Raw genomic sequence first — 111808 nt, 5'->3', positions numbered from 1 at the left:
TTGATTATCGATCCATCTCTGTATTAGAATAAGTCTTATTTGGCCATGGTATATTATTTTCTTATTGTAATATTGAAGTCTGTTTAGGATTTCTGCAATGATATTCATAAGGAATATTTGTCTGTAATTACCTTTATGTTGCTGCAATTATCAGATTTAGATAATAATGTCATATTCACTTCATAAAAAGGATTTGGGGCACTTGGGTGGCTCAGTTGGTGAAGCATCTGCCTTTGGCTCAGGTTCTGGTCCTGGAGTCCTGAGATTGAGCCCCTGTATCAGGCTCCCTGCTCAGCGAGGAGTCTGCTCTCCCTCTCCTTCTGCCTGCCCACCCCCCTGCTCATGGTCTCTCTCTCCCTCTATCTCTCAAATAAAAACTCTTAAAAAATAAGAATTTGCAAGTTTTCCTTCATTTTTTGTGCTCTGAAACAACTAATGTTGGGAGTCTTTGGTCCTAAATGTTTGTGGAATTTCTTTGTAAAATGGTTCTGAGCCTAGTGATAGTTTCTTGTGAGGTAGTTCCTTGATAGTTTTCTTGATTTCTCCTATAGAAATTGGTCTTTTTAATGATTTGTCTCTATTGGGGCCAATGATAGTAAACTATGTTTTTCTAAAGAATTCTTGATTTCATTTAGTTTTGTAAACTTACATGCATCGAGATGTATGGTCTACTTAGATTTTTAAAATTCTGTAGTATTAATAGTTATTTCCTCCCTGTGCCTGTTTTGGTTATGGTCTCTTTTTGGTTTTGGTTCCGTTTTTGCTTGGAGTTGGATTGTTTTTGTTTTCCCCCAGTCCTGTACCTGTTGTGGATGGCGTTTGTAGCTCAAGGGCACCTCCTTCTGTCTGTGTAATGAACTGCAGTTTCACTAAGGGACAGTAGGTGGGAGTGAGGATTGATCTTTAATTTTCCCTCTCTCTTCCTGGTATCTCTGAGGGTACCACCCCTTCTTACTATCTGATTCTCTTCTGGAAGCCGTGTTTCCTGGAGGCTGTGCCACTGCTGGTCCTGCTTGCTTTCAAAACCTAGCTGGTACCATGAGTACCACATCCTAGACCTGTGTTCTGTGTCTTGGCTCTTAGTGTAGACTTTGTCTTCTAGGAGGTATCTTATCTGTGCTCCATCTAGAGGTTCTGCTCCCCGGCCTTCTCTTGCATAGAGTCTTTTAAGGCTCCCCTCCCACAGGCTCAGGCCTGTGCCCACAGGCTTGCAGCAATGGCACGAGCTCTGTTGGAATTTGTTGTTTCTCTTAGACAAGTTCATTGTATTCTCTGTCTCCTGGTAATGTTAAAGGCATAGGTTTTTATGTATGATTTTATTTTCACTTTTGTTGTTTTATGGTTCTCAGGATGTGTGGAGAGATTCAGATTCAGGGAGGTTATCATATTCTCTGCCAAGTATTTCCTTGTTTTAGAAACATCAGCAGAGATGTATCTTTGCTATTAGGCTTTTAAAAAACAACTTTTATACTTTACTGATATTTTCTATTAAAACTTACTTTTCTCTTTGATTAATTTTTACTATTATTTCCTTACTTCAGTTGTTCTTTAGTAGTTTTTTATGTTGGGTCATTACCTTCTTTATTTTCAGTCTTTTTTCTTTACCTTTACCAAGATACTCATTCGAGATGATAAATTTCTCTGTACCCTTTAACTGAATCCCACAAGTTATGATGTGCAGTATTTTCATTACCATCACATTCTAAATATTCTTAAATTTCCATTATGAGTTCTTCTTTGAGGAGGGGGCAAGATGGTGGAAGACTAGGGTCCCCAAGTCACCTGTCCCTACCAAATTACCTAGGTAGCTTAAATCATCGTGAAAACCTACAAATTCGGCCTGAGATTTAAAGAGAGAACAGCTGGAATGCTACAGTGAGAAGAGTTCGCGCTTCTATCAAGGTAGGAAGACGGAAAATAAATAAATAAATAAATAAATAAATAAATAAATAAATAAATAAATAAATAAATAGCATCCAAGGGGGAGGGGCCCCGCGAGGAGCCGGGCTGAGGCCGGGGCGAGTGCCCCTAGGACAGGAAAGCCCCGTCCCCTCCCGGAGAAGCAGGAGCTTTACAACCTTCCCAGACGGAAAGGCACTTGCAGGGAGTTGGAACAGGATCCCAGGCAGGGCGGGGATGCCCTCAGGCTCCCAGGAGCACTAACAGACACCTGCGCCCCGGGAAGAGCGCGCCACACCCCACCGCCGAGCTCCCTAGAGGCCTGGAGTGCACCGGCGGTGGCTCAGGCAGCGGCTCCACGCGAAGAGGGCTGCGCAGCCCTGGGAGCGCGATTCCAGAGGTACAGGCCCGGGAGCCCAGGGCACGGGGGTCACAGACCAGGATCCCACCCCCCCACCCCCCGGGACAGGCGGAGGAGTGGAGGGCCCAGGACAGCAAGGACACTCCAGGGGCAGCCCTGAGCTGTGCAGATCGGCACCACCTGCCCCCGGAGCATCCAGGCCCCTGAGGACTAGGAGCTGCGGTTGTTCCTGCAGAGCTAACTCCAGGGCTGGAGAGCTGGCTGCCCCTGTTGTTGCTCCTCCTGGGGCCTCACAGGATAAACAACCCCCACTGAGCCTCACAGTGGCCTCACAGGATAAACAGGTTAAACAACTTTCACTGAGCCTGCAGGCAGGGGGCTGAGCAGCTCCCCCCAAGTGCTGACAGCTGAGAATCAGCACGGCGGGCCCCTTCCCCAGAAGACCAGCTAGAGGGACAAGGGAAAAGCAAGTTATTGACCAAGCAGCACTGGAAAGTTCCAGGGGAAGTCTACAGTGAGAAGGGAATGCTACAGTGAGAAGAGTTCGCGCTTCTATCACGGTTGGAAGGGGTATTTACAGTATATAGAATCAGAGGATACTCCTCCTTGTTTTTTGTTTTCTGTTTGCTTCTCCCCCTTTTTTTCTTTTCTCTTTTTTTTTCTTTTCTTTTTTCTCTTCTCTATTTTTCTCCTTTATCCCAGTACAACTTGTTTTTGGCCACTCTGCACTGAGCAAAATGACTAGAAAGAAAAACTCACCACAAAAGAAAGAATCAGAACAGTCCTCTCTCCCACACAGTTACAAAATTTGGATTACAATTCAATGTCAGAAAGCCAATTCAGAAGCACTATTATAAAGCTACTGGTGGCTCTAGAAAAAAGTATAAAGGATTCAAGAGACGAGTGAACTCTCAGGTGAACTTCCCAGTGCCCCTGGGAAGAACGAGTGAGTGACATAGAAGACAAGTTGATGGCAAGGAGGGAAACTATTAAAAGATCATGAGGATAGGTTAAGGGAAATAAATGACAGCCTCAGAAGGAAAAATCTACGCTTAATTGGGGTTCCCGAGGGTGCCGAAAGGGACAGAGGTCCAGAATATGTATTTGAGCAAATCATAGCTGAGAACTTCCCTAATTTGGGGAGGGAAACAGGCATTCAGATCAAGGACATAGAGAGATTCCCCTCCCCCTAAAATCAATAAAAACCGCTCAACACCTTGACATTTAATAGTGAAACTTGCCAATTCCAAAGATAAAGAGAAGATCCTTAAAGCAGCAAGAGACAAGAAATCCCTGACTTTCATGGGGAGAAGTATTGGGGTAACAACAGACCTCTCCACAGAGACCTGGCAGGCCAGAAAGGGCTGGCAGGATATGTTCAGGGTCCTAAATGAGAAGAACATGCAGCCAAGAATACTTTATCCAGCAAGGATCTCATTCACAATAGAAGGAGAGATAAAGAGTTTCCAAGACAGGCAGGAACTGAAAGAATATGTGACCTCCAAACCAGCTCTGCAAGAAATACTAAGGGGGACTCTGTAAAAGAAAGAGGAAGTCCAAGGGAACCATCCACAAAAAACAGGGACTGAATAGGTATCATGATGACACTAAACTCATATCTTTCAATAGTAACTCTGAACGTGAATGGGCTTAATGACCCCATCAAAAGGCGCAGGGTTTCAGACTGGATAAAAAAGCAGGACCCATCTATTTGCTGTCTACAAGAGACTCATTTTAGACAGAAGGACACCTACAACCTGAAAATAAAAGGTTGGAGAACCATGTACCATTCAAATGGTCCTCAAAAGAAAGCAGGGTTAGCCATCCTTATATCAGATAAACTAAAGTTTATCCCGAAGACTGTAGTGAGAGATGAAGAGGAACACTATATCATACTTAAAGGGTCTATCCAACATGAGGACCTAACAATCATGAATATTTATGCCCCGAATGTGGGAGCTGCCAAATATTTAAATCAATTAATAACCAAAGTTAAGACATACTTAGATAATAATACACTTATACTTGGTGACTTCAATGTAGCACTTTCTACAATCGACAGATATTCTAAGCACAGCATCTCCAAAGAAACAAGAGCTTTAAATGATACACTGGATTAGATGGATTTCACAGATATTTACAGAACTTTACATCCAAAGGCAGCTGAACACATTCTTCTCAAGTGCACATGGAACTTTCTCCAGAATAGACCACATACTGGGTCACAAATCAGGTCTTAACCAATACCAAAAGATTGGGATCATCCCCTGCATATTTTCAGACCATAATGCTTTGAAATTAGAACTAAATCACAAGAAGAAGTTTGGAAGGATTTCAAACACGTGGAGGTTAAGGACCATCCTGCTAAAAGATGTCATCTTGCTAAAAGGGTCAACCAGGAAATTAGAGAAGAATTAAAAAGATTCATGGAAATTAATGAGAATGAAGATACAACCATTCAAAATCTTTGGGATATAGCAAAAGCAGTCCTGAGGGGGAAATACATTGCAATACAAGCTTCCATCCAAAAACTGGAAAGAACTCAAATACAAAAGCTAACCTTGCACCTAAAGGAGCTGGAATAAAAACAGCAAATAGATCCTAGACCCAGTAGAGGAAGAGCAGAATAAAGATTTGAGCAGAACTCAATGAAATAGAGACCAGAAGAACTGTGGAACAGATTAACAAAAACAGGAGTTGGTTTTTTGAAAGAATTAATAAGATAAACCATTAGCCAGCCTTATTAAATGAGTTCTTCTTTGACTCCTGAGTTAATGTGTTTTTAGACTTTTAGACAAATGTAGTTCTTCAATTTTATCTTTTTAATTAAAATATTCTAACTTGATACCCTGTAATCTGGATCACACCTATGATATTAAATGTGTTACCACTTGCTTTATGATTTAGTACAAGGGCCACTTAAAAAATTATTCTGTGTGTGCTTGATAAGAATGGGTAAGCTCTAATTTGGAGGTGCTCAGTTCTAGGTTTGTCCATCTAATCAAGTTTACTAATTGTGTCATTCAAATCTTTTATGACTTTGGTGATATCTTTGTCTCCGTGGCCTAGGAATAACTGAGGAGTTATTGGTCATGTGTTAAAATCTTCCAGTCTGATAGTGGATTTGTTAAGTGTTCCCTTATGGTGCTATCAATTTTTGACTTTTATATTTTGAAATTAATTAGGTGCATACAAATTTAGCATTTATTCATCTTTCTGTCAGTTGAAACTTTAATCTTTATGTAGTGACCTTAATAATGCTTTTTTCTACATTCTTTTATATTCCATGTATATATCCCGTGGTGCATATCCAGTTTGGGTTTATGCTATAGTATTTGGGGGCATGCAGGCTGTTGGCTGGGGTGTTTCAGTTTTCCTCAGAGTGAGTTCTCCAAGAAGCTAGTTCAAGCCCATTCGCATCATGGTATCTGGGTTCCAGGTGAAGCCAAAAGAGAGCAAGCCCCAAAGCACGATCATTTTCAAACCTCTGCGTTTGTCCCATGTGCCAAAGTTATTCAAATGGCCAAGCCCCACTTCACAGAGTGGAGAAATAAATTCAGCCTCTTGATGGGTGGAGCAGCATAAATCTGTGCAGACAGAAACAGCATTATTGTAGCCATCTCTGCAAATAAGCTCTCACAAGCCTCTCCTTTATATTTTGCACCTCTCTGTATCTCTGCTGCAGTGTGGGCAAATGTATTTGGTTAAGTGACTGTGGAATGCAACCAAATACAATGCTGGATGACTTGGAAGCACATAACTGAAATTTGTCTAACAAAGTGTACATTAGCTAGGGTAGACTGTTACTGTAACAGATAAAACCAAGCATGTCTCATGACTCAAAAAAGTTTATTTCTCCTCTAACAGTACTGGGAGAATAAATAGGTGTGTGCAGACTCAGGCTGATGGAAATGCTTCCATCTTCAGCCTACGGGCTCCACAGCCATCAGAGCGGCCATCTCTATACCAGCCAGTTGCACGGGAAACCACTACGGGGGAGCGGCGGGCAGGAGGCTTGATGGGCTAACCCTGAGGGGGCATACGGTATTTCTGCTCACAGTTTATCACCTAGAAACTCACAGGTTGACACCTAACAGCAAGCATGATGTTAATCAAAGAGAAACTCATAAAAATGGCTTAAAACATGACATGAAAATGCAGAACAAAATTAAATTAGGCTCTGCCATTTACCATAAGACCTACAGCAAATTACTTGACCTGTCTAAGCCTGTTCTCCTGTTTCCTTCTTCACTAATGTAGGGGGCATAAAAGTATTTATCTCATAGAAATTTAGAGGTTTTTTTTTTTTAAGATTTTATTTATTTAAGAGATGGAGAGAGTGAGCAGGGGGAGGGGTAGAGAGCAAGGGAACAGCAGACACCCCGCTGAGCACGGAGCCCCACACAGGGCTTGATCCCAGGATCCAGGGATCATGACCTGAGCCCAAGGCAGATGCTTATCTAGCTGAGCCACCCAGGGACCCTAGAAATTTGGATTTTAAAAAGTGAAATAAGGCATAAAAACTTAGTAAGCACTCAATAGCAAATAGCAAGTACTTAGTAAACATAAGTTACCACCATTACTAATATTATAAGAGGTGTGTGTTGTCACTGGTATACCATTTCCTGAGTATATGAATACTACCAGTGCCAGACATATTAATTAATTAATTAATTAATTAATTAACATAGAAAATTTTAATTTTAATCACAAAAATTAGAGTTGGAATATTTTACTAGGGACTTAGGGATAGAAAATAGGTTTTTTTCAGAAAATAATTAGGGGCACTTGGGTGGCTCAGTTGGTTAAGCATCTGCCTCCAGCTCAGGTCATTATCCTGGGCCCTGGGATCAAGCCCTGAGTCGGGGTCCCTGCTCCCCACTTCTCCCTCTCCCTTTCTCTCAAATAAAATAGTTAGAAGATAAAAAATGTCACAAGGCATTTCTGATTCTTTAAGTATTTCTCAAAAAGTTCTAAGACATCCACAGTTACTTAATGAGGAAGACTGCTTGCATAGACTGGTTTAAGAAGGGCCCTGGGGTAGTCAGTGCCCTCATAGTCGAGACCAGTTTCTCACATTGTCCCATCCAATTTTGCCTGTAACAGGCAAGTGATATGATTCCATTAACTTTAGGGAGGTGACACGTTGCACATAAAACTGAATGACTTCCTAGACGGTCTTGTAATAAGACCGTCTAGCTTTTTCCTTCCAAGTCTCCATAAGAGAGCCTCATGGCTGCTCACAGTTTCTCTCTCTCTCTCTCTCTCTCTCTCTCTCTCCCATACAGCTCTCCCCTATTTTTCCTTCTTCCTGTTGCCCTGGATCTTCCCTTTTGGATCACTCCAGTACTTTTCTTCTGTAAACAACACAACTTACTCATGTTTCTGTTGTATCCACCCTGTAATTCCACTCACCAAGACAAAGGAGCCTCCTTAGAAGGTTTGAAGGGGACAAGATTATATATAACTAGTTGGTATTTTTGCAGTCAGTTAGAAAAACATAATTTAGAAAGTTAATCTTCTAGGGAGATGTCCTAAGCATCCTTAACATCTCCTCGGTCTCCCATTCTCTACTGAGCGCATGGTATTTGGCACAGTCCTCTCACCCCAATTCTTGCCCTCATCCTTTGGCCTCTCAGTTCAAGGTCTTTATCTAAAATGGCCTGCCCCTACAGTCCCCCAACTCTTATGACCACACCTGATGCTGCTCCAGCCTGACAATTCCTGTTAGGGATCCTACTTTCAAACCAGTACCTCCCACCTTTCCAGCTCAGTCTCATCTGTTCACCCTATAACCACATGCCAGTCTCATGCAGACTTTCAACCCATTACCATTTTACTTTTCCCTTCTCAATGAGCCCCCTCTTGCCTTTGATTCAGTTTCCATCATTTCAGCCAATCTTGTGCAAATAAGAACCTGTAGTTTGACTGCATATATCTGGTAAAATGTTATTTCTGCAGACACTCAGCTGTCCTCCTCTGTGCTGCCTACCCTTGCTCCGATGCCCCTGGAGAAAATTACCCAAAGAAACAAATTTGTCAACCTTTTATTTCTGAGTTTCAGCCTCATTTGTACCCTCAACATTGCCCCAAATTTTCCCATTTCCCTGTGACAACTCAACTGTGCCCAGCCTTTTCTACTCTACTCAACCTTCCACACTAACACTTCCCCTTCACATTTAACATTCCTCCTCTGTTTTCCTGAGGGAGTAGTTCACTCTGAAACCCCTGAAACTTCTCCCATCAAAGCTACAACCTACCTGCACCTGAGTCCATTCTTCCCTCTTCCTATGTTCTGTGTTCACAGCCTCTTGTCCTCTAAGAATCTTGCATTTTTCCATGCTTTCCCTTCCTTTCTGTTTTATCCCTCCCATTAACGTTTATAAATAATATCTCATAACTTAAAAACTTCCTGGGCCTTATTTCCAAACAGACTATTGCTCCCCTGTGTCTTCCTCTTAGCAGTCAGAATTCTAGAATCATCTAAGCTTGGTGCCTCAAATTCCTTTGCTTCGGTAGACCCATTGAACCACCCTAAACCACCTTTGGTCCTTTCTACTTTGAAATGATGCTGACTCTATGGTGACCAGTGACCTCCATGTTGATAAATCAAATGCATTTTCTCTGGTCCTCATCTCACTTCTCAGCAAGTCAAAATATTAACCATTTTTTCCCTCCCTCGTTGGCTTCCTTTGGCTTCTATAGCTGTACAGTCTCTTGCTATCCCCTTATCATTCTGGCAGTTTTTCAGTATCTTTGTTAACTCCTCTTCTTCAGTGTACCCTCAGATGCTGGAGGTCCCCAGGACTTGGTTTCACTTAGTTCTCAATTTCTACTCTTTCTCTAAATGTTTTCATACATACACATGGCTTCAAATAAGTTTCTCGAGGTGTGGTTCATGGGCCACACCTCGAGGTGTGGTTCATGGATCCAGCCTGTGTCAGGATCACTTGCAGATGAAGTGGAGACATGTGGTATTTGAAGGTTGGGAAAGGGGTGTTAAAATGCATATTCCTAGACCCCAAGTAAGGCCTACCAAATTAATTCTGTGGGTGAGGACTGGGAATCTGCATTTTAAATAATTCTTCAGGTCATTCTCATACTGACTAGAGTAGGGGCCCACTAACTTGATTTGCTACATATACAAGAACAGTTCAACCTCTCCATCTGGTGACTTACTAACACCAATGCCTTATTTTCTCAAATGTTAGGAAACTTAAAGATGTAAAAAACAGAAAGGAAATAAGACACGAAAGATATGAATGAATTATTGGCCCCATGAATAATCAAGATTAGATAATATCATCTTTTGGCTTTTCTAGCTCCAAATGAAAACTCATCTGTATTCCTAAGTTTCAAATTTTAATCCTTATCCAACTAAACAAAACCACGAGAATTTAAATGACTGTTTCATCACACAAAGTCTCTTAATATGGAACCAAGGGCATTTTATGGATTTTCAAAGTTAGCTTTCCCTTGGTTAGCTAATAAAAAGCATTCTACTTTCCACTAAAAACTTAATATGGGTCATTATAATTTTACCTAAAATTTGTTAGATTGTTATTTTAAAGTAATATTCATTGTAAAACAATTTTTAGAAGATAAATAATTGATGAAGGAAATGAAATTCACTAATAATCTCACTACCAACAGTAATATAGTAAAATTTGGAGTATTATTTCATTCTTTGTGTACATATATGGATTTTCCCCTGGATAATTTTTAAATATTTTTTGATTTTGTACCTGCCTTGATTTCCTATCACTCTGCAATTCTTTTCCTTTTTTTTTTTTTCTTTAAGGGAATACGGGATGGGGCAGAGGAAGAGAGTCTTAGGCAGGCTCCATCCCCAGCATGGATCTCAGTGTAGGGCACGATCTCACAATCCTGAGAGGATGACCTCAGCCAAAATCAAGAGTCAGAGGCTTAACCAACTGAGCTACCCAGATGCCCCAATTTTTTTTTTCCTATTTTTGATCATATATTTTACCACTTGTATCTAAGGTTTTGCAAACAAAGGCTTCGGGGTTTTATTGCCTAAAGTCTCAAATAAATTTGGCAGATAATATTAGTTTCAGATGTATAATTTGATATTTACATATACTACAAAGTGACAAGAAGTCCAGTTACTATCTGTCATCATATAATTGACTCCCTTCACCCTTTTCACCCACCAAACCCACTTCCTCTCTGATAACCACCTGTCTGTTCTCTGTACCTGAAGGGTTTTCTTTTCCACGTTCAACACATAAGTAACATCACATGGTATTTGTCTTTTTCTGATTTAGCATAATACTTATACTTTAGGCAAGATTTCCTTCTTTTTATGGCTGAATAGTATTCCATTGTATAAATATACCACCTCATCAAAACAGTATGGAGGTTCCTCAAGAAGTTAAAAATAGAACTACCCTATGACACAGCAATGGCACTACTAGGTATTTACTCAAAGGATATAAAAATATAGATTCGAAGGTGTGTGCACCCTGGTATTTACAATAGCCAAACTATGGAAAGTGCCCAAATGTCCACTGACTGATGAATGGATAAAGATAATGTATTTTGTGTGTGTGTACACATATATATAAAATGCAATATTACTCAGCTCTTGAAATGAAATCTTGCCATTTGCAACAGTATGGAAGTGAAATAAGTCAAAGACAAAGATCTAACCACAGAAATGTCCAACACACCCAAATGTTCATTTCTTTATAACTTTTCTATAATAAATTCTTCAATTTAGAATGACACCCAGATACCTCCTAAACTTTTACCATATGATAAATCCTATTTACAACTTATTTTCCCCCATGACATTCTCCAGTGTGTTCTAGTACTATCCTCCCCTTACATTACTTCCCATTTATTTTCCACTGTACAAGCCCTCAAGTGATTGTAGAATCCGGATAACAATAAATTCATTCCTCAAAGAGTTAAAAAACAAAGCATCAGACAAAATGTAAGTTTTTATGAGACTTCATCACATTTTGAAATACATAACTCTTATAGCACAAAGTATTTACAAGTTCTTTTTACAAAATAGGTTTTGAAACAATACTGTTGAGATCATGATCTAAAACACCTGTTAGAGTTCAAAAAGGACTTATGGAATCTAATCTCCAGAAATCCACCATATAATCATATAAATAAAATATAGTTGAACATCACAGCTTACTCATACATAGAAATATGAATTCTCTATCCCAGTGGTCAGCAAACAATGGCCTGTGGGCCAGATCCAGGTGGTGGCCTGTTTTTGTATAGCTGCAAGCTAAACTTGGCTTTTGACATTTTTAAAGGTTAAAAAAAAAAAAACCACTAAAAGTAAACAATAAAGAATATGCAACAGAGATACATGTGGCCTGCAAATATTTACTATGTGGCTTTTTACATGAAGTTTGCTGACCCCTGCATTATATGAAACCAGTTGGAAGAGCTAGCTACTAGAATATACTATTAAAAAAGACACCACTGTAATGTGACAAGTATCATCAGCACTACTCATTTCTAAAATGAGGCACTTCTGTTTGAATATGTACATTTCCAAAACATAATTAATTACATCTGGAAGGTAGCTTTGCTACTTAACTCTAGCCCTTTGTAATTAGGCCTCTGCATGAAATCACATTCTTAGGGGCTGAAGTAAAGCACAAAATGCATCAGATGTCAGTGACTGATCTCATCAGTAGCTGACCACTTATGGTCTTAAATGTTAATAAAATCCATAATTTAGGTATTGCCAATAGAAGGTGGTATTGTTGCATTATTTAAATAACATCTATAAAAACATGTTTAGGTATCCCAAGTCATTATTTTCAGAAGTAAGGGTAAATAGTTAACTTAGTAGCTACTTATTTAAAAGTGAGAACTGGAAAAAAACCAAACCAAAACAAAACAAAAAACCAAAAATGTAAAACTGCAGCACAAGTCTTTGGAATGCAAAGACTGGGGTCTCTTAGCAATGGCTCCCAAGCTGGCCTAGGCTTCTCATGTGAAAGTTAGTTGGCAATGGTTGCTTAGGGGAACTTAGCAGCTCTCTTGTCAGACTTTTCATTAAAAGAATGATGGGTCCACAAGCAAATGCTTTAAAAGTGAAATCAGATCAGAGCTGCTCAACACACAAGTTTTCCATGTCTTGGTTAAACAATTCCTGGCCAGTCAGCTGTATTCAGGCCACAAAACAAGTACTGTACTGGATGCTTTTCCTTCTGCAGGCCAGGCTGGCTAAGTATCACACCACGAAGACATCTCTCTGATGCCAAGTTTTAAAATGCTCCGTGAATGCTGAGGTAGATGATTTTCAAATGAAGATCTATACCCTGATTCGGTCGGGACTAGCTTCTTTCTGTATCCTCCTTCTAGGAAGTATCTTCCGCTTAAGCGCAATTAACTAGATAATTAAAGACAGAAAATAAATTTTAATTCTCCATGTTAACAAACTTTAAACTTTGAGTCCTATGACCTTAATCATTTCCACAGTCTTCTACATAAAAAAATCAGAGTAAATAAGTCTCCATCATTCTCTCCAAAATAAAACAGCTACTCACGACTTTTGTTATAGGGTCGATATGCCTATATATGTGCCCACAAAATATTTAAACCCACAAGGATAAAAATTATTTTGGCCCATGCTTCACTTTTTAAAAAACCTATATCTACAAATTTTTACACAGTGATTACCAAGCATATTTATTTTCAAGACACCTATTTCTCAAGTCTTTATATTGAAGGAAACTGCCTCTGTTTAGCTATTACATCTGGAAGGTAGCTCTGCTACTTAACTCTAGCCCTTTGTAATTAGGCTTCTGCATGAAATCAACATTCCCCTCAATTTGAAAGTGACTACATATATAAGACAGAATTAAAAATAAAAAAAAAACCTTTGTATTAAGATCCTGTCACTACTTTCCCCCTGTATTTAAACACAGCAATAATCATTTGAAAATATAGGTAACACCTAATTTATGACATGGGTTGTCATGCAAAAGATTACTTTGTAACTACTACCTTACAATTTGGATAAACACTTGTTTCTCACAGAAATGGTTTATCCATGACACATTTGAAATAGGAAACCTGACTGCTGTTATGACAGAGTGTCAGTGAGAACAACAAACGTGTTCTTTATGGTTTCAGTTTGGGATCATACTGTCTACTCCATCTCAAGGGGGAAGCAGGGTTTCACCCACATACAGACAAACAATGAGCTGGGACTGGGGCAGAGGAAGGGGCAGTGCTGGCTGATTCAGGGCAAGCAGGGTTGAGGTTAAAGATTTGATTCCCATAGGTAAAGAGCAAGGGGACAGAGAGAAGAGAGGGTTAGGGTTTATTCTTCCCTCCTTTTCTCCTGCCTTCTGCCTCTCTGGTTCCCTATCCTCTACTGTATAAGTAATGCAGATGAAAGACTGGCCCTCTGATTCCTTCCCCCCCACTGCCAGCCGCTGCTTCCAGCCTGGGTGCCTCCTCTTCCCCCCTTGGCGGGCGGCACACAGCTGACTCCTCATTCCTCGCTGGACCTCTCTGCTCCGGAGCAGGGATGGCTTTACCAGCCATGAATAATCGCAACAAATATCAAACACGAGACTGATATTTGCTGGGAAGAGGATAAAGATTAAATTGCAGTCCTGCTCACCTGCCCAATCTCCCATTTGCTCATTTCTTTCCATTTATAGCAGGAAGCCCAGGCCCTGCTAATTCTAAAGTTTCAATACTTCAGCCTCTTCCTTCTTCTCAGTTTAGGTAAACTCAGTGTGAGTTTTCCGTGACAGCTGGAAAAGCTCCACTCAACAGTCCCTTCAAATGGAGGCTTGCCCCAGGTCAGATCAGCCCAGACATGGTTCCCTCCTGTCTTCACTCCTTTCTCATCAGACCAAATAAAGATTCTCTGATCCCTTTCTTTTTACCTCACAAACCTCCCTTCTACTTCTGGGACTTCACCTGAAGGAGGTTGTATATGCACCTGTATGGAGAGAAGTTCCAACAACTCAAAGGAAATGTAATTGGGAGAAACGTGAGCATAATGAGCACTGTCCACAGAATAGTGGGAGGTCTGAACACACTGCAGTCACTTTTATAAAGGTTACAAGAAAGAAAAAAATTGGAAACCCATGCAAAATCAGTATGAGGTGAGGATTCTAGATAGTTTTTGGTTAGAAATACTTAGAGGTTTTCAGTTTTAGCTTGACGTCTACAAGTTAATCTACTGAGTGCCAGGTAAAAAGAATACTGGTGGTGCATCTAGAAGAAAAATGAATAAAAGGATATTATGTTTGCTGTCTGAATATTATGAGCTATGTCTGACATACTGACATCTTAGTTATAAGCCAAAAGAAGAAATTAAAATTTTCTTGTGAATTTATATCACTTTTTTTTAAAGATTTCATTTATTTATTCATGAGAGACACAGAGAGAGAGAGAGAGAGAGAGAGAGAGAGAGAGAGGTGCAGAGACACAGGCAGAGGGAGAAGCAGGCTCCATGCAGGGAGCCTGATGTGGGACTCGATCCCGGGACCCCAGGATCACACCCTGGGCTGAAGGCAGCACTATACCGCTGAGCCACCCGGGCTGCCCAATTTATATCACTTTCTAAACGAATTAGATACTCTTATATTAAAAAATACTGTTTGATCCCCACATGAAATATATACCACTTACCTGTTCAGCAAAAAATGAGAATACAGTAAACATAATCAATGTTGCTAGTACACAATGAGTCCAAAACTTCAGTTTGTCTCGATATGCTCTCCTGTTCAGAGAAAGAAGCAAATATGCAGTTCTGTGCAGTTTCACTGCATTAGAATTATTTATATACTAGGTTAGCAAAAAGTCACAAAACACGAAAACATTGTGTGGAGGCAACATGAAAATGTTAATACAATGTACATTTCCAATGTGAGTTCAGATTTTTCATTAGGTCATGGTAAGTAGTATATTTGAAGTGTCAGAGTTACCCGGGCAGAGGAGAGGACTTCAAAAGAAAATTATGTCTCACATTTAAACAAAAATACACTTTCTTTCATATCCATTTCTTCACAGTCACTTGACCAACACTTCCTGTGGATACAGACAGATGAACAAGAAGTTCTTGCTGTAAACTGTTTATAAGCCTGAGAGTCACTGACATGCAAACAACTAGCCACCACACAAGATGGACCAAAAAACGTACCATCAAAAGCAAAGTCTTATGGAAAAACAGAGACATGAGGAAAGCACCTCAGCATTGGTGACATTTCATTTAAACCTCGAAGTGGGGTGGGGGACCTGAAATGGAAGCATTTAGCTGAATAAGGCAGAGAGAGTCCTGCAGAACTGAACAGAATCTGCCCGGGGGGGGCAGAAGGAAGAGAGCTAGGCCATGGCGAGGCAGGTGGGCAGAAAGTGCAGGTATTCTGGAAAATATGCAGTGGGGTTTGGACATAATACTCCACTGGGAAAGCACATAGAATGGCAAGTGTGGGTGTGTGTGGACAACTGGGTGAATATGGTGGCCATCTGAAGGATGCACGTCAGGGGACCAAGGTGATAAGGCAGGCAGTCACGTTAGTCTGGGTATGAGAACGTAATAAAGACCAGTGAGAATGAAAGACAACAGGCAACAGAGACCTAATCTAAGTAGAATCAAGTGGATGTGAAGATAGGATATTGGGGTTCGAGGTGGCAATAGAGCAGTTTCCTCATCTGTAACTTGGAAATATGATTTACCATGAAGACGAACTATATGCTTAACTAAGGCTTGGAAGATACGCTAGTAACTATCAGTTCAGGCCTCTGTGCTGAGTTCTGGATTCTCATGTAGAGCTCGTCTTATGGTGGATGTCTCCGTTCCAAGTCCTAGATTGATAATGGTACCTCTGTGTTTGCTTCCAGCACTTCCTGTGTCTCATAATCGGATCACAAGCAGCACAGCCAGTCTAATGCCTAGGGTGCCATTCAGAATCTGTATGTAATTTTTAAACAGCTAAGAAGCCACAGGCTGTAACACAGCTAATGAGTCGTACAGCAACCACAGAACCTTAGGATAGCTGGAGGTTCCCCAAGCCACTCATCCATGGGGTGCCTCCTATGTGCGCGAAAGGCAGTGTGGACTCAGAGAAGGGTAGGACATCATCTACGCCCCTGAAGACAGCCTACGTTCTATCAGGAGAGAAGAGCATACCAGACAGCTCTCCTGCATAGTGAGTGCTAGCCCCAAGGAAAGGGAACAGGAAGATGGCCTCTAGGGACACCAGAGAAAGGTGACAGGGACTCAAGAGCACAATGGCATGAAAGGAAAGAGAAAAGTAAAGTTTCTAGAAGGTAGGGAGGTGTTGGTGGCCCTGCAGTGAGAGAGGACACAGAAGCTGAGCAGGACAAAGAAACTGAAGCCCCCAGGGAATTACACCTCACTCATCTGTACAACACAGAAATCAAAGTGCTCTCAAACTAATCATAAGCCCACTTCTTTCTTATTCGATTGAACCCCTGAAGATAAATGTAGTCACAAACTAGACTTGGGGAGTTAACACTTGAACTCATCCAGAGATCTTTTTCCTTTGAGCTAAAGGAAAGTGAAAATGATTAGAAGCTGTTCCTAGAAGACAAGACACACAGTAATAACTTCTTCTGAAAATAAAAATATATATAGCTATTAACAACATACATACTGATTGTCTCACCCAACCCCAAGATACCCAAGAGTTTGAGCCACTAAGGTCACTAATTTCCTCTACAGTGTGTCTCAATTCCATCTACTCCATTCTCCTTATTCTCTGAGCTCTGTCCTTGGTCACATCCTGACTGTGTCAGAGCTACTGAAATGCTTAGAACTTGTCTCTCTGCCTCCAGTTTCCAGACGACACCGCCTCACTCCAAACAACTCCTCACCACTCCAACTCCACACTGCTATCTTTCCAAATCATGAAGTCTGATCACTGCAAACACCTAAACAAAATTTCTCCTGGGGGCGCCCCATGTTCCAAAGAAAAAGTCTAATTCAGACACAAGCTCTTCACAATGTCTCCTTTTCTCTCCACACACTCTCCTTCCCAGTCCTGTGTTTTGTTTTGTACAGGCCATTTCTTCTATCAGGAACGCTCTTTTCTACCTGGAAAAGTCCTTTTCACAACTGAAAACCAAGTCCCCATGCCGCCCTCCCCTAACAATTAGCTGTTCCCTCATCCACACCCCGCTAGCACAGATCCTGCCACAGCACTTGACACTACAGCTGTCTGCCTGCAGCCTATCGCTCTGAAGGGGCCATGAGCACCCCAGAGCCTGGTCCCACACTCCTCTGTCTCTGTGTATTCCTAGCACCTGGCTGGGGTAAATGGCAGTAAAATAAGACATGAAGGAGATATTATGAAGCAGCTTTAGGTTGCGGTGGAATATATGCAAGGTTGGAAATTAGGCTGCATTTACCACTTACAGCTGCCTCACCTGCTCTTACCATGCTCTCCTGCCAGGTAGCAGGTATGTAAGAAACACAGTCGCTATTCTGATGGCAATGAGTGAGGCTTGGCAGATGTGCTTGGCCAGCAAGCTCAAATAAAAACTTTTAGGCATATTTTTATAAAGTAATTCTAGATCAAATAACACATTACAGGAGTTCATCACTCTTATACACACACACGTGAACGTGAGCCCTTACCACTCCTGCAGCTCATGCATGTGAAGGAAACGGTTTCGATACTCTCTTGGCAGTTCAAACTGGGATGGTATGGGGAACATGGATTCATAGAAGTCCCTGAGAACAGCTTTCACTGTCTGGGCATCTTTATGATTATGGTCTATGTTGTCATTCAGGCAAACAAACTTCCTAGAATTAACAGAGATCCATGGTTATTAGTTAGTGTGAGAATGATCTTGACATCATAAAACAAGAAATGTAGCTTCCAAATATATTTTAAATGGCCTCCTGTTCCATGTTGTTGCATGGGTTGATACGACTCTCTAGGGGGAATAATGTTCTATAAAATTTTTCTTTGGATATTCCTCACCTGTAAAACAAAAAGAACTAGGGAAGATAATCTTAAAAGTGTCTTCTAGCTGTTGGAATAAATTAATGATTTCTGTTTAGCATGTCCCCAATTAAGTGTTTAATAAATGCAGTTTATTGATGAGAGCATTTTGTTGGCAGCCAGGGAGGTATTAGTAAACAATGAAAACCAAGTTCTATACAGTTACATTATTAAGAATAGTGATGCAGGGGATCCCTGGGTGGCTCAGCAGTTTGGTGCCTGCCTTTGGCCCAGGGTGTGATCCTGGAGTCCTGGGATCAAGTCCCACATCGGGCTCCCTGCATGGAGCCTGCTTCTCCCTCTGCCTGTGTCTCTGCCTCTCTCAGTCTCTCTCTCTCTCTCTCTCTCTCTCTCTCTCTGTCTGTCTCTCTCATGAATAAATAAATAAAATCTTAAAAAAAAAAAAAGAATAGTGATGTAGATAAGTGAGATAAAGATGGTGCCTTACAGCTGTGGATTCTATGAGTTCAGTGACCTCTTCTTATGTTTCCAACCAAGCTGCTGGAGTTCTGGCAAAAACCAGATGACAGTCTTACTTCCCTACTGTTTCAAGTTCCTTTCAAGGTGAAGTCACTAAACTGAGGGCCCATTAAATCAGTATGCAGGAATAACCCCACTTTTGAAGTTCAAGGGGAGGCAAGCCCACTCCCTCCCGCAGAGGCAGCTTCTGACTGTGATGTGAATCCTCTTCATGGTGACTGATGTAAGAATGGGGCACAGGGGCACCTGGGTGGTTCGGTCAGTTAAGCATCTGACCTTGATTTCTGCTCTTAGGTCATGATCTCAAGGTCACGGGATGGAGTCTGCTTGTTCCTCTACCTCCCACCCCTAGTCATGAGCATGTGCTATCTCTCAAATAAATAAAGATCTTTAAAAAGAAAAAAAAGAATGGCGGGGGGGGGGGCGGTGAGCACACCGCACATACAAAGGGGTGATCCGTTTCTGTGCTAGAGCACAGCTGTGTTTGCAGGGACATCTCCAACCACTGTGGTGCCCTACCTCTATCTGAAGAGGAGAGGCAGAGACTAATAGTCGGAGGGAAAAGCAATGCCAAGTTCCTTGCGAATGGCGGCGAACCTGTCCTTAAAGGTTTAGTCGGTTAGAACACAGGTTTCCACTCCTGACTTAGGGTGAGCACCCATAAAAGTAAAACAGCTGAGAGTTAATAAGATCTGTGCAAGGTCACAGGAGCTAGCTGGGCCCAAAAGACACAGCCTGGCTTGCCAGGGGTCCTTCTGGTCAATCCCTGTCCGTTTAGGTACCATGAAGGTCTACAAATTTTCTAACCCCATAACTTCTGAACTGGCACCAAGAGGTAAAGGACAAGGTACAACTGAAAACTACAAACTCCCACATGCCATTACTACAGATAACTAAATGGGAGAGCACATCAAAAAAAAATGGGGGAAGCAAAAAGCAAGTATTGAAATTGCTTTTTAAAGTTATTTTTAAAAATTAGGGCAGGGCATTCCAGGCAGAGGGAACAGCAGGTATAGAGAGCTGAAGCAGAGTGACTATTAATTATAATGGTTTATTGTTTGCTTCATTTGTGGGAAATATTTTATAGGAAATAAAGTATTTTACTGAATTATTGAATACACTAAGCATGAAAGATGTTTCCATTTATCTTCAAATTCCAATTTCTCCCCATCCCACTACCAAACAGGAATGAATTTTAGAAAAAAAAAATACCATGGCTTTACCTGTCTAGAAATTTTACATTTCTGATCATTTATCATTAAAATCATAATAAATGAGGACATAAAAACTGAAGACTTAAAAGGCACTTAAAAGACTCAGATGAAAAATATTCAATTTTATATGCCAAAGTCTTTTTTTCTAGGAAACCCATCAAATATCTATTTCCCACTAAAGTTCAAAACTCAAAAATGCAGATTTTTAACTAATTTTATCAAACTATCCCAGGCAACTGTTACGGGGCCAGGTTGGAAATTTTCAAGGCTTACATAAACCTGAACATTTATTCAGCCCCAAAGAATGCCTGCACTTTACTGGATTAATTTTCACATTTATGAGAGCATTTCTTTTTCTTCAGAAGCTAATAATGGACTTTGCTTTGAATTGCGAAGTCTAATCACCAAAACAACTTTTCTGGAAGCACCTTCTTAAGAATGCTAGGAGAGTCCCAGCTATCTAGCCTCACTCCCCATGGTGGAGTCACCCCTTGACCTCAGTGAACAGCTCCTGTCACCAGATTCCTGGAAGTCCATGCTAGCCCCTGTGCCTGGGGGAACCTTCTCCAAACTCACAGCTCCCATCTCTAGCTCAGACACTGACACTACCTCACTATTAGGCATTTCCACCTGCTCCAAGCAACATAAGCCACTTCCTTTCCTTGATTCGTGCTGCCTTTTTGCATGTTTATTTGCATGATTAAGGATCACTTCTTAAAGTTATGGGTTTTCTCTGTATTTTCTGTTCAATTTTGCTGTAACTTCTAAAAGCACTCAAAAAAGTAAAGTTTATTGGTTAAAAAAAAAAAGTACCTGGGGTTTTTTCTTATATCATCCAACTGGCCAACCACATGAGAAACATTGGTACGAATCATTTTAAAAGCAATTTCTTCTTCTCCCATGATTTCAAACCTAATTATCAAAACATATTTAAGGAGTGTAAATATTTATGTGGAAATAAAAGCAGTTTCATTGAGATAAGTATTTTTTTTTTTGAGATAAGTATTTTATAAAACTTCAACAGTCAACGTCCTGAGAAGGACTTAATCTTTCGGTATTACTAAAGAAAACAATCTCACATAAATTTAAAAAGAAAGCTTAAGAGATAAACTATTGTAAAATTATGAAGATGCCAGATTCTTATAATTATTCTTAAACTAAACAAAGAAAGTTTGCACTACTTACCTATATTTGTTTTTGTCTTTATATGCTTTGTGGATTTTATCAGTTACTGGCTTACAGTTGGTCACTAGACTCTTAGTGACTGGTGGCTGTGAGAAAATAGAGACATTGCATCAGGCCAAGACTAGGGTAGGGCAGGTGAAGCACTGACCTCAGTGCAAAATTTAAGGGGGAGACCAAAGACTCTGTAATCAAGACAAATACTTTAATGCAGTATTTGAAAAAAATCAAATTTTTCCTGGCTAATTGCCTGTTTTTGTAAATAAATTTTTATTTTAATCACACAAACACTGCATGTTAAAAGTCTCCTAAGCTACTGGTAGCATTTTTTTTCAGAAAGAAATTTCTAACAAACTCTAACAATACGTGATGCTCATAAGCTCACTTGTCAGTCTTATTAGAAAATACTTTATCCTAGGTATAATCAGTTAATTACAGTAATGAAGCCAATACCTTCTAGAGTTCACCTGAATAAGGTTAACTAGGCATTTCCACCTACTCCAAGCAACATAAGCCACTTCCTTTCCTAATGTTGCTAGTATAACTAGTACTCATGCTCCAAGCAGTTTATTCGCAGGAGCCTCAAGACTAACTTATTACCATTAGAAAGCAGCCTTTACTTTATCCTTCACAGTCAAAGGATATTTGCTGATTCTAAATCTCATGCCAGAAAGCTGGCATATGTTAAATACTCCGCTAATGAAGAAAAATGTATGCATTTCAAAAGAAAACTAAAATCTCAATAGTCCTTCACTGTGCCTGTAACAGGGCAAGAAATACAAGTTTTCTCTGTGTACATCACATTCCTTAGAAAAGAACACACTTCTGCAAGTTCTGTATAAATGCAGGGGCTTGGTAACTCTAAAGTCTTACTAGGAACCCAGTTTAACCCAGTTTAAAAGAGAAACAATGATATCAGAAAGGGAGACAGAACATAAAGACTCCTAACTCTGGGAAATGAACTAGGGGTGGTGGAAGGGGAGGAGGGCGGGGGGTGGGGGTGAATGGGTGACGGGCACGGAGGGGGACACTTGACGGGATGAGCACTGGGTGTTATTCTGTATGTTGGTAAATTGAACACCAATAAAAATTAATTTATTAAAAAAAAACACAGCAAAAAATAAATAAATAAAATAAAAGAGAAACAATGAAAACTAGAGGAGGAAAGACAGACAGTGAGGGACAGATACAGAAGCACAGGTGGGGGAAAGAGAAGTCCTGAGTGAGAGGGGACACTGGCTGTGCCACCAGCAAAACTCTCTGAAGTACTCTCATGGCTACCTTCTGCTGTCCTTGGTGAGCAGATGTCTGGTTATAGAATATTAGCAGTTAATCTCAGTATATCAGCTTAACATCCGCTAGGTTAGAGAAAAGAAAAGACAGAAATGACTCTGGATTATCTGGACTACTGCTGTGTACCAAAGACATAAATATAGGGCCTGCTTCTGCTGTTTGAAGTGCTATACAGAAATGGTGTAAATAACACCTGATAAAGATATACTTCCTTTTTACACAGAGAAACTCATGCCACTTACCAGATTGGGATCATAGTATGCTTCCTGAGTTGGTGGAACACTGTTTAGCTGAGTGATATTAGCAGGAAGCATTTTTGAGCAATTTATTAGCATGTGTTCCAGACCTGTTAAGTCCTAACAAAACAAAATAAAAGGATAAACCTTCTACGTACAAGGAATAACTGTGGCTTTAAAAAATAAAAAGTATGTAGAAGTCTCCAAAATTTCTTTAAACACTATCTTCAAAGAGAGTTTGACTATGTGATTCTTAAAAACACTCCAAAAAAGAACAGAATGAGATAATACAAAAAATATTTCATCTTCATCTCAAAGTAGAACATATGGACTGGGAGGCACTGTTTTACACAAGGCGGTCAGGGGGATCCCCCGGCGGGAGTCCTTGCAGTTAGATACATCTCAGCACTCTCCATTAATAAGTCTCTCACTCCTGGGACTAGAGGATCTGTGACCGAGGGGACCTTGCAACCACCCAGGCCTGGCTGAGACACAGCTCCATGGGGCATACCTAAAGCTCCTGAAAGAACTCATCACAAGAATCTTATATGCAGGATGGTCTGGCTCTTCTCCAGATAATACAATAGCAATGCCTACTTAAAGCCTAAAAATGTAATCTCATAAAATATGAACCTCAAATTTGGTTTTAATTCAGCACTAAAAGTGGACTAGTTGTGAACACCCCCATTAAATATTACAAATTACTTTTACCTGCATTATGCTGACATATGTGAAAGAAAAGAAAGTTTAGGAGAAAAAAATACAACACCTGCAAACTTAAAGGCAGGTCGTGAATTCTGGTAGCCAGGGTTCGGATTTCTCTGTCAGATAAGACACCAGATTGGTCTGTGTCCACTTCATCAAAAACTTGAGATACATTCAGTGGCTGAATGGCACTCATGAGATAATAAAAATATGAAAAGGCAAACTGCATATCCTCAGAATGGCGCACTTTGTGAAATGATGTCTTGTCAAATTCTTCAGGGAACCTGAGCAAACATAACATAGAGTGAGCCCTGGATATTTATAATATATATAGACATTAATCTACGTTTAAATATATTCCAACATTTGTGGGGTCAGAATCCTTTTCTTTCCCTCTTATTCAGCCGATACCTTCAGTTTTATCAGTTGTCAAGTGTTAGAGCCATACATCTGGCACAGTAAAGATGCCCATTTTAAGCAGACCTGACTCTGAGCATGTGCAAGCAACTGAAACAACAAGCAGGACTTACATATCTTGAAGTTCTTGCATAACTATCCGGTCAATCATGTGAGGCATGTGTGCAGGGACTTTCCGAGATGTGAATCCAAACTTGCTGTTCAGAATTTTATTTACATATCGGAGGGAATCTGCAAATGTATCTTTCAGTTGCCTTCCAGTGTGTTTGCCATCGGTGTTGTATGCCAACTGCGTCTTCAGTGACTCTTCCTCCTAAAAAGAGAATTCCACGAACACAGCATTACATTTAGTGCACAAGAGTATTTTGTTAACAAGAGATAAAGGTACTATTTTATGTAACGAGCCACTAACTGTGGCAAATGAAATAGCACTAACTGGTCACTTTAAGGATCCTAAGAGCAGGACTAAACTGTATTTCAGTCAAAGTATCACCAACATTGGCTTGTGAATGACTGCAGCGTGATGGAGGTCTATTTATAGGGTATTCTTCAAGGGCTAGTCACCGACCATGAGATTTCATAGCCAATTCAATGCAATATTTAGAACATTTATTTAAAAATACATTTGGTAGAGGGGTGCCTAGGTGGCTCAGTTGGTTGAGCATCTGACTCTTGATCTTGGCTCAGGTCTTGATCTCAGGGTTGTGAGATCAGGCCCCACATTGGGTGGAGCCTACCAACTAACTAACTAAGATAGCACTTTCAATATCCGTTATTTCTACTGGTGACATCAAATCAGTAAGCACTTGAGTTCTGAACAGAAGGACAAAAAAAGGATTATTTTACCATAATAGTGTTATAAAATGTAAAGAACCCTGTCAAAACCAGTAAGAGCTAAAACTGAGTGAATGGGCAAAGAATATTAGCAAAATATATGAACACACTTTACAAAGATGAAATATTTTTGCTTCTCAATGTGCTAAAAAATATATATACAGATTGATACTAATTACTGTTGGTTAGCCTGTGGAGAAACAAGCACTCTTATACACTGTGGAGTATGAAGGGTACAACATTCTAGAAGGACACAGTAAAATTTACCTGTAATCTAGCAATTCTACCTACAGAAGTAAAAACTTCCTCAAGAGTAAGCTATACATAGAAGAATATTTATCACAACACTATTTGTAACTGCAAAACAAATACAGCTATTAAAAAACAATGACACTAGCGTGGGCTTGCTCATGTTCTACTAGATCAAGAGGCAACTGCAGAGCAATGAGTATAGTGTAATTTCACTGTTACAAAACAAATATTATATAGTTCATATGTTCACATATCTATATAAAAATACTGGAAAAATACCCACCAAACTATTCATAGTGATTATTTCAAGTAGGAAGATGAAGAAAGGATGAAGATCTTTCCCTTTTATATTATTTATGTTTTGGGTTGCTTGCAATGGTTACTACTAACCTAAAACACTTTTGCAATTTAAAATAAGTAATGAAAGGGGGGAAAGTGAGGAAATCATCACAGGCAAGAACTCTATAGTCCGTCACTTAGCAATTAGTAAACAAATACTGTGTTGGCAATAAGATACTTTCAAAAGACAGTGAGATAAATACGTTCCCCTCTTTGGCCTCCTTTCTCTCAGCCTGACACCTCCTCATGGCTGTGCTCTATTCCTGATCCAGCCGAGACCACAGGTTTGTCCTGGTCTGTCAATTCCTACACACTCTGCACAGGTCAGCTCAAAGGGCACTTCCTCGTGGATGCCTTCCCCAGTACCTCTAGGAAAAGGTAAGGAGCTGTCCCTTGGGACTCCTTGCCCATAGTTCAAGAGACACCTATCATGTTGCTACAATTATTCACCCACAGTCCTCCAGGCTTGCCCTTTGAGGCTCCATGAGCCGCCTTCCCCTGCAGCAAGCCCTGTGACAGCACTTGGCAGATGTACAGATGACACCGCAGCACCAAGGAGACCGTGGTACCAGAGGGTGAGCACTTAAACCTTGAGGCCTGGCTCCACTGGAAGCTAATGAATTTATTTGCACCTTGGGTTTTTTTTTTTTTCATCAGTAAAATTGGAAAAATTATCAGATCTGACTCACACAACAGACATAAAAGCTTTCTTTGAAGTCACAACATGCCAAGTGAAGACAGGATTCCACCCCTGTCCTACCACTTACTTGACGCATGCTCCTAGTTAACACCTTTACTCATTCGCACTAAGGCTACTTCTTAACTGTGACATGGGATCATGATAGCAGGTAACCTCATACGATATTTTTTTTCGTATGGTATTTTTATTGTTAGGGGTATTAGGACAATAAAACCATGCAAGAAAAAAATTTAGTCTAATGGTTGGCACAGGAAGTCATGAATAAATGGTACCTATTACTACATAATTATCACTTACAAAGTTATTTACTTTTCCCGAGCATGGAAAGGAATAAAGCTGGATGTGACTTACAACTTACATCAAGAAGATCTTGGAAATACTTCTTTTTCTCCCACGGCAGAAAGCCCAGGTAACTGTCTGTGTAGTGCTGCAGCTTTCTTCCAGGTAGTACTTCATTAACATCTATGTAATTGTTTGCATTCTCCTCCATTTTGTTTTTCTCTTGTTCTTTCCCTGTGCTTTGCTTCTCCTTTGTCATCTGGCTTTCTGGTGGAACGATCTGAGACAACAGTTTTTCTTTTGAAACACTTCCAGCTCTTACATGTGGGGTCAGAATTTCAGATCTAGATTTTCCTTCGATTTCTAAGTCTGGGGGTAGACTGCGACTCTGGTAGTGGCTGTTCACTTTCATGGTGACTGCTGGAAAAGTTGACCTCTGTAATCTTTCAGATGTTCCCAAGCTGTTCGGCAAGGTGTCTTTGTGAACCTGTTTTCCTAGTGGGGCCTCTACACTGTCATTTCTTTCATCCATTATTATAGGTTGATTTATTTTTATTTCAGCATCTGGTGAGGTCCTTAGAAATGATCTCAGCAAGGCTGACTTGGACAGGTTGTATCCTTTCACAGTGATGTCTCCATGTTCTAGTTGCAAATCCAAGTTACGGAGACTCAACTGGGCCTCTTTGGGAAGGAGTGAAATATTTACCAGGGGAATTTTCACCTCCACTTGGAATCTTCCTGTCGTGTTAACATCATGCCTCTTGAACTTTGGAAAGCGTTTTTCTTCAGGAACATCCTCAAATAGGATTTCCGCCTCTGGAAGAAGTGATGTGGGGCTAACCAAATTTTGGTAAGACTTTTGGGTTGTAGAATTCACTTTGGGTTCCTCTCTTGTGTCAACCTCTACTGTTATCTGGATTTTGAATTCCTCATCATTTGTATTTTGAAACGTGAGATTAAAATGTATTGTGGTTGCATTCATCCCACTGTGCATTATGAGGTGGATGGTCTTCCACTTATTGGCAATAGAAGCATGTCGAATTATTGGATTGTCACTGTAGGCACCTTCAATTCCTCGTTTGGCTATTTCTGCAAAGCTGAAATAAGGCAGGCATTCACCTTTTGGAATAACATAGTGAGTCTGGTTTGGGAGAAGAGTTACTTTATACAATTCATGAAAATGATCTAGAGGAAAAAAACACAAACATGACTTTAAAAACGAGGCATTTTCTCATCCTTTTTCTTTAATTCTTAGGGTTTAAGTTTTCACTTTCTAAGAATGACTTTAGAATAATCAACCATTCTAACACAAGAGCGGCTGGTACGGGGTTCATTTTATTATCTGAAGCAATCACTATTAACAGGGAATGCTGAGTCTAACTCACTACGGAGATATGGCAGATTCCACTGATCAACTTTCATCTTTTGTGTCCATTTGAAAAACTACAACCTTCTGCCAAAATGACTTCCATCAACAAGATCCAGCATTCAAACTATTCCTTTATTAGTGGTCTCTTCTTATTGTTTCTGACTTAAACCTTTACCATATATTTTCAACGAAGGTACATCTGCTTAGTACAAAGTAAGTCCGAGTGAAGCAGTAACAGGAAAAGATGCAGCTCTAGTGTCTACTGATCTTTATGAACGGTCTGTGTCCTCTCTTACTTTTCACTTACAACTTGTTTGGATGCAAGGTTGGGTGAGGGACTCAGAGAGAATAATTAAGCCACACCAACCTCCCTCTACTTGTCGAGGACTTTGATCCCCTTAGTCTAAGCATCTTTTCACAGTGATAAACATACCTTGCCCACAGTCGCCAGCATCAAATCCACAGGACAAGACATTGCAAGCCTGGTCACAGAATTTATCCGCAAGCCAGGAATTTGCGCATCCTTGATTACAGTAAGAGACACTATTTAGTCCTCCACCAAACTGCCAGGGCTGTCCAATTCCAATGCTGCCAGTCCCCCCACCTCCTGCGGCATAGCGATTACCACCACCGTTACCTGCAGAAGGAGGAGAAAACAGAATCTTGCTGTGCTAATCATCTTGAAAAAAGGATAGTCCTCTTTTCTCAATAATGCTATCAGGATTGAGGCCTGCACATCAGTCAGAGAAGGTTCACAACAGTCTTTAGCATAAGACTACACGTACCTTAGGAAGAGAGCAAAGGGAACATCACTTGCCAGAGGCTGGGCACAGGCCGACCAGGCCTTGGCACTTATTAGCTGCACAACCCTAAGTACAGACCTGCCCACAGGGGGTGCGTGGAAGGGTGCGTGTGGAGGGCAGGGAAGCAGGAGGAGATTATTCTGAAGGCTGTCAGCAGTGCCACACATCCTAACGTGGGCTGCCAACCTCATCACCAAGTGTTCACCTGAGGTCTCCGGACTGCACGGATCTTCTTAGCACATCTCTGTTTTCAACTGTGGCTGCTCACATTTTTCATGAGTGTATTAGACAGAACACAGCCTAAAGTTTGGTTTCCTCCAATCCTCAGCACTGTTTCACATCTGTCTCTGTATATGGAATATGAGGACAACAGTGTCTGTGCACACCCTCTCTTCCCTGGGTAACTAAGAAACTCAGGTGGAGGATCCCTGGGTGGCGCAGCGGTTTGGCGCCTGCCTTTGGCCCAGGGCGCGATCCTGGAGACCCGGGATCGAATCCCATGTTGGGCTCCCGGTGCATGGAGCCTGCTTCTCCCTCTGCCTGTGTCTCTGCCTCTCTCTCTCTCTCTGTATGACTATCGTAAATAAATAAAAAAAATTTAAAAAAAAAGAAACTCAGGTGGATAATGGATGCTGTATAAATGTAAATACTTTATAAGCTGAAAGGCAATCGGTAAATGTAAAAACATGGTATTATCAACAAATGCAGATATAACCGTGTAAGAGAGAGATAAGATCTCTATTTCTCCATAGTTGCTCGCTGACAGCAAGCTGCTGCTGAAAGTCACCAGCTGTGAGCTCCTTAAAGAACCAGTTAGAGTGAGTCTGGCTCTTGAGTTTCCATAATTAAAGATATTCTTGATTTTTCATATTTTGAATAATAGAAGGCATTTTCAACTTCAGGTCCGGCTTGGGAATATGCCCTCAACAAGGGAGAATATGAAAAACATGAGCTACACGGGGATACTAGTCATTACTCCACAATCTGCAGATTACTCTATATGTTGTTTGCATACATGAAGAATGCTTAAGTCACTATACGTATTCAGTGATGATTAAGAATGAAAAACAGTCTGTAAACATGAACAGATTACACACAAGCACAGCCTTACCAGAGCAGTCTCCGCCATCCCAATCACAGGCGGAATTATTACAAGCCTTGTCACAATAGCCGTCTTTGACCCAGGAACCCGGGCAGCCCTCAGCACAGTTTGGCACAGGCCATGTCAAATAAACCTAATGACAAAGCCACAGAGAAAATAAAATGGACGCTTTTTAATCTCAAATTAGGATTCCTTTAAAAAAGAAAGAAAGAAAGAAAGAAAGAAGAAGAGAGAGAGAGGAGAGAGAGAAAGAGGAAAGAAAGAGGAAAGAAGGAAAGGAAAAAGAAAAAGAAAAAGAAAGAAAGAAAGAAGAAAAGAAGAAAGAAAGAAAGAAAGAAAGAAAGAAAGAAAGAAAGAAAGAAAGAAAGAAAGAAAGAAAGAAAGAAAGAAAAGAAAGAAAAAGAAAAGAAGGAAGGAAGGAAGGAAGGAAGGAAGGAAGGAAGAAAGAAAGAAAGAAAGAAAGAAAGAAAGAAAGAAAGAAAGAAGAAAGAAAAGCAATTGAGCCTCCAGAAAAGGTCACGATTCTCCCTGGGCTGACAGTCTGCATCCATGTGGCCTACTTCACACTGAGCGTGTGGGCACCTGTAGTAGTTTACAAAGTCCTGCTCTGTTGATGATTTGTTACTGAGCACATTTACTCAGTTATCAACTCACACATTTGTTTATTACAACCTGGTCTTATTATCTATCCTGAAATAAAACAGCAACACATCAGACTTAAAGGTGAGGACAAAAGCACGACACAGCAGGTATCAAGTATACCACACATGTCATCGCTTTTGTGACAACTGTCATGAATTCCTGAACGTATTTACCCGTGAACTTGCATCAAGGCTGAGAAGGCAGCAGATGAACTCTCAATATCCTTATCCCTGTGCATACAGTCCTGTGATAGATTACTAGCACAGTGTTCTGAGTCGTGAACCCGCCTGCTTTCAAAATGAGTGATGTGGTGTGTGGTTACTTTTCAAATTAAATCCATTTAAAAAAAATGGACTCCATGCCTCTGCATGCTCCCATCTCTTTGGAATGTCTGTCTTCATCTACTTAACTCTTACCTGTTCTTCAGAGTTCACTTCAGTTCATAGGGAAACCTCTCTAGCCCTATCTGATTTCACCCTCCTGGGCCCCCAGGCCTTCCCTCCCAGGGCACATCTGCCAGCACAACGTCACCATCCCTGGTCACTGATTTTGTGCGTCTGCCCTGCCAGGACACAGCTCCACGTGGTAGCCCTTCAGACACAGAGGAGGTGAACAAACACGGAAAAGAGAGAGTGGGCACACTGGGGCGGCAGGAATGGCAACGGGAAAGCAGCTCTGTGCAATTAGCATTTCCAGGTGCACAGGTGTGTAACATAAAAGTTCCTGGTGTAAGTCTCCAGCCCTTCCCCGACTCCTCCCAACAGCCACAGGGATGTTCTAGTTTCCCCGCTAAGCAGACAGGAAACGCACATCAAGTCACTGCCCAGGATGATCCTCAACTGCTGGCTCCTCATCTGTGCTCATAACCGCTCTCCGTCATGCCTCCCAAAGCCAGAGTGAAATCGCTGCCTGAGGCAAAATTTCATCCATGTCTGTAAGCAGAAAATTGACCTAACTCTGTTTTTTTGTTTTTGTTTAAATTTTACTTAAATTCAGTTATTAACATAAAATGTATTATTGGTTTCAGAGCGAGAGGTCAGTTGAGCTTTTTTTTTTTTCTGTCTATATTGGCAATTTTGCCAAATGTTCTAACCATGATTTTGTATTTCATGGTGAAGTAGAAAATTTAGAAGCTGGGTTCTGGGTGTCTGACACTATAGGGAAGCAAAGAACTATCAGGGAGTTTTTTTCTCCCACATTGTTAACACTCCTGAGCTTAGCGCTCAAAAATTATTATTTGACCAAATAACTTATTTGACCAAAACTATGTATGTTAGTATGCATACTGATTTCCTGATCTACTGTTTATAATTTCTAAGTGACTTTGAAGCTAGGCATCCTTTCTTCTTAGGCACTCACCTTCTGACCTTTGGAGTGACTATAAAAATCATCTGGCCACACATCCTTCCCAAACATGACATCATCATTCAGATAAATAAACTTCTGGGACAGCCCTTCAATGCGATGAATATGACTTTCAATGGCAGGTGAGCTAAAGGTAGGCAAGTGGCTCAAATTTCGAAAAACATCCTTTTAAACAACAACAAAGGCAAGAGAGAAACAAAGTGCATGAGAATTATTTCATTTTGGTTTTGGTTTTTGGAAGGAAGGAATGGAGAAGGGTAGAAGAATTGAAGGGGATGGAGGTGGGGAGGGTGAGGAAGACGGGAATGAAGTGAGGGGTGGGTGAAGGACAGACAAGGAAACCAAGCCCTGTGATACATGGAAAGTCATGGACCTGGTGTGTGACTATCGTCACGCGGGGATTATCAAGGTTCAGCCAAGATGGAATCTGCCCGTTGGTGACAATGAAAATATTCCGAACCCAGGGAGCATGCCTCTCAATGGATCGCAGTGAATATCTCAGTTCTTCATTATCTTCAAAGCGGCTGGCAGAAACATCTTCGTCCTGCTTAGACTGAGAGGAACATTACACACATGAGGATGTAAAACACACACCAAGTAAATCATGCCCTTCCTTCCTCCTGGCTGTCCCCCACCCACACGATCTGCTCTCAGGGTGCTCTGGCCAACTTCTGAAGACCAAGTCCTACATCCAAACATTACAAAAAATTCAATACTCGGTATCTTTAAAATGACATAAATACCCAACATTTCTGTTGTGCCTTTTTAAAGAGAAGGTTCTTGGATCTGATTCTAGGTCATGTCAGTTAATGTTAATCAATGGCAATGACTGGAAAATTAGAAAAGTTCCAGTCAACTCCGCTCTCTGTAAGTTCTCTTCCTCCTCCTAATGTAATGACTTATAAATCTTCAACAATGTAGACCCCCAATCCAGGCTTAGAAAGAATGCACCCGGGGATCCCTGGGTGGCTCAGCGTTTTAGCCCCTGCCTTTGGCCCAGGGCGTGATCCTGGAGTCCCGGGATCGAGTCCCCCATTGGGCTCCCTGCATGGAGCCTGCTTCTCCCTCCTCCTGTCTCTCTCTCTCTCTCTCTCTGATAAATAAATAAATAAATAAATAAATAAATAAATAAATAAATAAATAAATAAATCTTTAAAAAAAAAAAAGAAAAAATGCACCCTTACCTGACTGATGGCACTCAGGTCCCATAATAAATATGCAGGACTTAGAGTCAGTTCTTTTCCATCGATGGTCATGTTCTTCTTAGTCTGCTTGTTCAGTTCTTGGAACTCTTTGGGGTTATTCAGTTTTAGAAGGGCTACACTGGCCTCTGAGTACAGCTGTAACTGTAAATAACACAAGGGTTATGTGTTGAAAGATGGAGCCTCAAAGAGGAGACACCTCTAAGTTCCCAGTGTGACCTTTCATCTCTCAATGTATATAGTGTATAGTCTATAAACTATGAACTAGCAAGCCTACAATCACCAAAAGAAGACGTGACAGGCCAGACATTTTCCCAGATGAATGTTAGAGACCAGGGGGTCGTGGAGTTGTGGCACATTGGTCATCTCCAGCCCCATCCAAAAGCTGCAGCTGTTACAAGTACCAACAGGTGCAGCCAGATCCCCAAATATTCTGTGAAGTCTCCCCATTTTCAGTGCTGGCTCAGGTGTTTTCAGTTGTCCTGCTTTCAAACAAAATACAAGTGGTCACCAACTGTGACCTTTGTTCTAGAATATCACCAGTCTGCTCATGGGGAAACCCTGCAGTGTAACTTTGCTGGGACTGGTAGGCAGCAAGCCTGCTCGCAGGGACTCCAAAGAACTTTTGTGCCCCACCACCACCACTCCTACCCCAACACCCCCCCTTCCCCTGCCTAAGAGGAACATTTTTGGACAGGGCTGCCTCAAGGACTTCCACAGGAAAAGCACCTTTTGAGGCAAAGCCTTCAAAGAAATCATCAGTCTCAGATGAGCACAAACATCACCATACTTCCACCATCAGCAGAGTCTACACTGCCCTTGATCTGGTTCGTGTTCTAACTCTGTATCATTCAATTTCCTATGAAAAGAGGCTTTCAGCGCTTAAAAAGGTGGGAGAGATGATTGAAAACTACTCATCTAGGAAAATGAAACCCTTCGGCTGAACTGAATCTCCTAACAAGGCCAGTTTCTTAATTTATAAGACAGAGCAAATGCAAATTATTATGGGCTCATTCTGAGCTCTCATATATGCTACAGGACTATATTTAGCTCATCTTTTGGAGTTTTCCTGTGTTTATCTATGTCCAAGATAAGAGATTCAAGTCAGAATTGCATTTATGTCTGTCCCCTTCTTACCACAAAGTGCATGTGGGCGTGTGGGTTGCTCAGGTGTGGATTGTCTTCCTGCCTCATTACCCTCTCCCCCTGACAGTGCCTGGCATATACCAAGTACCCACTGAGGGTCACCTCTCACTGCTGTCACCACCCTGCTTCAGAACTAGGGAGGCAGGTGAGGAGGCAGGGCAGACACACTTTCCTCTGGCTAGTCTCGCTGCCTGCCCTGGCCTCCCCTGCTCCCTCCCTCCCTTAGTGGCCCCCACAGCACCCCCAAGGGCTCCCTGAAATCTAAAAATCACTAAATGTTTATAAATATAGTATTTGGATACCCTAATTTAACTTAAATTTTATGGGGCAAATACCTTTATATCTTAACCTCTTCTATCCAAATTGCTTTTCATCTGCAAAACTTTTGAAATTTAATAGACATTTTCCTGACTCGAGAACTGAAAAGTCAAGAGCTTAAGGGAATATTTATATGTTGGAAAAGCTTTCCTGCCACCATCATCCACCAAGTTGTGCGTGGTGACACGAGGGGGGGGGGCACGTATGTCCTGCTAGCCACCAGGTGGCACCCTCACCCTGCACACCACAGTTTCTGGTGCCTAGAGAGGGTGGGAAGGAGAAAGGGGGTACTAAGAGCCCAGGGCAGGAGCTCTTACTTGGGCAGCTGCCAGCAACTGCTTCCATATGTAGCTTCCTACATGGAATTATAAGCCTCCCTGGATTCTTTAAATTATAAGTTTCTCAAAGAGAGAGCAACTCATACACCCACCCGCTGCAGGCCTACAGCAGACCTGCACCATGACTGAGAAATAAAGGTTTGCTCTTTTTCGGTCAGAGATTTCGGGTGTTTGTTACTAGAGCATCATCTAGGGTGACGGACTGGAACAGCCATATGCGGTAGCACAGGGTGAGGGAAAACACATGCCAATGAACACAACTGAAGACAGACTCATTCCAGTAATTTAGTAACTCAAGAGTTTTCTAAAACTTACATCAGTTTAATCTACTGAAGTGTCTATTGTAGGAATAAAACCAACACAAAGGGTACCATACTTTAAAAGAGCAGGTGCTTGAGATGGTTTCAGGGGAATTGGGAAAGGGCACACAAAAACAGTTATTATGATAATTTACTGTTACCGTGAACGTGCCCTCAACAGAGGTCTCAGGCCACCATGTTCAGGCAGGACAGGAAGGTGCTCCCACCCCCCAGTGCTATCCTTCCTGCCAGAACAGACGACCTGATCAGCCTCTTTCTCTCTCTGAAGATGTCCCCATGTCTTGGATCCACAGACCTTCCTGCCTCAGGATCCCACCTGGAAGGCTGTATGACTCCCCCTGATAGCTCACCTTATATGAGCTTATGCTGCGACCTGAATGCTTCACATGTGCACAATACTGCCTCCAAATGTGTTTCTGTGTAGCTGGAGGACAAGCTACTGCTCTGCTCTTGCGCATACACAGCAACCAGTAGTATTCAATTAAACCAAATGTGAGAATGGGCTTGAGAGCTTTGGGGAGATTATTCCATGTGCTCTAACATATAGTTAAAGAAGAAGTGAGCAAAAACAAAAATCAAAAAACAAATGAAAATGTCTGAAAATACAGAATGATTTCGAGTGACCTGTAAATAAAGACCAATAAATACATCATATGATTTCCCAAAAGGTGAATTCTGTGTCCATCACAAACAAAAATTCTACAGATAAATGAAATGGTTATTAATCAGCTCAAACCAGAAAGCTTTCAATAGAAGACTTTGATTTGTAAGACTATAGTCCACAGAAACGTTTTTATGAATTCAAATCTATTATTTTGCAAATGAAACTATTTTCAACCCCTACTTCCCCTCCTGGGCACTGAGGGGATTCTGGTTTTGCCCTAAACAGAATGATAAATGCAAAGTTTAGTATATATATGATCTTAGTACTAAAACCCAAAATGACTTCCTAAAATAATCATAGTGCGCAGACATCTACCTTCATGTTCCAGGACACAAGACATGGTGGCTGTTGAGTTACAGTGCCAGGCCCCAGGGTAATCACCAGAGGTACACGGCAGCGTCTGTGCTGGGCTGCCTACGCTGGGCAGGGCATCCAGGACAGAACTGAGCACCGAGTGCCTTGGAGCCACAGGCCAAGGACAAGGCCTCTTGGAGGACCCTGCGGCAGGGTGGGGTGGGGAGGGTGGGGGGAGAGGGCAAAACACTCCTGCCCGTTCAGGTCCTGAAGTCCAGCGTCCAACGGACCTTCCCTTCCATGTGCACCAAAGCACCTCTAACATAATACCCGAACTGATCTCTGGGCTTCCTTCCCCAAAACCCTGCTTCTCCCACTGAGGCTCTGAATGTGGTGAAGGCCATCACTTCCACCTTCACTAGTAACACCAACTTCCCCTTGCATTCCTCCTTCCATCCCACCAACAGCCAGTAAGTCACGGGTCATGCTGAGGACTTCTCACAGATGTTCCTGGAACCTATTCTCATTGCTGGCACCACTGCCAAGGTACCTGCCAAACCTGTACACCTTGCTGGGCTATGGCCGCAGTGGCTGAACTGGCTTTCCACCCAGCCTCATCCTGCTTACTCTCTACCCACTATGTTCCCTAGATATGGGTTAAGTGCTCCCACCCAGGATGCCCCCTGCCTCCAGGCTTCCCCACAGAAGGTCTTTTCTCAATCTGGCCTCAATCTCTTTTCCCGATCTCAGCATCAGCAAAATCTCTGCCTCGCTCCTGTCCTCCAGGAACAGCTGCCTGGGTTTCTGGAAGCCCTTTGCTCAGGCTGCTCCCTCTTGTTGGAATGGTCTCTCCCACCCTCTTCTGTGCTGGGAGAACAGCTGCCATGTTTGGGGCCCTGCGAAAACGCCTTCTGTTCTGCAAAGCCTTTCTTGCACCAAGACACCAAGGCCCCGGTGTTCTTACAACACTTAAGTGGAAGTGATCATGCCCCCTAATTATCTCAATGCTTTATTCACTCAGTGATCCTTCACACAGTCACTGGTATAGAGCAGCAGACATCTAGGAGCTCACACTTGAACAGGCTGGGAATCCAGTGGCGGGAACTTCATTCTCAGGGTAGTCATAATAAAACCAGAAGAGGAACCCACAGACAGATGATCACTTGAATTAGCCTCATGTGCTGACACATTCCTTCTGTCCTTCCGCTTCTCATTTTCTCTCTAGCCTCCAAAAACCACCAGTTCTAATCCCTGAAGTCGATGCAGGTGTTGGCATCATGAAAATGACCTGCAATGAACGTTACAGGAATTAGCTCGACCCTCTAGGGAGGTGCGGGCCTCCACAAAGGTAAGTCTGGGGATCCAAATAAACCTGCAGCCCAGTGAAGGAACAAGACAGGCGGTGTTGTTGTGAGCACAGCCTGCTGGTGCTCCCTGTCCAAATCAAGTTACTACCCCCCCCACCTCGACCTACCCACCCCCCACACACTCCACACCACCCAGAACAGTTTGCTGGAGGGTCAACCACTGTGTGGACTGGCATTCTTCGGCAGCACACACCCATGCACTGGTGGACGCGCCAAAAGCAGTTGGCACTGGTGAGCAGCCGCAGCAAGCAGAGAGCCGTCAAACCTGACTGGAGAATGGAGATGTGTCATACACCTTCTTTCCTCTAAAAACACATTATAGTTGGAACAGATCCAAGAATGTTATTCTTTCTGCATGAGCAGTTTTAGTCAACGAGGTATGGATACACAGGCCTGTGATTCCAGAGCCAATAGCTTCAAAGTAAGAAGCTAAATAACCAATGGCTGTGGAGAAAATGGAACTCTTGTACAAGCTGGTGGGGATGCAAACTGGTCTGGCCACTATGGACAACAATATGGAGGGTCCTCAAAAAATTAAAAGTAAATCTACTATACGATCCAGCAATTCCACTTCTGAGTATATGTTGAAAGGAAATAAAAATAGGATTTCAAAGTAATGGCTGCACTCCCATGTTTACTGCAGCATCATTCATGACAACCAAGACATGGAAACAACCTAAATGCCCAACAACGGATGAACAGACAAAAAAGCTGTAGTATATGTACGCAACGGAATATTATTCAGCCGTGAGAAAGGAGGATATCCTATCATTTGCTACAACACAAATGGATCTTACGCTTAGCATATGATGCTAAGTGAGCTAAGTCAGACAGAGAAAGATAAATACTATTTATCACTTACGTGTGGAATCCAGAAAGGTCAAACTTATAAAAACCATAAAGTAAAATGGTATTTACCAGGGGATGGGGATTGGAGAATAAGACTGATGTTTTAAAAACACAGACTTTGCAATGAGTAGCATGTAAGCCACAGAGATGGAATGCACCATATAACGAGTATAGATACTACTGTGCTGTAATTGTGTGACATGATAAATACTGCTGCGATGGCAGTCATATTACTAGCCATTAATGTGTTTGAAGTAACGTGTTATAGACCTTAAATTTAGAGTTATATGTCACATTTTTTCAATTCCTCTTCCTTAGAGGAAGGAAGAATATCTATTAAATAACTAAATATAAATAATTCAACCACAATCTAGCTGTACACAACCAGATTTCCAAGTACCATAAAAAGAACTTGGAAAAATATGGAAAAAAAAGAAAGAATATAAATGTCACTCATATTACCATCACAAAAGGTCACACAGTGAAGCTTAAAACAGTGAAACATTGATGGAAAGAAACAAGATAAAGGGGACTTTGGGGGGAAGGCAGGGTATAAAAACATGGTCAAGACAGGAACTAAAGTAAGAAATGGCCAAGCACTGCTGTCCGCCAACCGCCCCCCCCCCCGCCCCTCCGTTCCCCATCCTTCCTCCTCCACAATGTTACAGGACACCAACAGGAACCTGAACACTGTGGCAGAATTTAAAGGACATTTCCTTGTAAAATCAAGAAAACCAGACCCTAAAAAATTTTGAGCCCAGGATTTTATCCCTTTTTGTTCTAAGAGAAAAGCATTCACGTTTTACAACTTGGAATGTTTCTGACAGAACCATGGGCGTCTTGACAAAAAGTCAAAGAGAAGAACTTCCACCCATACAATAGGCCAAAGGGCCTGAAGACAGTAAATGTTAAGGAAAAGACATGTGTCAAGGCAGCCTCCAGAGTCAACTCTAACAAATGGCAACAAAATGTGAGGAGTTAATAGGTAGGAATCCCTATTTATGAGTAGGATTCACATTATCAAACATTGCAGATATCTGAAGCATACTCCTTTGTGGGGGAGGCTCCTAACAAACACCCAGGTTGCAGCCTGTATCTTTACTGCATGTAGGACCACTCCCTCCCTCTTTGTGTGCTTCCATCTCCTTCCACCCTACATGCCATCAGGGCTTTTGTCTGTTCGGTCCACTGCTATCTTCTCAGCAGGTGCGACAGCCCCTGACACATAGTAGGAGCTCATTTATTAACTAAATGAAATCATGTGTCTGTCTGGGAAACCGGCAAACCAAATAAGGCTCTGAAATTTTTGCCCAAATAATAAATAAAAAGAGTAAGGATGTTCTATCCAGGGCCATCTTGACCATCTTCATGACAACACTGGGGCAGAACAGGGATCGTCTTTGCTCATGACTGTCCTGTATGCTACAGCGAAATGGACCACAGAGAAGGGTCATGCATTCAATGACGTGTGCCATCCTCATTGCTGTGTCCTGTGCTCTTACCAGTTTTATTTTAGAAGAAAGATTTTCTGGCAATTTTGTTTTTAGTTGATTTGTTTCCTTGAATGACAGTGGAAATCCACTTAGGAAAGCCAAATCCTGCATCAGCACTAACCCAGGAACTTCTTTATCTGTGGTCTGAAATGAGAGATGAAACTACAACTCACTCTCCGCATTGTAAAAAAATCAGAATGTTAAAATTACTTAAATCATTAATTCTTGTAAGGTTGGCTTAGAAGAAAGTGCACATTTAAAAAGCCTCTCGAGGTAAAACAGCTTTATTACTTATATACTTTTATCCTAACCTATTGTATAAATACAATTAATTTAAAATAACATACCAAGTAGCCTCTCCAAACTGTCTGTTTGCTGTTTCCTTTCAACATTCCACTCTGGGCATCTTCAACTACAATAAAGAATACAATAAGCAAGCATCTTTTTAATGAATACTTAAGTATATGACATCTGCCAGGACACTCCAAAGCATTCTGAGAGCTGTTGTAGCAGTTCAATACCTGGTCTCAAAAGCAAGTAGTTGGGGGAGACAAAATTAACCCCCCATCCAACAAAAGGGAGATGATGTAACACCAGTATATGATTAAATGCTAAATTTTACAGTACTGAAGTAGAGATCGGGTCCACTACCATAGAATCCCAATAGATGTGGTGTATCTATCTATCTGCACATCATCTCAGCAAGCTGACCACTGACATCTCCTGTCATCCTCATGGATATAACAGATGTGGTCGAGGTCTCCACATTGGCGGACTGTAACCAATTCTGATAGAAAAACAAAATCATAAAGCTGCTGTCAACCTACCAGGAGGGTTTAGGGGTCTGCTGTAGATTTTGTCTTGTTCAACAATCTATCAGTGTTTTGGAAGAACTAAGTTTTGGATGGAGGGAAGCTTGCAGCATGTGTGGGCTCTTTTTCAAACAGGCCAGACACATTCTTGCCTCAGGGATTTTGCACTGGCCGGTCTGCTCCTTCCCTGTGTGTCCATGTTGCTGGCCTGCTCACCTTCCTTGAGTTTTCACTACCAAGTCACTTTCTTGGTGAGTCTGCCCCTATAACCCCACTTCCCTTCAACTCCCTTCCCTTCTCTACACTACTTGTGTTCCACAAACTATATACTGTACTTGTATGTTGTAGTTCTTGTCTCCCTCTGCCAAGGCGTGAACTCAATGGGGGCAGAGACTCAGTCCATGTCCGCATCGCTGCTTCCTCAGCACTGGGATCACTACCTGGCACAGGGTACACATTCCATAACGCTTTAGGGACAGTCCCGCTCTCTTGGCAGACAAACCACCTGAGAACAATGCGGTCGTCTAGCTGACACTTTAACAGAAACTACAGGTGCCTCGGTGGTGCCATCAGTTGAAAGTGTTTGATTGCTGGTTTCAGCTCAGGTTGTGATTTTGGGGTGGTGACATGGAGCCCCACATCAGGCTCCGTGCTGGGTATAGGGTCTGTTTGAGACTCTCTCTCTCTCCCTCTGCCCCCCTGCCATGTGCACATGTGTGTGCACACTCTCCCTCAAATAAATATTCAAAGATAAATAATAAATAAAAGCAGTGGAAACCAAAGCTCATTGTGAGAAGAACAAACTAGGACAGAGAGACCCCAAGAGAAGGCTAAAAGGAGTGAGAAGAAATGTCACATGGGAAAGAAATTATATTAGTTCTGGAAGATCCCAACGGGTACAAATTTAACCAGTGTCAGAAAGCTGTAGGGAAGCACTTCATAATTCCTTGTGAAGGTCAGTTTCCACTTTGCTGAGGAAATCCAGGCCCAGGCTGCAGGGCTGGACGGTGTGACTGTGAAGCACAGTCCACGTGATAGAGCCTCACTATGAGCAGTGGCAGAGTCATCGAAGGGGCAGAAATGACACATTTCAGAGGAGAAAAAAAAATCAACAGACCTTGATGATTAACTGGAAAGAGGTTAAATGAGAGAAATGGAGTATTGAATGTAGATACCAATGTTTCATCAAGATCAGGGGCTGGCATTCCATGGCCAAAAGTTAGCCATGGCCAGGTATAGTATGGCCTCAAGCTAAGAACAGTTTGACATATTAAAACAGCTAAATGTTAAATAGTTATATAAAATACCTACATAATATCCTCCATGTGGCCTCCTGACCCACAAAGCCTAAAATATTTATTATCTGGTCCTTTAAGAAAGAATTTGGCAATCCCTAATCTAGATGACTGAGGAGGATGAAGGGAATCTGTGGCCCACTAGAAATGTAAGCTCTGTGAAGGCAGGAATGTGTCATTTTTGTTGTTCTCTGCTTTGCTTTCCTGTTACCTGAAATAACAACCAACACAGAGCAGAGGCTCAACAAACCTTTACTACATAAATGGGTAAGTAGGGCAGGTACACAGAAACCCAAGTGAGAATTCAAAAACAATGTTTCGAAGACTATAGTTTAATACAGATTATTATTTATATCAAAACTGACAGCCTCTTAAGTCTTTACTATGTTATAAAATCAGCAGAGGAAAAATCCAAGATTCTCTCCATAGATGTTACAATCGAGTGATAATTCTTAACATAATGTCATTCCTTTTTCTCTTCAGGTAAAGCATTATCAGAGCACCTTAACTAATTTAAAAAATGAAGCTATATTTAGCCAAACAAGAAACCAAGGTAATTTGTTATAACTTGTCAAGGGTTATCCCTTCACTATCCCTATATAAATTATAACTTAAATACAAAAAACGTTACACAAAATAATTCAGAAACAAATCTATAGTATAAAGGGGGCAGTATCTATACTTAGAAAGATTACAATTTTCTTTTAAATTACAAGTAACCAATTAAGAACCAAGAAGATAGCACGATATTAGTTAGACACTATTCAGAACACACATTCATGAGGGATAAAGGTCTCTGCTTGATTAAGAAATTAGATGAGGGGGCGCCTGGGTGGTTCAGTCACTGGGCATCTGACTTCAGCTCAGGTCATGATCTCGGGGTCCTGGAATGGAGCCCCACATTGGGCTCCCTGCTCAGCAGGGAGCCTGCTTCTCCTTCTCCCTCTACCCCTCCCCGCAATGGTGGACACACACCCTCCCTCTCTCTCAAATGAATAAAATCTTTAAAAAAAAATTAGATGATAACACCATTAACTCCTGCATAATCAAAAACTAAGTTGGGGGGCACCTGAGTGGCACAATCAGTTAAGCATCTGACTCTTGGTTTTGGCTGAGGTCATGATCTCAGGGTTGTGAGATCAAGCTGTGCATCAGGTTCCACATTCAGCAGGGAGTCTGCTTGAGATTCTCTCTCTGCCCCTCCCCCACTCTAAAAATTATAGACAAAAACAGAACAAAACTAAGTTGTGAGTCAGGTTACAAATACTATAGGGATACAGAAAAGTACAGACAATTAGAATCACTGTGAATGTACCATCAGGATCTTCATGGAGACAGAACTTGAGGTGGGGCCAGAATGAACAGGCCGTGGGCTGAGAGAGGAAGAGGACCAAGTGGGTAGCACCACATGTGTGAAGACACTGGCAGCCTCAAGGAGATCCTGGAGGACAGAGATGTGGGGAACAAACGGCAAAAGCAAGGCTGCGTCCTGAACACCAGAAAGAGGAATTTCTATCCATGGGGAAAACAAATACACACTACTGTATTGCTGTCTTCAAAAGGGAAGTGAACCAACAAAACCAAAGCTTTCTGATTTGTTTAGATCATGTGCCAGACAGACTGGAGAGGAACTTCACAGGCAGAAAGAGCAGCTAGGTGGTGATTACTGGAGCCTGTGTGAACGAATTCAGTCTGGTGCAGACGAAGTGAGATGAGCAAGGAGAGAGACTTGTATGCAAAAAACAAAAGCATGTAATAGAGTGAGGTTAATCTATTAGTGATGAAGGTAAAAAGTAAGAACACATCCAAGATACTTCCAAAGATTTAAGCTGGGAGGGATGGCACTGAAAAAACGGGAACTTCAGAACAGGACTCAATGTTGTAAAGGAAACATGACAGTTTTCATTTTACACAAGTGAAACACACACAGCCTCTAAGGCCAGAGGCTCAGGGCAGAGGAAGCATGAGAGACAAAGGCCAGAAGAGACACAGGCCATGGGTTCAACAGCGCAGGGGCCAAGTGGGAGATGGGATCTCTACATGCAGGTTTGTTCTATGCCAGAAATTACAGTTTCTATTCTATTATCTGACCAAATAAACTGTAAAATCAGATGTTTCAGAATATAAAGTAAGAATGTTCCAGGTATGTTCTGTTCAAATTGTAGAAAACAACCTTGCTGAAGAGTTATATGGTAAAAAATAATAATACTAATATAAGTCTCCACAATAACTCAGAGTCAATAGAATAAGGTAAACGGACATACCAAAATCAAGGTCCTGGCCATAGCACAGAAAGGCGAGTATAGTATGTAAGAGTATGACAAATGCAACTCCTTTCTGAAGTTAGGGCTGAAATACAGTGGCAGCTCTTTTGCTTCTCTTTTTAATTTTTTAGTTTATCAGGTACTTGTTTAAAACTGAATCATGTCTGCTCCATTCAGAATTTGGTTATTCAAACAACCAATGATGACATGATTTTAAAATACCCATAGGCAATCTTACCATTCTTAGCACTGTCGAAAACAACAACTGAGACATTAGTGGAAGGGTTTTTTGGTTTTGCAACGTTGAATATGTCACTGGCAGAATGAAAAGATGGATAAAGAGAGGGCAGGTCCTTCAGTGTGATGTTGGCTGGCAGAGCTGGGTCCAGGACAAGCATTGGCACCTTGATGCAGTGTGTCAGCAAACATTCCAACTGCTTCTCACTGGAAAGGGACACCAACATGGTCACAAGTGTTCTTGAAAAATTAATCAACATTGAAAAGCTTGTTGGTATTACTAAATTTTTTAGATAATTTTCTATATACAATAAAAATCATATTTAATAAGGAATCTTATCTCAAGAATATAAAAAGATAGCCAATATGATATAAAATTACGAAACAAGTAGAGTCCTTAAGAAAGCACTTTCAAATTCGTATTAATGATTGCCACCAAAATTTACTAACTCAAAGATGCACAAGAAATTAAGTGTTTCATTCCTACCATTTTAAAGATTTTTCATAATTCCAGTGAAGCCTATCATTAGGCAGAGTAGGAAGTGAGTAAATTCTGTTTAGCAGAGCATGATCCTACCAGATACAATTTACCAATTCACAATTAAATACAATGGAAAGATACAACACTGATGTAAACCAAAGCAAATGTGACAAGGTTCTAAGATGAATGCATGAGGTATTTCTATCTAAACATAAGGAATACCTAGAATAAACATATTACCTACATAAACAATGGACAAAACACGGCTGGAGAATTCACAAAGTGGGACCTAGGCCTAGTTAAACAATATATAATATTGTCCAACCTCACTAATATTTAAAGACATGCAAAAGAAGGGGCGCCTGGGTGGCTCAGTTGGTTAAGCGTCTGCCTTCGGCTCAGGTCATGATCCCCAGGTCCCGGATCGAGCCCCACATAGGTCTTCCTGCTCAGCAGGGGAGTCTGCTTCTGTCTCTCTCTAAACCTCACCACTGCTCATTCTCTGTCATAAAAAATAAATAGAATCTAAAAGGAAAAAAAGAAATGCAAAAGAAAACAATGGGGTAACACATTTTGTTTACTAAATTAGTATCCCTCAAAAAATGGACTCAAGGTTAGTGTAAGCACAGTACACCTATTCCTCTGGAACACTGCTGGTGTCACTGCAGATGAGTGTTCCTCATTTCTTCTCTGGAGAAGCAATTTTAGGGCATGTGGTTGTGTCCTTCTTCAGACCCATAAAAACTTATACATATGCTTCTTCCTCAGTAGTTTACTTCCAGGAATCTAGTCCAAGTTGTAGAAGAGAAACAAAACAGGAAAAACAAACCCACACACAGAAAATATGGTAGATCCAAATATAAGATCACAAAATTTTTACAACAGTGAAAATACAGAGGTGCCCAACATTTAGTAAATTACAGAACAGTTACTTTATGGAATATTATACAACTATTAGAACTGAGAAAAAGCATGAAGATAATTTATCAACAGAGATGTGTACATTATATAAAATCTTAAAGGGATATAAAATTGCACATAGATTATAAATTACAACTAGAAATACATGCATGAAAAGCGAATAATAAAATAACAGCTGTTGAATGAGGCCATAGAATTATGTGACTGTTTTTTTTTTTTTTTTTTTGCTTTTGCTTTTTTGTTTTTTTTTTTTTAAGATTTTATTTGGCAGAGAGAGAGAGAGCACAAGCAGGGGTTGTGGCAGGTAGAGGGAGAGGGAGCCAAATGTGGGGCTCCATCCCAGGACCTAGGTAGATCATGACCTGAGTTAAAGGCAGACATTTAACCAACTGAGCCTCCCGGGCGCTGCTTATGAGCCTGTTCTTTTCACTTGTCCTCTCAACCTTTCTGCAACATGGCATCACTACTTTGAATAATTTAAAATTGTATTTATGTTATTTAAGAATAACAGTATAAAAGTTAAAAATAAATAAAAATAATATTAACAGTAGTATATTTATAAGTAAACATATATAACATAAAGAAATGATCTAGAAGGCACTTCCAGATCTCAAAATTCCTCAGGTTCATTTCTATAAAATAACTCTTTTATGTCTAATGGCTAAGTGGGGGAGTACAGTTAGCAGAGACTTCCACTAGTCAGTGAGGCAGTCTTGTTGGAAGGGCCTATCAGAGTCAGTTATGGTTTAAATTGCAATAGGTACATCGGATTCTTGGCACTGGGCTAAACCCCCTTCCCAAGTCTTTAAATACAAGACACCCAACTATGACAGCTTTCTAAAGATAAGGAAATATATAATAAACACACTACTGAATGGTGGATATAAATTCAAGAATTGGAAACACTGGGTGTAAGTCATACATTAAGAGGACCAAAAGAACAGAATACCAAGACAGATTAATAAAAACAACAGGGAAGAAAAACCTTACTGTCCAGAAGCCTAACACATCAGGAACAGTAAAGCTTTGGTTAAATACAACCTGAGTAAGAGTTCTCACTTCAAAAACTAGCTGATGAAGTACTGACTGAAGAGGAACAATAAATACAAGATACTGTGTATCCAACAAAACCAAGTGAGAACCTGGAAGTTTTACTTCAGTATTTAAACTTTGATTCCTGAGAGGAGATTCAAAACACTTACCTCTTCTTAGTTGGTTCCGTTGTGTTCTTCCCAAGGATTTCTCTAACAAAAGCAAATATATTTTATTACATATGCATGGGCTAGCACCAGCCCTAAACGTGAACAAGTAACTGCAGCATTGATTTTCTTGGTTACTCCCCTGGAACTAACCAGTAGGTTAGGAAATATAATGCTTACATTTAAGATGCATAATAAATTTAAAGTTTCAATGAAATATGCTCAACAGTTATTATCATCACATACTTCCCACAGTGACCAAAATAAATTGACTTAAAACATAAGCTTTTACATTTTACTAGGAAAACATGGTACCAGGCCGCCAAAGTCATTTTCATGCACTGGGAAGGAATCATATTCTCTAAGACAAAGAAAGAGACAATTTGCTGCTTATATAACTTGGTTGGTGACCTGCAATGGGGAGCACCCATAACATTTACAAAGAAATGAAGGGAGAAATTCTCAACAAACACTGCTAAGGAATCCGAGAGGAAGTTACATCAGTCAGATCCCTAGCTCCAACAGTTCTTCATTCAAGGCACTGTACCTTTCTCAGATAAAATAAATAAAATGATCAAAATTCCATATATAAAAAAATTAGCAATGATTCTAATTCTATATTATATGATTTTATATTGAAAAGGATAAAGGGACTGTATTTTCTAATGTCTTTATCAAATGGGAAAAAAATCAAGTCTGTAGGCCTGCTTTATTTTTCAAGGGAATAATGGGCCTTACCATGAGGCTACGTTGCATAACAAACACCTTGTTTCATGGAGCTATTACACCTGGGACAAGGGCTCTCTTGGGAGGCCCCTTTGCCTTTAGGGACCTCGAGAGCAAGGCATCCCTAGAGGGGCTTGGTCATAAATGGCCATCTAACCAAGGGAGGCCAGGGTGTCACTAAAGTGGCTAAATTCTCCTCGGGCACCAAGAAACAAGGGTCAGACACATGACTGACAACATCTTCTAACAGCACAAATTTGAGTTGCAGATTTTTGTTGGGAGAGCACTGTGAACATCACCCCACCCATCTGAAATGCACTGTTACTTGCACTCACAGAACTGTGTGTATTCTTTTTTTAAACATCAGTTTTACCTCATTGCTTTCTGCTCCTCCTGCATCTGTTCTCTGACTTGCTGTAGTTCCTTCAGTAGTTCAAGATCTGTGCCATTCACCCAGGTATAAACCACATCGATTGGCATGGGCAGACAGAGCCTAAGGCAAATCACAAGTCCTCCAGCTTACTTACATGCTTTTTGCCAGTATTTGGGAATAAGAGTATAACAGGGTTCGAACTCCAAGGTTATGAAAAAAAAAATCAATGAAAAGGTAATCCAACCAGCCAACCATATCAGAGAATTCCATGTTTTCTAATTGGCAATGGGAGACTATTTGTTGAGAACTTTCTCTGCAAGATACATGCAGATCTTTATGCAGGTCTGCACCATTTCCTCCCCACAAGCACCCTGAAAAGAGGCTGCCATAGTTCTGCTTTTAGGATTGTCAGGAGGTCTTGGAAGCTCAGTTTACACTCGTACACGTACACTCAGCAAACAGGATGCTGCAAGGCACATGCAGCCAAACCTAGAAAAGAAATGAAAGGCTAGGAGCGCCTGGGTGGCTCAGTGGTTGAGCGTCTGCCTTCAACTCAGGGTGTGATCCTGGTGTCCTAGGATTGAGTCCAGCGTTGGGCTCCCCGCAGGGAACCTGCTTCTCCCTCTGCCTGTGTCTCTGCCTGTGTCTCTCATGAATAAATAAATAAAATCTTAAAAAAAAAAAAAAAAGAAAGGAGAAGCTAAACAAAATTACCAAAACTAAGTCCAGAAAGAAGATCCAGCCCTCCTTAATGCTGCAGCCTTCCTTATTCCCTTCTGCCCCAAGCCCAACCCCTCCCAGCCCTTCTCACCCTGCCCTGCTTTTCCTTGTCTTCATAGCACTTACCACATTTCTACCATATTAAATAATTAACTTGTTACCTATATTGTTAATTGTACATGTCCCTCCCCCAGAACATAAGCTCCAAGAAGGCAGGAAACCTCCTTATTTTGTTCCCTAAAGTACCCAACCAATGAGAAAAGTGCCCAGTACACAGGAGCTCAGTACTTGTTGAATGAGTCCATGATATGTATGAGCCACTAGCACACACCTTCCTGAAACTGTCTGATTTTTCCCTTATTATCTGTTCCTCAAAATAAGGAGTCAGGCAGGCCTCTAGTTCGTATCTCGCCTAAGCCTCATGTTCATGTTTTGTTCAGGTTTCACTCCTGCGGAAAGCTCTCTTCCCCTTTCTTTTACCAGCTTGACCAAAATCCCCCCCATCTTTCAGGTCGGCTTCAGATCTATGATATAGGAGTTCATCGTGACTCACACATTTCAGCAAAGATGTGAAGGGAGGAAGCAAGCCATGTGAGTAACTGGGGGAAGACTGGGTCAGAGAATGGGACCACCAAGTGCAAATGCTCTGAAGCAGACACATAACTGTCATGGTCAAGGAGCTAGAGGCCAGTGTGGCAGAGACCGGGAAGAAAAGGGAAGAGCATAAGAGAAGATGAAGGTCAAAGAGAACCAGGGACCCAGAGCTTCATGTGAAAAAGGAGCAATCACCTCATATTCAGGCACCTGGGAAAGCTGGACATCTACCAACTCTCCTGACAATGGTCACCACTGTCTGAGAGTAACATCTAAACCGTGTCAAAATCTGCACCTTGTGCTCTAGACACTCCAGTCACTTATCCCAACAGGGGAAGACTTGCAAGCTTTTGTGCCTTTGAACATGTCTCTCCCTGTGCCTAACTATCCTTTCTTTCATGCTTTGTTGAACCACTTCCTCCTTCCCCAGTCGCCCTCTCCCCTCACCTCCCCCAAAGAGAAGGTACCACTTATCATGCAGCTTCCGCTGTGCCCTGTACTCAAAAGATCCTAGCACACTGTGTTGTGCTAGCTTTTATGCATGTGTGTCTTCCACTAGATGCAGCATCTCTAGGGCCATGTGGTGCCATACAATCTGTGCCCTGCTGTGTTAGTGACTTCCTCTCTTTCCTAGATCTTCAGGCTCTCTCCTCAATGTAACAGCATGTGACAGCTTCCTCAGCTAGGTTTTAAAATGCATTTACTATACCAATAGTTCTCAAACATAAACAGGCATCAGAATCATGTTAGGGCTTGTAAAATAGATTGCTGGGCTCCATCCCCAGAGTTTCTGATTCATGAGGTCTGGAGTGGGGCCCCAGAACGTGCATTTCTAACAGGTTTCCAGGTAATGTTAATGCTGCCAACCCAGAAATTCACATTGAGAACTAATGATTTATAGTTGCTCACATTCTTAAGTTAAAAAAAAAAAAAAGAAAGAAAAGAAACAGCTCCCCCCACTAAAATGCCAAGTCTATACGAGGTCAATGAGTTCCTCTTGGTCATCACAAGACACCTAGGAACAGGGCTTATATTAGTGGGGTTTAACATATACCTGTTTGCTAAATTAACTCTTAAGTTCATTCCATCAACATATACATCAATCTTTGCCTTGCATTACCTATACCTAAATTGTCCAAGGTCATCTCACTTCCAGTTTCTCAGACCAAAAATTAATTTGAAAAAACTGCTTCAAGTTTTTTTTTAAGGTTAAAAAAAATGACACGTTTCCAAAGCTATCTCATACAAGTAATTATCTGCTATTAGAAACTTTTTAATAGAATCAGCAGATATCTATACATGTTCAATTAGGGAAAACATTAAGTATATAATGGGTTTATTATGTACTGGCTATTCTAATAAAGTTGTATTATATGATCAATTTAATTCTCCAGTGTTAAACTAACAAACTAAGGAGACCATATGATCTGCTCAAGGTCAGTGAGTCAGTTGTTTTTCTACTATTAGACATGGCCACAGCGAGTTTGAGTCTTTCTAACCACGAGACCACTATATCTTAGTTTCCAGATGAGAAGAAAGCCTTTATCTTAGAGACTAAATGTCATCTATGACTCAGAACCAAAGCCACAGTGACAGTAATACAGCTTTTATTTTAATCAGTTTAAAGTGAATATACAAGGCACTATCACATATAAAGGATGCTATGAATGTAGTCCCTTGATTCTACATTCCATAAAATAGGTAAGAACACTGAAAACTTAAATGGTATCTTAGAATCAAAGAGTTGGAAGAGATTTTACCCTTAATCTAATACCTACATTTTAGAAATGAAGGACTAGTCCTCAGACTGACTTAATGCCTCACAATTAATAGCAATAAATAATTTACATATTCACTTCTTAATGACAAACAGAACAAAACTTTGTTTTAAACATTTCAAATAACATTAAAAAGGCTTGGAAACTAGCAAAATAATGAAAACTTCCTAATAAATACTGCGATATTTAAAAATATATCATGATCCATTTACTTGTCATCTTCAAAATTAGGCAATTTTGAAATATCCTTATATAAAAATCAAACTATATTTTAATGCAATCTAAAATTAGGAGGAAAAATATGTAACACATACACAAAATTTTTCAGAAAAAGAACAAGAATGTTTGATTAAAACTGCGGACCTCAATATCTGGATTTTCTAAAGCTACTTTTTCTCCTAAAGTTTTAAAGCTCCTTTAGGGCAGGCTTTTCTGCAAATGTGCATGCACCATCAGCATTTAGCACAGCATAAGGCACAGTAGGTTGTGTTGGTGCTTGATAAATATGTGATTTAAAAAAAGACAATCCAGGGGCACCTGGGTGGCTCAGCAGGTGAGCGGCTGCCTTCGGCTCAGGCCATGACCCCAGGGTCCTGGGATGGAGTCCCACATCAGGCTCCCTGCAGGGAGCCTGCTTCTCCCTCTGCCTGTGTCTCTGCCATTCTCTCTGTGTCTCTCATGAATAAATAAAGTCTTTAAAAGAAAAAAAAAGACAATTCATTTTGAGGTTTTCTTAGGAAAATCAGCTATAATGAAAATGAAGTAGGAAAACTATTTCAAGAATCCAAGAATGAATTGTTCTCAAAGTGTAGTCACCAGACTGGCAGCATCAGTATCCCCAGTGAACTTGTTAGAAATGAAAATTCTGAGCCCTTCTGAGACCTTCAGACTCAGAAACATGGGTGAGAAATGGGCATGGTGAGAAAATGCATTTTTTCAAACCTTCCATGTGATTCTGCTGCACACTAAGGTTTTGAGAATTGCTATGGTTTCTTCTTTAAAAAAAAAAAAGTTTATTCATTTGACAGAGCATGCACACAAGCAAGGGGAATGGCAGAGGGAGAAGCAGGGAACCAGCTGCAGGGCTCTAAGATCATGACCTGAGCCCAAGACAGATACCTAACTGCCTGAGCCGCCCAGGTGCCCAAAGAACTGCTATGTTAAAGAAATGGTTCTCACCAACTTTCTCTAGACCCTTCACACTTAATAATTATTAAGGACCCCAAAAAGCTTTTGTTTATAGGTTGTAACTATTCACATTTGCCATATTTAAAAGTAAAACCAGCACTTTAAAAATATTATAATATTCATTTCAAAACAAAAAAACTCTTCAAGTTAACATGATAACTTTTTAAGTGAAAATAACAGTATTTTCCAAAACAACAAAATTTAGTGAGAAGAGCGGCATTGTTTTACATTTCTATCAATCTCTTTAATGACTTAGTAGAAGAGAGCAAAGCACCTCAGAACTTGTGCATTCAATCTTTTCCCACAGGTTGTTCTGTTGGTGGTATATGAAGAAAACCCAGCTCATACAACTCCCAGATATGGAGTGGGAAAGGAGAGGTGTATTTTCATAGCCTTTGCCAGTAGTAGTGGATTTTCCTCTCTGATCCTACACCAAAGTAAATGGTAGTTGCTTAAAAATTAGTTGCAGTGTGGAATATGAAGCCACATTAATGAACTTTTTGTGCTTTTCCACTGAAATCCATTGGTCCTTTTTGCGCTTTGAATGGCTTTCTTCCCCATGCAAGATTCTGTAACGTCTGTAACAATGATCCCATAACAATGTCTGGAAAATAATAGCTTATTGAGTTAAGGCAGATCTGCCAAATGGTGCCCTATTTCCTTCATTTTCTTATATAATACCAGCAAATTTGATTTTTGGACAATGTCACAGATCTAAACAGAAAAGTCTTATACTGTGAAGCTGTTAAGCTCACAGTGACAAAAACAAGTTTTCCCAAGTTCTTATTTTCACCTGAAAGCTCAAATTTTATCACTGGCAACGAATACTATTCTTTTTTCCTTCAAGAGATACAGGGTTCCTGGGTGGCTCAGTGGGTTAAGTGTCTGCCTTTGGCTCAGGTCATGATCCCAGGGTCCTGGGATGGAGCCCCATGTAGGGCTCTCTGCTCAGCTGCTTCTCCCTCTCCCTCTGCTACTCAGTTTGTGCCCTCTGTCAAGTAAATAAATAAAATCTTAGAGAAAGACAATTGCTTTGTTCACTGTCAAGAAACATCTGCCAAATGACCAAGTCTGAGTAATAATACTGTCATCTGTCCTTTCAAGTTATGACAACAGTGATCCACAGAACAGAAGGGCTAGTCTAGGCTGCAGCTCTAACAATCACATGGCACTTTTCCTCAAGTCACCAACAGTCAGGTACATTTCATCACGCAGAACATTAAAAAGATGTGGGGTCAAAGGGCCAAGATATAATCAAATTATTAACTTTTACTGCTTCATCATGAACATTTTTAAGTGAAACTAGCTTTTATCTTACCACTGCAATATGGGATGGTGAATGGTGAAGACTACAATGACTCATGCTAAGGTGTGCCAGTTTTACCCATCAATGCTTTTACACCATCAGTACAAATGTCAACACAGTAAAAAAAGGCAAATAACACCTTAGTATTGTTATAAGAAATAGTTTTGATTTTAGAGACCCCTAGGGGCTTTGAAAACTGTTTACAAGAAATCCTAAGAGGGGTGCCTGGGTGGTTCAAATAGTTAAGCATCTGCCTTTGGCTCAGGTCATGATCTCTGGGTCCTGGGACTGAGCCCTAAGTCAGGCTCCCTGCTCAGCGTGGTCTTCCTCTCCCTCTGCCTCCCTCTGCTGCTTGCTTGCTTGCTTGCTTGCTTTCTTCTTTCTTTCCCTCTCTCTCTCTCTCTCTTTCTCTCTCATGAATAAATAAAATCTTTAAAAGAGAGAAAGAGATCCTAAGAAAAAACCTAGAGTTTCCCTACTTCACAAATTATTTGCTTACATGCTATTATTCTCCCTACTAGACTATGCGATTCTTTACCACTGTAATATCTCAGTGTCTAAAACAGAGGAAGACTCAAAGATTTATTTTTGTTAAGGGAGCAGATTCAGGGATGTCATTCACACATAGAGCATGAAGCAAAGAGTAAAGCTTTATGTCAATTCAAAGAATCCCTGAGCCCTCCCTCCCTGAGACGTTCATGACTCTAACAGTGCTTACATTCAAGGAGTACAGTAATTTAAAAACCACTGATTTGATAGAAATCACATGGGCACTCATAAAAAAGTGAACAGAGGGATAAGGAAGTGCTTTTAAGCAGAGAGCAAGGGCTCCAGAGTGATTGGTAATGCAGCCTAGAGGTTCTGAGAAAACTGTCCAGGTGTGCCGACTGATACCAACTGTGGTTACTCATAGTTCCATTATGTTTTCTGGTTCAGTGAGAAGAGAGGGAAAGATTTATGAGAACTATCCTCAGGGGGAAATGGACAGTCAGGATCCAGGGAGGTTTTTAGTTATGGCCTCTGACATATAGACTTTTGTGGGGGTAACTACACTTGTTAGCTGCCCTACATTTGTTCTGGTGACCTACTGTTCCTTGCCCTGTAATGATTAGCTGTGCACTGTGACAACGGAAGAGTCAATAAATAAATACTACATAAAATGGATAAATTAAAAAAAGGAGAGAACTCCATCTATTTTTTAAAGTTAGAATGATGATTACCAGAAAAATCCAAAATAAAAATTTAATAATGCTTCCTCTGGATGAGGGAAAATCCAAAATGGAACAGAGAGGCATAATTTTTTATTTGTCTATGCTATTTGAACTGTTTTCTTTTATTTATTTATTTATTTATTTATTTATTTATTTATTTATTTATTTATTTATGAGAGCGAAGAGCAAGTGAGTGTGCACAAGCACGAGCAAAGAGAAGGGGCAGAGGGAGAAGCAGACTCCCTGCTGAGGAAGCCCAATATGGGGCTGATCCCAGGACTCTGGGATCATGACCTGAGCCGAAGGAGATGTCTAACTGACTGAGCCACCCATGCTTTTCAACCACAGACATAAACTACTTTTATGATATAAAACAATAAGTAATAATTTCATAGACAAAATTTAAAAGCAGACTGTATAATTCATTGTAGCTTCAGGAAGAAAAGGAGGATGTGGGAAAAGGCTGATTCTACTCTGAAGCCTACCTTAATGGGGGCAGAAAAAAAATTCCAAGGAAAACAATGGTTGACGGTAGCCTCCAAGAGTGGCTGTACCAGGAAGTTTGGCCTTATAGAGGAAAAGATCCAAGCTGTGAGGCTGTTTGCTCCTCCTCACAGCGGGACAGCAGAGATGTAGTGTCTGCGGGGGCGGGAGGGGGATCAGTCCTGGTGACTTCCATGGGACTCCCCCTGGTTAACAGAGTGATGTCCACAGAAGAATATGGGCCAGGCTTGGAAAAGAAGAATACTGGCCAGAGTAACCACCTCATTCTACAGGGGGATGGAATTACCTCACAGAACTGGGGTGATGATAAGATGATCACATAACTCTGCAAGGGAGGATTACTCTTAGGGAATCAGATTTTTCAATCATAAAACCTGAGGAAGGACCACAAAGTTCCTTCAGATAGGAATGGTCTCGAGTAAGTTAAACCGTATCTACACCTGGAAAAACCCCTTCAACTTCAACTGTTCTATTTAAAGTAAGAGTAATTTCATGACTCATCTCTTAAGTACTCATCTCAAATAAGCTACTCTCCAAAACTGATCTCTTCTTACCGATTCTGGAAGGACTTTCCAGCAATATTGTCTCTGTAGGAATCAAACAAAACATGGTATTGATCCCGGCTCCATTCCAGAACCACCTAGGGAAAAAAAAAAAAAAAAGAAAGAAAGAAAAATGTTTTCCTTGCATCAAATACTAAGAGCATATAACTTTCATTTCATTTCAATGTCATTAAGAATCACTAAAGGAACAGGTAACTCAATCAGAATTCATCCATTCGCCCAGTACCTACCACATGTAAACCATACAGCGTGCTCAATCCAGATTAAAAAACTACAACCGAAGAACAGTTATACAGACAGACAGAAGCTGTAGTAACTGGCCTGGGGGCACAGGGGAGAATGGAAGAGATGTCAAAGGATGCTACATGAGAACGGGATCTTAGGGTGAGCTCACAGGGCGGGGAGAAAGGGCCGGTGCCACAGGACCACACTCAGAGCCAAAGAGCAGCCGGGCTGGGTGGACTCCAGGTCCAGGATGGCTGGCTCTGGCCAGGGCACAGCTAGTAAGCGGGCAGCATGGCCTGGATGGGAAGCTGGGCTCAACTGCAGGTGCCACCTGCCTTGGGAGGCAGAGGCACCCAAGGAGCTGTAGGCAGCCATGTGATCCACCCAACACTTGGAGGCTCTCCTCACAACACAGGGCAACAAAGCTGTCCCGGGAAGAAGGACACGAGACAAGGTGATGGCCTGTCTCCGACGTTTGAGCCAATGACCTTGCTATGTCAGGAGACAGTAGAAAGCTTCAGAGAGGAGCTCCCTCACGTCTGCACCTCAAATCTACAAGCACCCACATATGTGCCCATATTCTTCTTCACGCCCTTTACCACAAAGGAAGGGACTCTCCTCCTTGCTAACTCTGTATCCATCTGCTCTGGATCTCATCAATTTGTCTCAAGACCTTGTCTGCTCTCTTTTCCCCTCAATAGGATTACTTCCATCAGCACATTCCAGTAATCTCAATAATCAAAACCTTTCCTTCACCCTATATCCTCTGCCGGTTGGTCCCTCTACTCCAAATTCTCTTTTAAGGGCAAATACCTTTGGAGGAGCCTCCCCTCCACTATCTACCTTTCAGCCTCCCTAATATCATGTTGGCCCTTACCATGTCAGTGGTCTTGCCAAGGCCTCCATGTTGTGGAACTCAGTGACATTTTCCCCATCTCTATCTTATTTAACTGGTAGGAGTTACCCAGTTCCTCCTTAGTGAACCACTTCCCTAGTTTTTCTCCTAACACTACCGTGACTCCTTTTCAGTATCCTTTGCCAGGTCATCTTCTTCTATCTGACCTTAAATATGTCCTTTCATTCCACTACTCTTCCTGGAATGCCCCCCTCCCTGCCAGGGTTTCTGCCAGTTTCCTCTAGTGCAAACCCTAGGATGTGTGGCCCTGCTACACTTAGATGACCATGGGAGCCCAAATCATTCAGATTTCAATCCAGCCAGCAGAAAGGAGAGATAGGGAATGACATGCCCCTCCATTAAGGAAACTTCTTAAAAGGGGCACCTACCACTTCTGTTTTGCTGGCCTGAACGCAGTCGCATGATGACATGTGGCTACTGGGGAGGCCATCTGGACCCATGTGCCCAGCTGTAACTGCTCACTTCTTTACATGACATTCAAGTTTTCAATATCTGACCTCTGCACAATCTTACTTCAGTGGGATGCTTCACAAACACCACAAATTCAACTAATAATCCTCCCATCACGCAATGTACTGATTTAAAAACTGAGGGTCTAAAAAAAAAAAAAAAAACTGAGAGTCTAATGTGCCTTGTACTGGGTTTACCAAGAGAAAAGTAAATTCCCTGGCTTGAAAGAACTATAGCCAACGATGAATAGAGAAGTTTATTGCCAGCTGGAACTGCACTGGAGAAGGAGCACCTCTGTCTAGGAAGACTTCCCTGAAGAAGCAATGTCAGCCGTTGTAAAGGATAAACAGGAGTCTGTCAGCAGATGGGGTATGAAGGGTGTGTTGGAGGGACCTACTACCAGACTGGATGAGGAAGTGATTAAGGGGAAGAGAAACAAAGTGTGGCAAGGTTTCCAGAATTTCTAGTATGAGTGACTAAAGAGACAGTGGGGCCACTTAATGACAGAGGAGGGACAGGTGTAGCGAGGATGAGAGCTGGTGGGACCCCCATGTTTGCCATGGTAGATTTGAGGCTGTGTATGCATACAACTGGCCTTTCCATCTGGACTGGAAATTCCAAAAGGAAGGGGAATGAGCTCTATGGTAGTATCACACATAACACCAAACCCAAGGGCAGCCATATAGCTATAAAATGCCATCTTCTTTGCTAAATATGGAATATATATCTATTTTTAATAACATAATTATATTGATTTGGATCAATGTATCGAGATCAAACAGAAGCAACTCTCCATCAATATCCCTATGTTGCTGCTAAAGGACAACTAGTACATTATTTTTATAAAACAAACCACAAAAGATGAAGCTCAATATCATTGTTCTTGGCTCCTGGTGCTACCCAGAAGACGGAGATAATATCAGGAAGGGCACACTTCACAAATGGCTGAGAAATGCTGATGTGCTGTATGTTGACACGACGTGCCTTCCTTTATCTGATAAATTATCTCACCATCTCCAAACCACTTTGGTGTATTAAAAAGCACAGCAGCAGCAGCAGAGAGTCCTTATCAATCACATTTAGGAGTGTTCCTATCAGCCCAGAATTGTGCACACCTCAATCTCAGGGAATACAGTAGGAATACTGGGTTATGACTCAGGGGACATGGAGTTTTATGCCAGCTGTCACTTTTAGGAGACCTTAGTGTCAGATCGTTTTCTTACACTATCAAGGATGGTGTAGAAGAGAACAGAAATCTGAATGGACAATTAACAAATTATTTATTCTGGGGTAAACTATACAAATATAAATACCTTTCAAATAACAAAGAAGCAAAAATAGACCTAGGCTTGCAATCAGATCTTCTTTCCAGACATTAATAGCAATAAACAAAAGACCAGAGGACAAGGTCAGAGAAACACTAACTACTATAAAACCAAGTCCCTTTTCATCCATGAAGCCTTTCCGTATTCTTTGGTCCACCTTCAATGCTTCCTCCGTAGGGCTTTAACTTTGCTCTCTACTGCTTATTTGGAAATCAATGACTCACTACCCTCTAACATTTCTTGCCTTGCATCCCTTGGCTTTTTTTTTTTTTTTTTTTATTTATGATAGTCACAGAGAGAGAGAGAGAGAGAGAGGCAGAGACACAGGCAGAGGGAGGAGCAGGCTCCATGCACCGGGAGCCCAATGTGGGATTCGATCCCGGGTCTCCAGGATCGCGCCCTGGGCCAAAGGCAGGCGCCAAACCGCTGCGCCACCCAGGGATCCCCTCCCTTGGCTTTTTCATTGTTATTTACCTTCCCCCTCATGTAGCATCTGGCCAGACCAATTAAGTTATAAACTGCTTGAGGGTACAGAAATGCTTTCAATTCTATGTATCGTCAACTCATACCCAGCACAATTCATTATATAGCATCTTCTTGTCATAAATATTATCTGGTTATGGCAGAAGTAGCATAAGACCAGATTTGGGGATGCAAGGGTGGCTCAGGGGGTTAAGCTTCTGCCTTGGGCTCAGTTCATGACCCGGGACCCTGGGATGGAGCTCCACATCGGGCTCCCTGCTCAGCGTTGGTGGAGTCCGCCTTTCCCTCTCTCTCTACACCTGCCCCCGCTCCTACATGTGTACTCTCTCCCCCAAATACATAAAATCTTAGAAAAAAAAAGACTGGATTTGGGGACTTGGAACACCTCTGGGGGAGAACCTCCCAGTTCTTCTATTTAGTAGCTAACTGTGGGTACTCAGTTTCCTCAACTATGAGCTAAGTACCAAACGTATTTCATCAGTCTGTTGTGTTGCTTCAGCACGAGATGGATTCCCACTTGACATGCATAAATAAAAGGTCTGAGGAAGGTACCAGGCATGTTAGAAGTCACGGGTAAACGAAACATCTCTTCCTGAACCATCATTTGTATAATGGCAACACATTTAAAATATTATATTGGTAGTAATGCAAAATTTTTATGGAGAAAAACAGAAAACTGATGTGATTTTTACAGACATAATGTTGGCCTTCAAAAAATTTCCTTCTTGCTATTTTGTGCTATCCAACACCCCCCCAACACACACACACACACACACACACACACACACACACACACACACTTCCTTTCTACACAATTCTTATCAGAGTATTTACATTTTCTGCCATTAAAAGTAGTTTGTTGGTAAGACTTAAGATATAATGAAGTAAAATACTATTTATTAGAATACTACAGGAGCTCTGAAATAACACATAAACAATGTATTATTAATAAAGAATTTTTTAAATGATTTAAGGTAGTTTATTCTACGAGTTTAAAATATTTACCACTTTCAAGACTCCATTGTAATACTCATGGCATTCAGGGTATTCAAGGTCAATTACTGGTCACTGTGTACACATTGCAACCAAAGTCAGCCTTAACGTGTTGCTCGCAGAGAAGGGGCACATCACACACTGCCCAACACCATCCTGCCAGGTGCTCCTCTCCTACCCACTGCACCCCGGCAACAAGGTGCTAGCTGTGAGGTAGGCCCTTCAATGGGTCATTGCCCAAAGAGCAGCTCCAGGCCACACAGCTGTGTGTATGGGGCTGAGACGTGAATCAGCCCAACTCCCGAGCCAATGTTCCTGTTCAGCTTTGCCCAGGCTCTCTCAGCTTCAGCAGGAGGTCTCCTCTGATGCTTCCTTTACACACAACTAGCTTTGTAAAACATACACTTATAAATGTGGTCATTCAACCAATTCCAAAACTGGTATGCCTCTCATCCTCAATTCAACGCTGGCATGTTTATAAATGACCACAGTCCATAATAAATTTATGTTTCTCCCCCAGTATTTTTAGAATCCCTAATAGTCCTTTAGCTGGCTTGTGCATACAAATACTAAAATTTTTGGATGATCAACTTTTTAAAGTTATAAAACTGGTACATGCTTTGGTTGAAGATTTTTGTAATTCTCGAACAAGTTCAAATGCCTGCCTGTAAAAAAATAATAGTTACTGAGACACAAGCTCCATAATCCTATTAGAGGGATTTCCCAGTTAGGAAAAGAGAAAGGTAATTATCTAGAAGACAACTGGTATACAGTGCAATGATAATAAGATTTACAATCAGAAGACATGAGTTTCAATCTGACACTTATCAATAAATGATCTATGGTATTTGTCTATTCTTAATTTCTTCTCTTGTGGAATTAAGGTATGAACACCACCTGTTTCACATGATTGTTCTCATGAGTAAATGAGATGTGCATATCACACAGGGCTGTATAATACTTCCACTAAAAGTGTTCATGTGTTCATGCTGCAATACAATCTACCTGTTTAAATATTTGTCTAAACTTCTGTGAGTAACTCAAAGTCAAGAACCTGTTCTCTTTCTAAATTTTATTCCCAGAACCTTGCATAGTGCCTTGCACAAAAACCAATAAACATTCTAAGGCTGAATAAAAATGGCTACTAGTTTTATAAGGCAAACATCTTGGAACAGCTTACATGACATAGTTTCCCTCCAGGACTTTCTGCTTTCAGATTAATTCCAGGATACTCGAGGTAAAAGCTACAGGCTAGAGTTAATGAAGAGACAATGGCAGGCTAGACACACAAGGGTCTAAAACTCTTTGTAAAAGCAAATGTCTCTTTCTCAATTTTTCAAGGATAGAAGTGTGTGACATGCGGAATGCCTGGGTGGCTCAGTCAGTTTAGTGACCAACTCATGATCTCAGGGCTGTGAGTTCAAGCCCCCACGGTGGGCTCCATGCTAGGTGTAGAGCCTACTTAAAAACAAACAAAAATTAGATTAAAAAAAAAAGAATGTGGTGTGCTTAGTGCTTACCTTATAAAACTTAAAATATTGGGGCTCTCCAGCCTCAAGCATTAAGAACCCAAAGTAACAATGACAGAGCTTTTCACACACCAATAATGATATTCGAAGTTTATAATATTCCAAAAAAAGTTTATAATATTCCTAGATTATAACATGTTCCTCAGTCTCTGAAAACAAAATTTTTCATTAAGAGGCACTACAAGCGACCAAGATGTCTTAAAGATATTCTTTTCTAAAAAAAAATAAAAAAAATAAAAAAAAAGATATTCTTTTCTACTAACTCTCTTCCTTAATACCAATCAGGAAGTCAATCTGCTCATCACCATCTGGGCTGCTATGACAAACTACCATAGACGGGGTAGCTTATCAACATCAGAAATGTATTTCTCACAACTCTGGAGACTGGGAAGACTAAGATCAAGGCACGGAGACTGGGTGTCTGCTGAAAGCCCGCCTCCTGATTCAGACTGCCTTCTCCTTGTGTCACCTTATACAGCAGGAGGGGTTAATAATCTCTCTGAAGTCTCTACATAAGGTCATTAATGTCCATCCTCATGACTCAATCAGCTCCCAAAGGCCCCACGTGCTAATACTATCACACTGGAGATAAAATTTCAACAGATAAATTTTGAGAGGACATAGTCATTCAGTCTGTAGCATTTCCCAATGCAAAGTGACTAAAATAAGAAATTAACCCATTTCTTACTAAGAGCTGAATGGTTATTAAAACTGGATGATTTCCCCTATTTCACATAAAAGGAATGATCCAAATCCAAGATGCATGACCACTATTTACTCAAACATTAATTAAATTCAAAAACACTTTTCTAGACCATTTCTACCTTCCTTGAATCCTTCGCAAAATTAGATACACAACATACATTTGTTGAACATTTGAAGAAGCACAAAATGGAAATTAGGCCTCTGTCTTAAGGAGCTGACACCTCTGTTACTATTTACTTGCATGAAATGATTAAGGAATATTTACTGTTCAGCTTTTAAATGAGTACAGAGGGGCAGCCCCGGTGGCGCAGTGGTTTAGTGCCGCCTGTAGCCCACGGTGTGATCCTGGAGACCCGGGATCGAGTCCCACGTCGGGCTCCCTGCATGGAGCCTGCTTCTCCCTCTGCCTGTGTCTCTGCCTCTCTCTCTCTCGCTCTGTGTCTCTCATGAGTAAATAAAATAAAATAAAATCTTAAAAATAAATAAATAAGTAAGTAAGTACAGAGTGAAATAGGCAACTGACAGAAAAAAAATCAAGGACAGAGTTAATGATGACAGCTTAACAAAATCTCTCCCCTTGTACTAGGACAGAAAACAGATTTCGAAGGACATGAAGGAGCAGAGAGAGGTGGAGGACTGTTTGCCACAGGGATAGGAAATAATAATTAAGGAAATCATATCAAAAAGTGGAATTAAAAAACATTAAACCGGGACGCCTTGGTGGCTCAGTGGTTGAGCATCTGCCTTTGGCTCAGAGCGTGATCCTGGAGTCTCGGGATCGAGTCCCACATTGGGCTCCCTGCATGGAGGCTGCTTGTCCCTCTGCCTGTGTCTCTGCCTCTCTCTCTCTCTCTCTCTCTCTCATTAATAAAATAAATAAAATCTTAAAAAAAAGAAAAAAACATTAAAACTTTGACAGTTCATTGTAAAAAATTTTTATCTAAAGGGGAAAAAGAACCTCCTGCAACCACACTTATAAAAAGTAAAAGAAAAAAAAACCTACCAAAGATACTTTCAAAATGTATTCAAATGGACTTTCTGTGTGTAGTGGGTCTACTTGTTTTACTGGTCAGTTTATAGAATCACAGAATTGTATAGGATGGATTTTAAATCCAGTGCTCCACTCGGCAAGCCAATGTCTGAGTCTCTGCTATAATGTGCTGGCAAACAATTACTCCACTATGAGTGTAGACCTGCGCTGTCCAAAATGGTATGCACTATCCACATATGGGTATCTAAATGAAGACTAAATAAAACTTAATAAAAAGCTCAGTACCTTAGTCACATCAGCCACATCTCAAGTACTCATAGTGTTAGTGGCCACTGTACCGGATAGCTCAGGATCACAGAATACTTCCATCATTGCACAAAGCTCCACTGGGCAGTATGGTGACTATTCAATCCTTAAAAGTTAAGCAAGAGTCACACAAGAAGGCCCCAGTCTTGTGATATTAAGAAAGTCACTTAAACTTCTCTAAATGCCAAGTATAAAATTTAAGTAATATCTTATCCTACAAAGGATACAAAAAACAAGCAAGCAGATATATATCCATATATTCTGACAACTACAAAATACTACAGAAAACATAAGTTATTAAGACTAACTTTATTTAGGCCCTCAAGGGGCTCACAGCCTGCTGGGGAGATAAATATGAGACAAATAACTACAATATAGGATGTGAAAAATATAACCAAAATATGAATGAAAGTATAGTTGAACTTTGTAGATACTATTAAACCAGAAACTAAAACTAATAAATTATGTTTCATTTTTTACTTTATTTTGGCAAAATTTAATTTAAATAAAAAACTAGTGAAATGAGATAAAGTTTTACAAAATATCTGCTTGTGATATTGCACTTGCTTTCCATCAACAAACGAATGTTATCTCATTCTATCAGCTAGTTAAAAACATTGTTTAAATATATCAAGAAGAGATCTCTTTTTATGAGTCTGAAGTGCATAAAACTCATAAGTTGGTTGAAAAATATGTTATATATCTTTAAATAGCTGCCAAGTCATTTTAAAAAATTACCCCTTTCCTGAGAGGCAATTAGCATTATGTATGAAAGGACCAAACAAAATGTCTTTTGTTCTGGCTAACTCTAGTTCTAATATATACAAGCCATGGAAATCATCACAGATGTACCCAAAGGTCTGTACAAATATGATAATGGCCATTAGTACTTATAAAAATAAAACCTGAAAATAGTAGTTTAATAATTAAACAATAGGTGAACAGGAAAATATAGTCCCACAAACATTATGAAGTTATTTAAAAAAAAAAAAAAAACCTTATTTTCAGGGTGCCTGGGTGGCTCAGTCAGTTAAGTGTCTGTCTTCGGCTTAGGTCATAATCCCAGGGTCCTCGGATCGAGCCCCCTTCATCGGGCTCCCTGCTCAGTGGAGAGCCTGCTTGCCTCTCCCTCTCCCTCTGCTTCTCCCCTGCTAGTGCATGTATGCATAGTCTCGTTCTCACTATCAAATAAATAAATAAAATCTTTTTTAAAAATCTTATTTTCAAATAATTATTAAAAATTAGTAACTTAATTCAATAACTCAGTAAATGTTATATGGTACCATTCTAGACTCTGAGGACATAGCAAAGGCCAAAACTAAGTATCTTCCTTTGTGAAACATACAGACCCGTCAAAGGATCAAGTATTTGGTAAAATATTATGTGCAGAAAGCAAATAATCAAAACTTATCAGGCTGAAGCTTGATGTTGGCAAAATGGCGGAGTAAGCAACTCCAATGTCTCATCCCCTCGCTCACCCCAGAAACACTGAAAAACAAGCAGAAACTGCCAGAACAAGTAAAGAAGTATTATATGAAATGCCCTTGATATAAAATAGTCAGAATAGGCAAATCCATACAGACAGAAATTAGAGCCTACAAGGCCCCAAGGGGTAAATGGAGTTATTGCTTAAAAGTTACAGAGCTTCTGTTTAGGGTGATGGAAAGTTTTGGAAATAGTGGTAATGGTTGCATGATGAAAATGCAATTGATGTCACTGAATTGTATACTTAAAAAATTATTAAAATGGTAAAGTTTATGTTATTTGTGTTTTGTAACAATTATTCAAAAGAGGAGTGACTACAATACTCCTCTGAAAAGAGTAGTAAAGGAACTGTGAACAAACCTGACTACAGATCTGACAGCTTAAATGAGATAGACCAATTCCTTGAGATACACAATCTACCAAAGCTCAAACAAGAAACAAGTAGGCCGAATAGGCTAAGACCTATTAAAGAATGTGACTCAATAATTAATAAACTCCGAAACAGAAAGCACCTGGCCCTGATGGGTTCACTAGTGATTTCTACCAAACATTTAAGGAAGAAACTATACCAATTCTCTACAACTCCTTCCAGAAAACCAACTTCCTAATTCATTCTATGAAGAAAAGTATTATAAGCAATGTTTCTCATGAACATAGATATGAAAATCCTCAATAAAATGTTATCCACAACACTGTATCCAACAATGTATAGAAAGCATTATACACCACAACCAAGTGGGAGTTCCTTTTCCTACCCTTGAGCCATCTATCCTAGCTCCTTCAAGATCAAGTTCAGATGTCACTCTTATGTCTGAGAAACACCCATGCCTATTCCTTCAACTTAATTTATCACAATGCATTTTGTCTATTTGCTTGTCCATCTCCCTATCTAGAGTGAGCACCTCAAAAGCATAAACTGAACCCTTTGTGTCTCTAGTAGGCAGCAGAGCACCTCTGTAAAACTGTCAAATAAATGGCTTCTGAGAATTTGGTAAAGAAGTTTTATCCAATTTGGAATGAATTAGAGATAGGAATGAAGTTAATGGAATGAGGTAGTGAAGGGGGAATAAAAGATATATCCGGGGGGGGAAGATAAATCTAGAACCCAAAAGAAGAAATAATTTTAGGAAGCAATTGTAAAGTGGGCAGTATGGTTCTTAGTCTCATGGTAGAATGCAACTGGCTCTCCCTGCACAAGTGTGACTTAGTCTGTAACATTTTCCAAAGATCATTTTTCAAAGATTTTCCCCTGCTTAATTTAGTGCGAGTATGAATCACACACAGGATGACTAATCACCTACTAAAGATACAGCAATGTGGATCACAAGACTGGAACAATCAATCTAAAGGACAGTTAAGAGGTATTACAAGATACTCTGTGAGTGTGCAGAACTTATGACATTACAATGGTCTGTTACATTTTAGAAGGAACAAATAACGTATGTTATTGTAAAGCACAGCCTGTATTAAATTAATGTCCCTGCTGTTTTCACATCAGCCATAATAAAGTGCACTCAGGTAAAGAAAGCACTGCAAACCTTCCAGCTCTGTCTCTAAGGAAAAATTAATGTACTCTTCGATGTGACCTTGGACACCAGACCAGAAGGCTGGTCTCCTGCTGCTCTCCATGCAGCATCCTGGCCAAGGGAAGAACGGTCCTGGGATGGGACACGTGGCACTGACTTAGCATGCAGTAAGCATCCTACACCAGGCATCATGCAAGGTACCTTGCATACATCAGGCACGTCATTTAAACCATCTTTCCTCACTAGGGCTCAATCACAATCAATGAATAAAAATGATTTTTGTAAGTATTCAGCAAAGCACCTATTCATTCACATAGCATCTACAGTTAGCAGCTGGCAGAGCAAAAGAACTTGTCTGTCTTGCTCACTTTTGTAACCCACGATGTCTTCAGAGTGTCTGGCACTCTGTAATAGAACATAAAGACCAGAGGAGGGATCCCTGGGTGGCGCAGCGGTTTGTCGCCTGCCTTTGGCCCAGGGCGCGATCCTGGAGACCCGGGATCGAATCCCACGTCGGGCTCCCGGTGCATGGAGCCTGCTTCTTCCTCTGCCTGTGTCTCTGCCTCTGTGTGTGTGTGTGTGTGACTATCATATATAAATAAAAAAATAAAAATAAAAAAATAAAAAAGACCAGAGGATTTTGCCTCTGAAATATCTCAAATCTGTCCACTTCCCTTAACATGCCCTTCTACCAGCCTAGTCCAAGTTTCCTGATTAAGCGCCCCCAGCCTTCTTGCTCTCTAATTCAGTTTCTTCCACTTTGGCACTACTGAAAACACATTATTGTGGGGGCTGTCCTGTGCGTTACAGGTTTATCAGCATCCTGGCTTTCACTCAGTAAAAGCCAGTCCGAGACAACATTGAATGGCATCCCACTATCCTCAGGACAAACACCAAAACTCTAACCTACTAAGTGCTGGAGGCAGGCACCACCAACCACACCAGTCTTCCCTAGATCCTCACTTTCTCACTCTCCACCTCCAGCGCATGGGTCCTTGTTCAACTTCTCAAATGTACCCCAACTTCAAGACCTTCACAGTGGTTCCGGAGTCTGAGCACTACTGACACTTGGGACTGGATAATCTTTGCTGTGGGTCCTGTCCTGTACATTGTAGGATGTTTCACAGAACCTCTGGCCTTCACACAGTAAACACCAGTAGCACCAACCCTACCCTGTGCCCCAGCAGGGACAACCCAAAATGTCTCCAAACATTGCCAAATGCCTTTGGGGCAAAACTGCCCCTGGTTGAGAACCCGTGGCCTACAGAACAAACTAGGCTCTGTCCTCTGCCTCAGCAACTCTGACCCTTCAGAGCTGAGCTCCAATAACATCAAGAAAGCCTCTCCTGACCCAGGCACCAGACAGGATATTGCTGGTCTCTCCCACAACACCCTCTCCTTTGTAGCATTTCTTACCACTGTATTAAGAAGCATTTAACATCTGACGGTAGGACCAGAATATAAGCTCCTTCTCTGTAGGAACCGCCTGCTTTGCTCACTGCTCTATGCCCAAGGCCCAGCATGGTGCTCTAACACATAACACACAATGTGCTAACAGAATGAATGAGTTTAGTATTATGCTGGGCACAGGGACCCTTAGGTAAGAAAGACAATGTCTTGTGCTCAGGATGCTGAGTACAAAAATGGCAAATAGGTTTCATATCCTGGGCAAACTCAGCTAACTGCACTGAGAAAATGTGCATGTAAACCTAAGTTTCTTTTGAGGCACCAAAAGACCAGATGTCACGTTCCAAAGTGAAGAGTTGAAACAAGAAGCAAAGTTTCCTCAGGAGATGGCTGAAAACTCATCCAACTTATGCTAGAAAGGTCCAGGGGAGGGTCTACGAAGCTGCTGGCATTCTGCAAACCCACTTCACCTCATCTAAAAGGGAAGGGTGGAAATCTCTTCCATTCTCCTCAAGCTAGGAAGAGGGCTCCGTGGGAGCCCACCAAGACAGCCCACCGACAGGCCCGTGCAGCTGGGTAGATGCCACATCTGTCTCACTCCCAAGAAACAGAAGGGCTAGCTGGCTAACTGCTCTGAGGACAAAGGAGAGGTGCTGCTGTGCTAGAATCAGCCCATGCTCCCTGTCTCTGTGCTGAAAGGGTTCAGGATATCCTATCCCCAAATACAGCACCTGCCTTATTGAATATTTTAAGCTGAAGGAATTTGAGAAACAGCAGGTGCAGAATTTCCTGACCTTCCCCTAAAGCAGGTCATCAGACTCTAAACCAGCAGGAAAGGAGGATCCTTATCTCCGAAGAACAAGTATTGCTGAAAGGTATGTGAATGAACAGGCCTTGGTTTCCCCAGCTTCCTCTACTTAGCTCATTCTCTTTTTTATTGTATCACAATTTTCCAAAATTCCCCCCTCTTCATCAAACCTACAGTAAAAATGCTCAGGTTTAACTACTTTGGGGGGGGGTCTCTGTTTCTTTGTGAAGGCTCCCACATCATGTAAAACTTACATTAAATAAATATGTATGCTTTTCTCTTATCAATCTGCCTCTTGTCACAGGGGCCCTAGCCGAGAACTAAGAAGAACAGAGGAAAGAGATATACTTCCTCCCCTACAAAGCAAAGTGCATGGGTCTCCCATGTACCAGATTTATGCCATGCACAAGAGAATACCTGCAGATATTAGGTCAGGTCCAGGGTCCCCGAAAAGAAAGGCAAAGAGACTGAGATGAGAGGCCCATGGTATCCTCAGATCCCTAAGACCAAGGAAGGGTACGCAACCAGCCTACATGAGGAGGCATCTGCTCTCACCAGAGTTAAAGCAAGTCATGGCTCCCAGGGTGTGGTCTCTGGAGACGCTTTGGAAGCATTCAAGAGAGAATAAGCTTTGACACCTGCAAATTCTAGAGAGCTCTAGCACCTGTTTTGGAAGGGCTTTCCTGCCCTCACTTCCTTCCCCTCTTCTAGGTGCTCCAACCGCCCAGGTGCTGGCCCAAGGAAGGGCCAGAAATGGGCTATGGAGGAGAAGGAGAAGCATCAGATGAGCAAAGAGAAAAGTAGCCCACTGTGCCCAACCCTCCTTCCTCACTTGTAGGCTTTCTGCCTAAGGCAGCCCTGAGCTAGGCAGGGAAGAGGCTTCAAATTCAACAGGCTCAAAGCTGCTGAAATGACATTATGATTTATAATGTGAACCGACCACAGACTTTTTATTACCTGGGAGTGACAAGAGAAGGCTTGAGCCCACCTGAGTCTTCATGCAGAGGGAGGCGTAGAGCTAACCCTGTAAGTTAACATAAAAGGCGGGCAGGAGATAGACCTTTACTCCATATCTATGATGCTTATCTAACATGGCAAGTGCCACACATCTCCCCCATTGTGCTTACTGGACACGACACGTACCGCCGTGGCCGACCCAACACCACTTCCCTGTCCTGTTCTAGTGAACTCCACACCCATGGGACATATATGCTTAGGAGACAGGCCCTAAATTCAGTAATGGATCAGACTGGCCAAAAAGCAACATCCTTGGGACGCCTGGGTGGCTCAGCAGCTGAGTGTCTGCCTTTGGCTCAGGTGGTGATCTCCAGGGTCGTGGGATGTAGTCCCACATTGGGCTCCCTGCAGGGAGCTTGCTTCTCCTTCAGCCTGTGTCTCTGCCTCTGTCTTTCTGAGTCACTCATGAATAAATAAATAAAATCTTAAAAAAAAAAAAAGCAACATCCTCCTCCTTTCAAAGGGGGGGGGGTAGTTTAGGAAATGCTCTATGACCCAGTTGTAGCCAATTCCAGGAAAAGTTTGCTGAGATCTTGGGTCAAGTTCCTCCTGTACTTTCTGGAAGAGCCTGCAGGAACAGAGGAATCATACACTTTAAAGACTTATTCTGGAGCTATGTCCGGGTGCGGTAAAGAGAAAGTACCTGGAAGAATGAGCGCGGCCTGTAAAGGGAGGCAGGGTGGTAAGGAGCACAGGGAGGCAGGTAGAAGGACGTGTGGGATTGGAGCTTGTTGTCTGAAGCTGGGGACAGGACACACAAAAGTGTGCATGGGGGTCTGAAACACAACATCCTCCGTGGGAGGAGACAGCCACGGAGCCACACTGGGGAACTCCAATATTCAAGACCAAGAGAGCAGTGGGTGGGCAAGGAGAACAGGGAGGGTGCTCTCTGTGACAAAAGAGGGTATAAGAATTTCCAGGCACACAGCTACAAAAAGGGCAAGTTTTTTCTCTCACAACATGCTAAATTTCACTAACAAAATTAACAATATTTAGACCTCAATGCTAAAAATGTAACTCTCAAATGACCATATTAAAGATATGTAATGAGTCGCCACAGAAAGATGTAAGGGCACACAGGCTGCGTTATTAGCACAGCTAAAACCCTATGCCCAGCTAAGAATACGAGTTCCCAGACAAGGTACTTACTAGGACGCCCAAACAGAAGTGACTCTTACACCTTGTAGAAGAAGGTAAAGGGTAAACGCTACCACAGTCACAGCGTGCATGGTCAGGCCCCAGGGGAGGAAACGGGCTTGAGCGTCAGGCAGTGTGTGGGTCACCTGCTGCTTGGCCCTGCTCTCCAGAACAGCCTTGTGACCCCCGGAGGAGCCCTCAGCACCTGGCCACCCCCTGGGGGGAGCTCTCAGTTCCTGGCCACCTCCCAGGGGGAGCCCTCAGCTCCTGATCAGGAATGCCGCGGCCCCAAGCCCAGCTCCGTGATGGCACGGGTGGCTTGCCGGGGCACAGGAGGGGCACCCAGGCCATGGCGGGCAGGCACGAGAAGGAAACCCCCTTGCTAGGGTCACCACCCTGACAGAGTAGCCGCCGGGGCACTGGCGGCCATGCCCTCCCACGCCGGCAGCACCTGCCCAAGTCCTCAACCAACAGCTGCAGCTGTTGGGACAAAAAGGGGTTCTCCACGACATCATGTGAGCACCTCTGTCCAAACTTGTGAGGAGCTCTGCACCCTGCTCTCAACTACAGGGGCCATAGAGCCACCTGCCTTCCTACAGCAGGTCCGAGCTGGGTTCTGTCACGAGCAACCAAGCGCCACTACTGCCAGCAGCAACTGTAAACCACTAACAGGTCAAAAGGGAAAAGTTTCTGCCTCCCCCTAAAAGCCTCAATGTCCTCGAAGATGTTTCAACCCAGAATTTTCTTCCTTTCCTCTGATGGCCTAAGCAATTACTGTGCACACACTCACTCGATTACCTACTTCCTCGTACGGTTGCTCGTGCACACGGCACAGCCTCACCTCAACTACACAAGGACGGCCAATGGTAAGCTCTATGGTCTTTGTACACCTGCTAGCGCCACTCACCATACACAGGACAGATGCACCCACAGTGTCTGAGAAATCAACAGTAGCTAGGGACGACGGGTTGGCAACAGGCTTTGTATCAAAGGTAGCTCGGTCAGGGTCTGCATTATTTTTTTGGAAATGAGCTTAAAGGGATGTTTGTGAAGATCACCCCAACTAACTAATTCACTCACTCATCCATCATCAAGTATTTATTTGGCACCAACTGGGTACTAAGCACTTTCTAAATGCTAAGAATACAGCAGGGACTAAGACAAGGTCCTTGCTGAGAGAGTTAACAGGGCTGTGTGTCTTTCCCAAACCCCACAAAAGAAAAAGACCATTTCAAAAGCCTCTTGTGTGGCCACTGGCATTTTCTCTGTAGTGCAAACGACATTACATTACAATACATGTTTTCTGGGATGCCTAGGTGGCTCCCTGGTTGAACATCTGCCTTCCCCTCAGGGCTCAGGGCAGGTCCCAGGATCCAATCCCCTGAGTCAGGCTCCTGCTGTTTCTCCCTCTGCCTTTGTCTGCCCCCTCTCTCTGTGTCTCATGAATAAATAAATACAATCTTGAAAAAAATTCATGCTTTCTCATATGAAGCACTCAATAAATGTATATTCACAGAACATTAAAGCTAAAATGGGAGTCTTAGAATCTCGTCTTTTTAAAACACTACTTTTAATAACAAAAGCTTTCCTTACCCCCAAAAGAAATCTACAGGAGGTAGAGCTAACAGAGGAGAGAGGAGAGAGCAGCTGCCCCAAACCAGGAGGCAGCTGGGAGGAGTAACACAGGATGGAAAGCACTGAGGGTCACAGCTCGGGTGGAACTAGATCCAGGGCAGGGCCGCCTACTGGTCCTCAGGCCAGGTGCCTGCTTCCACCTATCTGTTGCCTTTGGCAAGAACACACTGAGGACAACCCAGGTGGCTCAGCGGTTTAGCCCCAGCCTTCAGCCCAGGGTGTGATCCTAGCCAGGATCGAGTCCCATGTTGGGCTCTCTGCATGGAGCCTGCTTCTCCCTCTGCCTCTATCTCTGCGTCTCTCATGAATAAATAAATACAATTTTAAAAAAAAAAGAACACACTCAGAATATATCTGTTTAATGAATGAACTAATCAAATACACAAGAATTAATTTCTTTCTTCAAATAAGGGGGGATGAGAAACCAGTCACCAAAGGCTGGACCCAGTTTTCAACCTTCTTTTTCACTGAACAGTAACATCTCATTAATCCGCAGTGGCAGAAAGCATGCGGGCCAAAGGGAGCAGGGAGGCCGGGAAAGTTAGGACCCCCACACGCAGATTCCACCTAAACCTGCCTCCTCCTGGAAGTTAATTTTGGGGTACTTACTTGTGTCCATACTCAGTGTACTTAAGGAAGTGATACATTTTACACACACACTAACTACACACACATGCAGATATGCACACACAGTCCTCTAGTTACAATCCTGAAATCCAGAAAGTTCTCAACACTGAAGACTTTTGTACCTTATTTGGAAACAAAATCTGACCACCTGAACTCATCTGGTGGCAAAACTTGGCCTATGACTGACTGGAAATTATTTATAGTCTTTATTTTCCTGAGTGAGAATACTGTTTCACTGTAAAAGCTACTGATGTTTAATTATAAGGTTAATTCAGTAGAATTTTCAGATACAGGATCGTGGATTTGTATATAAATGGTTCAACCAAATAATGATGAAGTAATAAAATTCTACTTCAAAAGCACACGTTTTAAAGTCTATATGATATTGACAGAGGACAAATAATTAAAATCAGAAGTTTCTGAGCTAAAAATGATCTTAGGAGCACAGTAATCTAGTGCCTGCATTTGTAGACGAAGGAAATGAGACCACAGGACTTGGGCAATCGACTCATTGACATTATATGAGCTCCCATCTGCTACCCTCACCCCAAGGTAGTATACTTTGGTGGCTATCAGTCTCCATCCTGAGGGTTACCCTGCGGGTTTGGATCCAGCTTTGCTTTTGTATGATCAGAGTTCTCAAGAGTTCTCAAGAGCCAGAAACTACCTGGCTCAACATAAAGGGAAACCTTAAAAAATACTGTGTTAATACTTCTCTCCATTATATTTTTCTTCCACAAAATTTAGATGAGTATATAAATGGCTTATCAAAAGGTAGCAGCCTGTACCACTTATACTGAGGCAGGGGGGAATATTAATGAATTCACAGTTAAGAAGGACCCTCTGGGGACTCTTGGGTGGCTCAGTGGTTGAGTGTCTGGTCTGCCCTCAGCTCAGGTCGTGATCTTGGGGTCCTGGGATCGAGTCCTGAATCAGGTTCCCTGCAGGGAATCTGCTTCTCCCTCTGCCTCTGTCTCTGCCTTTCTCTCTGTCTCTCATGAATAAATAAATATTTTTTAAAAAGAGAAAGGTGCCTTGCAGAAGAGGTGTTGTTTAATCCTATCAACTCTGCAAGGAAGGTACTCTTATCTCAATTTCAAAGATAAGGAAGCTGAGGTTCAAAAAGGTTAAATATGTTTTCCAAGATCATACAAAGGACAGCCCAGACTGTGTGAAACCATGAAGATACGTGCTTAAGAGCCACAGCAAGGAACCAGACAGTGCCTTGGTTTAAGGCCCGGCTCTGCCATGAACTAGCTGGATTAGTCTGTGCAAGTGCTTCAGTTTCATCACCTATAAAATGGACATAATAATAGTACCCATTGGGATCCCTGGGTGGCGCAGCGGTTTGGCGCCTGCCTTTGGCCCAGGGCGCGATCCTGGAGACCCGGGATCGAATCCCACATCGGGCTCCCGGTGCATGGAGCCTGCTTCTCCCTCTGCCTGTGTCTCTGCCTCTCTCTCTCTCTCTCTCTCTGTGACTATCATAAATAAATAAAAATTTAAAAAAAGTAATAGTACCCATTTCGCAGAGGCACTGTTGTGAAGATTATATGAATTAATATATGTAAAGCAGTTGAGAGAATGCCTGGTACCCAGTAAGCTCTATACGTGAGCTCTTATCATGATCATTAATACTGGCACCAGGATTCAAATCCTGATCTGCCCAATCTCAAAGCTCCTCTTTCCCACTGTGCTGCATTTGTACTACAGGGGGTCCCTGGCTACCTCATTTAGACTGTGCGACTCTCAGATCTCCAGGCCATCAGTTCAAGCCCCATGATAGGTGTGGAGCCTATGTAAAAGAAAAAGAAAAAAGGAAGAAAGAAATTGTACCTTGGCAATGTATTAGTGGCACTGAGCCAGCTGTCTCCACCTTCCATGCCACATGCTGACATTCTGACATTCTTTGCCTATTACTTCTTTTATCTGTTACACACTTAAAGATTTGTGGCCATTTCAAAGCTGACAAATGTCTTTCTTTTGGTAAATAAATAACCAAACATGGAATATATAAAATGAAAAATTCTAGCAACTGATGCCTTTAAGTCACCTTCACACTGCAGGAGTGTTAGTAAATACCTAACTTAAAATTACTCAGGTCCAGGGCGCCTGGGGGGCTCAGTCAGTTACGCATCTGCCTTCAGCTCAGGTCTTGATCCCAGGGTCCTGGGACAAAGTCCAACAGGGTTTCCCTGCTCTGTGGGAGAGTCTGCTTCTCCCTCTCCCTCTGGCCCTACCCCCTTCTCTTTTCTCTCTCTCAAATAAACAGATTCTTTTAAAAAATTAAATTAAGGGACCCGTAGGTGGCTCAGCTATTGAGCCTCTGCCTTCAGCTCAGGGCGTGATCAGGTCCTGAGACTGAGTCCCACATCGGGCTCCCTGCATGGAGCCTGCTTCTCCCTCTGCCTGTGTCTCTGCCTCTCTGTGTGTGTCTCTCATGAATAGATAAATAAAATCTTTAAAAATTATTAAATTAAATTACTCAGGGCCAAAAAAACTCTTTTATCAAGAATAAGACAGTACACTGTGACTACCTACATCCACTATATTAGATTGCAGTACATGAAACAAAGATAGAACATGTTCCATATATCCAAGTCTGGGCACGTTCTTACCCTGACTTTTAAGACTTATTTTCATTTGCCTCTAGAACAAGAACTACTAAAACTGTGCACTTGGCAATCATGCCACATAATTAATTCATTTACTCATTAAACAAATATTTAGACTGCCTATGCTGGCAGGATCTGGCCCAGTGCTTGGATCAGGATTACAGTCAACAGCACCCTCTCTTATGAAGCTTACAATCCAGCACCGGGACAGGCTTTAAGTGAATGTATATACTGTGGCATTTCTAAAAACCATTCTCTTAATTTGAAAACCTGCAACCCTCCTACCAAAAAAAGAAAAAAAGAAAGGAAATATTAAAACAAAGAGACGGATTTCCAACAAATTGACAATACAATTTTTCTCCCAGGAGCTATACTTATTTGTAAATGTGTTCTCTAAAGTCACATCCGTGTACTCTTCCACTTCTGAGCTGCCCAATCTCTGTACACCGCGTGTTCATGATCAAGAACACCATGTTAGACTGTCGGGAATCTAACAGCTATCCAACCTAAACCAAAGGGTTGTTTCATTCAAGCAAATGTTTAATCAACTATCCAAACAGGCATAAAATCTACTAAACCTGTGTGTTTCCACCTCCCCAAACCTGTTGTTTGGACCTCTAAAGGGTTTACAGGGTCTAAGCAAACTATTGCACATTAACCACGAGCAGATCAACAAAGATCCGACTCGTGTTATCCAGAGTCTAAATCATCAGCATATCCCATGACCCAAGGGCTTGTGCTGGCTCCCGAGACGCTGGGCGCCGGAGTCCAGGACACGGCTTCCCGGTCAGGTGAGAGCCCAGGCCTCCGCTCATCTCGGGATAGGGACGCACGTCTGGGGCCGCCAAGAGCTCTCTGACATGTCAAGCGCACATAGAGACTCCGCAGGATAAGCGGTGCTCCCAGAACAGAACAAAAGCGAAAAAAAAAAAAATCTCTTTCGCAAGTTAAGTCTTTAAATTCGGGTCCAGTACCCCGTCCTCACTGCAAATCCGCGTACACACAGCCCTCGGAGAAAGTTCTGAAATCCGGCAAGAAACGAGATTACAGAAGACAAAGTGCCTTTGTCGAAGTGGCAAGATCAGAAGGGTGTCCGCAGAGGACAGCCGCGGGAGGGGCGACGAACGAGGATTCGAGGATTCGAGGATTCGAGGATTCGGGACGTCCAGGAAAGCGAAACGACATCGGCTCCGGGTCCCGGAGGGCGCTTGGGGGAGGGCGGGCCTGACTGAGCGAGCCGGCGCGGCGGCCTGAGTGTCCGGGAGGAAGCCCCCGCGGGGGACGCTGCCGGCGGAGCGGGCGCCCTGGGTCCCAGACGCTGACACCGCGCCCGGGCCCCGGGACCGCCGGGAGCCGCCTCCGGGAGGCTCCTTCGTCTCCGCGGCTGCAGGAGGATGGGGAGGCGGGGGCCGTGGGCAGGGGCTGGGCTTGGGCGGCCGCGGGGTCGTGCAGGTTCTGGGCTCCCAGCCCGGGCGCCCGCGCCGCTACTCACCTCTCCAAACTGGAAGGCGGAGACGATGGTGACAACGACGCCCACGAAGCAGACGTAGAGCCCATACCTGTGGGACAGGCAGGTATAGGTCTGTCTCTGCAGGAGCTTGAGCAGCATCAGGCCGCCGCGCCGCGCCGCGCCGCGCCGCGCCCCGCCCCGAGCAGCCCCGCGGCCGCCTCAGCGAGCCGCCATTCAGCGGCCCCGGCCCGGCCGCCGCTGTCAAGTCACAAGAGGCCGCCACGCATTGCTGCCCCGGGGACCCACGCCCGCTGGGCTCCGCGCCGCCGCCACCGCCGCTTCCGGGAGGCGGCAGCCCACGCCCTCCGCGCGGCGGAGGCGGACCCGCGGCCCGCGAGGGGGCCGGCGCCGCCCGGGTCTGGCGGGGAGAGAGGCGGCGGCGGCGGCGGCGGCGGCAGCGGCGGTGGCGGCGGGACAGCCAGCGCCCCCTGGCGGGCGGAGGGGCGGGCGCCCTTCCCATCGGCGCGTGCGCGGCGGCCTCTCCGAGCGGCGGGAACGCGGGACGGCGGGGACCGAGGGCTGGAGCCCGCGGGGTGTCGGTCCCGCCGCCCGCGTCCCGAGAACCTGCGCGCGCAGTGACTTCCTGCACTTACGGTAGTGCGGCAGTTACGGTAGAGCACCCTCCCGGCGCTACGAGCTGCGGCCCGAGGCTCCTTCGCCTGTGTCCCTAGCCGTGTTGCCCGAGGAATCCCCTGGGCTCCGAACGCCCGAACCCCCGTTTCCGCTCGGGGACGTAGTGACCGCGGGCGCCGGCAGTGCCCGCCGCCCGGCGGGGCCGCACAGCGGGGCTGGGGGCCGCGCTCACCCCGGGGCGGAGGGCGGGGCGGCGGCCCCTGGGGCTCCCAGGTGGGTGATGGCGCGGAAGGCCTCCCCTCTCCGAGAGGAATTTTAGTTTCTCCCGGTACACCCTGCTGAATAGGACCTTCGTCCTGACGCAGTCTCCCCGGGAAACAGCGCACGCAGCCGCTGTTGCCGTCATTGACAGCAGGTTTAGAATTATCTTCAGAAGCAGCTCAAGGAAATACTCACAATATGCCCTTAATTGGATGGTCGCATGGCACGAGCGGATCACTCGGATCCAAGCTCAGGCATTTGCACTGCTTGAAAAAAAAGATTAATTTATTTGGCAGAGAGAAATCAAGACGGGGGTGGCGGAGGGGGAGGGAGAAGGTCAAGCCGACTTCCCAGGAGCAGGGAGCCAGGATCATGACCCTAGCCAGAGGCCGAAGCTTGAGGACTGAGTCACCCAGGAGCCCCAGGATTGACACTTTTTAGTCAATTCTTTTTTTTTTTTTAAAGATTTTACTCTTTTATTCATGAGAGAGACAGAGAGAGGCAGAGACATCGGCAGAGGGAGAAGCAGGTGCCTCACAGGGAGCAGGATGCGGGACTCGATTCCAGCACCCTGGGGTCACACCCTGAGCCAAAGGAAGATGCTCAACCGCTGAGCCCCCCAGATGCCCCTTTAGCCAACTCTCAATCCTTCTTTAGGAAGTGCTGATCACATGTACACATGTACAAGACAAACATCATGGCAGTTGTGTGAGACACGCAGTTCTGAGGGCTTTTCAGGCATGGTGGCAGGTATAAGACCATGAACACTCAACAGGACTGCATTACATTGTTTCCACAATGATAATGGCCAGCATCTACTTAGAAGCTACTGTAGCCAGGGTTCAGCCAGTCCTCCAACAGCCTTACAAGGGCTATAGCTTTATTATCCCCAATGTACAGATGAAGACATTGAGGTACAGTGAGGTTAAATAACTATCTAACATCACACAACCCGGAAATGGCAGGATTGAGATTGGAAGAGTATACTTAGTCTCTAAAACCGAGCTGGGGCAGAGGGAGGGGAGGCCTGCAAGTGCAAGACCAAGACAGATTCTGTCCTTGTTTAAAATTTTGATATTTTGCTCTTGATGGATATTTTGTATTAATGTTGATCTTTTTAAATAAGAGCATTAAAATATTATCTCACCTTGTTTAGTGAGTTTTGGGCTTTCTCTTTAAATTTGCACCTGAAAAGTGCCTCCCTCTGCTACTCCCCTCCTGACCTAAAGCTATGCATCCTAGAAAGTTTGCTTTGTTGTTTGCTTTTTTTCTCTCTCTCTCTTTATGCTCCAACCAGAGAACTTCAGGGGTGTCAGAAGTTTTGTCAGAGCCCTTTCTTCTAGAGAACTCACTCTTGCTTGCTCTCTCCCTCCTGAGCCAGGAGGGAATAAAATAAATGTGGGTATAAAATGGTACATCTCTAGTAGCTAGCTACTTTAGAGAGGTATGAGGGAGATTAAATAAGATAATGCAGGAAAGCATTTAAGTGTCTGGGATATTTTAAGCTAAGAATATCAATAAAAGTTAAGAAATCGTTAAAAAGTTATAAAGTAAGGAAAGTTAAGAAAAGACTATGTAGCTTTGTTCTAATAAGCAGTGAGGCTTTTCAGTGTGAGAATGATCTGATTAAATATGTTCTTTCAGAAGATTAATCTAGCAACACAAAATTTATGGAGATGATTTTAAACTGTCAGCTTCTGAACAGTGGGAAAAAAAATACACAGTGGCATCTCATTTATCTCCAAATCTTTTATCTGGCAACCTAGAAAGGCCATTTGAAAAAACAAGAGAGCAAAAAGACTGCCAGGAAACCACTGAAATCCATGAGTTTTGCTTTTAGGCAAACCCTTCAGTCCTTCTCAAAATCTAACAGATAAAATTCTGAGAGATTTTTGTTGTTTGGGTTTTCAGTCCTGGCAGATCGGGGTGGGGGGGGCGGATTTTTTTTAAAGCTCCATCTCCTGTTCTTGTCCTAAGCAAGAAGTGACTAAAACAGATGATATTAAGGAAAAATGAGAGAAAAATTATTTTTAAAAAAAGAAGTCAAACTGGTTCAAAAATATAACCATCTTGGGACCAATAATGTAAATAGAGGCAAGAACAGAGACATAATGGAGGCACCAGTATCTCCCCGTACAATAGGTGATATAGTGACAAACCCAATCTTTGAGAAAAGTTCAAGACATGTTTAGTGTTTATTCATAGTTTATCAGCGAACACTGTGCTGGACATTTTAGCACGCCCTGAAGCTACCTAGTAGAGACTCTTGGAATTTACATTCCAGAAGGACAAACAGGTATTAAGTTAGCATTGTGAGGGGAGCTAACTTCGCTTGGAAGATCAGGGAAGGCTTCCTGGAGGAGGTACTGACACCAAGGCTGGAGGACTACAGATGGGAGGGTGGGAAGGGAAGTGCATGCCAGGCAGGACTTGCAGACTGAGGGCTCTCATGTAAAGCTGGAGAGGCTGGAGAGGTTGGCAGGGACTTGAGGACTATATTAAGAACAAGGGACCTGGGGCACTCAGCTGGCTTAGTCGGAAGAACGTGTGACTCTTCGTCTTGGGATTGTGAGTCCAAGCCCCACGAAGTGTAGAGATTACTTAAAAAATAAAATCATTTAAAAGAGCGAAGGCTTAAACATAGCAAAGAATGTTAATAAAAATCAAAAAATGACATGTTCAGGTAGGAATTTTAAGAATCATAACTGTGGTGTGGTAAATGTATAGGGAAGGAGACCTGGGTGGCCCAGTGGTCCTGGGGTCAAGTCCCACATCCAGCTCCCCACAGGGAGCCTGCTTCTCCCTCTGCCTGTGTCTCTGCTTCTCTCTGTGTGTCTCTTGTGAATAAGTAAATTAAATCTTTAAAAAAAATGTATAGGAGGTGACCCAAGGAGTTGACATGAGACCAGTGGGAAGAGAGTGTCAAATAAAATGTAGAACACCTCGTTAACTTTGACTTCAGATTGGCAGTGAATAATATTTTAGCTGTAAGCATATCCTATTCAACATCTGGGACTGGCTTGTACTAAAGTATCATATATTGTTTATCTGAAATTTAAATTTAACTGGGCATCCTGTACTTTTATATGTCAATCCTGGCAGCCCTAGGTGAGAGACTCCTGGAGGGTCCAGGCAAGGGGCATGAGTGGTTTGGAGGGGGTCAGAACAGTGTCAGGGGGAAAGAATCCTGGGTATACTTAGTAAAGGAAATTGCTGGGACTTGGTGGGTTGATTGCATGTGGTAGGGACCACTGAGTGCTGGTTCTCCGGGCTGGGGACACCAGAGGAAGAGTGGGCATGCAATCCATATTTTATTTTATTTATTTTTTAAGATTCATTTATTTATTCATGAGAGACAGACACAGAAAGAGAGAGAGGCAGAGACATAGGCAGAGGGAGAAGCAGGCTCCCTGCAGGGAGCCAAATGTGGAACTGGATCCCGGGACCCCAGCATCTCAACCTGAGCCAAAGGCAGATACTCAGCCACTGAGCTGCCCAGGTTTAAAAGTAAAATTTACCCTCCCACCATCCTAATAAATATTTTATTTCAATGAAATCACATTTTCAGTGCAATCCATATTTTAAATATATTTCCAAAATGGACCAATTACTGATAATAAGAAAAACCAGAGGTTTAGTATCTTAGGCTCTGGTAAACTATGACATTTACGGAAATGGATCAATTTATTCCCAAAATGCTTGATAAATCATCACTCCATTCTTTTCACTCTTGCACTTTTCCAGTTTTCTAACAAGATCCATCACAAAATCAATAAAAAAGTATGTTCTCTTTTTTTAAAGATTTTATCTATCTATCTATCTATCTATCTATCTATCTATCTATCTGAGAGAGAGAGAGGGCAAGTAGTGAAGAGGAGCAAGGGAGAGGGAGAGAATCTCAAGCAGACTCCGCGCAGAGCAGGGAACCCAACCGGGGGCTCAGTCTCAGGACCCTGAGATTCTGGCCAGAGCCACAACCAAGGGTCAGCGCTTAACAGACTGAGCTCCCAGGCGCCCTTATTTTTTCTTTTCTATAGGTTCTTTTCCCAATAGTTTTTTTTAAACATTCAGATGAAAACTTCAAACATCATAAAAGCCTCTCCGAATTAAAAAACAAACAAACAAACAAACAAAAAAAAAAACGGACCGGCTGACCTTTTTCGAGGGCACAAGAAAGTAATTTAAGCACGTCGCACATGATCAACCTATGGTGTGCAGATGAGTTTTACTTGATTGGCAGGTTGTTAAAGATACTTTTTAAACTGAGATTCCACTGACAAACCCTAATCCTAATGCCTAGTTCACTTGGAATGACTGCGGCCAAGGGTTTGCCTGGTGGTGATCCACGGGGCTCAGTAGGGCCTGCCTACGGCCTTTGTGTAGGGCCTCTGCTCACTGTGGCCGCATGGCCCTCACACCCCCGAGGCCCAAGGTCTTGTGACAGGTATTGTAGCACTTGCACTACAACTTAGTGTACAGGTAAGAAAGATTTCTTTGCACACACGTCTTTATCAAAAGTGGTACACAGATGGCAGAGAGAACCACGTGATTCTAATCAAAAGGCTAGGGGGTTGGTGTGTGTGTGTGTGTGTGTGTGTGTGTGTGTGTGATGTGTAGAAATAAACATATGAGCCTGAGTTCCCTGTATGTGTCATCTGCCTCGATGAGACCTGGAAACGAGATGCCCAAATTGCAGCCACCGGTCAGACTGTTGGCTAATAGTTTGGATTTTGTTAAGATTGAAAGCAAGGCGACATTTATCGTCTCCTCGCCCCTCCCTGTGTACTTATTCAAGCCCTGTTCCTGGGGGATTAAATCCTGGGGTGGGCAGAGTCTTACAAAATCCGTTAGAATGATACAAGAGATCGTCAGAAATGCTAATTAATTGTTAACTTGAGATCAAGATTCTACAGGGCCTTTTCTAGGAAAGGGAGTTTGGACCAGACCATATGATAGAATAAAACAGGACAGCTTAGGTCTCAGGGGGTTTGCAGTGACTTTCTTTCATTTTAAGACACATTCCCCATCATCCCCTAGTCCTGGAGTCCCTTCCTGCCCTCATCCCAGGAGAGGAGGGGTGTGCCTGATTGAGGCAGAAAGGAATTAAAACTATCTGCCGCAGACTCGCGTCCTCATCTACTGTCTGCCCCACTTAGGAGTATCTGCGCCGGGCTGAGCCAGGACCTAGAAACTCTGTCTCATTCGGGGGGTGAAATGCGGCCTGCCCACTTGTCCGCAGAGGTGAAGCATCACTGTCCAACTTACCCAGGACTGGAGCTGACACTTGGATCTCTAGCTGCCTGATTCTCACATGGCTTTCTCATATGGTCCCAAGCTCAAGAGACAAGGAGAACGCTTCTGCATACTGGGCCCTAAAACCTCAACTCAACCTAAAACCTCAACTCAACTCCATGCTTGAGTTGTCTTTGACTTGGCCTGGGTGAAAAATGAACAGTAGAAGTGAACGGTTGTGCATGAGAAGGAACCTCTTGCCCCAGACCCACAAAACAGATGTGCTATATTTAAGTAAAGGTGGAGAATTGGGAAGGTCTCTAAGCAAAGAGCCTTAACTGGCCGATTAAGCTACATTGAAATAACTCCTGATAAATCTGGATTTAGTTCCGTCTTTGCCTTATTCCAGGTAAAAAAGGATAAAATGTTCAGATGGTGAAATGCTTTCACTTTCAAGCTTCAGCCTTGAAAACCTTGCTTCTTGCCAGAAAGTGTATCTTGACTTTGGTCTTCTTCCTCCTTTCAGGATATGTGGTGTGTGTTCATAAAACGGAGGCCTATTATAAGTGACCTCATCCCTCTCTGTCTTTGTCCTTAAAAAGAAATCCAGGGCAGTTTTTAATTTTTTTGAAAAATAAAAAAGAAAAAAAAAGAAAAATAGAAAAGAAAATAAAATCATTAAACGTTTCTGAGAGAATCTCAAGAGCCAAGACATAACGCGGCCTGTTTACTGTTTCATGAATTCAAATACATCATGTATATAGAAGTATAATTTTCTCACGTGTGACCAGACTTTATTCCATTTATTTGATATTTACTTATGGGGGGGTTGTATGTTCCATCCACGGGTTATAGGCATTATAAAGGCAAGAGACTTTCCTATCTTATTCATAACTGCATCCCCACCATAGCATCGTGCTTTGCTGATACTAGCCAATTAGATAATTTATCTATCAAATGGGTCAATATATTTTGCTTGAAAATAAGTGCCAAGTATAGAGTTGGCAACTATTAAAGTTTTGGTTATTTGGGGGCACCTGGCTAGCTCAGTCAGTAGGGCATGGGACTCTCTTGAACCCAGGGTGGGGAGTTTAAGCCCCTCATAGAGCTTAAAATTTTGATGAATTAAATGAAACTAGAATGTTATGAAGAACAAACCTAAATTTTGAGATGGAACTCACTTTGAAAAACTATTTGGACCTGGGTGATGTTGGTATGGGAGATTTCCAGAAATGTACTCAAATCATCTAGGTTTTAAAATCTCTGTTAATGTTTACTATGATTTACTTTCTGTTTCTTCGTTTCATCTCATGCATTGCTTCTTTTTGTATTTTCTCCATCTTTTCCTAATTTTTTTTTCACTTACTCTTTGGGTCATCCTATTTTTCTTTGTTTTTTTTCTATTTTATTGGTTTATTTTATATTTTTAAAGATTTTATTTATCTATTTGAGAGAGAATGATGAAGAGTGCAAGGGGTTGGGGGAGAGGGAGAGGGAGAAGCAGACTCCCCGCTGACCAGGGAGCTCGAGGTGGGGCTCCATCCCAGGACCCCAGGTTCATGACCTGAGCCAAAGGCAGCTAGCTGCTTAACAGACTGAGCCACCCAGGTGCCCCTCTTTTATTGATTTATGTCTTTATCTGTGTCATTTCTTTTCCTCTTGTTCTCTGAATTTGTTTTGTTGCTCTTGCACTAGTTTCTCAACTTTAATACTTAGCTCAACCTTTTTCAGTCTTTATTATTTTTTATTTAATGCTTCAAGACTATAAACTTACCTGTAAGCACTAGTTATATTGCATCCTGTAAGTGTTAGCACGGAATGCAGGTGCACACTGGGAGTTGGGGCTCCTCAGTGGGCACGGACCTGGACACAGTATCCATATTGGGAAGACCATGGTTGGGTGGCTCCAGCAGGGGCCTGGGCAGTACCTGCACTCCCGACATTGCAGAGCTGGGCAGACCATCACTGATGGCCTCACATATTCATGGGCTAACAGTCCATGGCACAGTGGCTAGAAGAAAATGCAAGAGCCTGCTTCTCCCTGCAAAGTCTGTCCACCACCCTGTGCTGGCAAAGGCTGGAGAGAGAGAGAGAGAGAGAGAGAGAGACTGGGTGCAGGCAGTGACCAGAGAGCTGGGGTTGGGGGGGGGGGGAAACCTGAAGCTGAGAGGCAACACCTGATACCTGCACATCCCTAAAAGCAGATCCTCCTGAGCGGATGGAGTCACAGAAGGATTTCATCTGAGAGGGACACAGGGGAGAGGGGCAGGGCAGAGGGTACCCGTTTTTGGTAATGGGGCTGTGAACTGACTTCCTGCCTCAGCAGGTGGCACCCTGCCCCTGTTCTTCATGACTGGGGCAGTGTTGGTAACCTGGGCAGTTCAGTTGGGCTGAGGTTTGGGGAGCCCTTTCTACAAATCCAACCTAAAATCTCTTTGTTCAGCTCTCCTACTGGTTGGTGGGCGAACCAACTGAATCCCTCTCTGCGTAAGACAACGAGTGGTTTCTCTAGTCTATGAATAATCTGACCAAAACAAGGTAAGAGAATGGGCTTCCTGTGATACTGACTCTTTGGGATTCATTGAGGCCTCCTTCCTTGCCTAACACATGAGCAGTTTTTGCAAAGGTTTCAGGTTTGCTCAAAAATCCCCTCTCTCGCCTAGCTCCTAATTACCTCCGTATTTAAGTTCTCACAAGCCTTCCATGTAGCAGTAGGTTCCAGGTATTTCCCTGGATTAATATTGGACCTCCCATGATATACTCTGCAGTCTACCTATTTGCAAAAGCTACATCTTACCCTTATGATTGAAAGTTAGATCCATTTCCTGATTTCCAAGCCTTTGGGATTTTCTGATATCCATGATTTTTCTTACTGGTTCTTAGTTTTCTGCTCCTCAGATCCAATGTAGTAAGCACTCCACATCTATATTTAATTATCTGTAAGCACTGATTATCTAACTCATTACAATGTCAACTGCATATTTAGATGGGGAGATTTTTGCATCTCACACCACATACCTTCTATTTTTTTTACATTTGTTTTTATTTAAGTTCAATTTGCCAACATACAGTATTAACACCCAATGCTCATCCCATCACATGCCCTCCCCAGTGCCCATCACCCAGTTACCTCATCCCCCCTTCCACCTCCCCTTCTGCAACCCTTTGCACCACATGCCTTCTAGAAGACCATCAGGGCTACTCTGACATTTTGCTGCAGTGCTTTGGCAATGCTCTGAATTTAGTACAGTCATTGTAAACAACCTTAAGGAAACTGCATGAATCCAAGTGGTGTCAAATAACATAGTGGCACCAAATTCCAGGGTTTACCTATAGTGTGAATGTCATAGTAGAAGACTGGTTAACTGATGGCTCTGACACATCAGGCTGAATGAGGCAATGGCCATGGTATGAATCTCTGAAGGATACCAAGGTAAAGAGCTGGTAGTTATTAGAGTAGAGTGAACAGAGAGAAGCGCAAGGAAAAGAAAAATGAGATATCTCTTCAAGTCCGAGCCAGCTGCAGGTTTCTCCCTATTGCTGCACTGCGCAGTGCTCACGAAACTGAACAAACTAAAAGCTACATACGAAGTTCCCTGGCAATGTGGACAGTCCTCTTCCTCTCTAGGGCTCAGAGAACTCTTGGAGTTCTTAATTTAAAGCAATGGCATCAGGAGTGCCTAGCTGCCTCAGTTGGTAGAGCGTGTGACCCTTGATACTGGGGCTCTTGATCCCCACATTGGGTGGGGAGCCTAGTTTAAAATAAATAAATGGATAAATAAATACTTAAGATATTTAAAGCAATGACACTAAAATTGCAATTCAGATAAGGATGTGTCATGTTTCCCATCTCACTTTATATTGGTCTAGGTTCCACAGGTGCATTCTCCTGGCTTTCTTTTCACTACACAACATGCAGCTTCACTGTCACTTAACTTTGAGTTAAGTTTCCTCTAGTTAAGCTAGAAGCATGCATTCGTATGAAGACAGCTTTTTCTCAAACAGCAAGTCACAGTCAAAGCCTCAGTGTTGGGGCACCTGGGTAGCTCAGCAGGTTAAGCATCAAACTCTTGATTTCAGCTCAGGTCATGATCTCAGGGTTGTAAGATCAAGCTCTGCGTTGGGCTCCACGCTCAGGGTGCAGTCTGCTCAAGATTCTCTCTCTCCCTCCCTCTGTCCCTCCCCCCACTCCTCCTCTCTCTCTATCTCAAATAAATATTTGAAAAAACTCGTGATCCTGAGATCAAGTCTCACCCACTGACAACTGAGCCAGCCAAGCAAACCTCTTTGGGTGAAATTTCTACTTAAGCCCTTTGCCCGTTTTTATTTTATTATTATTTTTTAAGGTAAGCTCTCCTGCCCAATGTGGGGCTTGAACTCATGACCCTCATATTGAGAGTCACATGCTCTAGCAACTGAGCCAGTCTGGTGCCCCCTTTTGCCTATTTTTAAAATGGGGTCCCCCTTTAACCTTTGACAACCTGATTTCTACTGTTACTCCTATTAAAACTGCCCTCTGAAATAATGAAATATCACTGAAATAATGAGTCTTAACAGATCCAGTAGTATTTTTAAATTCGCCTTCTCCTTGACCCGACTGGAATATTTGATATAGTCTTCATTAACCACCCCCCACTTTTGTTAAGAATTATTTATTTGGGGAGGGGAGAATCTTACAAGCAGACTCCTGGCTGAGCATGGAGCCTGACTCAGGGCTCAGTCCCACAACCATTAGATCATGACCTGAGCTGAAACCTAGAGTCGGGTGTTTAAGCAACTGAGCCACCGGGATGCCCCTATTAACCCCGTCTTGAGAGATGCCCGGGTGGCTCAGGGGTTGAGTGTCTGCCTTCAGCTCAGGGCATGACCCTGGGTTCCTGGGATTGAATCCCACATCAGGCTCCTGCAGGGAGCCTGCTTCTCCCTCTGCCTGTGTCTCTGCCACTCTCTCTGTGTCTCTCATGAATAAATAAATAAAATCTTAAAAAAAAAAACCCTTCTTGAAATGTTGTCTTGCTTTGGTGTTCAGGACAGAATATTTTCCTGATTCTTCTTTGAGAACTCTCTTGGATGACAGTCCTCCTCCTGCCGTCCCTGAGTGGTCTAGTCCACGTAGGTAAGCCCTATTCCCTCTGCTCTTCTTCTACATTTTATTCCATGGCAAATTATAATATCTTTAAGGAAATATCTAGAAGGAAATTAGATATTTGACAATGTCTTTAAGGGAACGGGGTTTATCAGAATCTTTGAGGGCTGGAGCTGGGGTGGGGGCTGCCCACCAGGAGATGTCCTTGTAGATTAATCAGAAACACAGCCACTGTGAGAAAGGATGCGGCCAGGCAGTGAGGGAGCCAGAAGGAAGTGCCCCCCACAGCCCCTACTCCATCTGCTTCCCCCCTTGATCTCTCACTGCTGCCTCCCACTGCTCGAAGCCAGAGGGGAGGAGAGGCTGGGTAAAGCCGTCCTTGGGGTCAGCAAAGGGCAGGGCATGAATCTGTGAGCAAATGGAGAGTATGTATGTTGTTTCCTTCACGTTCAGAGTCTGAAATAGATGTCACCATCGTAGTGCCTGCATCACTGTCTGGGCTCTTGGGGGACCTCAGGATACACTACAAGCCTCAGTCAGGGATCTCCTCTGCTCATAAATTTTCTGTCCCTTATTTGGCATTAATTATCTCACTGGGTTGGAACAGATGGCTGTTAAGATCCTCTATACGTGTGACACTCTATGGCGTTATGGTTCTCGACACTGTGTCATGATTTTCTTGAAATCCTCAAGTATGCATTTGTGTCTTGAATGAGCTTATAAGCATTTTAGGGCAGTCTGTTCTCCATACTCCTTCAAATCCTCTCCGTGCTTATCAATGTTCTATTGACTTAGAGACTTTGGAAGCAGATGTTTGTAAAATGAATAAATGAATGATTCAGACATGGTCCTAAAACTCGTCTAAGTTCCTTGTCTAAATTCCAGATTTTTGGGATACTTGGGGGGCTCAGGGGTTGAGGATCTGCCTTCGGCTTAGGGCATGACCCCAGGGTCCTGGGATCGAGTCTTGCATCGGGCTCCCCACAGGGAGCCTGCTTCTCCCTCTGCCAGTGTCTCTGCCTCTCTCTCTGGGTCTCTTGTGAATAAATAAATAAACTCTTAAGAAAAAAAAAGAAATTCCAGATTTCTTTCTGACAACAGATAGTCAACACGTTTCACCACTAAGTGGCAGCATCTACAGTGATAATTTCCAAAATGGCCCAATTTCAGGGAGCCTGTCACTGAGACTTCAATGATCATAACAGGAGTATGACAAGGCAACCTGTTAGTCAAACTATTCTATTTCTGGTGAAAAATTACCGATGAATCATTGTGCAGATAATATCTAACAAATAGAGTTAAAAATCGAAGGTGTTCATCTGTTTCACAAATATTTATGTTCAAGCATTTTCCTATGAATTTTAATACTCTTTTGTTTTAACTAAAGTTCAGTTTTCTTATCATGAAAGTCTTATATTCTTAGCATAAAATAGGCCAAAGGAGACAAAATCTCTGATACCTCTTCCTGTTGTTTTTTTTTCCTCCGTGAATGTTTCATCTAGCTTTCTTCTTTTACAAATTGACCTTTACATTTTTATTGCTACAAAATAATTCATGCTTATAAAAATAAAAACAATCAAAGCATATATAGTAAAAAGTTAAAGATGTCATCACCTCCCAGGTCCTGCGGCTATTCCGAGAGGTTAACCATTGTTAACATAGTGATGCATATTCTTCCAGACAATTATTTTTTGCAGATTTAATTAGTTTTTTTTTAAGTTTAGGCATGTTTTATTGAAATTACAATACAAGTAATATTTCCTACCTGTGTCTCTCACTCCATGCCCCTTTTAAATGAAATTGCAGAGACATAATCATTGTTACCAGTTTGATACAGATTCTCGTTCTCAACATGGAAGTATTTGGAGATAGGTGAGGACCTTTGTGGTTGTCAGAGTAACTAGGAAGTTCTGCGGCCCTCAGGGGCAGAGTGCTCAGATGTTCACACCTCTGAAAAGGCTAGACAGGTCCCCCAAGATAAAACATTATTTCACTTGGAATACCGCCCCCCTTAGAAACCCTGAAGATCTCTTCCATACCGAGTATAAACACATCCACTTAGCCTTTCTTCATTCAACAGAAAAGCTGTAAGAATTGTACATTGAAACACTTACCTACCCTCTGAGTTCTACTATTAGTGTGTTATCTTCATTGTTTTTCCACATATCTATTCAAATATGGGCCAATATCTATGCCAGTTACCATTCAACTATCCATCTTTAAAAAAATAAGTATTTCAAAATAAGTTGAAGAGATCAGTACACATCATCCCTAAACACTTCACCATTACATTGTCTTTTATATTTTTTTAATTGAAGTTTGGTTGACACATTATGTTACATTAATAAATTGCCTTTCAAAAATGTCTTGTACATGTTGGTCTACATCTTGCTCTATAAATCCATCATCATTCATTCAACACGTCAATATTTTTCATCGAGGATCAACTATGTACCAGATAACTTTGCTAGGCCCTAGGTTTACACTGATAAGCAAAGCAAATGCTGTCTCTGAATTGTGGAGCTTACTCTAACAAATTTTGAAACTCTTTCCATAGTAGTAGTAGTGACACGTTCAATGCAATCCCTATCAAAATACCATGGACTTTCTTCAGAGAGTTGGAACAAATCATCTTAAGGGTTTGTGTGGATCAGAAAAGACCCCAAATAGCCAGGGGAATATTGAAAAAGAAAACCAGAGCCAGGGGCATCACAATGCCAGATTTCAAGTTGTACTACAAAGCTGTGATCATTAAGACAGTGTGGCACTGGCACAAAAACAGACACATAGATCAATGGAACAGAATAGAGAACCCAGAAATGGGCCTTCAACTCTATGGTCAACTAATATTCGACAAAGCAGGAAAGACTATCCCCTGGAAAAAGGACAATCCCTTCAATAAATGGTGCTGGGAAAATTGGACAGCCACGTGCAGAAGAATGAAACGACCATTCTCTTACACCATACACAAAGATAAACTCAAAATGGATGAAAGATCTAAATGTGACACAAGAATCCATCAACGTCCTAGAGGAGAACACAGGCAACACCCTTTTTGAACTTGGCCACAGCAACTTCTTGCAAGATACATCTATGAAGGCAAGGGAAACAAAAGCAAAAATGAACTATTGGGATTTCATCAAGATTAAAAGCTTCTGCACAGCAAAAGAAACAGTCAACAGAACTAAAAGACAACCTACAGAATGGGAGAAGATATTTGCAAATGACACATCAGATAAAGGGCTAGTATCCAAGATCTATAAAGAACTTATTAAACTCAACAGCCAAGAAACAAACAATCCAATCATGAAATGGGCAAAAGACATGAACAGAAATTTCACCAAAGAAGACATAGACATGGCCAACAAGCACCTGAGAAAATGCTCCGCATCACTCGCCATCACGAAAATACAAATCAAAACCACAATGAGATACCACCTCACACCAATGAGAATGGTGAAAATTAAGAAGACAGGAAACAACAAATGTTGGAAAGGATGTGGAAAAAGGGGAACCCTCTTGCACTGTTGGTGGGAATGTGAACTGGTGCAGCCACTCTGGAAAACTGTGGAGGTTCCTCAAAGAATTAAAAATAGACCTGCCCTACGACCCAGCAATTGCACTGCTGGGAATTTACCCCAAAGATACAGATGCAGTGAAAGACTGGGACACCTGCACTCCAATGTTTATAGCAGCGATGTACACAATAGCCAAACTGTGGAAGGAGCCTCGGTGTCCATCGAAAGGCGAATGGATGAAGAAGATGTGGTCTATGTATACAATGGAATATTACTCAGCCATTAGAAGAAATGGGTAGGAATATCAGAAAGGGAGACAGAACATGAAGACTCCTAACTCTGGGAAACGAACTAGGGATGGTGGAAGGGAGGAGGGCAGGTGGTGGGGGTGAATGGGTGACGGGCACTGAGGGGGGCACTTGACGGGATGAGCACTGCGTGTTATTCTGTATGTTGGCAAATTGAACACCAATAAAAAATAAATTTATTATTTAAAAAAAAGAAAACGACAAATACCCACCGTTTGCTTCAATGTGAATGGAACTGAAGGGTATTATGCTGAGTGAAGTAAGTCAATCAGAGAAGGACAAACATTATGGTTTCATTCATAGGGGGAATATAAAAAAATAGTAAAAGGGATTATAGGGGAAAGGAGAGAAAATGAGTGAGAAAAATCAGAGAGAGTGACAAAACATGAGAGACTCCTAATTCTGGGAAATGAACAAGGGGCAGTGGAAGGGGGGGTGGATGGGGTGACTGGGTGATGGGCACTGAAGTGGGCACTTGATGAGATGAGCACTGGGTGTTGTATGTTGGCAAATCGAACTCCAATAAAAAATATACAAAAAGAAAATAACATAGTAGTAGTAGTGATAATAATATGTAGTAGTATAACAATAATGTGTAACAACAACATAACAATAATTATCATTATCAGTAACAATCAAATCTAATATTTGTTGTGCCTACTATGTTCTTGACATTGCTTTAAATATTTTAAATATATTCACTAGCTGAACCCTGTAAAGTAAGAACAATTATAATCGTCACTTTGCAGATGCTGGGACTGAGAAACAGAGAAATTAAATTCTGGCCAGGATCACAAAGCCAGGAAATGACAGAGCTGGAGCATGAGCCCAGGCAGACTAACTCCAGAGTCTGTAGGCTACATTACTATACCACTGCCTCTCTCCTGTGTCTTCACCATGTAGATAGTATATGATCTACCCCATTCTTTTTACAGGTGCATAATATTACACAGATGAATTTAATGTAATATATTCAATGAGTCCTTTACTTTCAAAATAACTTTTGACTATTAAATGACACAGCAAATATCCTTATTCTTAAATTTGTGTGTATCTGTATAAATATTTCTGACAAATATGTTCTAGAAGTAGACTGGCTGAGTCAAAAGGTATGCATATTTTAATAGATATTGGCTAACTACCATGAAAAAAATGCTACACCAATCAATACCCCTCAACAGAATATCAGGATCAGATTTCTTGCATCTCTCATAACACTCTTTTTAAGTTTTTTTAAGTTTTACATGTCCCGTGAAAGAAAACTATATAAAACCATTTCTCATGTATTCATTTTTTAAATTACTTAACAAATACTCATTGAGAACCGCAATGTTCCAATCCCTGTGTTAGGCCAGAAGGACAATCCAAAAGCAATAAGGCAAAATTCCCTCGTGGGCACGTAATCACCAAGGGCAGGCAGGCAATAAAGAAATGAGCAAGTTAATATATAATGCAGTGTTAGGTTGTGATAAATGTGATGAAGAAAAATAGAGCACAATAAGGAACTAGAGAACGATGGCATTAAGGGGTTAGCATCATCTGGAAAGGGCTGCGGGGAGGTGACTTTTAAGCACAGATGTGAACAAAGTGAAAGCAGCCCCATTAAAATCTGGAGAAAGACCATTTTAGGCAGCAGGGGCAAAAGCCCTGAGGTGGGAACTTGGTGCCTCTGAGAAACCTCACTGGTTTTTTAATTTGTGCTTCTGTAGTTACGGTGGGGAAGGAGAAAACCCCTCCCTTCTGGCACCTACCCTATAAAATATATACAAGCGTCGCCTGTTCGTAGACTTGCAAACTGCCTGCGATCGCTCAGTGTTAGTCTGTGACATTAGTGTGTGCGATGCTTTTGAATTAACGGTCAGGGCGTTTTTCTTTTTCTTTTTTTAAGTCAGGCCTATTGAAGTATAATATAATAAAACTCACTCTTTTAAAATGTGCAGTTCAGTGGATTTTGACAAAGTGTGCATTTGCGTGGCCATCAGCACAATTAGGATGGAAGATGCTCCATCGCCGGGAAGAGCTCCCTCAGGCCCCTTTGAGGTCAGCTCCTGCTTGTACCTCCAGCCTGTGGACGTCACCCACCTACTACCTGTAGTTTTACCTTTTCTAAATTGTCCTATAAATGGATTCCGATGGTCAATATTTGTGTGTGTGTGTCTTTGTGTGCTTTTAAGGTCCTTGCATGTTGCTTTGTCTCTCGGTAGTTATGCTTCTTGCTAAGTAGCTTTCCACTGTACCGCAAGTTGCTAAGTAGCTTTCCACTGTACCCCAAGTTGTTTCTCCACTCACCAGTTTGTGAACATTTCCATTCACGTACATGTGTTTTACAAATGTTACCTTCGAGTGTGTGGCTTGTCTTTTCATTTCCTAACGGGGTCTCACAAAAAGGAAAAGTTTTGGTGAAGCCCAATTTTTTTTGGCTTTTTTTTTCAATTTTTTTTTCCTTCGTGGTTCCTATTTCTGTGTCTGTCTTAAGAAACCTTTGCCCACCCAGGGTTCTCTCAACCTCCATACTTATTAACATTCTGTGAGGGGTAATTTTGTTGTGTCTGAGGGGCACCCTGTGTGTTGTACAAGGTTTACCAGCATTCCTGGCCTCTGCTCATTAGATGCTAGTAGCAACTCCCCATCCAGAGTTGTAATGACCTGGATGCCGGGGGGGGGGGGGGGGGGGGGCGCAGTGAAGGGCGCGGTGTTCAGAGGTGAGCATCTGCCTTGGCCTCAGGGCGAGACCTCCAGGGCCTAGGATCCAGTCCCACATCAGGCTTCCCTGCAGGGAGCCTGCCTCTCCCTCTGCCTATGTCTCTGCCTCTCTCTGTGTCTCTCATGAAATAAATAAAATCTTTAAAAAACAACAGTAACACAAGGTTGTAATTACCAAAAATGTCTCCAGACATTGCCAAGTGTTTGGCAATTAAAAGCTATTGGTCACTTCCAAAATCATAAATATTTTCTAGAAATATTTTTCATTTTAGCTCTTATTTTTAAGTCTGTGATAATTCTGAACTAAGTTTCGTATATGGTGTAAAGCACAGTTTCTTCTCTCTTATTTTTGAGGGACAGTGTGTATCAGTACAGCACATTTTGCAGAAAAGACTTTGCTTTGTTCATTGAATTGACATCTTTTCAAAAATCAACTGACTGTTACATGTGGGTCTATTTCTGGATTCTCTCATCAATTCCAACAAAATTCTTCATGTCTTTTCCTGACACCGATACCACTCTACCTTGATTACTGTAACTTTATACAAAGTCTTGAAATTTGATAATTTGAGTCTCCCAGTATTTTTTTCTTTTAAAAAATGTTTTGACTGTTTCCATCTTTTGATTTTCCATAAATTTTATCAATCTGTTGGTTCCTACCAAAAAAAAAAAAAAAAGATCATTGAGATTTTGGTTGAGATTGCATTAAATCCTTAAATCCATTTGGGGAGAATTATACCTGGATACTAGTGAATCTTCCAATTCACACACATGATATTTTTCCCCAGTTATACAGACTTCTTTTGAGTTATATACATGTTATACAATTTCCATCTTCTCCATTCTTTTTTTTTTTCAAGATTTTATTCATTTATTCAGGAGAGGCACAGAGAGAGAGAGAGAGGCAGAGACACAGGCAGAGGAAGAAGCAGGCTCCATGCAGGGATCCCGACGTGGGACTCGATCATGGGTCTCGAGGGTCACACCCTGGGCCGAAGGCGGCGCTAAACTGCTGAGCCACCCGGGCTGCCCGTCCATTCTTTTTTGACTCTTGGATCTTTTTTCTGTAATATATTCTTCCTAAAATATATTCTTTAGATATTGGTTTAGAGAGAAGGTCTATTTGTAGTAAAGATTCTCAGTTTTTGTTTATCTGAAACATCTCGGATGTGCCCTCATTCTTGGAAGGTAGTTTTCTGTGGAGACTTTGGCGCTATCATTCCACACACATCTAGTTTCCATCATTGTTGAAACATCAGTAGTTAATTACAGGTGATCTGTCTTGTCTCTCTGGCTGCTTTTAGGTTGTTGTCTTCTTTTTTGGTGTTCTGCAAGTCCATTGATGACTATGACATCTCTAAGGCATTTAGTATTCTCATGCAGCAACATAGCAAGTTCTTCTGTGTATTCATGTCTCTTCTTTATTTTTTTAAAGATTTATTTATTTATTTATTTATTTATTTATTTATTTATTTATGATAGACACACACACACACAGAGAGAGAGAGAGAAGCAGAGACACAGGCAGAGGGAGAAGCAGGCTCCATGCTGGGAGCCCACCGCGGGATTCGATCCCGGGACTCCAGGATCGCGCCTGGGCCAAAGGCAAGTGCCAAACCGCTGTGCCACCCAGGGATCCCCTATTTCTCTTCTTTAAAGAATTAGTTATCTTGAAATTTTATACAAATCCAGCACCCAAACTACTCTAGTTATTGTGTCATTGTGTCAGCTGTTTCCCTTATGAAGTTTAATACTTTTGAAGTGTTATCTTCTACTATGCTCAATGTAGTCAACTTGTCACCAAGTTGACCTCCTCAAGGAACTCTAACACCAATTAAAACCTTACTCTGACATATGATACATCATATAACATAAAAGAAAATCTAGATTCTAAGAACAAATATTTGCAAGTCATATGTTAAATGTGTCCCACACCTATTATTAAATTAAAGCCTACCATACAGAGAAAAAAATGTCCTATTGCGATGCTTTAGGTCTCCAAATATCAGTATCAACTCAACCCCTGTATTTGGTAGTCCTCGAATACCTTTCAGAATTCCTCTTTCTCCAGGACACAGTCGCCATGGTAGATGGCCATATGTCTCCTTGAGGAAGGACTGTGATGGAGTTTCCAGGTTCCTCTGCCTCGTGACCCAGTCACCTCTTCAGTCACCCTGTATGAAATCTGAAAACGGACTCAGGCTCAAGTACAGAGCAAGAGATCCTAACCTCCTATTGGGTGACCACCCAATTTTATCAGATACAGTTTCTTGATCAGTAAGCACAGGGATTGACACATAGTAAGCCCTCAAAACATATTTGGTATATGAATGAATGATGCTTGGGCTTTCCCAGATTTAAAGGTTCAGGGTGATATACATAACCTCAATTAATCAATTGATTACTGAAACTTTAAACTTTCATTAAGTATCCTATTTGACTTACAGGGAGAAAACAGAAAACTGCTCAAGCGAACAGTCTCTGGAATCAATCAGTGTAGATTCAAAAACTGGTCCCCTCTTACTATCTTTAAGCCTTGTTTTCTCACCTGTAAAATAGGTATAATAATAACCCGTCTGTTTTTCTAAGGCTGCTGTGAAGATTAAATGAGATAATTCACATAAAGGTCATAGAAGTATGAGGCTAAACATTTCAATACCACAACCCATTATAGTAGGTCCTCTTCATTTTTAATCGATCTAAACATTCTCACTAATCTCCACTCTGCTCAGCTGAAGGGAGAAGGGAAGCCATAAAATGGGATGCTGTGAGAGTCACACTTGCCAGGGAAAGGTATCTTGGTGGGTGTCTTTGTGCTGTTTGAAACTGTCTCTTGCTGGGTAAATACCCGAGAATCCAATCTGTGACTCCACATTGCAGCCAGTTCATCATCCTCCCCCCTCTTACTCTTCAAGGTGTCTGGGTTCCACAGGAGAAGCTACGTGCCCTCCTGGAGAGAAGAGGGAGTTCTTATATCCAAAATTGCCTCTTTATCTGTTGGGCTTTGAAACCGTTGCAGGCCTCAGGCACCCTCCTCAACTTAGTATTAATGTCCCAGAAATGCCTGTCATGGGGACCCTGGGGACACTTACTGCTGGAATGGGCGGGATTGAGACTATTGGCCTACACTCCTGGCCGGGCTGGGGCCCAGTGATCCACAAATGCTGCCTTGGCCTCTTGGCCCTAACTTAGAGAACTCGGTGTTATCTCTACCAGACTGGTGGCAGAAGCTGCCAAGTCACTTCCTGCTCCACCTCCTTCCTCATGTGACCCCAAGGTAGGATGCCACTGATTATCTGCCACTCCTGAAAGTATGTGTGAGAGGGGGAATTTGGCTCCATCCAAGCCCTCAATGGAGAGGCTCCTTCTGTGTCTCCAACTCCTTGCTTAGCTGCAGCCACTCTGAGTAGGCCTGGGGCACACTACTGAGCTGCGTTTTCTCTTCTCAAAACAAGAGCCAGGCTCCCTTTGCATTTGATTTATCTCACTACAAATGGTGGTTTCCTTCTTGTTAAAGAACAAAAATTAGCCTGAGTAAATCTGAAGATTAAGTAGCTTTATTAAGTGATTCATGAATGGGGAAGCATCCCACGTAGCAAGGAGAGGGGAGTCCAAGGAGCCATACAAAATGGAACGGTTTGTTTTTCTTTTTAAATATTTTATTTATTTATTCATGAGAGACACAGAGAGAGAGGCACTGACACAGGCAGAGGGAGAAGCAGGCTCCCTGTGGGGACCCCAATGTGAGACTCCATCCCAGGACCCCGGGACCACTCCCTGAGCTTAAGGCAGATAGATGCTCAACCACTGAGCCAGCATCCCAAAATGGAAGATTTTTATAGGAAGGAGGGTGGGATAAGAAAGATATTAGCAAAAGAAAAGAAGGATTGTTTCAAGCAAGGTCTCACCTTCCATCAGAGGAAAGGGCAGGGGTCATATTAAGTAGATTACCTCAGTCTTCCTTTTGAGAATGAAGAGGGCCTATGTGCAAGTTACCTAATGGATGATATCAGAAAATTCCTGACTGACTAGTTATTTCTGGGAGAGATTGAAACACTATTCCGTTAGGTGTTAAGCCCCAGTTTGATGATTTAGCCTAAGTGACACAATCTTGGACCTGTGATTTTTCTTTTCAACACTTTTCTAATCAACTACTGATAAAGGATAGTTGGGAAAAAGGCAGGCAGGGACTAGGGGCCACCCTACCCTAAGAGGAAGCCACCCTTAAAAGGATTTTATACCACCCAGAAGGGAACCCTCCACCCTTTCCTATGCGATAGATGACAAAAACCAGATTGGATGACATGCACGCAGAGAGTTAATCAGATGGAAACAGCCCGCCAACAAGCCTATAAGAACCCCTAGACTTAGAAACTCTGGCGGCAACCCTCTTGGGTCCCTCACCTCTTCGGGAGCTTTGTACTGTCATGTTACTATCGTTCGATACACTTCCCTTTTCTGCCCACCCCTTGGCCTGGTCTACTTCCTTCATCCTTCAAAGCAGCGTGGCCAAGAACTTTGGGCACTGAAGGAAGAGAAATCTGGTGACACTATAGCACCTTGGAGTTTCAGCAGGGAGCTTGAGCTATGTGCCACCCAGGGGTTTTGGTGTCTAATCTCTTCCCCCATAGTCCACGACCTGCAGCACTAGACCACAGGAAGGCTGCCCTGAGTACCTTCTTTCTTCTTTTTCTTTTCTTTTTTTAAGATTTTATTTATTTATTTATGAGAGACACAGAGAGAGAGAGGCAAAGACACAGGCTGAGGGAGAAGCAGGCTCCCTGCGGGGAGCCCGATGAGGGACTGGATCCCAGGACCCCAGGATCACGACCTGAGCCAAAGGCAGACGTTCAACCACTAAGCCCCCCCAGGCACCCCTGAGAACCTTCTTTCTGAAGATTCAGCACCAGAATATGCCACCCCATAGAGATTATTTTGAGCTAAAATCCATTGAGAAACAGCAGATACAGGAAAACCTCCAACAAAGCAGTGTAGATTTTCCTTTTGTAAAGAAATGTACATTTATAAAGGGAATTTCCATTTGTAAAAGGAACCAGAACAAGATAGACTCTTACCAACCATTCATTATATCTGCCTAACAAATCTGACTCAATAAGCCTCCTTTACCATGCTTCATCGGGTCATCTTCCCATAATACATGGTTTTCCTCACCTCCTCCCACCCTAAAGGCCCAAACACTGGTTCCTTTGTTTAGCCTAACATGGTGTATAGACCCATAGTCTAAGTACCAGCTTGGCATGTTCATCCGTGAGTGCTCCCACGCATGTGATGAACATGTTCACAAACTTGTTGGTTTGTCTCTTATTAATCTGTCTTTTGCTAGTCTCATGTACAGGGCCTGAACCAGAGAACCTAAAATGGGGAGAGGAAAACGTGTTATTTTTCTCCTCCCTTGTATTCCTTAATCTAAAGCTAGTTCTTCTCCCTTTCTCTGACCCAACAAAATACCCTTAGCCTTGAAGTTAAGAATCTTTGTAAGAGAAGGAAACAGACTCCAGAGGGAAAAAAAAGCTATTTTGGGGAGGTACTTCTGTAAGATTAGACCAGTTACATGATCCTTTAACTAGAAAATATGGGTGTTCACCCGCCTCACTCCTGCCTACCTTTTTTAGATTAATTATAGAAAATCAGGAAGCTATACCTTTTTATATAGTTGGAATATAATGTTTAAAATTTTAACCATAACATTAGAGCTCAATATTAGTGAGGATAATAATGGTGATAATGATGGCAATAACTGAAGAAAGGTGTTAGGATTCAAAGCCAATGCCCAAGAAAAAATTCTTGAGTCTTCTTTGGTGCAAAAATGTGGTTTTATTAAAGCATGAACATTGGACCTGAGGGTAGGATGAATGCCCCGGGATCTTGAGGAGGGGCCCAGTATAGCCTTTCACATTGGGAAGAGGGAGTTAGGAAGAGCCTAAATCTGTAAGGAATTTTGGAAGCAAGGTTTCTAGGACCTTGCAGAGGCTAGCTGTTGTTGGGAAGGGGTCATTTATTATTGTCTAATAAACCCTGAGTCTTGAGACCATTCATATGTATGTATATCATGTGCTTGGGGGAAGATCGCCAACATGCCTCTTGTAGAGATAGAAATAAAGGAAGTTTCCAAAGTCAAAGTAGACTTACTGGGTCCTGGGGGTTGGGCTAAGATCGCCTTTGCCCTCAGCAAGGTACTAACATTGAGGTAGCTGAGTCCCTGGAGGAAGGTCACTGCCTATTACAAGGACTGGCCAATAGGCTGTAGACAGTAGGGAAATACAATAATTTTTTTTCTGCCTTTGTTTTCCACATCAGTAACAATGATAGAGTTAAGCAGAAACACAGAAGACTGGATTGGCAGGAATCAGAGTGTGAGAGAGTGCGCGGACAGCATGTGATCATGGGTGGGGAGTCAGTATGTGTTGAGCCTACGATCATGAGCAGGGAAGGGGACACAGAGGATGCAGTCTTCTAGACACTCCAGTGCTATCAGGGCTTTTTTGGTCCAGTGTTTGGAATGTTCTGGTCATTGCAAAACGTCTTTATCAATGTCTCAAGAAAGTGTGGTATTGAGCACAATGGGTTTTAGGTAGAGCATGAGTTAAGCAGTCTTGCCTGTTTCTAGTTTTAACTGTTGGGGTTCAGAGTTGAGCCAGAGGGCTTACCGATATTCCCTGGTACTCCTCTGCCTCTCCCTCCACCACCCTGTTTCACCACTTACTTCCTCTGCTAGGAAGTCTTCAGATTCTCCCTTGGATAGGATTCTGTCCTAACCCATACTAATGAGCATCTCCCCGTTTTGTATTTGTGTAATTCTTTACCTATCATCTTGGAACAGAAGTCTGAACCTACTGCTTTTACTCCTCAGTCCAATGCAATCCAACTTTTATTCATACCACTGTCGTGAAAAATTTTTAATCATCAATCATTATCTGCCCAAGCCAATCTCTTCTCTTCTCATGCTGGCTTTCAACTGCAGAATATACTCCCTTGATGTTCTCACATATTTTGGTGATGTACCACCCCGTCTACTGACGCCTCACAACTGCCTATAAGTTGTCTCCACCTAGGTCTCCTGGAAGCATCTAATTCATTAAACTGTTATGTATCTAAAACTGAACTCATAATCCTCTGTACTTCTTATGTTCCCTGGATCAAGTGAGGATCAGTAAACCAAGCCTCTCTAGCAGGAAACCAGCCCCATCTCATCTTCAATTCTTCTCTCTTATTCCATTCATCCAATTGTCCATCAACTCCCTTTTCTCCATCCATAATCCACTGCCTTACACTCACTTTTTGCATTTCTTAGAAAGGCCCAACTGTCATTAATCCTAGGTGCTATCTCTGGTCCATGCACCCAAAGCCTGTTGGAGTTTTCACCAGAGAAAACAGATCTGATAATGTTACCACCCTACTTGTGAACTTAACACCATTCTCCTCAAAGGTTGCTTCCAGGTTGTGTCCAACACCTCAGCATACTGATGGAAGGCCCTTAACAATGTCATCACCACAATCTCCCCAGGCTCATCTTCATGTGTTCCAGTCACCACAGTGAACCTCATCTCCTCCCCTAAGCAAACCAAGTTCATTTGAACCCTGTGACTCAGACTTCAGGCATGGAGTGTTCTCTTTATCCTTCATCCCAAAGCACAACATCTGAGAAATTGTATATCCTCAGATCAATGTGTGTTGAATGAATTAAGCACAAATCCTGGATGGTTGGTTCTTCAATAAGATTTTAATTATTAAGTAAGTAAAATGATTATAAAAGAAATGCCTCCTTCAAAGAAATTACTTTTTTTTCAGATGGGGAGGCAAATAATTGCCTGGTGTTCTGATGTTTCTGTCATTATTCTAGTCTTCTACAAATCTTGTCTAATTTATGCCAGACTATCAAGAGAACAGCAGCTGACAAAACCTTCCCCACCCTTCTGTAATATCCTCACTGGGTAGAGAAATGTATTCATGAGATCATTAGAAACATGAACATCAACCTGTTTTTCCATAGATAACGGTCACTAATGCATGAACTACACATCATGATAAAACCCTACATAAGACTGTTGCCATAAATAGAGACTTAAGATTAGTTAAACTGAGAAAGTCAGATCACATAAGTTCCTATATTTGCAAGTTAATTTAGAAAGTAGCATAAGGGGAAGGAGAAAAAAAAAACCTCTTAAAATTTACAAGAAATACTCTCATTGTCAAAATGGAAATTCCCAAATTTCTCAAATGTATTCTTTCTTCTTTATGTCCGGTAGCATAAGAACATCTGACAGAAAATATTATGAAACTGAAGAAGTATCTGGTACCATTGCCCAAATGTGTAGTAACTTATCACGATCAGTTTATCTTCACTAACAGGTATCACTCCCACGATGGGCTCTGGTTTCTTTCCCTTTGAGTAAGTGAAATTTCTAAACCTTTGCTGCATCTTTGATTTCTGTGCTCTGTGATATGGGATCAATACTGCCTCTTAAGAGATGTGAATATGCTGATGGTCTATACCATTGTATAAAGAATGAGTTCTCTATGTAATACTAGTAACCTATGGGTAAGCATTAATAAATTTTTTAATAAACATTTATTAGCCACGTATTTTGTGCCAGTGCTTGGCAATGGAGATACAGGTATCTCCTGCTCACAAAGAGTTTAGAGTCTAGTGGGTAGGCTGACAAGTTAACACTATGAGCATATAATAGAATATAGAGGAGGAATAGCCCAGGATGCTCTGGGGCACAGAAGTGTGCCATAGAAGTCGGACATTGAGAGTGTTAGGGAAGACTTCCTAAAGCAGATCATTGCTGATGTGAATGCATCCACCAGATATTTATTAAGCTGCCTATGTCAAGTGCTGCTCCAAGCCCGGGACTATAGCAGAGAAAATAAAGCAGAAAGTCCTGTCCTGGTGGAGTTTACATGTTGGGAGAATACCCTGAAGTAAGTTTCCCAGATGAATAATCTAAAAAAAAAAAAAAAGAACGATATGTCTTTAAAGGATAATTATGTATAAGTGAGTATAGTTAAGGCACCAGAAAAATCTGGCTCACTTTGTAATCTCTGTACTGTTCAAAACATGCTGAGAATGTGTTGACATTTCCTGCCTTTGTCTACAGAGAGGTAACTGCTTTCTACACCTGAGAACAGGGCTCAAATCCATTCACCACTCCGCGGTCCCTGCCACAAAGAATACACACACAGGGTGGGCCGTTCAACAATGACCAGCATCCTGCATCATGACATCCCCATGGAACAACGTTCCTTTGCCAGACGCAGGAAGACAATGAAGGGATTCCACCTAACCTCAACTCCCAACTCCCATATTTTAAGTTTTCATAAAAAGGAGAGAACTTGCACACATTGCATTTAGAAGAAATGGTCCACATTCGTATGTATGCCTTTTTTTTTTTTCAGAGCTATGGTGACACACAAAGAAATTTACTTGACTTTATCAAAGGACTTTTGGAAGAAGATGGTGACATGCTACTTGGGTTGGAAGATCCCTGTGACCCTGCCATTCATTAAAAAAACATACTATTTTAATTCTAAGTATATTGAATTGTAATAACCTCTATTCACATGAGTTCCCCTGTATGTGTATGTTGTTCAGAACAGTGTTTGCTAACCTCTGCCTGACTCTGCAACTGTGTCATGCCAACCCAGTTCAGATGAGTTAGGGAAGGAAGGAGACGCAAGGGAATTCGGTGTATGTACTAGGTGTGGTACTGTGAACTTCTGTGGGAGAGAGACCCAGAAATCATGAAGGCTTAAGTTTCTCATTTATATGAAGACCCAAAGGAGGATTTCTTAATGGTGGTGGTGGTGGGGACTGGGTGGAGTCCATTGCTTCACAAAGTTGTTCCGGGACCTGGGTTGACAGTCTCCCCATAACATGTAGCTTCCAGGGTCATCATGGGCGCTGGCATCTGGCCAGCTGACAGGGGAGGAGAGAAAGTAGAGAAGGCTTACCGGCTATTTCACCACCTGCCCTGCAGAGTGACTCACATCGTCCATGGGCTAGCACTAGTATGACCCCACCAGGAGGAAGAAAAGTAAGTCCCTGTCTGAGAAGTTCCTTCCCTGCAAGAGCTCACAATGGAAAAGGAGCAGGAACCTTCATTCCAGGTGAACGTCTAATCATTTCTGCCACAATGCCATGTTTTCTGTTTCTACAATATCATTTAGAAAAGTACTGTGGTCATTATAAGGTGACTCATGAAATACGAGATTTTAAATATGAGATCTTAACATTGAGCTAGTGCTGAATAAGCTCCTGATACTTTTAAAAGTAAACTTATTTTGAAATAATTTGATTTATAGAAAAGTTGCAAAGATGTCACAGAAATGGAGATAACATGACCCAGTTGCCCCTAACGGTAAGGTCTCACATTAGCACCAGCAAAGCTACAGGCTTTGTCTAGACATCACCAGTTTTTCCCATAAGGCTCCACTGAGGTTTTCTGTTCCAGGATCCATTTGGGATACCATACTGTACTTAGTTATCATGTCTCCTTTGTCCTCTTAAATCTGTTGACAGTTTTTCAACCTCTTATTGGTTTTGATGACCTTGATGCTTTGAAAATACTCATGAGGTATTTTATAGAATGGCCTTCAATTTTTCTTATGATTAGACCACAGTGCAGGTATAGGTTTTGGGGAAAAGACCACAGAGGTGCTGTACCTTCTTATCACATTGTATTATTGTATCTTATTTTATGAATATATAGAGTATTAATTTATCACTGGTGGTATTAACCTTTAATCTGGTTAAGGTGGTGTCTGCCAGATTTCTCTCCTATTGAGATACTTCACTTCCCTTCCATACTCTAGGCTTCAAAAAAGCACATCCCTAAGTTTAGTCCACGTTCAAGGAGAGGGGATACTGCAACTTTTAGAATGGAGAAATAATTCAAGTTTTTATTGTCTCGGATAAATAAATATATATATATATATACATATATATATATATATAATAAGAAAAGCATGATGAAGGAAACAGAATTACCAGTGCTAATTATTATACTCTTTGATCTAGTATTAAAGAGCCAAGTAATGACAAGTGACCAAACTGCTGAACTATGAATTTTTAAAGTTGCTTTTATAAGAAATACCATGTATTCTTAATAAAACAAATGGCCTTAATGTGGTGCCCCAACTTCTGCTTCAAATAATGATGGACTAGAAAATTCAGACAGATTGAAAAATGTGGGGAAGTATAAAAACATCTCCCTAAAAGCATCAAAGATTTAACCAAATTATGGGGAGTTTTGGGGGTCAAGATCCACCAAAAGAATAGAAAAGCAGAAGAGTGAGCCCAGCTCTGGGGCTGTTTGAGTAGGGGCATCTGCTAGTCAGGAGAGGTCACAGAGCAGGGCTCTCAACTACCTCATAGGTTACTACATAGGATAGTAAGTCTTAGAGGCCAGGGCTGTGAGGCTGATGGGAGGGTAAACAAACAACCAGCCTTCACTTACACTGCTAAGTCTCACTTCAATATATCTGGGTGGATAGAAAACCTTAAGCCCTAAAATGGGGTTCAGAAATGCTGAATAACAGGTGTTCCTGTTGTAGGCAAGAAGTAAACGAAACATTCACTGGAGAAAGCCAGTATCATTGAAGACCTAGAATTATTTCTAAAATTATTTCTAGGATCCCTGGGTGGCGCAGCGGTTTGGCGCCTGCCTTTGGCCCAGGGCGCGATCCTGGAGACCCAGGATCGAATCCCATATCGGGCTCCCGGTGCATGGAGCCTGCTTCTCCCTCTGCCTGTGTCTCTGCCTCTCTCTCTCTCTCTGTGACTATCATAAATAAATAAAAATTTAAAAAAAATTTAAAAAAAAATAAAATTATTTCTAAGAGTAACTTTTCAATACAAATATATCTAATATTCAACCAGGATAACTTAATATGGTGCCTAAAGAACTGCAGGGATGTGAAAGCACCCTTTACGAGGGAAACAAAGACTGTGGATTGAGTTTGTAAATTATCAGTACCTTGTAGAAGAAATAAACTAGTGGCTTAAGCAAATTAGCATATGCAAATCCAGATTTACAAAAGAGATACATTATGGATAGTAATTTACAAGAGGATTCATTATAAGTATTTCAAAGGTGGTATGTAGAAAATGAATACTTATGCTCAGTTTTCTAGGAATATGGCCCATCAAAGAACTGGGTACCTGAAGAACTTAGAGACCTCGTAAAGGGGATGTGACAACCCATATAGGAAGTATTAGTTGTGGCTACCTGTAAGAGAAAATGCCCCAAATAATAGTGGTTAAGTAAGATGGAAGTTTCTCTTTCACATAAATGCAGCCCTGGGCTAGACGACCCAGGGCCACCTCAGTAGCTCCATACTGTCGGCAGGGACTATGGCACCCATCTTTTTGCTCAATCGTTTTCACTTAGGGCTTCTCTCCTCAAGGTTGATGACTTCATAGTCCCTGATGGCTGCTGGAGTCCAGCTATCCCATTATGTTGCAAGTCAGCTTCCTTTAAGCAACATCCTTATATCACATAACACTTATTACATGCCCTAGGACAGAGCCAAGTCACATGGCCATCCCTAGCTGCAAGGGAAGCTGAGGAATCTAACCCTTCTGTGTGGGGCAAAATATGTCCATTCTAAAGTGAGGATTTATTACTAAGGAGAAAGGAAAAAAAATGGGTGCTGCACTGGGTAGCTCGTGGTCTATATCATAACAATGAAACTAAGGGATCAATAACTTTAAAAGGAAGTATGCTAAAATCTCAAGCAGTATTTTCATAGCTATAATAGAACATTAAAAATACATCCAGCTGGCTCAGTGAGTAGAGCACACGACTCTTGATATTGGGGTTATGAGTTCAAGCCCCACAACTCTCAGTTGAGTATCTATTCAACTGAGATTACTTTAAATAAATATATAAATATCTTTTTAAAAAAAGCATGCAGACATAGAGGTGATATATAATGAAACTGAAACACTCAGGTTATTAGAAGCAATGAAATTGATACAATGCTTTCAAATAATTTAGGATGTTGACAGATTTTAAAATGTTCACGTTGCCCTTTGGCACACAATCCTACTCATGGAAATTTACCTAAAGGAAAAAAGAAAACACAAGAACAACTGAGATGTTCCTTAAAATAGGGAAAGACCTGGATTAACATAAATATTAGCACTGGGCACAGTGAAGTAAATCGTAGTTCATTATTTCAATGGACAAATATAGAGTAATGAAAAGCAGTAGCTCAAAGATCATAACATGGAGTAGATATTTAATACATAAATAAAAATAATTAAAGCAGGGCGCCTGGGTGGCTCAGTGGGTTAACTGACTTTTGATTTCAGTTCAGGTCATGATTTCGGGGTCCTGGGATAGAGCTCCAAGTCAGGCTCCAAGCTCTGCTTGTCCCTCTGCCTGTCCCCTGCTCATGCTTTCTCAAATATATAAAACAGTCTTTAAAAAAAGAATAATAAAGCTACAAAATTGTAATTGCAATTTTATTTTGAATATTTCTATGAGTAAGAACCAAATAGAAATTAGGAAATTGAGAAAGCTGACTTGCCAGAGAATCATAGATGCTTCTCCATTGTGTACTTTTATTGCAATTTTTTATTATTAGATAATATTGTGTACTTTTTTGCAATTTTTTTATGTCTAATGTAATCATAAATACATACATAAAAATAAAAGATAACTGCATATATTTCAAGGAGTTTCCTTCTGAAATTCTGGAGTTTTGGAATTTGAAGAGCAAGACAGCTCCTCACAATGCTTAGGGTTACAGGCATCTGAGCCACACAGACCTGGATTCAAATTCTGCATCCCCATTCACTAGCTGCATGATGTTGAACCTTATTCCCTAGGCCGTAAAAAGGAGATACTCAAGCACTGGCATGAATGTTATTTAGATCAGGAAGCATGCTGCCTTTAAATAAATGGTGGTCATCAAGGAAGAATGCCTTCATCTTCAAAAGGACAGTCCCAACCAGACCCTTACTTTGAGTCAGCATGACTTTGACAGAGAGAAAATCAGGAGTTAATTCAAGGGGAAAGTACAACTTTTATTAAAAATCCTAAAAGATACTCAGTGCAGAGGAGGAAAATATTTTTTCTACTCCTCTAGGTTCTTGGCTAGGTCTCTATAACAAAAGACAGATTATTAAGGGAAAAACTCAAATTTTATTCATAGGCATATCTCATACACAATTGACCCTTGAACAACATGGGGGTTGAGGTGCTAAACCCGATGCAGTTGAAAATCCATGTAGAGGGGTGCCTGGGCGGCTTAGTAGGTTAAGGCCCTGCCTTTGGTTCAGGTTGGGATCCTGTGGTCCTGAGATGGAGCCCAGCATTGGGTTCCCCCTTCAGTGGGGAGTCTGCCTCTCCCTCTCCCTTTCCCCTTCCCCCTCACTTGTGCATGAACACGTGTGCTCGCTCTCTCTCAAAATAAATAAAATCTTAAAAAAAAAAAGAAAATCCACATATAACTTTTGACTGTCCAAAAACTTAACTACTAACAGCCTACCATCGACTGGAAGCCTTACCAATTACACAGACACAGTCAATGAACACATATTTTGGATGTATAAGGTATCCTGTGCTGTATTCTTTACAAGAAAGTAAACTAGAAAAAAGAAACTGTCAGGAAAATCCCAAGAGAAAGCACCATACTCTATTTATCAAAGTAAAAATCAGCATATAAACTGACATCTGTAACTCAAAGCTGTGTTACTCCAGGGTCAACTGTATACGTGGGAGAAACTCGGGGATGAGTAACTCCAAGTGAAAGTTAGAACCCTACTGTATCTTAACAAGGGAACGATTGACTTGTAATGACAGGACAGAGGGAGAGGGTCTTAGGCTTCCAAGGAAAGGTGAATACATGGGGGAACCAACAGAGCAAAGTTTGTTTGCGATTCCTCCGATGCTATCTCTGAGCTGAGTTTAGAGCTGTCTGCAGCAAAGGGAATTTATAGCCTTCCTTTAGACACAAAGGAGGAGGGTAGAGAACTTTTCCTGCTCTTAATTGTTGCTTTATTACCTTCAGCTCAACATACTTCTATGTCAAAGAGGCATATTTTGATATAAGGTTGTTTTCCAGGATTTTCGCATTTCTTACCACCGAAAACTTGACTATTTCAAGGAGAGGGTATTAGGTGACCTATGCTATGGAAGGCTTTTAGAGGGGAAAACCAACACTATGGCCCCATATGTAGTTTATGTAGTTAGTTATAGTTATATATCTATTTTAAATATATACATGCATACACACTTATTTTAAACAATGAAATACCTATTTTCCATGATAGTCAGACAACTCTTACTATGTTTGTGTTGACAGTTATTAGCCAGTTGAGTTTCTTAGGAGAATTACATAAGCAACTTAAAAGGATAAGGTGATCAGGTGAGTTCCATTTGATGTTATAATTTCTCTGCCTCAGAGCGTTTTTTTTTTTTTAATCAGATGAATCATTAGTAGAGGAGGAAAAAAAAGGAGGGCATAGGGAAAGAGAAGGAAGACTAGGCAAAGGAGTAGTTTTCAGAACTCAGAAACCAAGGTTCAGATGTAAGGTGGACCACCATGAATGAGCTCTTCTGAAATTTTTTTTTTTAAGATTTTATTTATTTGACAGAGAGAGAACAAGCAGGCGGAGCAGCAGGCAGAGGAAGAGGGAGAAGCAACCTCCTTACTGAGCAGGGTGCCCGATGCAGGGCGGCATCTCAGGACCCTGACACCATGACTTGCGCCAAAGTCAGGTGCTTAACTGACTGAGCCACCCAAGGGCCCCTGATTTTTTAAAAGCTTTAATATAAAGCCTCTGCATTATTCAGTGTTAGTCACTCCCACTACAGCCACAACGATCTGTTTGAAATATATATGTGTCCATATTCCTATAATTTCCTCACTACCAAAAAGCAAACAAGTAAAAAATAATGACCAGGACTGCTGTGGGATGGCCTCTTTGCCCACCTCTATTTTCTCGGCCTTACACTTGAGTGCTTTTTCTAGTTCCAGAAACACAAGCAAGTCCACGGGTCTGTGCATTTTCTCTTGCTTCATCCTTGCTCGGGAAGCCAGTGTCCCCTTTCTCTGCCTGGGTAGGGATCACCTACTTTCCAAAACTCTACTATCGTCTGGCAGGAAAACTTCCCTGACCCTTTTTCTGAGCACTGGTCCCTGCCTGCCAATTCTTTTATTCATCTTCTATCTAATATTCCATATAATTGAATTGAATTCTGACATGTCAGTTTTTTAGGCCCCATGGCGCTCTTTAGTGTTTGCACCCCGGCTGCTTGCGGGGTGTGCACCCAAGAAATGTCTATGTGACTGGAAAGAACGCACGTTTGGTCCCCGGTGACCCAGTGACCTCCGCGGAAGCATACCCTGGGCAGGCAGAGGGCTCCGACCTGTAAACCACCCTCCGATTCACTGGGTTCACAAGCGCCTCCGGAACAGGAAGCCCTTTGTGCGGGGCGTTCGAGGTGCGTGAGGTTGGGGTCATTCCCCTGCCGTCGCGGGCGGCCCGGCGCCGTGAGGCCCAAGGGCAGCTCCTGTCTAGGGGCTGCTGCCACCCTGCTCTATGACGGGCCCCGGCCCCCGCGGGCGCTCAGCACCACCCCTTCTGCCTGGCTCCTGCACGCCCCGGGCGGGGTCCCTGTGCGTGCCACACTGGTGGGTGGGTGAGCCTTCGGCGCCCCCCTGGGTTGGCGAACGTCAGCCTACACCCGTGTCCGCACCCCGGCAGCCGTGGATGTCACCAAGCGGCGGCCGCACTCTCCACCCGCGACGGGCAGCGGTGGGACCGCGGAAG

The 111808-nt window shown here is 42.1% G+C and overlaps 1 protein-coding gene across 1 annotated transcript; it reads right to left on the bottom strand.

Moving 5' to 3' along the window:
• Nucleotides 1-11208: 11208 nt before the first annotated feature.
• Nucleotides 11209-77660, bottom strand: GNPTAB (N-acetylglucosamine-1-phosphate transferase subunits alpha and beta). The gene is made up of 21 exons (XM_055336239.1): nucleotides 77303-77660; nucleotides 55622-55707; nucleotides 47767-47886; nucleotides 46671-46712; nucleotides 44068-44273; nucleotides 39806-39870; nucleotides 39468-39602; nucleotides 32652-32813; nucleotides 31841-32020; nucleotides 31462-31632; nucleotides 29470-29593; nucleotides 27989-28192; nucleotides 26266-27371; nucleotides 23896-24095; nucleotides 23430-23649; nucleotides 22667-22780; nucleotides 21135-21220; nucleotides 20763-20861; nucleotides 17886-18053; nucleotides 14915-15005; nucleotides 11209-12650 (listed from the first exon to the last, which is right to left on the bottom strand). The coding sequence occupies exons 1-21, from the start codon at nucleotides 77417-77419 to the stop codon at nucleotides 12573-12575; spliced, it is 3774 nt and encodes a 1257-aa protein (XP_055192214.1). The 5' UTR covers nucleotides 77420-77660; the 3' UTR covers nucleotides 11209-12572.
• Between the last annotated feature and the right edge of the window lie 34148 nt (nucleotides 77661-111808).

The sequence above is a fragment of the Nyctereutes procyonoides genome, unplaced genomic scaffold (genome assembly GCF_905146905.1).
Source record: "Nyctereutes procyonoides isolate TBG_1078 unplaced genomic scaffold, NYPRO_anot_genome, whole genome shotgun sequence".
NCBI classification, from domain to species: domain Eukaryota; kingdom Metazoa; phylum Chordata; class Mammalia; order Carnivora; family Canidae; genus Nyctereutes; species Nyctereutes procyonoides.
Note: the sequence above shows the minus strand (reverse complement) of the source record. Positions and strands in the feature narration are given on the sequence as shown.

What these genes read in the sequence shown, in the direction of transcription:
- GNPTAB (XM_055336239.1), bottom strand. Translation starts at nt 77,419, where the DNA reads ATGCTGCTCAAGCTCCTGCAGAGACAGACCTATACCTGCCTGTCCCAC. An exon ending in ATGCAAGAACTTCAAGATAT is followed by an intron (nt 23,650 to 23,895) that starts GTAAGTCCTGCT and finishes ATGTTTGCTCAG; the next exon opens with GTTCCCTGAAGAATTTGACA. An exon ending in GATATAAGAAAAAACCCCAG is followed by an intron (nt 18,054 to 20,762) that starts GTACTTTTTTTT and finishes TGTTAATTCTAG; the next exon opens with GAAGTTTGTTTGCCTGAATG.